The sequence below is a fragment of the Dermochelys coriacea genome, chromosome 5 (genome assembly GCF_009764565.3).
Source record: "Dermochelys coriacea isolate rDerCor1 chromosome 5, rDerCor1.pri.v4, whole genome shotgun sequence".
In the NCBI taxonomy this organism is placed as follows: Eukaryota; Metazoa; Chordata; order Testudines; family Dermochelyidae; genus Dermochelys; species Dermochelys coriacea.
This window is the reverse complement of record NC_050072.1, coordinates 45,797,479-45,909,139: the sequence shown is the minus strand read 5'-3', so window position 1 is coordinate 45,909,139 and position 111,661 is coordinate 45,797,479. Positions and strand designations below refer to the sequence as shown.

The 111,661-nt window shown below is 41.8% G+C and overlaps 2 protein-coding genes, 1 long non-coding RNA gene and 1 pseudogene across 4 annotated transcripts; 2 read left to right on the top strand and 2 right to left on the bottom strand.

The window, feature by feature from the left end:
• Positions 1–201: 201 nt before the first annotated feature.
• Positions 202–70,786, bottom strand: DMGDH (dimethylglycine dehydrogenase). Of its 2 annotated transcripts, none has more exons than XM_038402598.2 (16): positions 70,654–70,786; positions 67,828–68,002; positions 53,305–53,403; positions 49,145–49,309; positions 47,425–47,629; positions 36,464–36,712; positions 35,218–35,416; positions 31,997–32,166; positions 30,288–30,441; positions 29,177–29,342; positions 28,016–28,146; positions 26,105–26,322; positions 25,008–25,165; positions 24,405–24,464; positions 2,143–2,277; positions 202–1,436 (listed from the first exon to the last, which is right to left on the bottom strand). In XM_038402598.2, exons 1-16 carry the CDS (start codon positions 70,758–70,760, stop codon positions 1,221–1,223), a joined length of 2,607 nt encoding a protein of 868 aa, XP_038258526.1. In that variant the 5' UTR covers positions 70,761–70,786; the 3' UTR covers positions 202–1,220. The 2 variants fall into 2 exon arrangements, with proteins under 2 accessions (XP_038258526.1, XP_038258527.1); XM_038402599.2 differs by lacking the exon at positions 70,654–70,786 and adding an exon at positions 70,259–70,433.
• LOC119855688 lies at positions 56,746–60,541 on the top strand (annotated as a pseudogene).
• Positions 70,787–71,104: 318 nt separating the features above from the next.
• On the top strand, positions 71,105–93,442 carry LOC119855822 (betaine--homocysteine S-methyltransferase 1). The gene is made up of 8 exons (XM_038402600.2): positions 71,105–71,254; positions 75,620–75,752; positions 81,280–81,398; positions 85,179–85,370; positions 86,916–87,063; positions 87,539–87,721; positions 91,554–91,782; positions 93,086–93,442. The coding sequence occupies exons 1-8, from the start codon at positions 71,207–71,209 to the stop codon at positions 93,276–93,278; spliced, it is 1,245 nt and encodes a 414-aa protein (XP_038258528.1). The 5' UTR covers positions 71,105–71,206; the 3' UTR covers positions 93,279–93,442.
• Positions 89,984–91,337, bottom strand: LOC122460241. The gene is made up of 2 exons (XR_006281424.1): positions 90,338–91,337; positions 89,984–90,082 (listed from the first exon to the last, which is right to left on the bottom strand). It is a non-coding gene; the product is annotated as an uncharacterized LOC122460241 (long non-coding RNA).
• Positions 93,443–111,661: the final 18,219 nt, after the last annotated feature.

Sequence of the window (111,661 nt, the reverse complement as noted above, 5' to 3'; positions counted from 1 at the left end):
GCTTCTTTGCTGAAGGTTTAGAAGGTTCCAATTCCTTTGGAAGACTATGCACTTTTGGGCCCTTTTTCTGTGTCAATGATCTTTGAAAAGGACTATCAACAGCCTAATGTTGAGTGCTATCTGAACAAATATTCTAGCCTTTAAAAGTTCTTTTAGGATAGCATTATTATGGTCATGTTGTGTCTCAGTAGATGCTGAATATTTTATGGAATTAAAGTTTATTATAATAATTTAATACATTTCCAATGTTTATATTCTCCTACAGTATCCAAAATCTTGCTTATTGGGATGATCAAAAACAACACTGAATGAAATACAGCAGTTTAAATACATATGTTCACTTATTATTTGTATATGACAACACATTGTCATCATCGCTTAATTTTTAACAGAGAAAGGAAAAACTAAACAAAAAATGGTGCATGAGTTAGTACATTTTGATTGTGTCCAGAAATTGAGCAGTAATATTGTGTATGTTGAATAATGTTGCATATGGTCTACTAGCTGATCCATGGCAAAATACTCAATCAATAGGAAGAGTGGCCTTTCTAGAATTTCTTGATTAGGAAGGATTGAATTTCTATCTTCCATCAAAAGTTCTTCCAGAATAACACAGCTGGAGAAAAAATATTATCTACTCAGTTTGAATTTTAAAAAAATAATTTCTAAACCCAATGTTCAAGAGCAACTTCAGTTTTGTTCAGAATGTGTCCATGTGGAACTATTCCTTTGGGGACAAGGCTGTGACTTTGCCAAGACTACAGGGAAAGGGCAATGTGTAGCTGCACTGCCCCAGGAGCAAACCAGGGAAAGAAAAGTGACCCTGATAGAAAGGAAATAATTTGCTGTTGGCTCATACTAACAGCAGACTACTTCCCCCTCTGCACCAGCTCAGTTCTGCTGGCAAGAGTGTGGAGAAGCTGAGTAATGACCGTTGATTCTTTACCCACTTCCTGTCCACAATCATTGGGAGGATGGGGGAGCATGTGTCCACAGGAGCCTGCTCTCCTTCCCCTGTGCTTAGAGCAGTAATGTGGGCAGTCCACTCAATGAATCAAGGGGCCATCTTAAATCCCCTTAATCCCCTACATGGATATATAGGGCAAATGAGAATCTCACCCTTAATGATTGGGAACCAGAGTAGTTTGACTCCTTTGTATTTCACGGTTGTAAGTTAAACCAATTGATATTGGAGAATTTACTGTAACTGCCCTCTGGGTTTACACCTTGACACTCCCACCCTTTTTCTGAAGGCGTGTCCTTGTTTGTTCGGTCAGAACCAGTGGTTCCTCTACAATAGTTGCTGAATAATTTTTTCCTAGCAGTTCAACTTCCAGCTTCTGTCCAACTTTGCTGAGCTCTGTGGGAACATATGCAAAAGCCAGACTATGCTGGGTACTGTAGCTGTAATGTCCAGATGTGGTGTTGCCAACAACCTGAAAAAAACAACCCCAAACATTTATCCTTATTTCCAACACTCAATGGGTTTTGTACCATACTAACTTCTATTTTTAAAAATACACCTTACACTATTTTGAATACTTTAAATATTTTTGTATCCCTAACATCAATAGTCAAATATACACGGTCTCATTTGTGTCATACAGTTCATAGCATTCTCCATTTTTGGTGCTATCAGGTAAGTTAGGAATTTCTTACTCCCAAAGAACCACTGGAAAAATCACCAGCAGGATGCTAAATTCCTATTATATTTTATTAAGATCTCACCTGAAACAAATGCTATTTACATTGTATATTCATGCTGAGTATTTTTATTAACTGTTGATGGCTGTTTCATCACCTACTCTGTAGTTAGATGGCCTGGTGCCCTAAACTTTGGTTTGTGGTTTTGTTCTTTTCTTTTATGCAAATAATTTTGAAATATACTGTAGGTAGAATCCTGTACTTGCAAGAGGATAGAATAGGTGACCTAATACTGGAGGTTTTTCCATTTCTAATTTAGAGATTCTATATTTCAAACTCTTGTGTACAATTAGAACCTGCCATGCTACATGGAAATTCAAAAATTATATTATTGTCCCAAACTGTCCTGTTCCAGTAAAAGTAACCTGAAACACAAAATGGGATTCCAGTCCTAGAGAATGAATTTTAGTTTCTTGTAAAGTGATGTATAGTACTTACTCTGCCATTATGCCACACACTTTCATTTCCTTCTGGATCAACGTCAGCTGTTTCCAATGTGAGATACACCAGTCGCCGTTTAAGCCCCTTTTCTTTAATCTGCTTCAGTGCTTGCTTTCCTATGAAGTCTGCTGGCTGAAAAAGAGAAAGATAATGATGATGAATGATTATACAAGCTCTGTGACAAGGTTATAGATGCAAGTATTTAAATGTGTCTTCACTTGTTTTCTTTTCAGTTAAACATTATATAAAAATACAGATTAAATCAAACCTTTTGGCAAATATTATTTCTTGTCCACAAACATGAAACAATCAGATATTTTTTCCTCTTTTTTGTCTAGATCTGAGACCTATAAGACCCAGTATTCCAATGACAGGAGAATTATATGTGCAATAAAATCCAGTATACTGCAGAAGTGGCTGTTTAAACTGGCTCCATCAGTAGTCTGAGCCAGAATGCCATTACTTCTCTCAGGATGCAATGAAATAATCTAGACCATTGGCACATCATTACATAGACGTCTGTGGCCCTGCATCTCACTGGGATCGTGTATCCTGCTTGGACACAAAAGCCATCTGCAAGAGTGACAGTAGTCCACCACATTCCTCTTTGGTCCCTCTGCTCCAAGACGTGGAGGTGGCATTTTCCTCCCTAGCCACGAAGGTGTTCTGTGTCAGGGTGTGTTCTCCTCCCCACAGGATCTAATACTTCATGGAATAGCGTAGCACCTCCAGTGCGACATCATACCCAGTATCATCTGAAGCCCTCTTCCTCAGGCTCGCTAAAGCGGAACAGCAGCTCCCCTGATTCTCACAAGTAGATCAGGGAAAATATTCTGTGGGAATGGAGGAGCCCTTCTGGCAGCCTCCTGGAGGAGGCAGTCTTCTGCTTGAGTGACTGACCAGCAGTGCCACTCTGGCAATATATGTGTGAATGAAGCTAGGAAGAGAATGGAAGGGTCAATGTGAGAAAGAGAAGGTGCAGGTACGCTAGTGCACAGACATACAACTGAGCCTTGAATATGACTGGGGGGACCTTCCCATATTACTGGGTAAATTGGAGCATTTTAGAGAAGATAACAAAAGAGATTCAGATTGAATCCCAGCTTGGAAGACCTCTGTAGAGAGGAGAGTCCTGCCCAGGGAAATAAGGAAACAAGAGGACAAATCAGAGTAAATGACTGTTTCAGTAGTATTGCAATAATTTCTGCATAACTCCTCAAACAAGTGCCTGCATATTCAGCCTACCCCTCCTTTCCATTCAGACTGCAACATATTTCATTTACATGTTCACAATGTTTTTATAATGAAAGGGGTTGGATAATATGGTGTTTTATATAATTTATTGTAGATAAAAGATGTCATGCTATATGGAATCACAGTCCCTATTACATGGGACACATTTATTAAAGAAAATGGCTACAGCTCCGTAGCTAACACAAAGCAACTAGTTTCAGTGCCAACTTTGTCTCCCTTGTTACCTGAGACCACACTCTGAAAACCATATACACCACACAGAAATATGTAGTGGCTGAATAAATAAACATAAAATTACAGAATCAAGCCTTCCCTGCCCCTGCTGATGTATTATTGGATGTTCAGACTGAAAACTGACAAATAAAAGTTCCATCTGACTGTTTTATTAAATTAGATCAAAAATTCATATCTTTAGATCTCCATATAATAAAATAATGACACAAACATGGGAATCTGCCAGCACTAAACTATGTGAACACCAAATCACCCCCACTGCAACCATCTTCTTTGCTGAATCACTTTTAAATTTCCCATGAGAGAACTGCGACCCAAAGTTTGGGGGAATACAGTATCTTTGGCTATCCCTCAATGCACGGATGTCTGCAAAGGGGGCTCATTGGTGGGTTTTTAAGTGGCTGAGGAGCCCAATTCGTGTCCTGCAGATTTTCCCACAGAAGTGACAGGTGTAATCTTGGAGGAGACATAGTTGTTGGCTGGACTGTTGTTCCCTTCCTCCTTTGTCACTTCTCTGTCTCATGAGCACATCTGTTCTCCTCAAAGTGAGCTGTGGCTTGGTGTATGGTGTCATCCCACTTTGTTCTGTTCTGTGCCGCGTCCTCCCAGTTTGTTGGGTTATTGCCTCCTTTTTTAATGTGTACTTTCCGTATGTGTTTGAAGCACTTCCACTGCCCTCCGAGTGCCCTTCTTCCCTGACTTAACAGAGAGAAAAGTACTTGCTTCGGGAGGCGAGTATCAGGCATATGTACACAGTGGCCAGACCAGTGGAATTAGTGTTTTGTGACTTGTGCTTCTATATTGCTGATGTTGGCTGCAAGAGAAGGCTGATGTTAGTACGTCAGTCTTCACAGATGATCCTGAGAATCCTCCTGAGGTAGCACTGTTGAAAGCACTCCACCTGCTTGAGATGTCATCTACAGGTTATCCAGGTCTCACACCCATATAGAAGGGTGGGGATGACAACTGCCTTGTAAACCAAGATCTTGGTGCCTGTTTGCAGGTCCCTATCATGGAAGACCTGTTTGAGTAGTCTTCCAAAGGATGCGCTGGCACAATGGATTCTGTATTGAATTTCTGTGTCAATGCTGGGTGTTCGGGAGAGGTGGATGCTGAGGTATGGAAAATGGTCCACATTGTCCAGGGGTTCTCCGCTGATGGTGATTTGTGGAGTATGAAGATGAGGGCTTGTGTATGCATGTGAGGGCTGATAGAGTACCTTGGTTTTCCTGATGTTGAGAGAGAGACCCAGGCTGTGACAGGCATCGGCAAAAAGATTTAGGGTACTTTCCAGGTTGGCATCTGTGTGTGCAAGAATGACACAGTCATCTTCATACTGAAGGATCAGTGATGCCAATTCTCACGATCTTACATTTTGTTTGGAAACATCGGAGATTCAGGAGTTGACCATCCATATGATACTCAATCCCAATTCCATCAGGAAAGCAGTCACAGATGAGAATCAGGATCAGGACAAGGTAAATGTAGAAGAGTGTTGGAGCAATGACACAGCCCTGCTTGACACCAGTGCGAATGATGAATCATTTGGTCTCTGAGCCGGTGCACAGAACGGTGGCAGTCATCCCATCATGGAGTAGTCTGATGATGGAAATGAATTTCTGTGGACAGCCAAACCTACACAGCACCTTTCATAGGGCATCATGATTGATAGAGTCAAAAGCCTTGATTAGATCGATGAATGCCATGATCAGTTCCTGGTGTTGCTCTCCTACTCCTGGGGGAATTCTGTGCATATACAGAATTTATATCCCCCCCCTGCAGATTTCTTTGCTTTCCTATAGAAAAATGACTTTCTGACAGGGAAGCAAAGGGAAGCCACAAGAGTGGTCACGCAACCCCCCAGCAGTATGTTTCAGGTGCCCAGGGCAGCTGGCAGAGAGGTAAATCACATTGGGGAAGGGAGTGGGACTGTGGAAGACATGAATGGTGGTTCCTACCCTGCGCTGGGCTCAGCTGCTAGTCCTGGCTGGGCTGGGGAGGATGGGGTTTCCTCTTCCTCTGCATGGCATCCGGGACTGGGTTAGACCCACCCCCGAATTTCTCCCCTGGCTGCAGGAAGCTCTGCAAACTCCCTCCCCCCTGCTTCCTGCTCTCATTGCTCCTCAGCTGCAGGGGGCGGGATCCCTCTACAGGGATCTGCTCCCCCATCTGCCCAACCCCTGTGCATCTAGAACCCCTCATGCCCAGACCCTCCCACCGAGCCTCACCCCTCCGCACTCAGAGCCCCCTGATGAGCCCCATTCCCTCTGCACCTAGATCAACTTGATAAGCCACCTGCACCTGATCCCCACCTCACTGAGCCCCAACCAGCTTCACTTGGATCCTCACCTCACTGAGCCCTGTTCCCTCAGCATCTGGACCCCACACTGAGCTCCCACACCCACACTCCCCTGCTGAGCTCTATCCCCCCCCCACATCCAGACTCCTCTCCCCCGCTGAGCCCCAACCACCTTCACTTGGACCCCCCTGCAGAGTCCCATTACCATTACATCCAGAACCCTACAAGACGACCCTCCCTGCACCTGGATCCCCCACTGAGCCACTGCACCCAGACTACCCCACACAGAACCCTCTCAACCCACACCTGTATCCCCTCACACTAACCCCCTCTACACTTGGATCCTGCCTTGCTGAGTCTGCCTGCCCACTCCTGGTGCACCTGGCACAGAGGGGCGGGACCCCAGGGTGTTTCTGGGGCTGACCTGGTCCTTAGGGTTGGGTGCAGCCAAACCACTGAGTCCGTGTCCCGGAGGGGGGAGCTGGACAGTGATCTCCCACCTCTGCACAGCCAGTGGCCTGTGCTCCCCAGTGCCATGCTGGAGCCTCCACATTTATTTGATAAATAAAATCTGCAGAATTTTAAAATGTGTGCAGAATTTTTAATTTTTTGGCGCAGAAAATCTCTGCACTTCTGAATGTGTCATGCCACAAAGATCATGTCAGTTGTGTCTTGGGATGGCCTGAAGCCACACTGTGATTTGGGGAGGAGTTCTTCGACAAGGGGCAGAAGGTGGTTTTAGTAGGATCCAGGCAAGGATCTTCCCTGCGATGGAAAGAAGGGCAATGCTTTTGTAGTTCCCGCACAAAGATTTATCCCCTTTCTTGAATATGTAACAATGTAGGTGTTCTTAAAGTCAGGTGGAATTTCTTTGCAGGTTCAGATTTTGTTGAGGAGTTGGCAAAGTTTGTGCCGGAGCATTGTTCTACTAGCTTTAAAAACCTCAGCTGGGATGTCATCTGGGCCTGGAGCCTTGTGATTTTTTTGTCTAGGTGATGGCATACTGGACTTCCTCAGAAGATGGGGGATCAGCAAAGTGTTCTATTGCTGAGCGTTGTGGAATAGACTGAATGGTATCTTCATAGACCATGGATTCGCAGTTTAGTAGACTCTCAAAGTGCTCCTTCCAGTGTTGCTTAATGGCCTCCCTGTCTTTGAGGCGGGTGGAACCATCCTGGGAACATAAGGGGGTTGGGCCTTTGGAGCTTCGCCCATATATAGCTTTTGTTGCTTGAAAGAAGCTTCTCATGTCATCCTGGTCTATGAAACCCTGGATCTCAAAGGCCTTCTCTCGCCACCACTTATTTTTGATGTCACGTAGCCTCCTTTGGACTTCAGCTTTGAGCAGATAATAAGCCTCATGTTTTCCTTGGTTAGAGGAATCATTTTGCCAGTTACAGAATGTAATTCTTTTCTGTTGAATTAATGCTCAGATTTCCTTGTTGTTTTCATCCAACGAGTCTTGGTGCTAATGAGTGGAATATCCTATAGTTTAAGCACATGCACTGTGAATGGTATTTTTAAGTTGATCCCAGTGCTCTTGAATGTCAATGATGTTATCAGGCAAGTTAGAGAGTTTCTCTGATAGATGTTGCTGTAACATCTTGCAGCTGGCTTGGTCCTGAAGTGCTTTCATGTTGTATTGCTTTCGCTTAGTCTTTGGGTGTTTGTGGTGTGGTGGAGCGAGCTACAGGTACATGATTGACCTTATTAATCGATGGCCTGTCGAACAGTAATCTGTACCTCTCATGGCTCATGTTATATGGACATCAGCATAATCTCAGGCACTGACTATAACATAGTCAAGGAGGTGCCAGTGTTTGGACTGAAGATGTTTCCAGGTAGTGTCAAATTTGTTACTCTGCCTAAAGATGGTATTTATGATGAGCAGATTATGCTCCACACATTTGCTGATGCGGAGAATGCCATTGGGGTTTACATTTCCCACCCCTTCTTTGCCTAATGTGCCGCTCCAAAGTTGGAAGTCCAGTCCGACTCTGGCATTGAAATCTCCCAGGAGGATGGGTTTGTTTGCGAGGACTGCATCGAGAGCGCTAGAAAACTGCTCCTCATTGTCTTCCTCATCATCAAGTGTTGGGATGTATGCACTGATGACTGTGGCAGATTGGTTGTTGCTGAGCTTGAGCCAAAGAGTCATGAGATACTCATTGATCACCATGGGAAGCTCCAAAATCTGACTGATGATCTTATTTTTTATGGCAAAGCCAATCCCGTGAATCTGGATGTCTCTTCAGGTGACTTTCCTTTCCAAAAGAAGGTGTAGCCACCTCCATCCTCTTTTAATTGGCCCGGAAGGTCTTACTAACAGCTGCAATTTCAATGTTGAGTCTTGCCAGTTCTCTGGTAATTATGGCAGTTCTTCTTTCTGGGCATTCACTGTGCTGAGAGTCCATAAGGGTGTGGACATTCCAGGTGGTGAAATTCATTGCCTTATATCTCTTGTTTCAGCCATGGAATTGAGTAATCCCACTGGATGCAGCCATCCAGTCAGAAGAGTGTGAAACAGCCTGTTTCAGGCACCTTTTCTAGCCCTCTCCCCATTAGGGGTGAGCAGAGGGGATCCTAAAAAGCCCTGCTCAGTCACAGCTGCTGCTACTGAAATGCACTTCTTTCTCATCCAAGCACAAGACGACTGTCACACGGCTGCCGCCTGCATGCAGATTTGTGACTAAAGATTCCCAGAAATCACTACTCCTGTCTTCACCGCCACTTATCCGTCGCCACAGGGCTTTGTGCGGGCAGGTGCAAGCCCTTTGGCAGAGACCTGCGTGTGAAATCTTTTAACGTGGGGAAACTGGTGCGCAGGCAGTTGACAGGAGGAAAACCCTGACCCAGTGGTAAGGAGATCCAAGACAACCAGAGGCCTGCCTCCTGCTGAAGCCCTCATCTGCCTTCACAGCCACAGAGTACTAAAAGGTCCTCTGTATGCACCTCATCCACTGTTCGGGTCTTGTGAAGTTTGGACTGTGATTAGTCAGGAGCCCCACCACAGACCTGCTTGCCAAGGGGGTCCCTACTAGGAGTATGAAAGCTCCAGATGATGTAGCTCTGAGGGTCTTTAGCCCACGCAAGCCTCTCCACCACATCAAGGTTGCGGTTCATCAGAGAGGAATACAGTATCACATAGCACTGAAATGGTGCCTATTGTGGTGAACTCAACTCAGATCATTTCACCCTTCTCTTTTCTGGAGTATTTATTGTGGTGCTTCTAAGTTACTTGTAGCTGGAACAAGGATGAAGAAAGAAGAAACCCACTCATTTAAATATTTCTCATTTCCACAGTGCTTTCTACTCAAAATTACAGAGGAATCTACACTCCCATAAATTAATCATTTATAAATGGAAAAACAGTTTGCATGAAGGTTAATGCAGCAAGCATAATCAGAGCCTTGAGTATGACCTGACAACAGATGTGCACTGTTTTAACGGGTCACTTCCAGATTAACTGTATAGATGACACTTAACTCTACTGAGTATACAAATCACTGGCAAACTAAGGATGACGGCTAAATTTTTTTGACTTCCACCTGTTAATTAATCAGTTTGAGAAATGTACGAAAACTATTAGAGCAGGCAGTTTGCAAGATATAAATTCTAGATGTTTCTAGCACATTCACTGTTATTTTCATTACACATATAAGGCTAAATCCTTATCCCATTAATTTTAATGAGGTCACGCTTAGGCCTGCTTAAAAAAGGTACACTTCCAATTCCAAGTACCAAGGAGGGCCTGGTTTTGGCATTTTCATATAATAGCCACATTCTGCACTGACATACCCTATGCAACTCCTGTGGAAATAATAGTCTGACGATCCCTGCTCTTGACTGGAAGAGTGGACAAGGAATAACCCACTCTAGGATTCCTGTACTCTGCTAAAAAATACACTGGGATGCTTTTTAAAAACAAACAACAAACTATATCTTAAAAAATTCTCACCAAAACTAATCCAGACTTGTGATTTCTATAATAATTGGGTATGCAAATCACTTGTATCAGAAGTGGGCAAACTTTTTGGCCTGAGGGCCACACCTGGGTATAGAAATTGTATGGCAGGCCATGAATGCTCACAAAATTGTGGTTGGGGTGCGAACACCGGCAGGGGATGTGGGCTCTAGGGTGGGGCCAGAAATGAGGAGTTCAGGATATGGGAGGGTGCTCCAGGCTGGGGCTGGGCAGGGTGGGTGAAGGCTCCGGGGTGGGGCTGAGGATGAGGGGTTTGGGGTGTAGGAGGGGGCTCTGGGCTGGGACTGAGGGTTTCGGGGCGGGGGGGATCAGGGCTGGGGTAGTGGGTTGGGGCATGGGGGACTGGCTCAGGGGTGCAGGCTCTGGGTGGCGCTTACCTCAAGCGGCTCCTGGAAGCAGCAGCATGTTCCCCCGCTCTAGCTCCTACCCAGAGGTTCAGCTAGGCGGCTCTGCTGTGCCGATCCTGCAGTTCCCATTGGCCATGGTTCCTGACCAATGGAAACTGCAGGGCTGGATTAAAATGGCCCCTGATTTGTATAGTAAACAAACTTCCAGCATTTATGTACCTTTGGTTTGGTTTTAGATTTTTGTCCACTGAAATAAAATTAAGATTTAGGAAACTGATTCAGTCTAACCATGTCTGGCTATACTTGGTAACAACTGCTTCCTATTTTTATTAGGAAAATTAGTCAGTATACTGCAACTATTCCATTTAGTTTGTCACTCTAAATGTATAATGTAACATAAAATTCCACTTAAAAGGTACATTATAACTCAATATAAATGAATAAGAACAAAAATAGGAAAAATGAAATAAAGTTGAATTATATGTGGGGGAATGGTGATAAACAATTCTAAGGTCATGGTAAATTTAAACCTGGTTCTATCTTTTCTCAGTTTTAAAAGAAAATTCACTCTAAGCTTTTCAGGTAATTGGAGTTGGAATTGGAAAAGATTATTTTCTAGGGATCTTAACTATTTAGCCAGCATGAAGGTTTTAGCTGTGCAGAGTAAAGTGTGACCTGGTAGGCTTAGCCAAGGACATAGGAGCTGTTTAGCTCCAATGCTTATTCCCTCTGTGACCTTGGGCAACATACGTAACCTCTCTTTCTCAATGTCTCCATTAGTAAGATGGGATAATGACAGTCTGTACCTATAATCACAGGAGTGTTGTAGTTTGGTTAGATCTAAAGTAGAAGATATGCTGCCCCAGCAGGAGCTTCCCTAGGCATTGCATGTGAGGTAGGCATAATGCTAATCAAACATCCTGACTTTAAGTTAATGACCAATCTAAAATCCTTTTGAAGAGCAAGATAAGCACATAAGTATTTACCTCATATTTATCTACTTATCAACTGACTTGACTATGGGTGCATCTTTACTAAAAGGTGTGCTCTTACCTCGTGTTAGCTAACACATGGTAACTAACACAAGGCAAAATCCTAGTGAAGACAAAGTAGTTGGAGTTTTCACATGTTCCCAGGAAGGAACTTAGAGTTTAGACTGACCTGCTAACACATGTTGAAACTACAAACTGCCTTGTCTTCATTAGGATTTTACCTTGTGTTAGTACCACATGTTAGATGACACAAGGTAAGAACACACCTTTTTTCCTAGTGAAGACTAGCCCTAAGAGTCAGGTGAGATTAATTCATTAAGTCATTTTAAGCACAATAAAGATTATTGAAAATGTTGGTGAAAAGAGGCAGTAAAACTGCACCAAGGCATATCCTTAGTAGTATAGGCTTTTCTAATAGGCTCAGAGCCAGCTCTGTGCCATCCTTCTAGGAGCCTCCTCTGCAAAGGCAAGCCACTTACCTGCTCTTTGCCTCAGTTTCCTAAACTGTAAAATAGGAACATAAAGCTTCTGAGGAGAAATGTGGCTAAATTAATTTAAGTTTGTAAAGCATATTGTCTGCACTGGACAAAGCATCATGTCAGAAAGCTTGTTAAATAGCAAGTTTTAAATAAGACAATATTAAACACATGTACACAAAGAATCATACTTAATTATGTGTTAGCAGGTTGTAACTAACCCTAGATTCCCCCTGAGGGTTAACCACAACCAGCTAACACATTATTCAATACAACTGCCCTTATCACACTAGGGGCAAATTTAACTTAAAATAACCAAGTTGTGATTTGGATGAAAAGAAAAACCCCAGGGTTAAACATAACAGCTATCTTGTTAAACATGACTCTCCTTATCAACAATAAGGGCAAAATCATGATTAACACCATGCTAGTTAAAATGTCTTAATAGGTTTTTCAATATGGTGCTTTTTCCTAGTATAGACAAAGTCTTTACAAACCTTTAGATGGAAAGCAGTACATATAGTGTAAGCACAAAGTTTATTATTATTATTATCATCATTATCTATTAATACAAACTGCTGCTGCCGTCTTTTCAGGTTTTAGAATACTTGGGTGAGCAATTTGGAGAAACCAAAGGATTTGCATGAGACATCACCATTCTAAGTAATGTGTCCAAATGTTCTGCCAACTGATCTACTATTCAACGAGCTTAAGATTCTAAGAGAGTTTATAATGGGCTGAATTTTTTAGTAACTGAAAGATGCACAAATTTTTTTTTAATCATTCTTCTATGTAATTACTATGAATATTCATGGACCATTGTCATGGTATAGCATGGATGGGTGCCTTGCAGAGTCTAATTCACAGTGTATTTGCCAAGAATACGTTTGATTTTTATGGAAAGTGCCATTTGTTTCTTACACTTTCTTTGTGCAGTTCCTAATCCCAACCTTTACTAAGTATGCTTTCTTATTTAAAGGAAGGAAAAAGGGAACAAATCATAAACTGAACTTTTCAAAGTTCGTATGTCTTCTTACAGTTCTCGAGTAAGAAGAAGAAGAATCAGTAACTTAGCCTAATGAGAAAAGGAGTACTTGTGGCACCTTAGAGACTAACAAATTTATTAGAGCATAAGCTTTCGTGAGCTACAGCTCACTTCATCGGAGCTGTAGCTCACGAAAGCTTATGCTCTAATAAATTTGTTAGTCTCTAAGGTGACACAAGTACTCCTTTTCTTTTTGCGAATACAGACTAACACGGCTGCTACTCTGAAACCTTAGCCTAATGAGAAAGTCTGGACTTCTAAAATCCAAAAATGGTATACCCCATTCAGCAAAGATAAATAGCTGGTAGCAGAAATATGCAAATACCTTTTAATAATGAAATGCTGTAATTGATTTGGTAGACTACTTAGGAATGCTGGCACAAGGCCAAATTTTGTATACATCGCTGCCCAACTGAGCAAGCCAGCACCAACATCTGCTGCAATCTGCTATAACCATAGCATTACAGCACACTGGAGACAGAGTCCATGCAATATTTTGACATTAATTATTCTTAGTTGGATACTCTTGAATAATTTCAGGGCTACCCTCCAAATTATACCCCTCTTGCCAACAGGATGACTGAAGATCATATCTCCCCCTAGGCAGAATATTTGACAGATTTCCTTTCTTGCACCAAAATGAAGTTATAGTTACACTGGATAAGACAGTTATCTAAAGAGGACAGTCAAGGCCAGTCAGTGTAAAAGAAGACCTACTTAGCTGTGATTTGGACAGACTGCCCTGTTCCTTTGTTTTACCTGCCAATTCCACTCCTAGGAACAAGCAGTCAGACTAACGATATGCATATGATAAAAACTGTCGTGACCAGTTGCCCCACTGAAGCTCAGAATGCCTAGCCAAATGGGTAGTTTTAGTTCAGCCTAATGTGAATGTGACTCATGCATAAATTCTATGCAGACAATAGCGTTTTGGAGTCATCCTGGGTTTTCTCAGGTGATTTCAGACTCCATGCAAGCAGTCTGTATCTAGAGACAAATTTTCTGCCAGCACAACTCAATTGCCTTTAATAGTTACACCCAATGGAGAATTTGGCCCCTAGATTTTAAGATGGCCTGAAGCAGGGGTGAATTATGGGAAAAGACCCAGCGGGCAAATAAATGGTAGGGGTGCCAATGGTAGTGCCAACTTTGGGAGCAGGGTGGGAAGGGGTGTAAGACCCAGAGGTCATTTGAATACCAACAAAACAAAAAGCTACACCCCCACCAATTCAGAATCATTCTCACAGTCCTCTGACTCAAGACTCAATCTCTTCCCAACACCCTCTGCTTTCTTCCCCTCCCTATCTCGCTCACCTGCACACCACACAACTACATCAGCTCTTCTTGAGTGCTGCCTAATGCCCTCCCTAGATTTTCATTCTATCACTTTTGTTAGGGAGGAGGTGCCACAAGGAATCTGTCCACCCTACTTTAGGTTGGGTGCAGGTAGGGTGGGCACTGCCATCTTCCTTCTGAAGGGCCAGCAAGGTGGAGAAGAAGGGGGTCTATGATGGGAAAAAGGAGCTGCTGGAACTGCTCAAGGAGCCTGGGGACCTGATTAGCAAATGCCAACGATAATATCCTTTTGGTCTGCCCCATGTTGACATTGGTGGTAGGAGGGTGGACATTAATCATTTGCTATTGTTAGGCAAACACCTCCTCTACTATGAGGTCACGGATCGTCTCACTAAAACAAACTAAGTCATCTAAGTAATGAAAAATGTAAACAAAGGGCCACAGCTACTTTTGCAGATAGGTTGTTCTGCAGCTTCTTCTCACCCCACTCTGACCCCATGTCTGTGAAACTATTGAGCCTTTCCCTTCTGCCTCAGGTTGTCTCCCAGCCGGCAGCACCATGCGGTTGCACCTACCCCAGCCTACCCCTTGCTCCCATGGCTCATGAAACCTGGACAATAGTAAGGAGCAGTTCAACTATAGGCTGAGCAAGTGCAGAATGGTGGTAGAATGTGCCTTTGGACATTAAAAAACTCGCTGGCGTTGTTTGCTGACTAGGTCAACCTCAGCGCAACCAACATTCCCATTGTTATTGCTGCTTGCTGTGTGCCCCATAATATCTGTGACAGTAAGAGGGAGACGTTTATGGTGGGGTGGGAGGTTGAGGCAAATCGCCTGGCATCCGATTTTGAGCAGCCAGACACCACGGCGATTAGAAGAGCACAGCAAGGCGTGCTGCACATCAGAGAGGCTTTGAAAACCAGTTTCATGACTGGCCAGGCTTTGGTGTGGCAGTTGTGTGTGTTTCTCCTTGATGCAAACCCGCCCCTTTGTTGATTTTAATTCCCTGTAAGCCAACCACCCTCCCCACTTCGAAATAAAGTAACTATTGTTTTGAAACCAGGCATTCTTTCTTTATTAATTAAAAGAAAATGAGATCATGGACAAGATAGCCCGGGTGGGGTGGGGGAGGAGGGAAGGACAAGGCCACATTGCTTACTGTAGCCACACTAAAAATCAAACTGTTTGAATGACAGCCTTCTGTTGCTTGGGCCATCCTCTGAAGAGGAATGGTTGGGTGCCCGGAGCTTCCTCCCAGCGTTCTTGGGTGTCTGGGTGAGGAGGCTATGGAACATAGGGAGGAGGGTAGGCGGTTATACAGTGGATGCAGCGGGGGTCTGTGCTTTTGTTGGCTTTCCTGCAGCTCCAACAGATGCTTCATCATGTCCGTTTGCTCCCCCATTAGCCTCAGCATCACGTCCTGCCTCCACTCTTCGGGCTCACTTAATTCTTTCCTGGCCTCTGCCACTGAATGCATTAAGGTGTGCCCTATCAATGCGGGAGGACTGCAAGAGCTCGGAAAACATGTCATCACGAGTGCATTTTTTTCGCCTTCTAATCTGTGATAACCTCAGGGACGGAGATGATAGGGGGAGCATAGAAACATTCTATGCTCTACAATTCTTGGGGGACTGCATGGTCACCTGTGCTGCTGAGTTTGCCACGCTGACAAAACAGGAAATGAAATTCAAAAGTTCCTGGGGCTTTTCCTGTGTACCTGGCTAGTGCATCGGAGTTCAAAGTGCTGTCCAGAGCGGTCACAATGGAGCACTCTGGGATAGCTCCTGGAGGCCAATATCGTCGATTTGCGTCCACACTACCCCAAATTTGACCCAGCAAGGTTGATTATAGCACTACTCCCCTCACTGGGGAAGAGTACAGAAGTCGATTTTAAGAGCTCTTTAGGTCGACAGAATGGGGTTGGTTGTGTGGACGCAGTCATTTTTAAATTGACCTCATGCAGCTAAATTCAACCTAACCTCATAATGTAGACCAGGTCTAAGTCTGTGATTGAAGATAGGTCACTGAAAGGTAACCACATGCTCCTTGTAGGCAGGAGGAAGAAAGAGATGCTTATCTCACTCTGGCTGCTTATGTGCAAATTAAGTATTGCCCATTTACAGTCTAAGCAACAAGCTAATCAAGAGATGCCAGGGGCTGGAGGTCAAAACAAAAACAAGAGGTATCTTGGGTACAAGTAAGACAATGAACTTATATATAAACAGTGTTTTCTGTACCCAGAAACCAAGTTCTAATGATAAAAAGGCTCCCTAGTATAGGATCAAAAGACAGAGTGGAGATAGAATTTAATACTGGAGGTTGGTTAAGAAAATTTGAGTATGAGAGCTCTCCTTATCTTCTTTTAGAAGATATCCAATTGAAAAGGTAAAAGGGAAACAGTTTATGAATGTACAATCAGAAAGAATCTCAGTTCCTTTTAACAAAATAAATGACCAGGTCACCAGGCAAACTCTGCTGGACTATATCCCATTACGCTGGTGAAAGAAAACGTTCCAGTCTCAGACGTACAAGCCATCCCGAGCGATGAGGATCATAATTCTGGGAAAATTAGGCCTAATTACACAATTTGCGGTGCAGTTTTTTTCTTAACTCTTTTTCAGTTGAGTCCCTAGAAGAAGTAGATTGATTAAATGGACCTGATTGGGATTCCAGTGAAATGCCCATTGAAATTGTTTCATGGAAGACTGCTGGCCTTAAAAGTATATCCAAGGATTTGGATTTTAGGAATTACTTATTTCAGCTTGATTTAGTTTTCCTCCAAGAACCTTGACTTTCTAAGGATGAGTCCTTTTATTTATTGAGTTTTAAATCTTTTTTTTAGAAGGGCGAATTAAGTATGCTAAGAGGGGTAGATTTGCAAGTTGTCTGGCCCTTCTTGTCTCCACTAAATTAAAAATCAGAACTAGGAAATTAACATCTGATAATCCCTGTTTTCAGGTCTATAGTACTATTTTAGTGGATAATTTTTATAAAGAGCTTTGAGGGAAGAGCTTGAATCTCATATTGATTTGCTTATAGAAGAGTTTCGAACAGCAAGTTGTTATTTTGGGAGATTGGGGGATAAGGAGTTTTTTTATTTTTTCCTCCAACTTAGTTAACGGGATGTTATCTTCACTTAGTCCTAGACATTCTAAGACAAGGTGAATGCAATGGGGTATGTACCGCACACAGGCTCTGAAGGGGTTAATTGAGCTATCTGGTTGCACTTGGAGGCCCATGAAAGATGAGTCCCAACTGGGAGAGGAGCTGGTTGGTTTCTATAAAGAGAAGTAGAAGGGACTGCAGGGAGAGAGGGATCTGTAATCCTCCTCTGGACATAGGGTTGCCAATTTTCTGATTGCCGAAAACCAAACACCCGTGCCCCGCCCCAAGGCCCCACCCTTCTCTGAGGTCCTGTACCCACTCACTCCATCCCCCCTCCCTCCATTGATTGCTTTCCCACACCCTCGCTCAATCGCTTATTTTCACCAGGTTGGGGCCAAGGGATTCAGAGTTCAGGAGGGGGTGCGGGCTCCGAGAGGGAGTTTAGGTGCAGAAGGGGGCTCAGGACTGGGGCAAGGGGTTGGGATGCGGGAGGAGGTTCAGGGTGCGGGCTCCAGCTGGGGGCACGGGCTCGGGGTGGAACTAAAGTCAAGAATGTGAAATCCTTATGCTTAGATTGGAAAATATTCACAACCAATTGGATATAGCAGTTGTCTGTGCAATAAATACATCTCCTTGGCTTTCTCATCTAAAAAGTATCCAGGGTTACAAGAAATACAATATTTTTAACAATAGGGTGTTAGGGAGAGCCTTCATGGCTCTCTGCTTTCAAGCCACACTGTCAGCCTATTTGGATGGGAGTTATGCTGGCATAGACAACAAATTGTTTTTGTCCATACAGGTCTGGCCAGGTTGAATTATTTACTTTCTTGCAGCTTATACTGTTACCTGAGAAACAAATGGTTAACCCCATTCTTGGCTCAAATGCCTGTTATTGCATGGAATCGACAACTAGAATATTTGCTATGTAATGAAAACGTTTAATTAATACAGTGGTTGCCCTATTTGCCTGGTCAGCTGCAAAACCAAGAAAAAAAGTATGTGAAAAAAAGGTTCTTTGTGACGTACATGAAATAATGAATTTCTAACCTTTATTATATTATTTTTGCATGTTGTTTTTATGGGGCGTGATTTTAAAAGTTTAATTGAACTTAGGAGAAGGGTTGATTTTGTGTTTTTACTTTTTGTATTTTAAACATGCTTGTTTTACTGTAATGTGTTAATTTTTAAATATGTATTTATTTTTGTACACTATGGCCTAAGGCTAAGATGCTATATTAATAAATAATAATATTTATTCATAAATAATATTATGTCTGTGTTTATGTTCAGGGAAACAGGACTATTATGTTCTTTGTAAATAAACAGGATTGCATCAAAGAAATACCTAACTCCTTCATCTAATTTTTCCTACTGGAAATAACCTGCAACACTTCAAATATTGGCTAACACGGGTCAAAAAGGTTGACAGTAGAAGCACAAAGTGTCTCATTATCTAGAATTATCTTCCCACAAACTAAACTACCCAGTTATTGCAACTGATGTCCAGACGATGGCACTGTTGTGTATAGCTTAAAAGAAAACTGAAAATTCAGTTCTGTAAGTAATTTTATATCCTTGTATTCTTGATGACTAGTGGCAATATTGCATTCATCTTGCCATTGGGAAACATGGAAAATCTTTCTGAAGGAAGTTCATTTCTGAAAGCTATTTGAAGTAATATGGAAAGTTTTTCACTATAATATGAGGCTGGTTGAGTGTTCCTAATGGTAAAAATGACCTGTGATTTTGCTTAGTATTTCACAGATAAAGTATCATCTTAATTTTTGAGTGTTTAACTGAAAACACTTTGCAAAGCTTCTCAATAATTATCCCATTTGAAAGAAGTCTCTGTGATTTACATACAGGGGAGGAAGCAGCAGCCAGAGAAAGTTGATTCTAAAAGTCCAATAACTTCCCAGCCAGGGAATGAATCTTTCATTCTTCTATTTTTTTTGTGCACTTCATTTTTGCTAATTACAACACACTATTTACTTCGCTCTTTGCCCTTGAAACCTTTTGTGGGGCCTCATCTGTTTTAGAAATTTTACCAATAAGCACTGGTCCTCCTGCCACCTCCTCCTAATGTATCTTCTCTTAATCATGGCAAATGTAATGTCCATAAATGCTCAACAATGGTTACTGAATATCTGCTCATTACAACCTATAGAAAATAAACTATTGTTGAGAATGTTGTATTAGTTTGTCATAATCAACCATTTTATGTGAATGAGTGCTTTACAGTCCTCTATAATGCCTTCACATTTATAACATACCAGTACAATATTCAACAGGAATATAGAAATTTTATGCCTCTGCATATATAAGGCCCAATGTATTCTGTGATTCTAAGTCCTGAAATTTGCCTTGGAATTCCCCCCTTGCCAAAACTGATTGTAAGATAGCAATCTTCACAATCTTAGCTTTTGTTTAAAAAAGATGTTTCTAGCCCTTACTGTTCCAAAGATAACCAAGTATAAACTGAAGTAGTGGTGTCTTCCTGGGCCTACAGGCTGCCTTAAACAATACCTTTGAGAGATGGTAGTTGCCCAATTCATGGGAACAGATTGTTAATTCTAAAATCTAAAGATGACAATACAAACAACAACATTGTTAACTATTTCACAACAGATCAGTTTAGGAGAAACACCCAGCTAATGTGCTTACTGTATAACCTCAAAAAATCCAATGGTCCTCACCCAGCTGCCAAAACCTCCAGCTTCCTTCTCTTCTTCTTCAACGCTTAGCCAGACAGTTGGCTGTAGTGATCGTTCGCCATTTGGTCTGTTCCTGCACACCACAAAGGTTTGATGGCCCGAGAGTCCAACATCGGAACAGACTTGATGAACCCACATAATAGGGGGTCTGTCTCTGGGCGGCCTCCATCCCCTTGGTTGGTGGAATTTTATCCTGGATGTTACAAGCCACCTGGAGAACGGCGCTCAGTGGAACGTCTTGTGGCATCCTTGTGACATGTCTGAAAAGCGTAAGGCGCTGCCTGTAGACAATGGATCCAGTAGTCTGTAGACCTGAGCGACCATAAACATCTGCATTACAGATGAAGTCATTCCACTTTATGCCCATTATACGACGTTGACATTTTGTGTGGAAAGCCTCCAGCTTTATCCAGTCTTGCGGTGTAGTATCCATGTTTTGCAGCCGTACAACAGTATGGGAAGGATACAGCTTGAATAAATCCTGAACTTGGTTGTCATACTAAGATGACGTTGATTCCATATCCTTTGTAAACGGCCCATGGCAGATGCTGCAATGCCAGTCCGACGGAAGAACCTCCATGTGAGAACTAAAGGAGCTGGTAAGTATAGAACCCAGATAGTAAAAGCTGGAAACTGATTCGACAGTTTCGCTGTTCAAAGAGATTGGAGTCACAGGTGGACCTGGTCCTAGATTTTGCAGTTTAATCTTTGACCATGAAACATGGAGACCAATCTTAGCTGACTCCTCTTCCATATGCTGGAGTGCCTCATGAAAGCTGTCGGGGCTCTGTACTAAAAGAACAATGTCACCGATGTAGTCAAGGTCTGTGAGTCAGAGATCACAAATCTCAAAGCCTCTGGACCTGATGGAATGCTGCATTATTAAATCCATTGCCTGACAAAAGAGTGCAGGGGCCAGAACGCAACCCTGCCTAAAACCAGATATTGATTTAAAAGGCGCTGACATCCAGCTCCCCAATGAACAGGCAGTGGTTCCATTATGCAGCTCTCTAATCAAGTCCAGCAGAGTGGTAGGGACACCTACACCCTTTAAGGCTTTCCATAACACAACATGGTCTACTGAATCAAATGCAGCCTTAAGATTAACCTACACTACATGCCAGGGCTTCCTGAACTCGAGCTGTATCTCCGACAACAAGCGAAGGGCCAAAATGGCATCTATTGTGGACATGTTCCTTGTAAAGCCTAACTGTTGGGGACAGCGCTTCCAATGTAGCAAAGGCTCCAGGCGTGCCAGCAAAACATGCGCAAACACCTTTCCTGGAATGGAGAGTAAGGTGATCGGCCTGTAGCTCTTACATTTGCTGCATGGTCCCTTGCCCCTGTAGAGTGAGATCACAATATCGTCTGTCTAGGAGGCTGGCAGAGTTCCAGTTCTCCATGCCAGATGAAAGATGGCCAGAAGTGATTCTGCTACAAGATCAATAGCACATTTTAGCAGCACTGAGAGGGTGCCATCAGCACTGGCTGCATGTTTTTTTTTCAGTTTAGAGATGGCACAGTTCAACATTGGTTCATCAGTACAAATGTCTGGATCTGGAAGTGCAGTGACTGCCACATCATCCAGCTCTGAACAAGCAGCAGGTGGAGGATGGTTCAGGACACTGTGATAATGTTCCACCCAGGGTGAGAGAATGTCATTATCCCATTTATATGGATGGCCTTGGCTGTCGTTCAGGATGCTGTTTGTAGTAACTACCTCTAGACCGCTGAGGTTGTGAATGATGCGGAATGCTGGCTTCGAGTCACCCCTGGCTAAACCAAATTTGACATCATCCGCCACTTTGTTATAATATGCCTTGTGATCTCAGAGTGTCAGGGTGTTAAATTTTTGCTTCAGCTGATTACGAGTGCGCTTATCACCATGCTGGCGGGCTGTGGCTTTCAATTTAATGATCTGGAAAGCCTTCTCCGATAGCCATGGTTGGCATGCAGAATGCCTGTAGCCAATCATCTGCTCAGCAGATTGGTTGAGGGTAGAAGTGAACAGGGAACAGGCAACCTCCACATCATCTGGCAGATTAGCTAGACCTGAGAATCTGTTGCAGACATCAATACAAAACCTGTTCACTAAACCACAGTGTGTTGATGTCAAACTTCTTCATCATCGCAGAGGGCTTACCTGCTCGTTGGAGCATCAACACCATATGGGAGATCACTAGATGGTGATCTGTGTTCGCCACGCATTCTGCACCACGATATACTCTACCGGAGGCGCAGAGACGCCTATCGCATGTAATGATGTGGTCCAATTCCTTCTGAGTGACGCCATCATGAGAGATCCATGACATCTGGTGTATGCGTCGCTGCTTGAACTATGACCCAAGAATGGAAAGATTCTGGGAGGCACAGAATGTAAGCAAGAGACGAGAGTTATCATTGGGTGTGCCTGAACCATAATGACCTGTTCAAACCCAGTTCGCAGGGAGTCAGTAACTACATTTATGTCACCCAGGATCACGAGATTATCATGTGGAGGAACTGTGCATACTAGATGTTCCAAATGATCATAGAAATGATCTTTAACTGAGTCAAGAGATTCCTCTGTCGGTATGTAGACTACTATGACAGTGAGGTAACCGTGCCAATGTTTAAGACATGCAGTAAGTAAATGAGGAGACATGGGCATCCAGGTTGTCAGGGAGGACTTGGCCTTGCTTTGCAGTAGAAGTGCTACCCCATATAAATGTTGGGGCCACCAGAATACAGAAGTAAAGAATCTTCCACCTCATGATGTCCGTGATCTATCAGCCTTGCTTCTGTTAGTCCTGTGATTGATGTACCAAGACAGTCCATTTCGCGTGAGACAGCAACATGATGACCACGCCTGTGAAGAGTTGCAACAATCCAAGTTGCAATTTTGGTGGGCTGTCAGAGATCACAGATACAATTGGATGCATTGTCAAAAGTACTGCAGACATGCCTGCCGACATCAGAGGACGTGTGTCCCCAGGGGGGCTTTGGCAGGAACCCATCATGTTTGCACTGAGGGGAGACAGCATCGACAAGACATTTACAGCTGAAAGTAAGGCAGGGGCTTTAACCCTGGTGCTGAGTATTAGGTATTCTTGATACCATTTGTGAACTTGAATATTACACCCTGTGAAACTTGAGATATACTTTGTCATAAAATGGCTTTAAAACTCTGGATACAACTGGAACCTTCAGATGTCACTGTCATGCCCATTATATGCACTGCTAAATAAAGACAATGTTCTGTCACATTTATTTTTCTGTACAAACTGGACTTTATAATTTTATGGCTATCATTGAACCTTTCCTTTGGATAGCAACATTATTCCGTGGTGCTCTTTTAATGCCCTGCCAATTCTGTGTTACTGCTTAAAAGAAAATTAACTATTACTTCAGAAATAGACTCTAATAATTATTAAACATCTTTGCATATATATTTCAGGCTCTTGGATGATCATTTGCATCGGTGTACATCTGGAGAAATTCTGATGACTTCAATCAGGTTGCAAAGTGTAACCACAAGAAAAAAATTGATCTATTATCTATATAACTAGGGTAGATACAATGGGCAAGTTGTGCCAAATTCTGATTTCATTTACACCAATTTAAAGCTGGAGTGATTCATGTGATATTCAAAGCAGAGTCTAATGTATACTATTTTAATTGTTAGACAGTTTGAAAGGCCCATTAAAAGCAATAACTACATCTATTATTTTGAACATAAAGTTTGATGCAGTATAAAATTTGCCAATGGATTATCCCCAAACAATTATGTCAGTAAAGAGAAGTATAATTTGTGTTAATTCCTGTAGTTTATATTTAAATACAACCAATATTATGCCCTGAGCCCAGTCCCACTCCCTACGTTTCAAATTAGGCAGCAATCCATTTTGCTGATGCAATCTCTTCAGTGGCTTTATAACTAAGTTTTATGCTAACACTGATTTAGCTTATTGTGTCTAATTCATCAAATTTGCATCGAGCAATTATTTTGAAATATTTATTGCTCAGACCAATATTTACTATACCAGAATAAATATCGCATGAGATCAGAGAAAATACTGCTGCACTGAATAACTCATAAAATAATAGAAGGCAGAAACATTTCCAGTTCACTATAAAACAAATGTAGCAGTGCAATTAGTACATTAGTCTGCTTTAAAAATGATACTTGCCTTGAGGGTCTTTAAATATCCAATCTACTGAAAATGCTGTTATTTTAATATGTTAAAAAGACATACATACTTGTATTGGTATGTACATACATAGATGGTACATTTAAAAGTGCCTGATCTAATATATAATTTTGGCAAAAACAAACGTGGAGAAAAATGTTAAATCTTTTTTGAAAAAAAGCTACACATAATAAAGGCATTACTTTACTGTAACACTAAGACCTTGCTTCACCCATTTACAAATATCTGTATTTGCAATACATAGAAAATTGTTTTTTTCTTTTAAAACACTTATGGAAAGAACCTTCCAGATAACATAACTTTTAAAATAATACAGACATACCTTGTTTAATTTGATAAAATAGTCCAGTCCAGCTTCCAGAGGATTAGTGTCACAGTTCATCTGTTAGAAAAATAAATATTTAATCCATAAGCGATGGCCCTGCAGGTTCCCCCATTGTTTTCACTTCTTTTGTTTCTAGTTTTCCATTTAATCCTTTTTATTTTTTATGTATAGTGGGTTAAATTCTTCTGTTAGCCAGATGCAATTCACTGAGAGCTGCACGTGTGTAATTTTAAGCAGAGTACCTAATGCTATCCATAATACAAAATGAAGCATGTTTTAACATACACAATAAAACTACAACTCAATAAGAAATGAGACATCTTGTCAAAATAAAATGAAATCAACACAACCATGAACAACTGAGGTGCATCCAAAATAGATATTTCTCTGCCAAAAATTTAATGAGTATAGTAGTTATTTTTACGTGGGAAAGACACAGTTCATCATAATAGTAATTTCCCCTGACTAAAATAAAATCTGTCTGATTTCTCTCCATTGCAGATTGAGAAACCCAGAACAAAATGTAGCTCTTTCTATCTAGTTGTGACTAAAACCCATATTACAAAAAATTGAATTGTAAAAATAATTGTGTTTTCAAACCTCTGCCCCCCAGGCCCGGAAAGCTTTTTCCAGCCTTAGGGCATTCAGAGCATAAGTTCCAAAGTCATCGACCCCTTCTTCCTGGCCTGCTTCCATGATGACATTGTACAGAGCTGCAGAATCTTCTTTTCTATGGTAGAGTTCCCAACCCAGTTCACCTGTTATAAAACAAAGATTAACAGACTAATCAAATCTAGAATTAAATAATCCCAATATATTTAGTGCTAGCATTATTACTCCAGAGATAAATGCTATGAAAATTAGGGCCAAATTTCCCTATTACACAGAACAAATTAGTAAGAGAGTGCAGAAATTTCCCTTCCCCACAGGAGCTCCTGAAAGAATTGTGCCTCAGTACATAAACAATGGCACTATTACTATAATTTAAACTGATGACCCAAACCTGGGAAATAAATGATTCAGTAAGAAGAGGACAGGAAAGAAAGCCAAAGTCAGAGATGATGTTTAGGGGACATGTAAATTATCAATTGGTAAATTACTCAAGTCTAAGTCTACACTGGTGTACTATATAAACTGGAAGATGTCAGTTACAGCAACATGGACTGCCTCAGACTGAGCTCTGAATTTGGCTCAGTATGGTAGAGATGGACATAGAGACAAATGAAAATAAAAAGTGACTGGCAAAGAAAAAAGGGGAAAGAATAAAAATTTAGCACTTATGCTTTCTGTTTTCAAGGCACTTTACAGATACTAATTTAGTAGTAATTCAAAATCATTCCTTAACACTGATTTCCCACCAAAGATCACAGTTTTCAAAACTGGCCTTTAGTTCTGTAAAAATATAAATATATATATATATATATATATATATATATATATATATATATATATTATATATACACACACTTTGGTGTATTTTTTTGTTTGAAAGATCTTGGAAATCCTTCTTAGTTCCTAACCAGAAAATGTTTGACAACCAAGGTACTGTTTCTCTCTCATTTATGTCTATTTATAATTTGATTAATCTAATGCTTTCGAACACATCATCAGTTTAATTTCTCAACATAATTTTTGTCATACCAGTTATTTTCCTGGCTGCCCAATTATTTTGATAGTCTGTTTTCCCTACCTCTTACCTGTATAGGATATCCTAATAGCAGTAGCAGCAATATCAGAAAATTTAATACGTCTGGACTGAAGAAATTTAAATGCAGAATCACTAAGATCCTCAGTGGTCAGTTTCTGGAGAACCTTTCGTGCAAATGGACCTGCTATGCCAAGTACTCCCATCTCATCTGTAATGTTTTTAATCTCAACATTGTATCCACCCTTCAGTGCTTCCTCTTCTATCCATCTGCATGTGAAAGACAAGAGTTTTATTAACATTCTCATTCAAGATAATAATTTTAGCATTTGTTCCTGGGGTCATAGTCCATAGATTTATTGTAACATTCAAAGTAAGTGTTCTATATGATGATAATAATTAAAACTTGTGTATCTTGTGGTAGTGCCTAGAGGCCCCAACCAAAGATCAGAGCTCTACTGTGCTAGGCGATGTACACACACACAAATAATGAAGAGCCCAAATAGAGTGCCATATAAGTATTCAGCAGTGCTTGAAAAGACAAACAATATGGAAGTCATGGGTATGAGGCAGCTGCCAGACATATTGACCAAACTACCTGCTTTAACCCATTAATCTGGCAATTACTAATATTTATTTATTACTAATCATGATGGGCCAAATCCTAAGGCCTATTCCCAGGGAGGGGAGCTCCACACCAACCTGCCTGAGCCTGAGGATAGTCAAGGCAGTGTGAAAGAGGACATAGTGATCAGCCACACCACCATCACAACCTGTGGAGGCCTTAAAAAGAATAAAGTGTTCATGCAAATGAGAAGCTTCCGAAACTGCTACTGCCCCTGCTGTTGATTTGCAGACAAGAGCCTTCTGCTCTTGCTCCTGTTGCTTCCACTGCTATGATAATAGCTGGAGCAGTAAGGCTTGCAAGTGCTGCTATTACTCCTGAGCTTCAACAAGTAAAAGGGGATTCTGGATCCTACTTCTTGTACCACATTTCACCAGATTGTCTCTTCCAGACCCAGTTCTTCCCTTCTGGGGCACAAATAGTCCCAAAATAACCAGAAAGCCTATTTGCTTTGAACAGCACAACCCACATTCTACTGTTTTCAGGGCAGTCTCTTCCCCAGTCTACTTCCCCCTTCTTCCCTTTCTTCCTTGGTATATGAAGCAGCTGGACCTGGCAGGCCCTCTACCCTTTCCTCCCTGATCCCTGAGTCTGCAAAAGAGCATGGGAAAGGGAAGGATTTATGAGTATGTTTCTTTCCAGGACCCCTGAACCCTCTTGAGACCCAACTGCAGTGTATACTTCATCACAAAGGCAGGTTAATAACTGGTGTAAAATAAGTTTTTTTAGATGTAGGATAAGTGCAATAGATAAGAGCAATAATTGAGGCAGTTTAGTACAGAGATAGAGGAGAGGTTTTAAAAGGGGAAACAGCGGTCCTAGAGTAGAGGGTTGAAAGCATCATAGGACTTAAAATGGATATGCCTTTAGATCCAAAATATGTGTAACCACAAAGGCAACAAAGAGCAAACAGTAAACACAGTGAGCATAAGAAATCTCTTAAAACACAGATACACATTCCTGACACAATCTTACACTGTAGATTCCTCAGATTATTTAAATTGTTAGTGAAAAGTTTAGTTTTAACTCTTAACAACCAAGTCTCTCATAAAGTTCAAAAAATAAATAAAGAAGGCAGTATTCAAAATCTTATAGTATATAGTCTGATAAGTTTTCTTAAGAAATCCCAAGGAATAGTTGGTGGACCAAACAAAACTGTTGAAGTTCTTTACAAATAAATACATTGAGCCAGTTCTGCCACTCTTATTCAAGTTTAGTACCTAAATATGTAAGTATTCCCATTGATTCCAATGGAACAAATCACAGAATAAGGCATCACTCACAGATGTATCTATCTCTATCTATCTGTGTACTGTATTTACCTATATACACACTTACCTCAGATCATGGAGCTCTGACCCAGAACCAGTCACCAGCAAAAACTCCCCTGGAGACAGGTGAGACACGGTTAGCTCAGCATAGACTTGGCCTCTCGGTGTTAACATGTGACTTATATTTGTAGCACCCATCTACATAGTAGAACATATAATAATTTCATTTGCAAAATAAATCCTTTGAGCTCTTGCAGGTCCTTGGTGCAAAATGTGAAAACAAAATGCTTGTGTACATTAGTTATACAAAAATCTTTAACCATATCACTTATATTAGAAAGTATGACCCAAATAAAGGTTTGGTCAAGGTCTTTATGAATATTTGTTACGTGTATGTTACAGAAGACTTTCTCAAGCCAAAATTGATTGAAGAATAGATTTCCAATGCAAATTCAGTCATAGATTCATAGATATTAAGGTCAGAAGGGACCATTATGATCATCTAGTCTGACCTCCTGCACAACGCAGGCCACAGAATCTCACCCACCCACTCTTGCGATAAACCTCTCACCTATGTCTGAGCTATTGAAGTCCTCAAATCATGATTTAAAAGACTTCAAGGTGCAGAGAATCCTCCAGCAAGTGACCCGTGCCCCATGCTACAGAGGAAGGCGAAAAACCTCCAGGGCCTCTTCCAATCTGTCCTGGAGGAAAATTCCTTCCCGACCCCAAATATGGCAATCAGCTAAACCCTGAGCATATGGATAAGATTCACCAGCCAGATACCCAGAAAAGAATTCTCTGTAGTAACTCAGATCCCATCCCATCTAACATCCCAATTTCTTTTTCTTAAGTTTGCTGTCCATCAAAGCCAAAAATTGTGCTTGCCTTATTCACACAATGTTCCCCTTGAGTCATGTGAATAAAGCATGCAGGATTTGGTACCAAAAGGATGAGCATGCCATGAGACTGCCAAAGGTGTCCAAGAGGTGTTTACAACTCTGAGTTAATCCAATATAATCTCTGCTGTGTATAGTCTTGATCTAGAAAAAAGTCTCATTTGATACAAAAGGATTTCCAGAGGATTCCTCTTTAGTGTTTTTTTTAAACTTTCTGTGAGATGAAATACAGAGATGATCACATTATTATGCCTCTGCTTCCCTGTCTCCCATTTCTGAAACTCTTCCAGCGTGCCCTAAGTTAATAACATTATCACAGTCCTGTTTACCTTTGGAATGACATTTGCAAACAGGTGATCCAACAGTTTAACTGAATCATTCCCTTTGACAATAAACTTGCCAAATGGTGTCAGGTCAATCACACCAACTTTTTCCATAACCTGCTTATATTCACGACCCACAGGTTCAAACCAGTTCGTGCGCCAAAAACTGGGTCTGAAACAGAGTATTTACACACATAAAAAACAGAATACACATCTGGTTATTACAATCTAGCCATTTTGTGATCTATTCAGCAAAATATATTCCCAAAATTCTTCGTTTTGCAAGTCATTCAAAAGCATTAGAACCTAGTCTCTCTTATTTTAGGTAGTTTATCCATTATTTTCCTCAGTGTAACAATGGGTTAAATATTATTTCATTTAACATGAGAGTCAAAAACAAAATTGGCAACAATAAACTATGTAACAGTTTGAATTGTTAAAGTGTAAGAAAAAATTTCTACTTCTTCATTAATTAACCCTGGGTAAATTTACTGCTGAATTTGCTGAGTTCTTTATTATGGGTTAGATTGTTGAAGGCTTCAGCAACCTGGCTGCACAGGGAAGAGTAGGGCTCCCCTTACTCCCCTGCTGAGCCTTGCTCAAATTATGACTACAGCTGAGGAAGGGAAAACAGGGCTTCTTGCCTGATACCTCCCACTGAAAGCAAACAGGCAGGGGGGCGGAGAGCAGAAAAAGGTGGGGAGGATCCTGGGCCCTGCCACCTTTACTCACCGGTTGCACAGAGGGAGTAAGTTAGTTCCATGAAAAAAGGTGAAATAATTTATTCCCTGCAGAACAAGTGGGGAGTAAGGGAGGAAATGTGACTTTATAGTTACAGTTTGTTCTCTAGTCTGCTCCCGGCCAGTGCAGCTGCATGCTGCGGTTAGTAAGGTTACAGTGTAATTCTATGTGTGTGCTTTAGAATTTATGTATCTTTAGAATTAAATAGATTTTAAAATATAGATAACAAAATCAGACCAACCAAAAAAATAACAGAAGAGATGCTTCTGAGACCTTCTTTGGCTAAACTGACTGAAAATCCTAATTCAATCCTAATTCAATCAACTCTTGCCTTCAGGACAATAGACCAATACAAAAGTGGTAATCGTTTATTTACTTGTATCCAATCTCATCTCCAGGCTTGTAGAACCAATGAGGTTGCTCCCATCCTGCATGGAAACCCATTGAGCATTTAGATTTAAGCACTTCATAAAGCCCACTGACTCTCTCTGTAGGTCTCCCAGCAAACCTTTCTTCTTTAGGAAAACCAACTAGAACGGTAAAAAGAAAAGAGGGACACTAGATATCGTACACTAAGAAAGCAAAACATGGTAAAAAAAAGTCAGCAACTGCATACCTAAAATAAATATTTCTAATATAGCTACAAAGCAAATTTCTAGAGCAATGGTTCTCAAACTTTTTTTTTGCGCACCACTTTAAAATTGCTGAGGGTCTCGGCAGACCATTTAATGACCTTTCCAAATGTTGCGAGTACCATTAGCTAACTACTGTAAAGTGCTTTGGATAAAACCACTATATACAAAAAATCTTAATAATAGTTAACATTTTTTGTTCTACAAATAAAAGCACACAACTCATATTTTAATATCAGTAGTCTTACCTTTCTAATGTGATAGATAGGCCCTCTCTCTGCTGCCGCAGCATCCCCCAAACTGGGGCTGGGAAGGAGGGCTATCTCTCCCCTGCAGCCACAACCCTGGAGCTGGGGAAAGTCACCTCTTTCTCTGGCCGCCACAGCCCTGCACATCCCAAATTCCCCCCACCCCCTCTTCTCACCCCATTGCCCCCTTGCACCTACCCTATATTCCACCCAAGGCCACCACCTCACCTTACATGTGCGTCTTCTCCAGGGTCCAGGCACCTAATTAGTGGAGCCATGCCTGCGAGCTCCAGTAATTAGGTGGGTGGCCCTTCATTCTCTTGTGTGTGGCCGTGCAGGTGTGCACCTTAGAGAGAACTATCTGTGGACCACCTGAATGGAGCTCGCGGACCGCAGATGGTCCATGGACCACAGTTTGAGAGAGGTATTTGGTATCTGTAGAGGTATTTGGTATCATGCTACCAAATCAGAAGGGTAATGTTTTCTATTCACTGTCCGTTCACTTTGCACAACTGCAAAGTCTGCATGAAAAAGGGAGTCAGGTGTTGTGATGCTGAATGTCACAGTGCCTAACTTTTTAGGCACCTGAGTTAGGTGCCTAGCCTCCCTGTACAATGAATGGGGGGAGAGAGACATGTCTACACTGCAATTAAAAACCCACAGCTATCCTGTGCCAGCTGACTTAGGCTCACAGGACGTGAGTTAAGGGGCTGTTTCATTGTCATGTAAACGTTCTGGCTTGGGCTGGAGCCTAGGCTATATGACCTGTAAGATGGGAGGGTCCAGTAGATGTGCTCACAGGGCTCCTACTGGATTGGGCCCCAGACATGACTTAGGCAGCCAAATGCCTATCTTCCCCTGGTTTGTGACACATTCTGAGGCCCAGGCAGCAGAGATGCCTAGAGTGAGGCAGCAGTGAGCATGCCCAGAAGTAGACACTTAGGCACCCAGGAAACTTTTATCCAGAAAATTTAGGCGCCTACCGGGTTTGGCTGCAGTTTTGTGCATTGGAGTGGTTCCCATAGGACTTAGGCACTTAATTCCTTTTGTGCATCTAGGCCTAAGTGACTGCACTAGTTGCAAGGCAGTGGGGCATCAGGCTTCATCTTTCTATTAATCCACAACAAAAGAAAGGAGATGTTTTACACAAGTACAAAGTCCTATATTTCAGGGTATGAAAAATGATTTATAAATTATCTTCTTACCAATGTTGTTAAATCCATAAGACTCTCTTGCTTTTGTTGCTGTATACTGGGTGGTGGTCCATTTTCCATAGCGATTGGGATCTAATTCTATTAAGTCAAAAGGAGGCTCCCCACCTAGGATCCAGTCACTGAGATACTTTCCTACACCTCCAGCATGGATAATGCCATATCTTTAAAACAGAAACGAATCCTCCAATATTGAGTCATTTAAAATACTTTTTCAACAAGGCATCAATTATTACAAATTCTCTTTGCACTGTTTGATAATGTTTTGTCTAGGAATTACTCAAAGCCACTGTTATTTCCATTTTCAGCAACCAAGTTAGCTGCCTCTAATAGATGGCACTTTGAGGTTACAGGAAGCAGTTCTATTCTAATAGTTTTATTGTCCTCCCCAGAAACAGAAAAAAACCCTCACCTTGTCCCCATATGCCAGTGTTTTTGCACAGCCAGTGTCAGTTCTCCCCCGAAATCTCTGCTCCTTATCAGAGGTGTCTCCTCTCCATTCCCCTTCCCCCACCCAACTGGTTTCCAGTCTTAGTCTGCTTCCCCAACCAGCTCCAGTCTCCTCTGTCTGCTGGCTCCCAGGCTCAGTCTCCTTGCCCAGTTTGTCCCATTTCTTCCCTGAACTCCCAATTCCAATTTCTCTCTTCCCTCCCAGCCTCCATTCTCAGTCCACATACCCCTAACCTCTCTTCCACAGACTCTTGTCCCAATCCACTCCCCCATCCAGTTCTTGTCATCTTTGAATCAGGCAGCTTTCTCATCACACTGCCTGGATAACAGTTGAAAACACAGGAGAGACAAGCTCCCTGCTCTCACTTCCAGCGCCTGGACTCAACCGTGCCCGCAGCCTCCCAAAACTGCAATTGCAGGGAGAGTCCACCTCAGCCTAAGGCTGCAGCATGCCTATATGGATGGAGTCTTCAGAGATTTCTGTAATGAAGGTCCGACAATTCTCTACTAAGCATCTACGATCAGTGATTTTTCTCAGACTAATAACTTGGACAAGTTTGGATGGATTTTCATAGAGATGACAAAAGGCACATCCCTGACACAAAGGCCACACCTCTGCCATATTTCAAGTCCCTATTCCAAAGCATGGAGGCTCTAGATCTTTTCAAACAAAAGAGCACCAGAAGTTTTCTAACATGGGCCAAACAATATATTTTTCCTGAGCCTTATTCTCAGAAACAGATGAAATGTTTTAACTGAAACTTATTCGGCCTAAGGCAGACACCCATTGCAGAAAATTTCAAGGCTACCAGGTTAAAGTTTGGCAAAGTTATAAACAACTGAAAACTAGGTCTTATAATGGGAAGTGTCTGGCAACCTTAATAATATGTAGCAATACCAGTCCCACCCATAATAATTATTAACCTGTCTACACACTAAAGTGTGCAGCAAGCTGTTGGCGTCACACAAATAATAAATGATTACAAAAAAACCACACACACTCACTAAGACTTCGAACACAACGTTCTGACCGGGAACTCTAAGATAAAGATTACCAATGTACACACAAAATTACAACACACATGGAAACATCTGCTTCTATAGCGTTCTGGTAGGGGACGGCAGAGTGTCAATGACCCCTGAAATACAGATATCCCTGTCTCATCAATATCCCCATTAAACCTTGGGTCCCAACATTCAGAAACTAAACAAATGTATACTTGTTTAAAAAAATTAAAAGTTTATAATAGGAATAAAACCCTCTCTGCTGTCTTCAGTCAGTTCGATATGGACCTTAATCCTATTCCCACTGAAGTCACTTCAATGGGAGGAGAAAAGGGACCATAGGCAGTGCAATTAATGTAACAAAAGCAGTCTTTTCTGGAACTCAGTGCTTTAGATAAGAATATTAAGTGTGTAGTTAAAAGGTGAAATTTTTAAAACCTCTTGAATTCAAACAGCAAGTGTACTTAATCATTCAATTCAAAATGATCAAACTATTTTATTTTGGGAGCCTGGGAAAGCATCTAAATCTCTTATATAGTTTTATATATGAGGGTTTGTAAAGTGAAGAAAAAGTGGATAAGACCTTACTGGATTCTGATCTGATGATTAGGCAATTATCCATTCATTTTGGAGCAATGATCAGCTGAGGTAACAGAATGTGGCAAGGAATTTAGGGTGAATACGTTGTAGACCATGATTAATGAAAAATGTAAGAATATCACAATGAGAAAGAATGAGCAGCACTACCCAGATCTCCTCAAACAGTACCTTCCCCAGTATCAACAACCTACCTCTAACATCCAACAACACTCACCTACAGTATCCATCTTCTAAACCTCTGGCACCCCCAGTACTGTCATCTGGCACACCCCTTCCACAACAACCAATACTCCCAATACCCTTTTAGTACCCTCTGCTTCGTACTTCTTCATCCCTCTCCACAAAACATACAACATTTCGTTTAGCAGCTCAAATGTTAAGCTTCCTTTGTTCTACTCATCCTTGCCACAACTGGAATTGCACAATCCTTTGCAGCTGCAAAATAGCCCATGGAGAAGACAATGGGTATATCTACACCGGAATAAAAGAGCTGCGGCATGGCTGCAGCTGGCTTGGGTCAGCTGATTTGGACTTACGGGGCTTGGGCTGCAGGGCTAAAAATTGCTGTGTAGATGTTTGGGGTCAGGCTGGAGCTGGCTCTGGGACACTCCCCCTTCATGGGGTCCCAGAGCTCAGGCTCCAGCCCAAGCCTGAATCTACATGACAATTTTACAGCCCCACAGCACAAGCTCTAGGAGGCCAAATCAGTTGATCCGGGTCCGCTGTGGGTGTTTAATTGTGTGGCCCAATATGGCCCAAAATTATTTGCACAAATAAACGGAAAGATGTACTCTAACAAACAGTGCTGACAAGATTTTATTTTGGTACACACAAAATTTTAAATACTACTAATTTCCTGCAGGTCCATAAGCAGCAATAACATTGGCCTTGAGGTTAACTGTTCCATGCTGCAGAAGAAAAGGAGCAAGAACAGAAAAAGAGCTAGTGAGAAAGAGCCACAGGATGGGTGGAAGTGGTCACAAATATATGGCCAAATATAAGGAGATGCACATGATGGTTTAGGCCACTTGTAGGCACAGGGTAGTGTGCAGAATATTTTAAAAAAACAAGGTCAGTGATGCTGAAGTTGAATGCAATTGTAATTAGCTTGTCTTTAATACACGATGGACAAAAGTTAATGGTGTGATGAATTTACTCACCCAAAGCCAATTGCTACCCAGTAATTTCTGACACCTTGATGCGGTCCCACCATAGGAAGAATGTCTGGAGAATATGTGATAGGACCAGCAACTGTGTTAATGATGTCTGCTTGTTTCAGGACTGGGACCATTGTCATTGCAGCCTCAATATGATCCATTATTCTGTCTAAATCAGACTCAAAAAGTTCCTTTCCAAAACCTGCACAAATATTTGATACATATTATATATTTGTAATAAAACTGTAAATATTTGTTTTAAATAAATATATTTATCTCTCTCTCTCTCTCTATAAGCAATAGCAGTATGTAATTCATCAGTCTGTATATCCACACCTTTTCTATCTTTACATCACAAAACCCCATTTCCCTGTAAGAAGAGCACAAACTAAGGGCAACTGGATTTAAAAGTCAGCTTTCATTTTATTTCTCTTGATCTAAGGGGAAGCAGTGTGGCCTAGCAGCTCAGGCACTGCACTAGGACTCAGGAGACTTGGGGCTTGTCTTCATGTACATCGCTATAGCAGCACAGCTGCACCGGTGCAGCTGTGCTGCTGTAGCAAAGACACTACTATGCTGACAGGAGAGCTTCTCCTGTTGGCGTAGTTAATCCACCTCTGTCAGAGCTTCTCCTGTTGGCATAGCTCTGTCTGCCCAGATTTTTCATACCCCTGAGCGATGCAGACATACCAATATAGGTCTGTAGTGTAGACTTGGCCCTGGACTCTATTCTTGGCTCTGTCACTGACCTTTTGGATGATCTTGGGCAAGTCATTTACTTATCTGAGTCTCAGTTTCCCCATCTGTGAAATGGGGATAATGATATTACCTGCAATGGTAAAGCATTTTGAGATCTACTGATGGGAAGAACTATGTAAGAGATAGGTATGATTATTATCATAACGACACAAAGTCTCAGCTCTGAAGCAGGAAAGAGATGGACAGGCACAGGAGACTTCTGTAATGCTGGTAAAAGCCATTTGTTTTTATGGATCTATTTCATTCATATATACACCAGTCTGCCTTCGTGTTCAGAGTGTTATTTCTGTTCAGTCTCTCACAGAGGCTGTAGTCATATTTTGAAAGATATGCAAAAAAAGCATATGTTGCAACTAAATTTTCAATAGCTTCTACTTCTCATCACACAAGAAAGTGTTATAAAGGGAAATATGCTACTGTGCTTTATATTATTAAACTATTTTCTGTAGTTTATCAAGCTTTGAAGATATATGTAATTTTTTAAAATTACCTGGTGGGACTCCATTTGTTACCCAGGACTCCTGTAGTTTCATTTTCTCCTGACTTTCATATGGACCAAATAAAAGCCCATCCCTTTCCTGTCTTAGATAATATGATCCTTCTAAGTCACGAAGCACAGGCAATTCCATTTTCAGGGCTTTCACTTCAGGAATAGTTGATGTGACAACATATTGATGGTGAACAGGTATGAGGGGGTGGTGCAGTCCAATCATTCTGCCTATTTCACGAGCCCAGAAGCCTAAGAAACACAATAAACAACTATGCTAAAATGCAAACAATTTCAGTGAATGGATTTTGTCACTCAGGTAACCTTTATTTGGCATATAGCATGCTACGCTGAGCTGATCAGACTCAAAATAAAGGTTACCTCTGTGTCTGCCCTGAAAGCCATTTTGAATTGACAGATTACTACAACTCTATCACATAACTCTCATTTCTTTTTCCTTGTTAATAAACCTTTAGATATTTTATTACAGGGATTGGCTACAGGCATTGTCTATGGTGTAAGGTCTAGGGTACCAACTGATCTGTAGTAAGTGACTGGTCTCTTGGGATTGGAAGCAACCTGAATATTTTGTGGTTTTTGGTGTAGGTGACCATTTATCACTAAATCCAGCTTGCTTGGGTGGCAAGATAGACTGGAGAATCTAAGGGGACTGTCTGTGACTCCATAGTAAGGCTGATATTAGGGATCCAGGAGTTCACATTTGTTACTGGCTTGGTGAAATCTAATTATAGAACATACCACTAGTTTGGGGTGTCTGCCCTGTTTTTGACAGTCCACCCTGAGGTGGGCCCTCACAGTCATGAGCCACTCCAGACAGCGTGACAGTAGACATGAGATAAAAAATAGGTCGAACATGGACAATACATGGACAGAGCATGCTGTGCTGGGATTGGTTCCTGCAAAGAAACCAATCCAATCCAAAAATGTGTGATGTAATGTACAGTAAATTCCATCAGATGTGTAAATGTATGTAAAGAGAGAGGGTTTCTGTGTAACTTTGGAGCTGTGATGTACCCTTCATCCATCCCCTGCATTTGAGTCTGATCAACTCAGCATAACATTGCTGTATGCCAAATAAAGGAACCTGAGCGACAAAATGGGGAGTCGAACTGATTGCTTTGGATCCTAGAAGACTGGATGAAGTGTTCTCCCAGAACTGGACAAGATGTTCTGGATAAACCTAATGGAAAAGGTCTTGGAGGGAATCCCAACAATGTGCACCCCAAAATACTGCAAATATGCCTACAACCCAAGGGATTCATCAAAGGTGGCTATGCCATCTTTATACTCCCTTGATTCTTGGGGTTTCTAGAGCCCTTGGTACAACTTAAAGCAGCCACAAGACTCCTTCGCCTTCTGATGGTTAGGGATCATTTGAGTTCAACATTTTTTATGTTTGTTAAGAATACAGAAGACTATGCAGATCTTCCCAGTGTCCTGGAGAAGCTACATGGTATGTGGATGAGCAGCATATTGACGGATGTAATTCATTGCTGACAAATGCAAGATAATGCACATTGGAAAGAATAATCTGTACTATTCATACAGTGTTCTAAATTAACTGTAACCACTTCAGAAAAAGGCCTGGGCACTTGTGAAGACAGCTCAGTGAAAATCTGATCCATGCACACAGGAAGTCAAAAGAGAAAGTAATGTTAGTATGCACAAGGATGTGATAGAAATTAATAAATAGGCTATTAAACTGCCTTTATGTAAAACAGCGGTACAACCTCACTTGGAATAATTTGTTCAATTCCGCTCACCCTCTCTTTTTTAAAAATGTAAAGGGAGGGGGAAAAGGCATCCAAAGACAAGTAGCAAAAGTGGTTAGAGGCATAGAATACTTTTGTGGAGAAAAGATCGAAAAGACTACCACTGTTTAGAGAAGTCATAAATAAGAGAGGAAACAAAAAAAGATATTCAGAATAAGGAATGGTAAAGAGATAAATCAGTTGTGCCTACTTATATCCTCTTTATAATACTAGAACAAGGCAACAAATTTAAAATTAATGAATGGAAATATTTTCTTTACAGAATACATAATAGATCTATGCAACTCATTGCCACAAGATATAATTGAGCCCCGACCTTAATAGGAACCAGAAGAGGGTTAGACATTTATATGGATAATGAAAACATACACAGTTATATCAGATATAACTGTCCCGATTTTTCACACTTGCTGTCTGGTCACCCTATACTACTGTGATAATCTTTGTACAAATATGCCTTATGATGTATCATTTAAAAACTAATAATGTGCTGGTCAATAATACCATGGTAATATGTATGTAGCAGTATTACATATAAAGTTATGAAATCCCCCTGTATGATGTTATCATATATACAAAACCACACAACCCAACCTTGGAAAAGATAAACATATCTATCCAAAATAAAGGAATGTGTTTTTACCTCAATTTAAATATAAGTAGTAAACAGGATACTCAAGACAGCAGGGGGAGGAGACAACAGGAGACCAAGCAAATTTGCATTTTAGCAAACACAGGTGGTAAGAAAGCGCATGGAGCCTCATTCACCACCAGACTCCATGTCACTTTCTTTACTGATTGAATAAACTTTGCTTTGAGGGATAATCTTCAGAAGAATCTATTTCAAAGGTACCCTGGACTATAAATCGAAGGGGCAGAAAACTCCATGCTTTCTCTCTCTTTCACCAAAGAAGACAAAGGCACCAGCATCTTTGGGACTCTGGGAGTGATCCTGACGAAGGAAAAAGTCAGTCGTCAACTTCCTGGAAGACTGTAGGTCAGAAAGACTGTCTTAAACAAAGCCTTGAACCAACACTTGCTAAATTAAGTTTTAGATTTTAGATGCATTTTCACTTTTATTTTATTTGCTTGTAACCATTTCTAACTTTATCTCCTATACTTGAATTCACTTAAAATCCTATCTTCTTTTGTTAATAAACTTGTTTTATTTTTTAATGTAAACCAACCCAGTGCTGCGTTTAAACTGAACGGTTTGGTAACTCCATGAAAAGTAGCAAATTGTTGAATACTGACTCTGTACAGGAGCAACAAACTTTAATATCTGAACTGTCCAGGAGAGGACTGGTAAGTGCAGAACACGTTTTGGGAAAATTCAGGCCTGAGAGTGTTTTAGGGCACCCTGCACACAGTAACCAAGGCTGGTGGAAGCCAGAGTGTGGCTGGTGTGTTGCTGGAAGGTTCCTGGGGATCAGAGCTGCTGGACCAGGGCTGCTGCTATACAAAGACACTCAGGGTGTGATCTGCCTGCTGTTCGGCTGTTTGTGAGCAGCCTAGCTTGGGAGCTACAACAGCATAGCATTGTGAAACCCCAAGGTTATGGGGAAGGTGGTGACATAGCCTCTCATTGGTCTGGCTTCACCCTGGAATAAGACATACTGAACAAATAAATTTTTATTATTTTACTTGCTCACAAAAAAACAGAACAAGAAGGGCGAATGGATGGCACAACATGTATATGCTCCTCTGCAAACAACCAAAACTGGTAGATTTAATTTTAGGTTTACTAGTGTTAACTGTGTTCCTTTCAAAATGTGCACTATAAGATGCCGTAAACAGCCTCTTAAAATTGAAGATATTTCCTGAAATATATTACTATAGTGCAGCTGTCTGTATATGAACTCATGTTAGATTTTTGACTATAACTGATATGGAGTTAATCATAAGCAGAACCTCCAGTGTTATTCAACACCACTTTTTAAACCCACTTATATAAGTATTGTACTTAACTATTTTTTATGTTGACTACAGGATTCAGTACTGCAGTACTGAATTGTTGCTTACTTAATTAGCCCAGGGCAACAGCTGGGATCCATCACTGGTTCTGTGCCTAAAAATTCTGAACCATGTGCAAAAAAAAAAGTCTTAAAGAAAGAGTGTGCTCTCAGAAAAAAAAATTCTAACTGGAAGCAGATGTCAAACTCCCCCTCTCATGGGAGAGATAGCTAAAGCAAAAGCATAATTTATACCTTTAGAATTTTTCTACATCAAAGTGATTAAAAACATCTCAAAGCGAAATATTTAGCGTTAGTATTATTTGGCAAATTTACCTAGCAGGTAGTCTGGTAAGATATTGTAAAAGAAAAAATACCTCAATTAAAAAAATAAATGTTCCATTTCTAAGTACATTCCAAAACTGTTGTAAAATGGAACAACTGCTGTGAGGTCAAATATCTATATATGCAGTATGCATATCTAAAATAAAATCACTATTTCTTCAGGTTTTATTAATAACTCTATTATAAATACACTGCTAGCCTCCTCAGCAAGTTCAACGCCAGTTAGTTTATGTCAGGGATTATTCATTAGGGGCCTGCTTATTTAAAAATAGAAAACTCACAAGTGGAACAGCTACAAGTTGGTTTAAACTTGTTCATTCCAGTTCCACAGCAAATGTCGACTGTGCCCAAAAAAAGAATAGATAGCTCTCTGATTAACCCTGCTGTGCTTAGAGTTAGCAACATGAGTCTAGCCATGGCTGGCATCAAAATTAACAGTAATGATTTGAAGGGCTGGGGTTGAAATGAAGAATGAATGGTGGCTGAAAGAAAGTTAATATAGCATATACTGGTCATAGTAGTAGTTGCATACCCTGACGCAGAATGTTAAGCAATATCAACTTTAAATGTTCAGCGTTTGGCTGCACATTAGAATTAGGCTTAGCCAAGCATATCTTTGGATTAATAAGTTATCAAAGCAAATGAAAAAGCCAAAGAGATTTCACAAGGCTGCAGATTGGCTTTACAAATAATGATAACCTCTGGAAAGCAGTTGTGAAGAAAGCTGTATACAATGACAACTGACAACACAACCAAAAGGATGCCAATCACACTATAAAATATAAGGAAAGTTATTAAATGTGCAAACTTCATCAATATGCTCTAATGCTAAGTTTTCAGAAAATGGGTGCCTGCAGTTTGACATGTAAATAAGTGGCCTGATTGCCAAAATGCTGAGCACCCAGCAGCTCCCACTGCCTTCAAAACTTCTGAGAATGATGACAAGGCAAGTCTGGAACTTGACAGCCAGGGGAAAAGATTCTGGAGCATATCAGAGATTCAAAGGTGCCAGGAAGAGCTGGTCAGAAGTTTTCCGATAAAACAGAGTTCTACTGGAAAATACCGTTTTGTAGAACACCCAACAGGTTTCAGGAAACAGCTCGGGTCCAGCAAACTTTTGGCAAATCAGAGGCAGGATTCCAGCAGAAAGGTTTCCTGCCACTTGCCTGGGCAATAATGACAATTTCCCAAGAATGACAGTCTCACTCAGCAGCTGTTGGGGTCAGGGGAATATATCTAGTTTCGGAAATACAATGCTATGTCAGTGTTTCTGAAATGAATTTTTTGGGGAAGTTCCAGGTAGCAGGAAATTTTGATAAATTTGGTTTTAGCCCAATTCAGACCATATTCAAATTTTGAAATAGCAGTATTTCTCATAAACTGGAAATCCCATGTTTCATCCAGTTCTAGTGCCAGGCTGCATGTGTTTGGTTAAGAAAGAGTAAAAGCATTTTGAAGCACAACTGGATGATCTGGAAAAGCACAGAATGGGAGGGAAGAAAACATGGTATCCTCTAAGGAAGACAGTGAGAGATAAAGGGAGGAAGAACAGGATGACAGGGAGGGACAGAACTTGTCAGAGGTCTGAAAAACCCTTCATTCCCAGTGTTCTTGATACTTGACATAAGATAAAACATGCACAAGGTTATAAAGTTATGTGTGTTTACTTACTCATAGACGACTTTAAGGTCAGAAGGGACCATTGTGATCATCTAGTCTGACCTCCTGCACATTGCATGCCACAGAACCTCACCCATCCACTCCTGAAATAGACCCCTAACCTCTGGCTGAGTTACTGAAGTCCTCAAATCATGGTTTAAAAACTTCAAGTTACAGAGAATTCACCATTTATACTAGTTTAAACCTGCAAGTGATCCATGCCCCATGCTGCACAGCAAGGAAAAATACCCTCAGGGTCTCTGCCAATCTGACTTGGGTGAAAATTCCTTCCCGACCCCAACTATGGTGATCAGTTAGACCACTGGTCCTCAACCAGGGGTATGTGTACCCCTGGGGTTACACAGAGGTCTTCCAGGGAATACATCAACTTATCTAGATATTTGCCTAGTTTTACAACAGGCTACATAAAAAGCATTAGAGAAGCTAGTGAAAACTAAAATTTCATACAGACAAAATGAGAAAGTAAGCAATTTTTCAGTAATAGTGTGCTGTGACACTTCTGTATTTTTATGTCTGATTTTGTAAGCAAGTAGTTTTTACGTGAGGTGAAACTTGGGGGTACGCAAAACAAATCCAACTCCTGAAAGGGGTACAGTAGTCTGGAAAAGCTGAGACCACTGAGTTAGACCCACCAGGCAGATACCTGGGAAAAAATTCTCTGACACTCAGAGCTCTCCCGACTTAGTGTTTCCATCTCCGGCCATTGGGGATTTTTGCTACTGGCAGTTGCTGATGGGCCACATGCCGTTGTGGGCAGTCCCATCATTCCATACACAATTACACTGAAAACTATGTTAAAAGAACATTATTATGGTTGCAAAGTCAAGCGCTCAAAAGATAGAAAATACCAGTATCAAGGTTGTTAAATATGATACAGTCTCTAATTAAATGATCAGAAACTTGTTTTTTTACCGGTCCCATCTTATTCAGCACACAGTGTGCATAGACTAAGTTCTCCAGGAAGTGTAGAGATATCACAATTCTTGTACGCTCTACATGGAGTCTTTGGTTTCCCATGTCACACCTCCTGCTGGGGCAGAGACAAAGCCTCCTAGGACAGGACAGTCATAGGCTGCAGCTATGCAGATCAGTAGGAAATTTGTTACCTCCTTGCTGTGCATAGTCCTGTTCATAATATAGGGTTTGCCTTGGCACTGGTGTGCTCATCAATGAGATACTACACACAAGATGGATGGTGCTCTATTAATGAGCAGCTTCCAATATTTTTTCTCATTGTTCAAAGTGTGGCCATTGGCTTTCTTTACTACGTGAATTCAAACTCTGCTCTAAATACAGAATTAATTACTCTCATCAGTTTTTCTGTTGTGATCATCATTATAGTATCTGAGAGCATCACACACATTAATTAATCTATCTTCCCAACACCCCTGTGAAGAGGAGGTGTGGTATTATCCCCATTTTATAGATGGAGAACTGATGCACAGTCTGACTAAGGCAAAAAAATTAACACTTTTGGGTCCAATCTGAGCTATCTAGGACCTGATTTTGCAGAATACCTGGCACTGTATAGAACTTCATATATTCAAGCACAGCTCCCATTTACTTCAGTGCAGATGTGGGAGCTCAGCACTTCTGCAAATCAAGCCCCAGGATCTCATGCTGGGCTACCACAAAATAAGAAACATACAAATAGTGACCAGCTCTAAGAAGTTTGGCTTAAGTGACTTGCCCAGCATCACACAGGAATTCTATGGCAGAGGCAGGGATAGAATCCAGTTCCCAAGGACAGCACTAAGTATTCTTATTTATGCAACTATCCTTTCTTTTCCTGCAATCCCCTGCTTCATTCATTTCAGTTTCCAACTTCTGCAAATGAGGCTGGAGTCCTACCAAAAACAGTCCCATTTACTATACAACTCTGATTCACCCCCAGAGCAGGTCCACGGTCCTCTGCAGTATAGCAGGCAGTAATGGAATTAAAGATTATTACAGTGTATGTGCACAAGGGGGCCTAACAGCAGTTGGAAGAACCACCTTAATTCTGGCATATCCAAACTTTTGAGTGCTTGACTTTGCAACCTTAATAATGTTCTTTTAATGCAGTTTTCTTCTATATACTTGCATAGGATTTTTAAAAAATAGAAAAAACAGAAATTCCATCGTGTGGCATCATATGACATCCACCTCAGCCATCAGCAGGGTTGGAACCTTTTAGATCCACCACACAAACATCTGCTGCTTAAGCTAAGGGAGTAATTGATAGCAATATCATTTGTCATCCTCTGTGTGGACAAGCACTAGAGGGGGACGAAACATAAACTTTACCACTGGTCTTCACAGATATTTGCTGACAGCAGAGGAATTTGCTGACAGCGGACTCAGGAATCTTGAACTCCATTCCAAGCTCTGTAGCGGACACAGACACTGCTGCCTGTTTTCACCAAGCTTAACCCCTCCTGCCCCATCCCCTATAACTTGTTCCTTGTCTCTTTCCCATCCTTGGCTCCTTCTCCCAGTTCTCCTTGCTCATTCAATCCTAATCTTCACTCCTCAGGCTTCTCATCTCAGTCACCGTCTCCTTGCACAGCCAGTTCTACTTTTCCCCTCTGGGCTCATTGTCTGAGTCTCAATCTCCCTGCCATTCCCTGTCTCTCTCCACACCCTGTCCCTCTTCCTCCCTCCTGCCCCAACACGTTGTTCATAGTCTCCTTACCTAGTCAATGCCAACTCCCCCGTTCCTGGCTCCTCATCCTATCTGCCTCTCCCTCCCCCCACCTCCACTGACTTCCAGTCTTCCATCCCAAGCTTTTCATACAATCTCAGTCTCACACTCCACCTCCTCCTTGTCCCAGTGCCTTTGCCAAGCCAGTCCCAGTTCTTCATCCACACTCCATCTCCATGTCAGATCTGTCTCTCCTTCCCCCATCCCGTTTGCCCCCCACTGGTTGCTAGTCCGTTTTCCTGTCCAGACAGTCCCAGTCTTCTCCCCCTCCCGCCTGCCCCACGCCACTTGCTCCTGCAATATCGGTGCACCCCACAGCCAACTCACTGGCTCACACACTCAGTCAGCTGACTATATAGCACCCAGGCCCAGTCTCTTTGCCCAAAAACCCCAACCTCCCCTTCCCACCCTCTGACTCCCAGTTCCAGCCTCCCTTCTTTCTCACCTTCAGCTTCCAGTCTCCATCTCCTTGCCCAACCAGTACCAGTCTCTCCTGTACAGCTCCTGCTCAGTTTCTCCCTCACTGCAGTCCCAATCTCATCAGAGTCCTTATTCCCATTTACTCCTCTCCCTCCCTCTTGGTTCAACTTTTGTCCCCTTCTGTATGCGAATCAGAGAGCTTCCTCCTTCATGTGGCCTGGGGGGTTGTGGGGACTCACTCCCTTCTCCCAGTGCTGATGCCTGGCCTAGGGTGACCTCACAGGGCTGGCCCAAGCCCTGCCCCCTCACCCCACCCGCACTGGTCTGGCATAAGCCCTCCCACCCTGCACACTGCTGGACTGAGCCACTTTCTTGAGGCCCAACCCCCAATGAGACTAGGATTGCTGGTTGCTGAAACCGTACCTGCCCTGTGCTGGAGCCTTGCCTCCCCTCCCTGCAAGGGGCTGGCACCCCTGCTCACCCCCTCCAAACCACACCCCACTTTTTTGGCAAAAGTGAGTATTTGTCTGTTTGCTCTTGTCAATTGATCATGTGGGCAAGAGCAATCAGAACAAATGCCCACTTCTGCCAAAAAAGTTGGGACGGTCGGGACAGAGCTTAAAAAGGGGACTGTCCCGGCCAAAACAGACATGGTCACTCTAGCCTGGCCCCTCCCTGGCCTGGAGCAGCTGGAAGCAGTCCTTCTGAGTCCCCATAGCCTTAGGTTGATGCATATGCAGTCTGGTCAACACTAGGATCTGTGAGAGAGGTTCAGGCACACTCTGAGGATGAAATCTTTGGAGATTGTACCTGTTAAACTCTGCTACATCTCTACTGAACATTTTTCAAAGGCTTATAACTTGGCCAAATTTGGGTGGATTTTCACAGGCAAAAGGCACATCCCTGACACAGAGGCCATTCCCTGCCAAATTTAAAGTTTCTTCTCCAAAGCATGGGGGCACTAGAACGGTTCAAAGAAAAGGTCTCAAGAATTTAACATGGTCAAAACAATTTTTTTTCCTAGCCTCGTTCTTTGAAATAGCTGATCAGTTTTGGCAGAAATTTTAAAAAGAAAATCAACCTGAAACAGCGACCAGCCCAAAGAAAATTTCAGCCCGAAGATTAACGTTTGGCAAAGTTAAAAGCAACCGAACATAGGGTCTTATAATGGGAAGTATAGGGCAATCATACTAAAAAATGCGGTGTTACTACCACATATAATAAGGAGAGTTTTTACATATTGCTTAATATCGAATAAGTAATACTTAATACAGTGAAGGTTAGAAGTTTCTATACAGAGGAAAATAAATACAAATCATTTTAACTTAATATTTCTGGAGCATAAAAATATACTCTTAAAACGGGGACGTTTAACCTACCAGTCAAATAAACAGTAAAAATCCTCCCCTTCCGGGATATGGGAGTGCAATTTCACATCTGAGGGCAACACAGAGTAAAATAAAACTGAAAGGATCAGTATTATCTTATTTGTTGCACCCCAATAGGTATCTGAGGAAAGATATAATGGAAAGCAGCCAGTCCTTCACTCCCTGCGACATCCCCATCTGATCTTTCCAGCTTGTTTCCCAAAGAGCACCCACGTGGGGTTCCATAATTTTAAGGAGAGGGGACAATACTGCAGAGGTAGCATTTTATCCTTTCCACCCACCCCAACCCAGACTACCAGATTGTCTTGTAAAAGCTAATGGGATAGTCTGACCCCTAGTAATTTGTTGGAGACACACAGGAGAAAGAGAGAGAGAGAAGAAATGTTATTAATGTTTTTGTTCCATACAAATAATAAATAATAATAATGTCTAGTCAGGGATAATTGAAAGGTATTTCTTCCACTAAGCACTCAGTTACCACAATGCTATTGAGAAGCAAGAGCCCATTAAAAAAAATCAGGACAGCCTGATACCAAATCATGGGTTTTATGGGTTCACCAGGAACTAGAGAGTTACTAGAAAACATATTGCACACATTACTACAAGACAAATAATAGAGTACTACTGCTAGTCTGAGTTTCTTGATCTTATACCAGTTATTTCTTAAACTTTAAAAGGTATCAAACTATTTTTTAATTCTTACCTGCTGTATTCACAATTCTGTTTGTTCTAATTATTCCATTTGGAGTTTCAACTTCCCAGGTCCCGTCTGATCTAGGGCTCAGATTTGTCACTTGGACTGGGTAATTTAACAGGGCACCATATTTCCTGGCTCCTGCAGCCAAGGCCATAGTGAGAGAATAGGGATCAATATGACCATCTCCAGGGTTATACAGGCCAGCCAAAACCTAAGTGGATCACACAAGATTAATTCAAATTAGATTTGCTGCTTTCCATGCATCTCTTATTAAACTGAATTTCTTGAGTCAACTGAAAACAAATTTTAAAAGCATATTATATTATCAAGACTTCAACAGGCTAACTTAATTGTCCTATGGAAGTGTGATTCTCCAGCATCAGAATCTATTTGTGATCATAGAGATAGAGGCCATGGCTGAAGATTTCAGAAAGAAACCCAAATGAACAGAATGTGTCAAATGTCTTCCAAAAATCTCATAAAGGGTTTCCGACAATTCAACATAAGTAGTAACATTGAGAAGGTTTAGATCATTTGCATAGTTTAACATGAGTATGATCATTTCTCATCCCATGAAAATCTATGATAACTGTTAAAACATTTACCACATTTTAAAAATTAAAATAATGGCCCTGATAACCACCTCTCATGGGAAAACTAGCGAAGAGGGAGTTAATGGGAGGAAATCTTTGCAAATTTCACCTCATAGAGTTCCCTTGAATTGTTTCACTAGAAAAATGATTTTGCTTCTACAGAATGGGCTGCAGTTCTTGCTCACAAGTCCAATGAATCCCTAGGATCTGTGCAAATCCCAAGGTAAGGATTTGAAGGCTGCCATCCATACAGAAGCCCTGTGCCTCCACTCTGGCTCTTGGTCTCCAGTATCAATCTCATATCCTACTCCATGACAGCACTGCTTCATTATGAGTAGGCTTGGGAGGATTAGATTTTTTATCAATAAATGTCAGTAAACACGGATTTCACCATACACATACAAACCAATTAAAAAATATTTCCATTTATGATAACAGAAATGTACAAATGGCAAAGAAAGAAAAGTGCTGCTTGAGAACTTATTAGAATTTGATTTAAGGATATTTACTTTGTATATTTTGACATGTGATATTGACAATTTGTGTTTTAAAACACTTTAAAACTGTCACTTTTTAAATCTCAGTGTCTGTTGTCAGCTACCCGTAACTGTCAGATGCTCCCAACTGTCTGATGCGTCCCAATTCCCTGCAACTGTGAAAATTTAAATTGATAAAAATAAAAATTGCTTAAAAATAAACATTCATATTACCCAGCAAAATTATAAAAAAGTAAAAATCAAATTCTGCCAAGCCTAATTCTGAGCTACTAAACAAGGGAGGGTTAGATATTAATACCTTAATATTTGCCTTTGCTGAGATTTCTCCTAGAATACTTGGATCTGAGTCTCGACTCTGTGTCCTGAACAGGCTCTGTGTTTCTCTTTCTTCCAGAATTTACTCTCCTACGCAATAGAAACTCCCCCGGAGGATCCTATTAATGTTGCCTTAATAGAATCACATGGGGAGGTGGCTCATTCTCGTTTACACTAAGCCCCTTTACACTGCTTAAGCCGAAACCCTTTATACTAAGGGCCTTAGTGCACAAGAGAATCAGGCCCTGGATTTACAGTATGTCTTTGAAAATCCAATATTTAACCTCAAGGAAAGTTCTTTCACAAAATGTTATTCTTTACCTTCTCCATGTTCAATATGGGAAACAGCTCTTGTATTCTCTCAGGCCCAATAAGATACTGCTCTGTTGGATGCCAACCAGCTCGTGTCATTTGGTATTTGAATTCATCCACTCTAGTAGGGGTGGAAGCAATTCTGATGCTGCCTGGCTGATGAAACCCCACAGCCTAAAACATGCATAGCAAAAATAAATGAATGAGTTATCATTAGGACTTTGTCTCATCCCTGTCTAAATGCCTGATCCTACACCACTGAAGTGAAGGGGAGTTTTGCCATTGACTTTGGTGACCACAAGCCCTAAATCCCCTTGAAGGATCAGGTCCCAAATGTAGAATTGGGGGGAGTAAGGAACAATTTGTAACCACATAAAAGCCTAACTAAGCTGAGCGAGCATATTACTTAAATGTACACTACCTTCAAAATAAGCTGTAAAAAAAAAAGATTCTCTGTATTGTATTTCATCATTCTCTATTAATTTTGAACCTCTAAGATTGGATTAATGAGCCAACTTTGTGGGCTTTATCCCACCTATTAATACATTTTCAAAAATAGATCAGATAAATTTAAAAGTAAATGTTTAGTATCTTATACAAATATAATCTCAATATCAGTATTACAAGTTGGGTAAACTTCTCTGACACCAGAGGATGTAACCACTGTCCTTCATTTAAGATAGTTGTAAGAAGTCATTAATCTCTTTTATGAAACAATTCACATCAAACACAGGCACGTCACCAGCCAAATTAAAGGCAAGTGCAAGACAAATGTGGGCAAAGGGGTTTCACTGGCTACTGTTTTGTGAAGGTTTGCGTGTCTCAGAGAGAAACTAGAAAGACCAGAGAAAATGAGAGAAAAGGCAGCAAGGAAGAACCAGAGACTGCTTGAATAAGCAATGGGAACATGACCTTGTGAAAAGCCCAGACAGAGCTTTTGCACTGTGTGCTGGCTGAAGGGGCCTTGGCTAGAGCTGTGAGCAGAGAAACTGTCTCCTGCGGCTGATTCCTGCCGTGTTCAAAGAAACAGGACTTTGATGCAGTCCTGTTTATTTGCTAACAGTGTACAAAGATACCTGACTCCATCATCAATTTCTCCTCATAACAGAACCAACCCACAGGGCCCTAAATTTAGCTAACTAGTTGGGTCAAAAGGGATAAGAATCAGCATTTTAAACATTGATGATATTACAAAATAAACAATAAAAAGTTAACTGACCACACATCTTTACTGAAAAAATAAAGATATTTTAATGAAGTATAAATAATTATATCCAGTTAGAAAGTGCCTGTTCACATTAGTGACTGTGATCCGATCACCCCCACCCCACATCACAAAGATTTCTTCTTCTAATTGTTCTGTTAGGAAATGAAGCTAACTCCCTTGCAAACAGGCTGAGCGACTACTGGGACGCCATGGCAATCCACATGGTGACTCTGTGATCCTGCAATAGCTATCCTTGGTAGTTCTCTCCGTTCTGTTGCAGCAAGGCTCCATTGGAGCTGCACCACTAAAGATTACTGAACTGGTGACTGACTGAGGAATCCTCCCACTCTAAGGGGTATCTCCACTGCAGAGAAGGGGCTGCAGAAACTTAATACAACTTGGAGCGATATTAGCTTTCATGAAGAATCTCTGAGGGACCAGTGGAGGCACAATGCATGTCTCTCCCGCCCCACACTCAACCTGCCCACTGCCCAGCTCCTCCATATATAGATGACTCCTGTATCAATTGAGTGCCTTCCAAAGAATACAGGGCAAGGTGGGTGGGTACTGTTGCAGAGGTGATTGACCCTTCTTTCTGTGCATGAGAGGTGTGATTCATGTGTGAAGGACCCTCACTTTGCACAGGTTATGGGTGCATGATAGGGCCTCGTAAGTGTAAAGGACTCACTGTCATTACCAATTTCTGCAAAATTAGAGAATAATCAAACAAACAGAAATAAAAAGGAAATCTATTGCATGACGGAACATGCTTTTGTTCATTTATTTTGTCAAGTGTAGTTTAAACTAGGGCTATCAACGATTAAAAAAATTAATCGCACTGTTAATAATAGAATACCTTGTTTAAATATTTTGGATGTTTTCTACATTTTAAAATATATTGATTTCAATTGCAACACAGAATACAAAGTGTACAGTGCTCACTTTATATTATTTTTTATTACAAATATTTGCACTGTAAAAAAGAAAGTGTTTTTTTCAATTCACCTATACAAATACTGTAATGCAATCTCCTTATCATGAAAGTTGAACTTACAAATGTAGAATTATGTACAAAAAAATAACTGCACTCACAAATAAAACAATGTAAAACTTTAGAGCCTACAAGTCTACTCTGTCCTACTTCTTGTTCAGCCAAACGCTCAAACAAGTTTGTTCACATTTGCAGGATTTAATGCTGCCCACTTCTTGTTTACAATGTCTCCAGAAAGTGACAACAGGTATTCGCATGGCACTATTGTAGCCGGCGTTGCAAGATATTTACGTGCCAGATGCGCTAAAGATTCATATGTCCCTTCATGCTTTAACCACCATTCCATAGGATGATGACGGGTTTTGCTCAATAACGATCCAAAGCAATGAGGATCAATGCATGTGCATTTTCATCCTCTGAGTCAGATGCCACCAGCAGAAAGTTTTCAGAGTAGCAGCCGTGTTAGTCTGTATTCGCAAAAAGAAAAGGAGTACTTGTGGCACCTTAGAGACTAACAAATTTATTAGAGCATAAGCTTTCGTGAGCTACAGCTCACTTCATCGGATGCATTTGGTGGAAAAAACAGAGGAGAGCTGCTTACCTCCTATAAATCGAAACAAATTTGTTTGTCTGAGCGATTGGCTAAATAAGAAGAAGAAATGAGTGGACTCATAGATTCCACTCAGTTCTTCTTCTTGTTTAGCCAATCGCTCAGACAAACAAGTTTGTTTCAATTTATAGGAGGTAATGCGGTCTGCTTCTTGTTTACAATGTCACCTGAAAGTGAGGACAGGCTTTTTTGTAGCTGGTGTTGCAAGTTATTTATGTGACGAATATGCTAAACATTCATATACCCCTTAATGCTAAAGTATTAAATTGTTTTATTTTTGAATGCAGTTATAGAACAAAAAAAATTCTACATTTCTCAGTTTCACTGTCATTATAAAGCTGTTGCACTACAGTACTTGTATGAGGTGAATTGAAAAATACTATTTCTTTTATTTATCATTTTTACAGTGCAAATATTTGTAATAAAAATAATAATATAAAGTGAGAACTGTACACTTTGTATTCTGTGTTGTAATTGAAATCAATATATTGGAAAATGTAGAAAAACATCCAAAAATATTTAATAAATGCCAATTGGTATTCTATTTTTGTATAATAGTGGATTAAAACTGTGATTAATCACCATTAATTTTTTAACCACGATTAATTTTTTTTAGTTAATTGCGTGAGTTAAATGTGATTAACTGACAGCCCTAGTTTAAACTATTTGTGCTTTAATACCTCCCAGTATATGAGTGCATGTACTACATTAGATCTAGTAACAGCAGAATTCACTATGGCATCTTTAATCTTGCTGAAAAGTAGGGTAAGGCCACAGGGTTCTTTGTGAGAATTATCAAATTGGCAGATTAGCAAAGTGAGAGAGAATCACTGTTTTTGTTGCAGTGTGAAACACGAAGGACGGAAAATGTTGGCTGGAGAAAACGATATAGTCACCAAAGCGAAGCACAGCTCTGAAATGGATAAGATGAACTATAGCAATCTTCTCGATTATGGACAGCATTAAATCATTTAAATTAAAACCAGGAATGCCTAACTGTCAGATTGCTCATTCATGAATGCTGGTTTAAGTCAAATAGAAAGATGATACTGCAGTCTCTTTGCCTGCTTGGTTTCTCAGTTATAAGTGTTTTAATTTTGAAATCTTTTTTCTATTTAAGAGTTAGAAGGATTGTGGGGGAGCATCTACAGTACTCTGGAGTTAAATGCTAGAAAATGAATGTAGGATAGACATACAAATAGCAAACTACATTCAGATAAAGTGAGCCCTTGTGGTATGAGAGCTCCCTTTATATGTATGCGTGCGCACACACACAATGTATCCATTCTAAATCTTCCCATACTTTTTTTAGCATGACTAATATTGATTTGAATTAACATTTGTAAAGTTAAGACTTTCACCTGCCCAGTCTCCTCCTCCAATTTTTCATAGAGTTTGATGCTGTAGTAATGGATTTTCTTCAGATTTATTCCAGGATGAAAGTAAGTTGTTAACCCAGCCTTGAATAAGAAACAAAAAACAACAACATATGAATATTTCTGGAAATGCATTGTTTTCTCTCCCCCTTTCTAGGCAGCTTTTTTTCCAGATGTTATTCAAAAGGAACTGTCAGGAAAAGCAACACATGGCTGTACAAAGAAAAGCAACACATGGTGGAGCCAACAGTTCTTTTTATTTAATTAATTTATTTATAATAAAATTGTTTTGTAGTTTATCAGCACTCTCCTTCCATGCACAGATGTTTTTCCAACTGTTTTTTCTCATAAGTTTGTCAAGTCACAATATTTCCATGGTACTTGTTCTCTATTATAGTTTCATTCCTTGCTTAAACTATTCATTTTTCTACATAAATCTTTTGGATGAGACATAAAACTGAGTTCCCAACTAGCTGTGGTTTCTAAAAATCCTATAGTTCTTTCATATAGACTACAGTAGGCCTTGCCAAAATATACTGCTGCTGGAGATGTAGGTCCCCCCGGAGCCACACTGGCTCATATTTTGGGACAATCCCAGGATACAATCCTTTTGGTTAGAAGAAGGCAAGAGGAATAATATAATAACAGATCCCTCCTGAAAAATTTCTTCTCAGAACAGTGTTTTGGGATATATTCCATCATCTTAGAAACTCTCCAACTCACAGAAAGCTTGGTTCTGTAGAGCAGTGCTTGCAGCAAAATGACTTACATTGCTTATGTGGAAGAGCAGACTGCTTCCCGGAACAGAAGCTTGGCACAACAACCTGGCTGACCTAGCAGCTAAAAAGCAGCTAATGTTTAAGAGAAGAGGGACCTCAGACACATTTGATAAGATTTGATCTAACTTTTTAGAAACCTTTTATTAATGCCTACTAGCTGGAAACTGAGATGTTGCTCTTCTTTCCTATCCCTACCACTTTTTGTCCTTTTTCTTGCTTCCCTTCCTTCACTTTTTTGTTCTTTTGTCTGTTCTCTTATTTTTGGAAGGAAAAAATCAATAAAATATAAACAAATAATAAAAAAGAAGATCATGGAGTTTTCAAGAGGAGGGATATAAACACTGGTATCCTGGCTGAATCCTAATACAGGTGATTACATCCTGTCTCCCTAAAAGTCATCTTATAATTTTTTCAAGAATGAGGACAGTTTCACTTTACATTTGCCAAATAAGCACATATGTAAAACTACTCTTGGTTTTGACATTTTTCAGTTTGCCATCTCTAGTTACTTTGCATTGTATATTTTTCTTAAGCCTTTAAGTTTTTAAATCAATGGGACTCACATGAATAAGGCTAGCAGGTTTGGTTTTATTTAAAAACATCTTTCTGTTTGTATTGAATTTAATTTTAGTGCCATTCCTACAACAATTTATACTTTGCCATAAGAATCATATGTAGCATCATAAGATCAAAAGTGGTAATAGTTCAACAATATCTTAGAAATGCTCTGTCTAGGGACTTTATCCTGCCCTTGCAGGGGGATAGATTCAATGACTTTGAAGGAACGGTAGTTTAAGTTTTCATTATGAGGATTTTCTCTTTTTTGGTATTTTAAAACTAATACAACAGTATAAACCCTTATCCCCAAAAAGAGACCCATGGAAAACAATCTAACCTATTAAAACCATCCACCTAAACATATATATTTCAGTTGTGGTTACCGTGAATTATTTTTGTTACTAAGGCTTGGATCCATAAGTATCTTCCATATTGTTCACAATCTGAATGTCTTTTTTTAACTGTTTTGAGCCGGAACCTAGTGCAATTTTATTGCAGTTTTTGCAATGAATTTATGTCTTGATCACTTCTTAAAAATTAGGTCCTCAAGGTCTGATCTACTGTTTTGCTCAATAAAATGAAGAAATGAATAAATTATATCTTAACTCTTAAAACATTCACTTTTCTCTAGCTATTTACATGTATTTCGCTTGCTCTCAATTCATATCATAATCTTTGTACGGTCTTCCTTTATTTGTACAAACATTGCCTGATCAGTCTTTTGTTCCTCCCCTGGATGTATTTAATAATCTTCTATATACAGTGAAATTCAATTGTAGTGATCACTATTGGTAATAATAATTTAGTTATATGGGCCACAAATTACTTTCCAAAACCATTTGCTAGTGGCTCTGATGTATTCACCTCACAATAATACCCATACCCATGGGCATTTAGTTACAAGGATCAAGTTGGAAGTAATATCTTTGACCTTTTTAAATGTAGGAAGGAATTTCACACTTTTTGGAGTGCTATTTGGCTGTAGATAAAGAATGTTACTGGTTTCAAGAGTGCTATTTAGAGCCAATTATAACCTGACCAACCTGCTTTAGGATTAAAATTCCAAGAAGAGTTTGCTCTATCTTTGCCAGAGGGAGACTGTTCCTTTATATATGTCTGATTTGAGAAGTTAACTGTCTTGCAGCTCTAGATGTGGTGACCATTTGCATATAAAAATCAAAACAGGTATTGCCAAAATCCATCCTTATAAAAATTACAGAAGAATCCTATTATATGTTTAGTTTCTTGTATTTTAGTTCTGTTCTATTCTGGATTTTATACTGCACCCCTTATCACAGCAGCATTCTGATGGAAACTGGCATTATTTCTTTCATCACATATTCACACAATCTGTCCCCTTACAGATTTGACCAGACCATCTTACTATGGACTTTATTTTCTTTGTGCTGTGATCTATTAGGTATTCTGTAATAATTAAACAGCATACTACATTGAATTTTGCATGGTAAGAATATTACTAAAGGGTTTTTGGGATGATACATGGTAAGCACTGCTTTAGAAAACAACTGTTCAAATTAAAAACAAAGGGTCAGATTCTGTCTAGACTGACTTACTCCTTGTGCAGCCCTAATGACTTCAGTGGGATTGCAGTGATTCAGGGTAGAATAGGGCTTGAAGAGATCTATGAACCTGTCAAAGGCTCAATTTTGCTCCCATTTCTACCCAGGCAACCACCACTTGTTTCAAAGGTGGTTAGATGGGTGTAAATATGAGCAGAATTTGGCCTGACAGTTGTGTCTCCTATTAATGTTAGAGTAAAATCAATGCTTTCTGTATTGTCTTTATTTAAATAAAATGAAAGTCAAGCAACTTTTTCACAGTACTGTGCCTAAAACAGCTAACACAATTTATCTGAAATTTTGTAATACTACTCCAGAACTGAGAACTTGCAAGCTAAGTTTCAGCACTGAAAAACAGCAGAAATACAATGGATTTAACATGTGATCCTTAGTTCTAGCAATGCTGGCTGGACTATGAAAGAGAAAATCTGAAGCAGTATATTGTCTGAATTAAAATGTAAGCTCCTGGGGCAGGAGCAATATATTGCTATATTGTCTGTAAAACTGTCATGAACATGTACCGCGCTAAATAAAATTAAATAAATAAATAAATAAAATATTTTAAGTGCTGCCTAGTGTGGCATTACTACAGGCAAACTGTTGTTATATGAGCCAGTATCTAGATGACATGAGCCATAACTACTGACAATAACTTTGATCCCTCTCTTTTTCAACTATGTCACTTTGAAGTTTTACACAAAAGGCATTCCCTTTTGAACCTGTATCACAACACAATGTTCTGAAGCAGACTATTTTATTGTCTTACTTTAATACACCAAATTCTGTTGCAGCAAGAACTGCTGACTATATGACAATCACAATCTTCACAATATGACAATCATCCTGTTGTGGGAACTTTTTCTTCCATTTTGTCTGCCCCCTTACTACAGAATTCTTCACCTTGAAACTCCACTACAACCCATCAAGACAAAAGTGCTGGCAAGTAGTTTAACTGTTGCACCTTTATTCATCACATACGTTTTGACAAGTTTCCATGACCCTTTTTTCATTCATGTCCTGCCCTCCTGTCCCATTTTTGGACATGTACACTTTTGGCCCAGTAGCAATTTTGAAATTTTTTAATATTTTTCTTTATTGGGTGCATTAGAACTATTTGTGAGTTTTTTCATATGTTATAGTTAGCAGATATTCAGAAGAAAACAGGTTTTTTACACATTTTAAATAAAGTTCAGCAGACAGAGAATAAGCCCTTTTAAAATAATTTACAAAATAAAGCAGATTTGAGAGAGAAAGGCAGACAGAAAGAAAGTTTTAAAATTGCAGAAAAGGAAAAGAACAGAAATAATTTTAAAAGTGCAGGAAAAAGAAAAACAAAACCTGTTCTACTTGTAAACCGTAAAGAAAGCTTTAAAATTTGTATGGGTATTACAATTAAAAAAAATTTTTTTTTGAAAGAAAACAGCCATAGCTTTGTCATTGCATGAAGTTCACAGATAAGGCCATAGCCCCTAACATGGTAATCTAAAGAAACAGCTCCAAGCCCACTTCCTCGTCCTTTCCTGACTTTCCCCGCCTTGATTTAAAACTGTCATGTTCTTTTGCTCAACACACAGTTTTTAATCTTATCAAATAAAATTTTAAAAGTTTACCATGAACTAAAGACCAGAGGGATAAGAGAGCTGTTCTGGATTTCAAGGGAATAATGATAACAGACATCTTTTTTGTGAAATAGTTTTGTAGGTAGCCATTCTTTATTGGCTATCATGCTTTAGCATCAGCAAGCATTTGTCATACAGAAACTTTATGAGGCATTATTTCCCCCCATACAATGGACTATCAGAAACAATAAATAAAATAAAATTAACAAAAGCATATTGTGGGGCTACAGGCATAGAGATATTTTGTAGCAGCACCATCAAAGCAACAATTACGTTTTTTTTAGTTTATCATTGCATTCAAAGGGCCGTAAAGAATTATGTTTATCTTTTCAGATAACACTTTACATTTTACTTTTATATAAGCTGTAACCCTAGATGTTTTACAGCATTAAATAGTGAGAAAATAGAGGTGTTATGACAACTAAAGCCCTATTGCAGAGTTCCTTAGGGAAATTAAAAGGCACAGCCAAAGTGGCAGAGGGCATAATTTAAGAAGGGTACAGAGGCTACTTTGCGATGGCCCACATGACTACTGCCTATATTCCTAAACACACATGCACAAACACAAGGGGAACAGGACATCCATATGCCTTTTCTTGTTGACAAACTGTAACCTAACAAAAGTATAATTCAATACTAAGGGTGCAACCTACTTCCCTTTTCACAACCCCCTCACTGCAATATACTATGACAGACAGAAGTTTCTCCTCCACCTAAGAAGAGAGGCCAATGATATTTTGAAGTATCAACCCCAGATTATTGGCTAACAAAGTATTGCACAACCATTGCATACAAGAGGATGAGCCATTTGAACAGATCTGTTGATTAAAGATGGAAGCGCCTATTTTAACACCTCAAGGAAATGAAGAGGCTGATTTTCTGATACTGCTAATTTATAATTATACACAAAAACTTATTCTACGAGAAAAGGCAACGGATTGCATGGACTTTAAAGAGTTGCATTGTTGATTATATGTAATCTCATAGTTCTGGTGGACTTGATGGTATTGATCGCCCTTGGAAAAATAAATTTCACAACTGGGTGTACTTTTTTATTGGCAATTTGTGATTTGTTAACTGGAATAGTTTACAAAGCAAACATTCTTATGTTTGGAAAGAAAACTTTGAGCCTGTTCCACATGATGTGGTTTATTAGGGAAGGCAGTATGTTTGTAGCCCTAGGAGCTTCCACTTTTAGTTTGTTATCCATAGCCATCGAGAGGTATGATTAAAAGGAGGTCTTATGATGCAAATACAAAGTACAGGGTTTTTCCTACTTATTAGAACATGTTGGCTTATCTTGGTTTCCCTGGGTACCTTGCCAATCCCAGCTGGAATAATAACAATAACTCAGCAGACTGATCAACAATTTTTCCTCTTTATTCCAAGAAACAGGTTGTATTTTGCATAAGTATCTTTATTACTGTTTTGGTGACAACCATCCTTTATGTGCATATTTAGACATTGGTAAAGTCCAGTAGCTGTAATGTCACTAAGCATAATAACTCAAAGAGATCGATGGTACTGTTTCAAACATTTTTGATTGTAGTCAGTGTATTCATCGCCTGATGGGCTCCATTGTTTATTCTGAAGGGTAGCTGTGTTGGACTGCATCTGATGAAATGGGTTTTAGCCCACAAAAGCTTATGCCAAAATAAATTTGTTAGTCTCTAAGGTGCCACAAGGACTCCTTGTTGTTTTTATTGTTTATTGTGTTGCTCATAGATGGAGAGTGCACCATTTTATGCAAGGCCGATTGGTTCATTGCCTGGGCAGTCACTAATTCTGTGCCACATCCCAGCATTTATACTATGGCTAGCAAGGAAATATGGAGAGTTTTCTTTTGCCTTGTTTATGGCTGTCTAGTGAATACCAGAGAGGCCAGATTTAGCCTGTTCAGCCCAATGCAGATTACAGTCCAAGTAAGTCTATAGCTTTTTAGGATTTAATTACAATTTTTTTTTCAATTTTCACACACTTAAATCATAGGAAAAAACATTAACCATTTTAAATTAGACTACCTGTTTATCATATCACTTGTTTTGATTTGAGTTTTAATTTTGTAAGAGAACTACTTCAGGAAAGATATAGAAGTAATACAAAGCTCAGGGTTCAATAGCCCATATCATCCTGTGCCCTTAAACAGAAATTCCTCCATGCTTAGGGAGACAGACCAATGGACTTTTGAAACATTAGTCCTAAACTATTGGCTAAGAGTATCACACAGCTGCAGCATAAAAGAGGATGAGCTGTTACAGACCTGTTGATTAAAGTTGGAAGTGCCTAAAAGCCCCAGAACAAGCAGCTCATGAAGAGACATCATACAGGCGAGGTTATGGGAACTAAAGAAACAAATATACTGTTGACACATAAGAATTTGAGTCGTGTCTTGGGAGCAGGGCAACAGAGATTGCTGCTGTTGAATGTGAGGAGAAACACAAGGCCAAACCACTGACCCGGGTTTTGTTTGAGACTCTGGACCCAGACTACGAGACAAACAATTCACATGGAGGGTTGTACAAAGATGAGTCACGGGTACATTGTATGTAAAAATGTTTAGGAACTTGGAGGGGACCTGGCAACGGTGGCTCAATTGGCTAGAGCAGGGGTTGGTAACCTTTCAAAGAAGAGCCTTATTTTGTGTGCATCTTTGATCAAAATATTTCGAGAGCTACGTCACACGTGAAGCTACTTGTAGAGTTAGAATTTATCAACTAATAATAATTGAACATATTAAAGTTATTACTACTCACCAATACTTTTAATGCAACTTCTATTGTTGCACATCTTCAGAGAGTTGTTCACTGTTTGGTGAATATGCCGTGATTTTCATTTTCAAGCAAGACTCAAGACAAACATCTTGCAGTTGGCTCCTCAGTTTGTTTTTGATGAAATTCATGTGGGAAAACACTTGTTCACAGAAGTACGTTGAACCGAACATTGAGAGAAGCCCAAATGTGTATTTCTTCAGCTGACTGTACGTATCCGGTAGACAATTCCAAATGATGAATATAATCTGGTCTTGCCGTTTAAGGTCGCCCATTTCAGACCACTTGTGTTGTCACCCCAGGGTGGATTTTTGCCTTTCCAGATTTTCAAGTTCAGTGACAAGATCTTTCAATTTTAAATTCCATAAATCCCTGTTTTGCAAGTCTGCTAATTCAAGTTCAAATTGCATTCTATCGATTCCTGCATATGCTGAAAAATTAAATGCAGAAGTGTCAGCTTCAAGCGGTTTCAACAGAAATGACAAAGTGGCCTTTTCCCTTCTGAACTCGTGAAATCAGTCAGCAAATGCAGCTTGCATTTTGATGACTGTTTCTGCAAGGAACCTAACATCAATGTCACAGCCATTTGTTTGTTTGTATTGCTTCAGTGTTGGGAAATGCACTAACATGCCCATCTCAATGTCCCTTACAAACAAGGACAGCTTTCGTTCAAATGAAAGAACTCCTTCCAAAAGCAAAATTGCAGTATTTCCTTTTCCCTCTAGCTTCCAATTCAACACGTTTAAATGAGAAGTTAAATCCACCATGAAATTGAATTTCTGCAACCAGTGAGGATCCGTTAGCGCCGCATATTTAAGGCTCTTTTCTTGGAGGAACACCTAATTCCCTCAAGACAGGATGCAAACCTCACCAGGACTGTACCTCTGGAAAGCCATTTTACCTTGTTATAGATGAAAATATCTGAATATTGGCTGTTAACTTCTCGAGGACGCTCACAAAACTGACGATGATTGAGAGCGCTTGCCATTATTTTGTTAACAAGCTGAATGACCATTTCCATTACTTTTGAGATTTCCTCTGGAAAGCTTTATGCACACAGCGCCTCCTGGTGGATTATGCAACAAAATGAAATTACATCATGCTCCATACTTTTTCAAAGAAAAGAAAAAAAAAATTGTGTGCCCCCTTCATGCTCGGTGCTCCATCTGAAGCAACAGAAATTATTCTGTTGATGTCTGTATCTTTTTGTTTCAGACTTTCAGTGACAGCAGATGTAATATCTTCACCCCGAGTTTGTCCTTTGAGTGGCAACAACGCAATCAACTCTTCTTGAGGACCTTGATCATTAGCGTACCTGCCGAGTAAGGCAACCTGAGAAATGTCATCCACAATGCATGTCTCATTGCAGGCAATAGAAAAACCTGGTGCTGATCTAATGTCACTAACCTGCTGGCTGGTTATGTCTCTGGCCATCTTAATAGTTCTGTCCTTTACTGTCTTGCAGATAATGGCATTTCTGTAATTTTCTTGACTATTTCATCTTTGTTTTTAAAATTGCCGAAGAGGTCCTCAAATGTTTTAATGAAACATTCTTTCAAATATTTTCCATCTGTGAATGGCTTCCCTCATTTGACGATTTCTTGAGCTGCCACGAAACTAGCAGTAGTGGTTCTGCTTGGCACCTTCATCCATTTAGCAAACGTAAATTGTTTGCTCTGCATTGTGTTGGAGCTCCTCTACTGTTTTCTTCCTCGCATCACCAGCTGGATAGGTTATTTTGTTAGTCTCTAAGGTGCCACAAGTACTCCTTTTCTTTTTGCGAATACATACTAACTCGGCTGCTACTCTGAAAGGTTTCAAAATGTTTCTTTTCAAAATGTCTTTCTAGGTTTGATTTCTTATTGTTGGATAATTTCTCGTTGCAAATGAGGCAAAACGGGAGTCTGGTTGAACTCACGATAAAAGTGTAAGACTCAGTCCAATCATTTTTAAATTCTCAATGTTCATCTTCTGTCTTTCTCTTTGTGGTTGTCATTTTATTGATTGAAGGTATTTATCCGATCTATTTTATTTCTGACTTTAGACTTTTTCAAACTGTTGGACGTTGGAACATACTAGTAAAGACAGACCACATCCACTTCCTTTTAACAAGAAATTCCAGGAGTTTTATTGGTAGACAACAGTTGCCTTGGTAATGAGCCATCTGAATTTGAATATAAACAGGAGGGGGCTCCGGGCTCCACAAGGGGCAAGGGATTGGGGTGTAGGAGAGGATGCAGGGTCTGGGAGGCAGTTTGGGTGCAGGAGGGGGTTCTGACCTGGGGCAGGGGGTTGGGGTGTGGGAGGGGGTGCAAGGTGCAGGCTCTGGCCAGGAGGTGCTTACCACAGGTGGTTCCTGGAAAGCGGTGCAGAGGACTCAGGCAGGCTGCCTGCCTGTGCTGGCCCCACACAGATCCCAGAAGCGGTGGGCTGCTGACAGGTCTCTGCATGCCCTGGCAGGGAGGGAGGCAGCTCTGCGGGCTGCCCCCACCCCCAGTACTGTCCTCAGAGCTCCCATTGGGGTTGGATCACAGAAACCCCCTTGGGGCTGCTAACTGATGTGCCAAGACTACTTCTGCCCCTGCTTTCCCTGCCAGCTTGGGACTCCAGCACCCTGTCTTGCGGAGCCAGACACACCAGTCTACTCCAACACAGATCCAGGGACTGAACCACACACCCCAAAGCTGCAGACTTAATTGAAAGCCACTTAAGAAGTATTCCTGCCTTTAACATTCAGATGCCCAACTCCCAATGGGGTCCAAACCCCAAATAAATTCGTTTTACCTTGTATAAAGCTTATACAGGGTAAACTCATAAATTGTTCGCCCTCTATAACACTGATAGAGAGATATGCACAGCTGTTCCCCCCCCCCCCCCAGGTATTAATACATCCTCTCAGGTAATTAATAAGTAAAAAGTGATTTTATTAAATACAGAAAGTAGGATTTAAGTGGTTCCTAGTAGTAACAGATAGAATGTGAATTACTAAGCAAAATAAAATAGAACATGCAAGTCTATGTCTAAGAAAACTGAATACATATAAAAACCTCACCCAGTAAGCTTCCTTTTACAGACTAGTCTCCTTCTAGTCTTGGTCCAGCAATCACTCACACCTCCTGTAGTTACTGTCCATTGTTCCAGTTTTTTTTCAGGTATCCTTGGGGGGTGGAGAGGCTATCTCTTGAGCCAGCTGAAGACTAAATGGAGGGATCTCCCACGGGCTTAAATAGACTCTCTCTTGTGGGTGGAGACCCCTTCCTCTCTCCTATGCAAAGTCCAGCTCCAAGATGGAGTTTTGGAGTCACATGGGCAAGTCACATGTTCATGCATGACCCAGAACTTATAGGTAGCAGCCATGGTTCACACGCTTCCTTGAACGTCCTCAGGTAGACTTCTATGTGGATTGGAGCTTTACAAGATTCATTGTCCTTTAAGTGTTTCTTGATTGGGCACCTAATTTGCACATTCCTTTCTCAAGAAGCTGACCAAATGCTCTACTAAGGCTACTTAGAAATCAAGCCAGTACACAGCCAATATTCATAACTTCGAATACAAAAATGATACATGCATACAAATAGGATTAATAGATTCAGTAGATCATAACTTTTACAGAGATATGTGACATAGCAGATGCAGCATAAAACATATTCCAGTTATGTCATATATATTCATAAGCATATTTCCATAAAGCATTATGGGGGCACCGTCACACCCTCCCCGTGGCAATTTGGGAATATCAGCCATCCTAGGCTCCACAGACCAGGGTTCTAGTGCCACAGAGCCTTACGCCAATATTCTGCAATGGGTTAGCAGGTCCTGAGGTAATATTATATGTAATTAATATACTCCCCTTTCCCTGCACTTCAGCCTACTTCTCTGCTGAAGTATAGGCCAGAGCTCAGTCCTCTCATGATTTCTTTTTATAAAAATATTGTACAGAGTTAAATCACAGAGAGAGAGAACCTGTTACAGGCTCACATCTCTGCTTGCTGCTGGCCCCTAGTGGTCAGTCATGGCATTGTAGACACTCCATTTTAGTCCCTCCCTCTCTGGGACTAGCAATAAATTCAATATAGGCTTCATATTAGAGAACACCTCTTTATTCAATAAAGAGTCCACCAAGCAAGAAAAGAAACCTCTTCACTTAGGGCTCTGGTCCCACTCTCGTTTCCCGAGTTGACGCTTTCTTCTAAACAGTCTCTGAAACTTCCTTTGAAGTGAGGAACTCCCAGCTCTCTGCCAAGAGCTGTGATACAGCAGTCTTTTCATCAGCATTATACAAAGAACCCCCACCCCACTCTCCTCCCTGAAACCCGGTACTCAGCTTTCACCAGTCTACTATTATTCTTATACAAAGAAACCCCCCAGTTCTCCTCCCTGGAGCTAGGTTGAGAGGAACAGCCTTTACTCTCTACAGGGAGACCATCATTCTCAACTGATTCTCCTCCTTGGGGAATCCCTCACTGAGATCAAATAAGCTTTCTATTAAGCCAGGTACTCATTTAACAATTAAGCCCTAAAGAGTCACTAGGCACTCAACTACTCTCAGGCTGGCTCATCACCATTAGCCATGGATAGACTGCATACTGTTGCCCTTCTAAAAGAGCCAGTCACCTCATGATGGGGCCATATGATTCCTTGAAGATAAACATTTATATATAGAAACATCTGCAGCCACCATTTGGAATCCTTCTGAAAACTCTTCTTAAGCAACCACTATGCAGGAACTCTACTGGCATTTTCTCACATGAACTTGCCTATTTTGTTGCTGTTACATAAGTTTCAGTGCGAGATGTATTTTAGTGCACACACACATACGTACACCCTCCCCTCTGATCTGTTCACAGAGATGACTTCTCAGATTTTGCACTGTGGCACCAAAAGTGTATGTGTGTCAGCTGGACTCCTCAGACCTAGCTCTTCAACCATCTCCTCAGAATCAATTCAGCAACAACAGTGCGAAGAGCCCCATGGCCAGCAGTAATTGCAGTCCTGGTGTCCATAGTTGATCATCTCCTCCGCTTTCAGCGAGATAGTCTGGATCCAATGTGGCACAGGCTCTGGGACCCAGCTCTCACAATAGACATATCTTAGTCCTGTACTGTTCAGCCACTGAGTCCACAGAGCAGTCTCCAAATCCTCTTATTTATAACCTTTCCCTAGTGAGCTCTGACTGACTCAGCTTTCAGACACTGATTTGTATGGAATCTGTTAGACTTCTAGCCCTTAATGGAAACCCTCTGCATAGCTTCAGAGACTGCTACTGAGCATGCCCAGTAACTACCACACATCCCACCCTGAGATACCTCTGGGCCCTTCTCTAAGGGCTTGTCTACACTTGAAATGCTACAGCCCCTCCCTGAGAGGCAGTATCTAGGTCGATGAAAGCAGTTTTCTGTCGGCTTAGCACTGTCTACACAGGGGGTAAGGCTGGCTAACTATGCCCCTCAGGGATTTTTCACACCTCCTGAGCGACACAGTTAAACCAACTTAATTTTCTAATACAGACCAGGCCTCTGTGTCCTGCTTTGTTCTCTGCACATATGCAGATGCCAGAGACAGAGGATTCAAGAAGAAATCCATGTTACCTCCTCACTGCTTCTCTCCCCTCCTTAGGCTAAAAAAAAAAAAATATGTACAATAAAATATTGCTACAGTACAAGCATATGTGTTATCTTACCACTTGACAGAGGGCCAATGATGGTGTCAGAATGGGACATTAGGTTTGGGAGGAGGGACAACAATATTTTTATTCAACTTGACAAATTTATGTTCTTCTAATTTATAGTGCTCTCTTGCATTGCTGTTTTAAAAATAACAAATCTCCTTTAGAAGTAAAAATTAAAGTTTAAAAACCCACACTATAGCCACATTTTTATAATAAATTGTAACAATTATTTTCACTTCTGTGGCACCATCCCTCCAAGAATCTCATAAGAATATGCTGGATCAAACCAATGGTCCATCTAGCCCAGTATCCTGTCTTCTGACAGTGACCAGTACTGGATGCTTCAGAGCAAATAAATGGAATAGGGCAATTATGGAGCAATCCATGCCCTGCTGTCCAGTCCCAGCTTTTGGCAGTCAGAAACTTTGGGACACCCAGAGCAAGGAGTAGCATCCATGACCACCTTGACTAATAGCTGTTGATAGACCTATCCTCCATGAACTTATCTAATTCTTTTTTGAATCCAGTTATACTTTCAGCTATAACATCCCTTGTCAATGAGTTCCACAAGTGGACTGTTCACTGAGTGAAGAAATACTTTCTTCTGTTTGTTTTAAATCTGCTGCCATTAATTTCATTGGTTGATTCCCGGTTCTTGTGAGACAACGTGTGCAAGGTAGTATTTTTTATTGGTTCTTGTGTTATGTGAAGTGGTAAATAACTTTTCCTTAGTCACTTTCACCACACCACTCACGATTTAATAGACTTTGATCATATCCCCACTTAGTCATCTTTTTTCTAAACTGAACAGTCCCAGTCTTTTTAATCCGGGGCCTGCATATGCAAGCTGCTCCATACCCCAATATTTTTTGTTTTCCTTCTCTGTACTTTTTCCAAGTCTAATACATCGTTTTTGAAACGGGGCAACCAGAACTGCATGCAGTATTCAAGATCTGGGCATATCCTGGATTTAAAACACTTTACCAACACTTATCCTACTTTACAGATGGGGAGCATGGGTAGTTTAAGGGTACGTCTACACTGCAATCACAGGATGCAATCACAGTCAATATACTCAAGAAAGCTTTAATCTAGCTATCATGGGAACCAGAACGGTAAAGCCGTGGCAGTACGAGCTTCAGCGCAGGCTGTAAAAATCCTCCTAGAACCCTGGGTTATTTCTCGTTGGGCTAGCCCACACAGAAGCTCACGCTGCCAGAGCTGCACTGTTGCACTGCCCATCTAGCTCAATTAAAGGTAGCTCAAGTGTCTTGGCTCAAACTGCAATCACAGCAGTGACTGCAGTCTAGATATACCCTAAGTGACTCTTCAAAGGGTCAGATAGTGAGTCTATCATAGGTCTAGGAACAGAATCCAGTGCTATCCTTTATATTTAGATAAATAATAGAGAAACTGATTTTCTGGAAGGCCATGGGGTGGGGGAAATAAAATCTTTGCTCTACTGTCAGGTTTTACAAGTCATCTGAAATCTCTTTTCATATTTGAGATCTTAGTGATTAACAAGATTTTTCTTACTGCATGCCAAGTAGATCCAGCCGTCAGTTCAGATTTTTCAAGCAGAATGACATCCTTCATGCCAGCCTTGGCCAGGTGGTAAGCAAGACTTACACCAATGCAACCACCTCCAATAATCACTGTCTCTGCTGTATCTTTCCATTTAGTTCCCAAGAAAGAAGGTGGCTTTTCTTCCCTGGAAAAAGAAAGTCACAAACAGGACACAAAATTGATCTTTTATCTTCTCACCTAAGCTAGTAGTTAAAAGTTACCTTTAAAAATTGACCTTTATCTAGTCTCGCCTCCTGTGTCTCACATGCCATTAAATTTCACCCAGTCACCCGTGTGTTGAGCCCAGTAAATCGGTTTAGACTAAGCACTGCAGTCCTCAGAAGACTAAACAGTTGTATGACACAGGCAGAGAACAGAAGAGACTGAGGTGTTAGCAATGCCCAATGCCCTTGCAAAGGCAGGGAACTGATAAGGTTGGATATGCCAGATGATACCAGCTGGTAATCCATGCTCTATGATGCAGAGAAAGGTGAAAGACCCCTAAGGTCCCTGCCAATCTGAACTGGGGGAAAAATTCTTCCTGAATCCAGATCTGGAGATCAGTAAGACCCTGAGCATTTGAGCAAGACCACCAGCTAGGCATCTAAGGCAGATGACCCTCTATACCAGTGGTGGGCAACCTGCAGTACACACGCGGCCAGTCTGGATAATCCACCGGCGGGCTGCAAGACACTTTGTTTACATTGACTGTCCTCAGGCACGGCGGCCTGCAGCTCCCAGTGGCCACAATTTGCCGTACCCGGCCAATGGGAGCTGCGGGAAACAGCAGCCAGCAAGTCTGTGCGGCCTGCGCCACTTCCCACAGCTCCCATTGGCCTGGAACGGCAAACCGTGGCCACTGGGAGCTGCAGGCAGCCGTGCCTGCGGATGGTCAATGTAAACAAACTGTCTCATGGCCCACCAGTGGACTACCCTGATGGGCAGTGTGGTGACCACAGGTTGCCCACTACTGCTTTTTACCATCTCATAACACTAGATTATCTGGTGATCCTTTCTGGCCTCACACTCTATGTCTGTATGACACTGGTTCACTCTTTCCAGTGCCCCATCAACAACAGTGGCCAGATGTTTCAGAGGAAGGCAAAAAACCAGATGTTTCAGAGGAAGGCAAAAACCAAAACAAAATAAAAAAACAGCTCCTGGATCATTTTTGTGGCCCTTCTTTGAACTTTCTTTAGTATTTCTACTTCTTTCTTGAAATGCAGACATTAATACTGGGTACAGTATTAGTAGCAGTGTTACCAAAGCTGTGTACAAAAGCAAAATCACTTCCCTACTTCTACCTGATATTCACCTTTTGTAGCTCATGAAAGCTTATGCTCAAATAAATTTGTTAGTCTCTAAGGTGCCACAAGTACTTTTCTTTTTGCAGATACAGACTAACACAGCTGCTACTCTGAAACCTGTCACCTTTTTATGTATCCTAGGATTGCATTAGACCTTTTACCACAGCTTTGAAATGAGAGCTCATGTTGAGGTGGTTACCTATGATGACCCCTAAATCCTGTTCTGAGTCATTGCTTTCCAAAACCAAGTATCCCTGTAGGTATAACCTGAATTCTTTGTTCCCAGATGTATTACCTTTAATTCAGCTTTGTTAAATCCATTTTGTTGGATTGTGACCATCTAACCAAGCAATTCAAAGCACTCTGTAACAGTAGCCTGTCCTTCTTGTTATTTATTATCCCACCAATCTGCAAACTTTATCAGCAAAGATGTATATATCACGGTCTACTCTACTAAATCATCGGTAAAAATATTCAATAATGTTGGATCAAGAACTAATTCCTGGTGGACCCCTCTACAAACATCTCTCCATTAACTAAACTTTGGGATCTGTTAATGAGATCGTTTTTGTCCATCTAAGGTGCACCCTGATGGTTCCACTTAATGCAGTTTTAAAAATCAGAATGTCATTTGGTACTAAACCAAATGCCACAGAGAAATCCAGGTACACTAAATCAACATAGTTGCTGTAATCCTGTTCTTTTTAAAAAGGTAGCTTTTGACAAGACCTACCTTCCATAAAAAACATGCTAAACTGGCATTAATTATGTTTGTAGCCTCTAATTCTTTGATAAGAGTCCCAGATTAACCGATCCATTATTTTGCCGACTATTGATCTCAGGCTAATATGGTCTGTTGTTCCCTTTCTAAGCATTGGAAATGCCCTAGCATTCCACCAATCCTTTGGAATTTCCCTAGGTTTCTAAGATTTGTTAAAAATTAAAAGTAAGCGGCTCAGAGAGCTGCTTGGTTAGCTCCTTTAAGACTCTGCGGTGTAAATTATGCAGCGCTGCTAGAGAAAAAGGAGTACTTGTGGCACCTAGGAGGAGCTTTAATTGTAGCAAAAGCTGCTAATATGGATTCCCCTCTTCACCTGTAATGAAGCCAAAACTGTCTGACGCCTTTTCACGAGTATTTTAAAGGCTTCCTCGCTGTCAAACCCAGCAGACTCGTGTGATTCGAGGGTGCCTCTTTTCTGTGAATTGCAGCCCTTAACTTGCTATTCAGCTATCAAAACCATGAAGGGAATGGCTATGGCAGAATTTAGGGATGGGGAGGCCTACATTCGGTCAGCTCGCCTGCCCTCACCTCTGTCACTCGGGGTCATACAACAACTGCGGGGGGGGGGAGTGGCGCCTGTGCAGAGGCAAGCCCTCGCCTAGCGAAGTACTGCCATCCGCACCAACATTTTCCCTACAGAAAAACGCGAGGGGAGCGCGCGTCGCGAAGCGCCCCCAGCGCAGGCTGTAGCCTGCAGGCAAGACTCACCGCCCCGCGGTGCAGGAGCCGCTGCTAAGGGGGCGCGCCCAGCGGGGTAAGGCGAGCTCTCGGCCTCGCAGCCGGGCTGGGAGCAGCCTCCGGGCTCCTCGCAGCATGGCGCGTGTCCGACCCTCGCAGGCGCTGGGCCGGGCTGGCTCACTCGGCAGGGATGGAAAACGGTCTCCCTCCCCAGCGGCCAATCTCCTTAGCGGAGGGAGCCGGGTCCGCCCCGCACCGACCGGGGGGGGGCACAGAGCCCCCCAGCCAAGAACGTCCCTGCTGCCTTCCCTGTCAGCGAGTGTGACGTTACATCAGGTCGGAGGGGGAAAGGGGCCAAGGCGTCACGCGCCCGGGGCTCACACAGGATTGGCAGCCCCGCGGTGGGGCCAGGGTCCCAGGGAGCTAGGGTGGGAGGGTGTTGCCTGTTCCGCAATGGGCGTTGGGCGCAGCCCCGGCCACCCAGGACCCACCCCCCCATTCCGCCTCTCCGCCGGGGCTATAAAGGGGCGGGCTGGACGGTGTACGCCGAGTCTCGCGGCCCCGCTCCTAACGCCCCGGAAAGATGCAGGCGCCGCCTGGCGGAAAGAGCCCCCAGCACGCCAAGAAGAAGGTAAAGGCCCAGGGACTCGCGCCGTCCTAGGAGCCGCTGAAAGCGCAGGAAGCCCCCAGCTCGTGCCACGTGCGGGCGCCCTGTAGCCGCTGCGGGGACTGGAGCTCTCGGCCCGGCAGCCCCCTTGCGGGTAGGAGCGTGTGGCAGATCCAGCTGTCCTGTGATGTGCGCCAAGGGGAAGAGGCCGCCAAAGCTCCCGCTGCCGCTAAGGGTTTGAGCCCCTCACTTGCAAAGTCTGGAGAGGCAGCGGTGTTGGAACAAACCAGATCGCTTCGCTGATCTACCATGGGCGGGCCCCAGCCCCTGCTCCCACTCGGGGCTGCTGCTACTAGTGCAGGGCTGAGGGAGGGTGGGAAATCGAACCGTCATGCAAACTGAGTCGGGCAAAATCCTGCTCTGAGAACAGCAGCACGAGTCATCGCTCTGACACCGCCACCTCCTTCCAAGCACAGACCCTTTCCTCGCGGGGCGTGGGAGGAGAGCCCCAGAATTTGAGGCTGAGAAGCAGTTTGTATAGTTGGCAGGTTCAATAGGCGTTGTCCCATTTAGTAACAAAATTTGCCGTCTTGCTCTTTTCTAGGACTGTGTTCTTCAACTTTCTTCATTTGGAGACCTAAAAAATTTCAAACTTGGGTTGCACCCCTTTGGAAATCTTAGACTTAGTCTGCAGACCCCCCAGGGGTCCGTGGACCACAGGTTGAAAACCACTGGCCTAGGCCTAGAGCAGGATTTTGCGCCACTCAGTTTGCATGATGATTCTGTTTCCCGCCGGTGCAACTCGGGGCTGGCTCCAGGATTTTTGCTGCCCCAAGCAAAATTTTGGCCGCCCCTGCTTTTTTTTCTTGCCCCCCCACCTCTCCCTCAAATCCCCAGCCCCGCCTCCTCCCCTGAGCATGCTGCATTCCCCCCATTGTTTCCTGCTGTTCCCTGCAACCCCCCCGCCCTAGCTCACCTTCCCTCTGCCTGCTCCCCTGAATATGTCGCTGCTCCGCTTCTCCCTCTCAGGGGAGGGAGAAGTAGCACGTTCAAGGGAGCAGGCGGAGCAGAGGTGAGCGAGGGTGGGGGGCAGAGGAACTGCTCCCCGCCCCAGCTCGCCTCCACTCCACCACCGCCGACTCCCCTGAGCGGGCCTCCGCTCGGCTTCTCCTTCCCCCCTCCCTCTGAGGCTTGCCGCACAAAACAGCTGTTTGGTGAGCAGCAAGCCTGGGAAAGAGGGGGGAGAAGCAGAGCGCCGGTTGTGCGCTTAGGGGAACAGGCAGAGGCGAACTGGGGCAGAGGGGGTACATTTCTAAGGGCGGCATGGCTGGCACTGGAATGCCGCCCCTGGAAATGTGCTGTCCCAAGTACCTACTTGATTTGCTGGTGCCTAAAGCCGCCCTGGTGAAACTCCACTCACAGTAGCATGGGTAGGAAATTTAAAAAGCCTTAGTTAGTTTTCCATGATGATTGTGTGGGACTTTCACCCAGCAAAGAGATTGAAAAAGATTTTTTTTTTTTAATAAAAATGTGTGTTGGGGGTGTTTTGGACCTCTGCAATTGGCAAGAGGTCTCATGAAAAATTGCCTTGAATTCATTTTTAACAGAATAATGGCTTACAAGTTCACATTAAAGCGTATGATTTGATTTAACTTATCACATTAAAACATAGTGTCCATATTTCATATTAACATGTACATGGTAGTTTGTAGTAGCTCGTAACTAATGCATGAGGTGATATGTACATTCAATGTTTGCTCCCCTTTAAAGTTTCAGCCCGCTCCATCTTCATTAAACTTTTGAAGTGAACTCCCCCGGTGAAAGCTTCCTTGGCAGACCATGGAAACAGAGACCCAGATTATGATCTTCTACATTAGGGGTGGGCAAAAAACGGGCCGCATCCTGCCCATCGGACCTTTTAATCCGGCCCTTGAGCTCCCGCTGGGAAGCGGGATTGGAGCGGGGTCAGGGGCTTGCCTTGCTCCACTCTGCAAGTGCAGCAGCTCCGCATGGCTCCCGGAAGCAGGAGCAGCCAGGGGGTTCCGCATGCTGCCCCCGCCTCGAGCACCAGCTCTGCAGCTCCCATTGGCCAGGAACCATGGCCAGTGGGACCTGCAGCAGTGTTGCCTGCAGATGGGGCAGCGCGCAGAGCAGCATGGCCCTGTCTCCAGAGTGGGGACAGGCCACTGTTTCCAGGAGCTGATTCAGGTAAGTTCTGCCTGGATCCTGCACCCCTGAGCCCCCCAGTGCCCCAACCTTCTGCCCCAGCCCTGATTGCCCTCCAAATCTTTGATTCCAGCCCAGCGCACCCTCCTGCACCCCAAACCCCTCATCCCCAGCCCTACCCCAGAATCTGCACTCCCAGTCGGAGCCTTGCCCTTGTGCACCCCTGCCCCAGCCAAGAGCCCCCTCCGAACCACTCTGTCCCAGCCCAGAGCACCTTCCTGCACCCCAAAACCCTCATCCCTAGCCCCACCTAGAGTCTGCACACCCAGCCTGAGCCCTCATTCTTCCCTGTGCGCCCCCATGCTCCCCAATCCCCTGCCCCAGCTGGCCCTTCATACAATTTCCATACCAAGGTGTGGCCCTCAGGCCAAAAAGTTTGCCCATCCCTGTTCTACATGGCAGATTTACTCTTTTCTTGGTCAGGCCCATTCTAAGCACTCAGTTATTCATTTTCAAACCATAATCTTAACAAAGGCTCTGAACTTTCATAGTTACAACAGAAATTCACTAATGCAAATTAATGACTGGGAAGCACCTTCTGAGTTGCTGAATTTTGCAAGTTGAGGCCTGTTCCTGCTCACATTGAAATCAATGTCAAAATTTCCATTGCTGATTTTAGTTGGAGCAGTATCGGGCTCACAGTGCATAAGCAAATTTTTTTTTTTAAATAGTAGGGACGCTGCATTATTAAATTTACTTTGTTCATTTATTTGGAAAATGTCATTTTAGTCTGAAATGCTATTTATGCTAATAGTATGTAAATCAATGTTCTTACAGTATAATTTGTAGAACAAAGTTAATGTGAGAGATTACTCAGATCTTTGTCAAAGCTGTGCTGAGAAATAACTGGTCATCTTCTTTGTACATCAATTTATGAGGTGTGTGGATTAGTGAAGTGCTAATTACAGAGGTTTTACTTTACACCTCTCAAAGAGAAAATCTATCAAAGGAGACTACAAAGTGGAAAAAGTCTTCTACCAGGGGCTTTCAAGCCACACACAACTGTACTTGCACAAAGCTTTCATTTTCCTTCAGAGCTCAGATACTTCTGCATAAAACAATAAACTATATTATGCCATCTGGAAAGGGTAGATCTGGAGGGTAATGTGGCTAGCCTTAACACGCCTATGATTGTGTAGTCATTGTGAAAATGTCTGGGGACACTTGATTTTTTTTCAATAAAATACAAACAAATATGAGATCCAAATATCTAATATGTAGGGATATTGTGCAATTGTGGTACACTTATTAGAAATCTTTGGGTACATAAACCAATTAGGAACACGAGACATCTAACATTTTCAGATACAACCAATGCAATATTATCTTGCTCCAATATTGTTCATATTGTAAAAAGAAAACTATACACATTTTCTTTGCACTAGCTTACAATTCAAGACAAGAGGCAAGGCAAAACATGCAAAAGCTGAATTTTTTTGTAACCTGGCATCTTTTTAAACTTCAGGGCTATGCAAAATGGGCTCAGTTCTCTTTGGTTTTTACAAATGTGTGTGAACAAATCCAACCAAGTGAAAACAGCTTGCACAAAAAGTTAAATGAGATTGCATTTTAAGATGTCAGATATGTGTGTCAGTAAAATGTGACATGCATGCTTTTTTAACTGTGGCATGATGCCTTAATTGTGTCATTTTGTACTACAAGCTACTTGTGTTGTAGCATTGCCTAGGTGACCTTTATCTCAGCTGAAGAGTAAATGAGTTACTAAAAAAGTCTGATGCACTAATGTTTCTCTTCCAAAAGTCAACAAATCTTTTGCGAGAATTTAGGGCCCATAATGGGTGGGATTTTAACCATTTACTTTCACAGGAGCATGACAGGGCCCTTCACTTGTGATTTTGGGAATAGTGCATTTTTCAGTTTTTAGTAAAATTGTGATCATAGTCGGGAGCCTAGGTACTATATGTATGCTTATTATAATAAAGACCTACTTTTTTTGACAACTGACCTTCTGCCATTGTTTAAGCCTGAAAGATGCTTTAAAGAAACAGAATAACATGATGATGATGCTGTTGGCAATAGCCCCCAAATTATGCTTGGCTGTTCCCAAAAAACAAAGAATAACCAAGTCCCTATCTTGAAAAGTGTTTAGCCTCCAAAACTACATAGGTACAGTCCATCAACCTTTCCCCCTTTATTATTCAGGGCATTCTAGAACGTCTAGATGCTGGAGAAATTGTGATTGGAGATGGAGGATTTGTGATAGGTCTTGAAAAGAGAGGTTATGTAAAAGCTGGACCTTGGACCCCAGAAGCTGCAGTAGAACACCCAGAAGCAGGTCAGTCTTAACAAGAAACTGTAATCATGTGGAGAATGTAAAAATTTTTGACTATATATAACAAACAAATTACATATTTTTTTATTTAGAATTCTTAGCAGATTTTTAAATAGAAGTTTCAAAACAGCTGCTTGATTATTTAAGTCTCATGCAACTTTGTTGTAGTGGGGCTATTTTAGGAGTTCTGTATTGACTTAAAATGATATTTGTTTATTTAATACCTACGAGAAATTTGAAGTTTTTAATAATGAAGGTAAGGGCTTAGAGATCTTTTCATATAAGATTTACTCCACTGTGAAATGAGAAAAAATTAAATGCTGTAAGAACATAAGAAATGCTAAAGTGGAACAAACCAGGTATCTTCTCTCTGACAATGGCCAATGCAACATACTTCAATGGATGGTGTAACATCCTTCTGTCTTCCCCAAAATGCACCTAACTGAGCAATTCTGTACCATGAGGAGTAATTTCTTCCTGACCCAGCAAGTGATCAGCTTCTGCCTCAAAGCATGAGGATTGAAAATTATAGCATAAGTGTAATGTAGATGCTATTTATGTACACAATCTTTTCTAAAAACTTAATAGTCCTTATAACATCCTGTGGCAGCATGTTCCACAAGGCAGTTTACAATGGGTAGAAAAGTATTTCCTTTGAGACATTTTAAATGTGGTGCCCTTAAATTGAATACAGGAAATAGGAGTGCCAGAGTAGCCTTCTTTATAACATTAGTTATTTTATAGATCTATTTCCTCACTCTAATCCTTCCAGTCTTCTTTGAGTCTCTCTCTTTATATGGAAGCCTTCTCACAATGTCTTTTAACCAGGGCTTAAAACCATCTATGACACTTGCTACTAATGTGCTGATAACCTATTTCTCATGTCTATAAGATGCTTATAACATTTATTAACACTTTATATGCTATTTATAAATGTATATCCTTAATATGAAGTGTGAACATTTCCTTTTCTGTGCAGTGTGGTGCCTCCTCTGCACTGCTGACTTTTGCTCCTCTACCCTGCACGGTCATGTTACACAGAAATGTGTGGAAAATGGAGGAAGCAGCTGGCTGGGCCAGTTGGTATGAGAACTGCTACAGAGCTATCAAATCCCTCCTACCTTGTAAGGAAAGCACATAAGAGATGAAGGCTCTGGACAGGGGGCAGGGAAGAAAAAAGAACTGAGGAAGAAGGATGTGAGATTGAAACTTGATGCTGCTAGTTGGTGCAGGATTTGAAGAACTTTTAGAACTCTGAAGTTGAGCAATAAGCTATGTTCCTGACTGGTTCTTGTGTAATAGCTGGTATTAGCAGTGTGTTCTGTTAGAGCAGCTTCCTGGGTTATTCCAGAGTGTGAGTGCAGGATTTTGAGGGATTAGAGAGTTCAGAAATGAGCCCTAAATTGGTAACATGCCTACAATGTGAGATGTGTAAACAACTTAAAATGCTCTCACGGTACTGAAACCCTTGCAAGATCTCTAATACTATTGCTTGGTCATATGTGCGAGGTCAGATTTTGTCCACCTGGTGGGTTGACGTGAAAAATGATTTGAATGAGTTCTATAACGACACACTTTAAAAATACTGCACATCTTTAGCTAATACATCTCAACTATGACTGCAAAGAACATCTAAATTATTGTTAAAATTCCTGTAGTTGCTAGAGGCCCCAGCCACGATGGGGTCTATTGTGCGAGTCACTGTACACCTAGGAAGAGACAATCACTGCCTTTAAAGAATTTGCAATCTAAATAGACAAGACGGGCAAAGGAAGTAACATCCCACTTTTACAAAGAGATTAAAAATGTACAACAAGATTGTGACATGCCTGAAGTCACCTAGGAAGTCTGTAGCCCAGCTGGGAAATTTATTTATTGGGGGAAATTTGTTGGCCTTTGTTATGCAGGAGGTCAGACTAAATGATCTTGATGGTCCTTTCTGACCTTAAAATTGATTGATTAAACCCAGTTATTGTGAGGTTTCAGGCCAGTGTCTAAACCATAAGGCTATCCTTCCTCTCTAAATATTGACAAACTTAAGATCCTGCTTGGATCGTGGTGGTTTGGGATATTCATCTAATTTGCATGTTTATGAATTTTTTTTATTAGTTCACCTGCATCACCAATTCCTTGATTTTTGTGAACTGTAGTCTGCTGGGGATGCCACAATCATAAGCAAAGAGCACTGGAAGCCTGTGGGGAGAGGTAGATAAAACAAGTCAAGCATTAAGGAGCTCTAAGAATGTGTGGTCTCTCTTCTTGACCCAGACTCTTAGCAGAAGTTGGAACCCTTCAGGGAGATGCTATTTCAGCCTTGCTGACAGTCTATTGACCCATGGAGGATACAAAAGACATGGGAAAGGCTCCTGTGGTTAGCACAATCTAGCTTCTGGAGCTCAGCTCTACTAAGATAGCTGCAACTAAAGTTTCTAAGGCCAGAGGAGGGTTGGCTGTATTCTTGTCATACTTTGTTTTAATAAAGTTAACACACGTGTGTGCACGCTCACACACACAAACCCCTCGGAAGGGGGTGAGTCTTGAACATGTTTTGACTGTTTTAGAGTAGGGTACGATTTCTGCTGGCTCACAGGGGAACAGCACTAATTTTACCCTGTAACACAGGCACCAGCATACTATACTGTAATGATGGGTATTACTGCACTAGAAGAGGGTGTGCTGTAGTGTCACACAGCAGAAACAGGATCCATAAGGAGAGTTAGACAGAAATTGTTTAAAATTAGACAGAAATTGTGAAAATTGTAAAAAGCCTTTTCAATTTTCTGACTAGCTGTATCAATGACCCTTTATGGAAAGCAACCGATAGAAAACAAACTAGTGGATCCTAGAGGTATTCTGAAGTAGCCCTTTGTTTGGAATGAATGACCTGTTTTTAAAATTATAATTAAAAATAAATGCTGCTCACACTTGGAGTGTTTTGACTGCCTCTGTTCAAAGGATGTGAGATTGAAACTTGATACTGCTAGTTGGTGCAGGATTTGAAGAACTTTTAGAACTCTGAAGTTGAGCAATAAGCTATGTTCCTGACTGGTTCTTGTGTAGTAGCTGGTATTAGCAGTGTGTTCTGTTAGAGCAGCTTCCTGGGTTATTCCAGAGTATGAGTGTAGGATTTTGAGTGGTCTGGTTTGTGTGCTCAGCACTGTCCTCTACTAAGTGGAATCAAACGTGATCATGTATATAGATACTCTACACTCCTGAGGGCAGGAGTGCTACCCCTGTACAAATAATAAATAGTATTAAGTTTGGGTAAAAAGGGGGAATAGCAATTGCTGGCCATAAGAGGAGGGTGCTTGGCAGTACACTAATATTTTCACATAAAATATTGCTTTTGTGCTTTTTAATTTCCAAGATTGATAGTTATTCCTGTGACAGGCTGGCTTGCCTGTGTGCTGGAGAGCTTGGGGCTAAGCCAGCCCTGATTACAAGATGAGCCCCACTTGAAAGGAATCAAGTGATTCTGATATAAAAGCCAGCAAGAAGCTGCAGAGAAAGGGTGGTTGAGAGAGAGTAGTAGAGGCTGTTTCATGCAGGAAGCCTGGTGGTAAGCTGGGAAATGCTCAGGAAACAGAAACCAGAGAAGCTGTAGTTGGCTTGAAGAAGCATCTGTAGGAAGCAGGACTGGTTCCTGCAGAGACATTGAACTTTCACCCAGCTCTGGGAAAGAGGGCTAGGAACCCTCCAACTAAGGAAAGAGAGACACTAAACTGGGCTTCAGACCTGGAGTGCCAGTATGTACCCAGGGACTGAATAAATTGGACCACAGGTGGAGAATATTGTAATTTTTCTTTAGACTGTGTGGAATTTAAGGAAAAGAAGCACTCAGGCAGCAATAAGTGGCCACAGTGCTACAATTACTATTTTGTTTTTCATAGGCTAGAGCAGTTCCCTTATCTTCAGTATTAACTAATTTCCTGGGCAGTTGCTGTGTTCCCTTTCTCACACCCATCTAAGGGCTGGTCTATACTAAAGCTGTAAGTCAATCTAACTTGCGTTACTTAGGTCGACTTACAGTGGTGTCTACACTCCACTGTGTTGATGGGAGACACTCTCCTGCCAACTTACCTTATGTTTCTCAACATAAGAGAACATAATGAGAACATAAGAGACTTCTGGATTACAGAAGTCGATGGGAGAGCGCTCTGCCATCAACTTGGTGTGTCTTCACCGGACCTGCTAAATTGACACCACTGCATCAATCACAGCAGTGCAGATTTAGCCAGAAGTGTAGATGCACCCTTAGTCTGATCTCTTTCTGTACTTCCTCTTCCTTTTGCTGACATCTGCTTTCCTTTCCCATTCACTTTACCCCTTACAGCAATCCTGCTAAGTGACACTTTGTTACCCAGGGTTTTCAGAACCCAAAGCAATGATAATGTAACTGTTTCTCTCCAGGTGGTGTCAGGAATAAATCAATGGGGACACAGTTCCCCTGTCTGATAAATGATACAAACCAGAGTGCTTTTACTTAAAAGTACTTTTTTTTATTAGATCGTAAGCACACACAAATACTGTCACAGTAGGTTCAGAGCATCTTTAAACTTTATATTTACCAAAGTTAAGATGGCCTTGAGGAATCAACAGCCAGGCTTCTGGGGGCCCCTCCTTCTGTCTAGCTGCTGGGGAACTTAGTTATCAGATCCTTGCCCAAAGAAATCTTCCTCAGACTGCTGCAAAGCACACTTTCTAATTAAACTTTTTATAATTTTTCTCCAGACAAAGCCTATACCTCAAAATAGTCCCTGGTAGGCTAACAATTTCCCTAGAAACAGCCAATAACAATTCATTATTCTCCTTATCAGAAAAGCATTTCTAATTAGAACAACAATAAAACTTACATGTCAGAAGTGCCTAAAACTGAGGTTGGCTGTCCAAATTTTCCTTCTGTTTTCAGGTAACCTTAACTTTCTGTCCCAAACTCCCATTCTGATAGCAAAACTGCAAACGTGCAGCTGCATGGCTTTGCCTCTCAGGGCCCTAAAACTATGTCTAGCTTTGTGATGTTTGGGTTTCAGCTGTCAGTGGTTGAACATATGAAATAGCTGACTGCAGTGCTGTCAAGTTCTGGGGTACATGCAGAAATGTCAATTTGGAGGCTACAGATTGGGAGGTCTGCAGTACAGACTACAGCAAAAGATAGGCAAGGTGCCAAAGATTCAGTGAGTGAGCTTACTGGCAGGGTAACTGTAGGGTAAAAGGTCCTCCATGGTTGACTAGACAGATCACTGACAGTCTCAGCAGAGGCTGTTTGACTGGCTAAGGAGATTGAATTATCTGCTTTCCCCTATAAATTGTCCCTCCAGGTTTGGAGGTAAATCAACAGAGAAGGTGGCAGTGTTTGCTGCAGATGCTATACTTGCTCCAAAACTAAGTAAATGTCTTTTTACAATACCATTAATTCAGAACCTTTCCTAAGTTAACATAACCTAACCAATAAACATGCAACTGTGCAAACAGGTGCTAAAATGGTAGCAACCATATCAAACTTTTTTTTGCTTTTTTTAATATCTTGCAGTTCGTCAACTTCATCGGGAATTCCTCAGAGCTGGATCAAATGTTTTACAGACATTCACCTTTTATGCTAGCGAAGATAAATTAGAGAATAGGGGCAACTACGTATCTGAGAAAATATCTGTGAGTAAACGCTGGTTTTAATGGTGATCTATGGAAAATGGATACTCTTCTGGTTTGAACACAGGTTTCTTTTTACAGCTTGTCAGAGTTAATTTAGTAATATTCAAGCGCATGGAAATAAAAATTCGAATCAAATGGGGGGGTGTGGCTTATGATTTCATAGTTTGAAGTGGTAGGAAGGACCTTTGGCTTACAATGGCAAAGGGAAAAAAATCAAAACATGGGTAGTAGTGAGAAGAGGGGAAAAGAATACTGAGTCATATATTTTTATTCAACTTAAAGAACTTAGTGTATCTGGAGTTATCTTAAATGGGGTACATTAATGACTGAATCCACAAACAGCAAGATCAGTGGTAATAGGGGATCCTTCAGCATCTGGAGAAAGAACCCAATCCCTGAAATTATGACGAATCCCAGAGAAAATAATACGTGGATAACGAATGTGTGCTAAGACCATATCATCTACAACACAGCAATAACCAGTAGATCCAAAATATTGATTTTGGTCCTAAATCTTGCCCCCTCTTTAGGTGAAGAGGGGCCCTGACAGCAGAACTACTGTAATTGTGCTGCAGAGGGGAGGAGAAAGATACTGTGAGCCCCCAGGGTACAAGAGTGGGTGTGGACTCTAGCTCAGGGCTCTGCCAGAGCCCTGTATAGCAAGTCTTTTGGGAATGGAGGGTTTGCCACTGTGTGGTTCCTCTCATTCTTCTTCCTGTGAAGGGGGTCACATTGCCTACTCAAGCCTTTGGTACGTGGAGAGGATTCTATGAGGGGAAGAAATTCCTCCCCTCATCCCTGTGGAGATTTCCATGCCCTGAGAAATTACTCAGGTTAAGTGCTGGGGCAGGATTTGGGGCCTAATTAACAAATCAAGGTTATCCTAAAGCCACTGCATGTATTAGAATGAGATACTTAGTTCTGCTCTTATAGCACATCATCAGGTCTTGCCCACTTAGACTGTCATAACTTGTATTCAATCTGACTTTATACTTCCATCCAGTTAATGATAAATATGCTGAGCCTGATTCTATCCAGAAGATACAAATAATTTCCAGTGGGATGTAAAAGAGTTGCTTATATCCCAAAAGGGGAGAAGCATTGATCCCTGAGTCATTACTCATATTGTGGCACTGTGCATTGTATAGACAAGATCCCAATGTGGGAGTGTCTCAAAACAGATTGGCTATACATTACTCTATGATCAGAATGTCTTCAAATGACTTTTTCTAACATTACTATAAACATTTTTTCTTAAATTTTTCTATCCCCATTAACATTGTGCCCATATTTACCTGTTTTTATTAAGTCATTCAGATTGAGTTTGCATAAAGAGGATGAATGCTTTAGTCTATTTTTTTTTTAACTTAAATCCCTGTTTCTGTTGGTTGGACATGCTTCCATACCTATAAGGAGAACCTTGCTGTTTGTTCTATCAATCCCAAATCATGACTTTTTAAACAAATTATTGTGTTTCCCCCAAGTTTAATCTGTTTTCACATATTCTCTTTGCACTGCTAACTTAGGTGTATGGGATACTTGGCTTTCAGTCTACATTGATTAATCAATCATAAGTACTGATATCTGTTTTCCTTTATATACCTATTGTGATCGACCCAGGCCAGTTGGGTACAGCAGAGTAGTTGAAGGCAGATACAATGGCCACTGGATAAGCACTTTTCTGTTCCCTGACTGATCAGAGCAGGGGCTGCTCCAAGCTAGGGTGGATGCATGACTCCAATTAGCCTCCAAAGAGTCAGGTGAGGCTATTAAACTAATGTGAACACCTGACTCTAAGGCCCCCTCTGATACTATAAAAGGGCTCACTCCAATCTGGCTGAGGAGCACCAGGGAGCAGAAGTGTGGCTGAAGGGCTGGGTAAAGAAGACATCCTCAAGCCATTGGAACAGGAGCCCTAAGAAGGCGTTGAGAGGGAAACAGGGGAGCTGTGGGGAAGTGGCCCAGGGAAATGTAGCAACACTGGCAGTGAAAAGTCAGCTACCAACAGCTGCTGCCATTAGGGTCCCTGGACTGGAACCCGGAGTAGAGGTGGGCCCAGGTTCCCCGCAACCTGCCACTACAGAAACGCCTCCTGGGCGGGGAAGACAGGCCCCTGTTAGGACAGGAGCCTAAACTGTTTTGGAATAAGCCCCTAGGGACAACAGACTGTGGGAGTTCTCTCACCAACCTCCTTGCTGGCTTATGATGAAAAGGGTTCAGTAGACTGTACCTGGCCCAAGAGGGAGATGGGCTAGCTAGAGGGTTACAGTCAGCCTCTGAGGCTAGCATAAACCACCTGGACCCGCGGGGACAAGGTCAGAGCTCTACCACACCATATATTTAAATTTGTTGATTTATTATCTTTACAATGGGATAATTAATGCTATACTAGTTAAAATTTATTTTGATTCTCACAGATGTATGTACAAGATCCAGCTTAGTAATTTGAGTTTCCAAATTATAATATAACAACCACAGACAAGCAGCACTTCTCAATTTATAAAAATATATATAAATGTATCCATATTAGGCTCTATAGGTGGTCTTTGAACTGTAAAGAAGAATCTGTTTAAAACAAATAGTTGCTTATATAAGCATTATTTTAGAAGCAGAAAATTCGTAGGAGGTTCTTTTATATATGGCTATATAAAATATCTTGATGGAGGTGTTGTCTACATACTAACTACGTTTAATTATGGCTTGACTATGGGGGATCCAAAACATCTTAATATGATGAAAATCTCTTGGAAATATGTTGTCTTTTTATATATAGTTAACTTATCAAAAAAACCCAACCAACCTTTAAATATATGTACTGTGATGACTGGTGAGTAACCAGTCAGGTACTCGGTACAACAGGTTAACTAACAGACTTCTTAATGATCCATTATGAGGTGTGAGAAACCAGATAGACTTGGTACTCTTTAGTAATGCAGCTTATCCCAAAACTATCTTGTATTTTTGATCAATACTCAGAATTATCAAAATGAATGTTATATAATTGTGAGATTAATCAAAAATATTTGCAAAATTGTTTGCAAATGCAAGATGCTACTATAAATAAAACCAAAATGTTGTTATAACAATACACCACCAGAGGCATCAATCACAATAATGCTAGTGTCAGACGAGGGTGTAAGATCGTTATGTGCCCTATTAGCCAACCGAAGGACATGATACGCTGACATTTATTTTACTAACATGCTGCTGCAGTAATCTTAAATGTCTTCATATTATGACAACTTTCAGATGGTGTGACGTTACTTCAGGGCCATCCCTAGCTATTCTAGGGCCCTAAGCAGCTCCTCTGGGGGGGTGGGCAGGCCTTTGCGGGGGGGCTGGCTTGGGCGGAAGGAGGGAACCACCCCCAAGCACTCAACGGCGGTGCGGCTGGGGCTGGGTCTCTGCACTTCCCACCACTGGTGAGTGCAGCCCCAGGGCACCAGGAAATTTGGGGCACCTACACAGCTGGGTGCTGCTCCAGCCCCTGCTGCGGAGCTCAGGGGAGTGGGGGAGGAGCAGGGGCTGGAGCAGCACGCAGCTGCGTAGGTGCCCCAAATTTCCTGGTGCCCTATGCCACTGCGTACTTTGTGTATGGGTTAGGATGGCCCTGCATTACTTGGTACTTTAATATGTTTTAAAGAAGCAAAGTCTATTTCTAAAACTAATTTAAAATTTTAAACGTGAAATTGATTATGGGTCCTAAGATTCATTTTTCTTCTGAAATGCAGGCATTTCTGAACTAAATCAGTACTGATGTGGTCTGTTCTCATATTTTAGGGCCAGACAGTGAATGAAGCTGCTTGTGACATTGCAAAGGAAGTGGCTAAAGAAGGAGATGCTTTGGTAGCTGGAGGAGTCAGTCAGACACCATCATACCTGAGTGGTAAGGATGAAGCTGAGGTTAAAGCAATTTTTCGACAGCAGTTGGATGTCTTTGCCAAAAAGAATGTGGACTTCTTAATTGCAGAGGTAAATCCAACTGTAAAGAAACAAAGTGCCTTCAGTGATGCAATTTGCTAGCTGATCAAATTTCCTTAGAATTGAACGGTTTCAGAGTAGCAGCCGTGTTAGTCTGTATTCGCAAAAAGAAAAGGAGTACTTGTGGCACCTTAGAGACTAACAAATTTATTAGAGCATAAGCTTTCGTGAGCTACAGCATCCGATGAAGTGAGCACGAAAGCTTATGCTCTAATAAATTTGTTAGTCTCTAAGGTGCCACAAGTACTCCTTTTTCTTTTTTCCTTAGAATTGAAGTCTCTAGTCAGTTTTTTGGGAATTCACATGTATGTTGATGCCTCCTTTAAAATTTGCTGCTGTGCTCTTATGCAAATAGTAGCAGATATATTCTTCCAAATACAATACTGGCAGACATTGCAGTGTAGAGTGCAACCGAGACCCTAACCCCAAATCTCTGTTCTGGTCTGTGCAGAAATGAAAGGGGAGGGTGATGGGGCTTTACCCCACTTTTGCACCTCCCCATACTCTGTGTGCCTTCTCCACTACCATCCTAAATTAGAGGAACCTTAAGATTGTTCTAACTTGCACTCTGCTGCCCATGGCCCTTGATAATAGCTGGATGCAGCAGTGCTCCAGGCATGGTCCCATTCCCCTGGCCACATGCCAGCACATCCTCTGAGGGGGATGATGTGGAACTGACAGTCAGTTTTGTCCTAGGGAAGACTCTGTCAGCAACATTCCCTGCTGGGCAGGTCTGCTACCTTAATAGCTCCTTTATGCTGCCAGACTGGTGTAAAGGGGCCATAGAACAAGGTAGAATGGAGAATTGAGCCCTTTATCTTCATTTGCAGCTAAATCCAGAGAAGCAGTAAGCACTTCCCAGTCCTGTTCACTTCAATTGAAGTGAAAGATCTTCATTAGTATTAGTCCCGTAATGTTTCAAATGATGCTGATGACAGTTCTTGGTATTCCTTGTGGAATTAGGATCTTTGATTATTCAGGACCAGATTGTGGCCACACAGGAGCATAAGGAGGCATAACACCTTCCTCCTATCTCTGCTCCAGTGTAATCTCACCACATCTCCACTACTGGTGTGGAAGGGTAAGCAGGGGCAATGCAGGCAAGTGGGAGTGAATGGAGACAAGGAATGGGCAGAGAACAGCGGAGCTGGTGAGATAGGAGGGTTAACAATCTGCTTCTGGCACTAACCAATAGCAAATGACCACCCACTTGGAGCAAGGGGGGAATAGGGAAGGAATCGTGCCTCGGAGGCATAGTTCTTTCTCTGGGGTGCTATGCGCAAGCATTTACACAGAACAAATTTTACAAACATAATCTAAATCCCAGTAACGGAGGCTGAGGGTCTGATTCTATTAATCTTTACAGCAGTGTAAGTCAGGAGTAACTACTGAAGTCAATAGTTACGACAATGTAAATGAGAGGAGACTCAGGCCCTGAGATCTACCTGGGTGGGAAGGGTAGAGAGTAAGGAGTGTGTAACACTTAGGCTGGGTCCTCATGCACAAGAAAATTAGATTAGATTTACTTTCTTTCAGTATTTTGAACATGTTGAAGAAGCTGCATGGGCTGTTGAAACCTTAAAAGAATCTGGGAAGCCAGTCGCAGCTACCATGTGCATTGGTCCAGAGGGAGACTTGCATGGTGTACCACCTGGAGAATGTGCTGTCCAACTGGTAAAGGCTGGTAAGAAATTTCCTCCCCCATATACTCTTAAAAATGTATTTATATTTTTAGGAGTACAGTAACTCCTCGCTTAACATTGTAATTATGTTCCTGAAAAATGCGACTTTAAGTGAATCCAATTTCCCTATTAGAATTAGTGTAAGGGGGCGGGAGGGTTCCAGGGAAAAAATTTTCACCAGACAAAAGACTATATATTTTTATTTTCATATAGTCTTTTGTCTGGTGAAAATTTTTTCCCTGGAAAAGTGTGTGTGTGTGTACTTGTATTGTTGGGGGGGAACCATGCAAGATTTTAAGAGATTGTGTCTATCTCCTGTCCTGCCACTTGATTTTTGCTCTGATGGGGTTGTGGTCATACTGGTAGTGTAGACGTTGAATGCTTTGCTTCCAAAGCACTCTGGCTAAGAATTTTAATTGCTATTACATCATTGCCCGGTTCCTGGAAAGCCATGTAACTGGAAAGTTGTCTTCACAGGTGCTTCTATTATTGGAGTGAACTGCCATTTTGATCCAGAGACTTGCCTGAGAACTGTGAAGCTCATGAAAGAGGGCTTGGAGGCTGCTAAACTGAAAGCACATCTGATGTCTCAGCCTCTTGCTTTCCATACCCCTGACTGTGGGAAGCAGGGCTTTATTGATCTTCCAGAATTTCCTTTTGGTAAGACCTAGACTTTTTTTTTTTTAAATTGGTGATTTTTAGTAAAGAAAAAGCTGCAGTGGTATCAGTGCATGCAGTGGCATCAATCCGTACACTGTTGTGCAGAATTTCAAATTAAGGAAAGTCAGAGCAGTAGATATTAACCAAAATGAATTTTAGAATCATAGAACTGTTGGCTGGAAGGGATCTCAAAGTCCTCAAATCCAGCCCTCTGTACTGAGGCAGGACCAAGTAATCCTAGACCATCCCTGGCAGATGTTTGTCCAACCTGTTCTTAACCTCCAATGATGAAGATTTCAGTCTCCTTTGGAAGCCTGATTTAGAACTTAACTACCCTTTATACTTAGTTTTTCCTAATGTCTAACCTAAATCTCCCTTGCTGCAGACTAACCCCACTACTTTTTGTCCTACTTCTAGTGGACATGGAGAACAATTGATCAGAGTCCTTTTTTTTTTTTTTTTTTTTTTTTAATAACCGCCCTTAACTTATTTGAAGACCTATCAAGTCTCTTTCTTCCCTCCCCCCCACCCCAATCTTCATTTTTAATGTTTTCTAAACTTTTTCTCACTTTGCTGCTCTCCTCTGGACTCTCTCCAATTTGTCTACAGCCTTCCTAATGTGTGGTGCCCAGAATTTGACATACTACTCCAGTTGAGGCCACACAAATACTTAATAGAGTGGGACAGTTACCTCCTGTGTTTTACATACACTATTTCTGTTAATACCTCTGAGAATATTAGCCTTTTTAGCCACTGCATCACACTAACTCAAATTCAATTTGTGATCTACTATAATCCCAAGATCGTCTTTCACAGTACTGCCACCTAGTCACTTATTCCCCAATTTGTAGCTGCGCATCTAATATTTTCCTTCCTAAGAGAAATACTTTGCATTTATCTTTTTTACGTTTCATCTTCTTGAATTAAGACCAATCTCTCCAATTTATCAAGGTCATTTTGAATTCTAATCCTGTCCTCCAAAGTGCTTGCAACCCCTCCCAGTTTAGTGTCGTCTGCAAATTTTATAAACCTACTCACTCAATTTATCAAAAATATTGAATAGTATCAGACGGAGGACTAACGCTATTGGAACCCATTAGATACATCCTCCCAGTTTGACAGCAAACCATTCGTAACAAGTCTTTGGGGACAGTTTTTTTTCAATTTGTTGTGCACTCACCTGACAATAATCTCATCTAGACCACATTTCCCTAGTTTTCTTGTTATGTCAAAACCCTTAGCAAAATCAAGATATATCACATTGACTGCTTAACTCTATCCATTAGACCAGTAACTTTGTCAAAGAAAGAAATTAGGTAGGTTGCGTCAAGAAAAAAATTATGCCAGATCTTGCTGGCTATTCTTTCTAACCCTCTTATTTTCTAGGTGCTTACAAGTTGGCTGATTGATAATTTATTCCAGTATCTTTCCAGGCATTGAAGTTAGACTACCTGATCTATAATACCTGGGTGCTCTTTGTTCCCCCTTTTAAAGATGGGTACTATGTGTGCCCTTCTCCAGGCCTCTGGGACCTCACCTGTCCTCCATTAATTCTCAAAGACCATCACTAATGGTTTCCAGATTGCTTCAGCTAGTTCCTAAAGGTTCCTAGGATGAATTTCATTAGGGCCTTCTGACTTGAATATATCTAACTTGTAGTAGGCTTTAATCTATCTTTCCTTATCTTGGCTTGCGTTCCTTCCTCTTTATTAATACTAATTGTGTTGAGTATCTGGTCACCTTTTTATTGAAGGCTGAAGCAGAATAGACATTAAACACTTTAGCCTTCTTGATGTCCTCAGCTATTAGCTCTCCTTCACTGCTAAGTAGAGGGACCTACACTTTCCTGTCTCTCCTGCTCCTAAAGTATTAAAAGGTAATCTGAAGAGATTCTTTTATGTCACTTGCTAGGTGTAACTCATTTTGTGCCTCAGTCTTTCTGATTTTGTATCTACATGCTTGTCCTATTCTTTTGTATTCCTCCTTACTAATTTATCCATGTTTTCACTTTCTGTAGGATTCCTTCTTGATTTTTTTTTCAGACCATTAAAAAGCTCCTTAATGGCTTAACTAGCTTTTAACTAGTCTTTTTTTTTTTTCCTTTGTATAGCGATAGTTTGCAGTTGTGCCGTTTTTAATATTGTCTCCTTGAGAAACTGCAAGCTCTCCTGAACTGTTTCCCTTAGAATTCTTCGCATGGAACGTTACCTGTCTTCTGAGTTGACAGTCTTCTTCTCTTTTTTTTTTTTTTATTTTTTTTTAAAGTTCATTGTCCTTATTCTGCTGCTCTCACTCCTTCCTTTTTTCTTAAAATCATTAAATCTAACATTTCATGATGATTTTCATCCAAATTGCTTCCACCTTCAGATTCATTATGAATTCCTCCCTGTTGGTCAGAATAAGTCAAAAATAGCTATGCCCCAGCTACTTTCTCCACTTCCTGAAACACAAAGTTATCCCCAGTACATTCCAATAATGTATTGGAAACTTTGTGTTTTGCTGTATTACTTTTCCACCAGATGTCTGGATAGTTAGTTCCCTCTCTCCCCCCCTCATTACTACAAGGTCTTGTGTATTTTGGATATTTGTTGTTTGCTCTAGAAATGCCTCATCCACCTTCTCTTCCTGATTTGGTGGTCTATGGCTGACCCTTATCATGATATCACCCCTAATTTTTTTTTTACCCCCTTTATATTTACCCAGAGTCTCTCAACTGGTCTGCCTCACACCTCCACCTGGATCTCAGAACAAGTGTATATATTCTTGATGTATAATGCAACACCTCTTGCCTGGTCTTCCTGAACAAGCTATGCCTCTCTATGCCAATATCCCAGTCATGAGATTTATCCCACCAAGTCATAATTAATCTTATGTACTAATGCTTCAATGTAAGCACTACTTACACTGACGGGTAGGGTTCTCACATCAGCATAGGTAATCCACCTCCCCAAGAGGCAGTAGCTAGACCTACATTGGTTCAATGCAGCACTTCTGATCCCCCTGCAAGTAACTTATAGTTGTGGGAGGAGGGAAGCATAGCTGTCCTCTCTTCGACTCCAGGCAGCAGCAGAGGGGACAAAGGGTAGGATAGAGGCCATCTGCCACGTAGTAGATGGAATTGAAAGTCTATTGAGCCTGTTATCTGACAGAGCAGCTGGCCACATTTGCTGTTCTCTAGCTCACACTCAAAAAGCAGGCGAGAAGTGCAAGGGACTATTGGTGTGTTTCACCCAGTTGCAGGTGAGTTGATAGCCTTTTGATATAGTAGATTGAAGTCTGTTTTCCCCAGGCACAGAGTGGTTGGTTGGTTGGTTGTTTTTTGTGAAGTGCAGAGATTAACACTTGGTTTCTTAAAGCACTGAGATGCTATTACTCCACAAACATAGAAGCTGAGTAGAGTTAAACACTCATACTATTTTAAGTGGTACTGGCATTTTTCAGTAAATATCAATAAGAAATATGAATAAAGCCTGTATTTTAAGTGTGACCTCTGATTTACACTTAAATACCCACCTAGTAGCTGGCACTCAATTTAGGGCTTTGTCAAATTAGAATTTGATAGGCTTTATCCCTCTGGAACAAGGAAACTTCAGGCAAGTATGCAACAGAGGAGCATTCCAACACCTAAAAGCTGAAATGTAATGAAATATTGTATCAGTAGGGTCCAGTGTGATTAACAGTGTTTAAATCTTTACTGCAATAGCCCAGTCATGCCTGTGACATTGTACTTTGCATGTTTGCGAAATTAACTGTAGCTGAAAATGTAAAACAATTTAACTAAATATCTGCTAAAACTAAGTATTACGGTTAAAGCTGACGTATATCATTGTAGCTCTGGAGCCAAGAATTCTCACGAGATGGGATGTGCAAAAATATGCAAGAGAGGCCTATAACTTAGGGATTCGATACATTGGAGGCTGCTGTGGATTTGAGCCTTATCACATCAGAGCAATAGCTGAGGAGCTAGCCACTGAAAGAGGATTTTTGCCACCGGCTTCTGAGAAACATGGTAGCTGGGGTAATGATTTGAGCATGCATACCAAACCCTGGGTCAGAGCAAGGTATGTATAATAACTGTAGTACTTCGCTTAAATGGCACATGAAATATGCTTCCTTCAGGTGGCTTTAGCAGTCTTTCTTCCTGGGCAGATTGGCCATGGAGAGGAGGAGTCCCATTTGCCTTCCTCCCCACTCTTAAATAGGATTTACATAAGGTGGGAATCCTTTGTTTGCCAAACTTGATCCACCCCCTTTCCCTTCCAGTGGAAAGTTACAAGAAGTCCCAGATACTGTTTAGTATCAGGTGACAAGACCGCCTGACTCAGTAGTATCACAGCATCCATGAGTCAGTGGCAGTATGGAGTGTCTGCAGGAAGGCCAAGTCTTTTCATAGTCCATTGTCCTTGCTGATGGACTGTCCCCCTTGTCTGGGTTTTCAATTGTTGTTGTACCTGAAATGTTAGCAGTGGGAGTCACCCAAAGTAGCACAGTTGAAATACAGATACATAGTCAATATTCCTAACTTCAGATACAGAAATAATACAGGCAAACACATTGGATAATCACATTCAGTAAATTGAAAAGGAGTACTTGTGGTACCTTCGAGACTAACAAATTTATTTGAGCATAAGCTTTCGTGAGCTTTGTTAGTCTCGAAGGTGCCACAAGTACTCCTTTTCTTTTTGCAGATACAGACTAACACAGCTGCTACTCTGAAACCTGTCATTCTGTAAATTATAACCATTCCAATGGTATCTTAAAAGACCCATCTTCCATAAAGAACATCTCAGTTATGTCATGTCATATATAAGCATTTTCATAAAGAATATGGCATGAAATGTCACAAATGCCTTATAGCTTGTTAAAATAATTAAATTCTTATGCTTTAATCTGTTTGCCCAATGGGTCTTCTCAGACTACTTTGACGAAGATTGGTCTAGACATTTGTACTCCTCCCGCGGCCCCCTGTTTGTTGTTGGTTAATACAATTCAGTGCATCTGTATTGGTTTTGGGAGCATATAACTAGAGAGGCCCCTTAAAATGAAAGAATTGTAATATGATTTGGTTTGGATTAACACGAGTTATTCATAGCAACTTCTAAGATATAGAATTAATATAGACTACCATGCTAATAATACCTATTTGGTGAGTGGCTTAAAATGTTGCTTTAAAAGAATAGAAAACTTTAACACCACCAATCTACATAAATTTCTTCCTGTATCCAGACCTCACATTGAGCTAAAACTTATGCAAATGAATTAAATCCACTGACTATTTTGATCTAGTTGTCAAAATATTTTAGACTGTTGTATCATTTCCTCAGCCTCGTTCATTAAAAATATTAAACATTTTTCTTTCTTTAGGGCAAGAAAAGAGTACTGGGAGAATCTGTTGCCTGCTTCAGGCAGGCCATATTGTCCTTCAATGTCAAAACCAGATAACTGGGGAGTGACCAAAGGAGCTGCAGAGCTGATGCAGCAGAAAGAAGCAACAACTGAACAACAGCTGAAGGAGCTCTTTAAGAAGCAGAAGTTCAAATCCAATATAGTAGCTTAAGTATTAGCCTGAAATATGTATGGAGAATTTCCAAATGTGCTTGCGTCACATGAAATAACTTGTGAAGACAAATGTCCATGTATCCATTTACATGTAATGGAAGAAGCTAAATGCAGACACAATTTGATTGCAAATGAGATCAAATCTTAATAAAACACATTTCTCTAAGACTGTTAGTGTTTATTCCTTCACCCACTTACTTCCCTCGTCATTCTCACATGAACAGAGCAACAATACCCGAAGACACAAACAATTAGATGTTTATTGGGATGAACTTCCAGCAAGCAATGATTCAAATTTTTTTCCTCAGTGTCCCCCTTCCCAGTTCTAATGCCATAGAGCTTTGCTTGTGTCCCTGTCCCATTTCCCCCTGCTTAGCAAAACATGATTCCAATTCCCCACCTGCATTTCCTGTTCCCATTTCCCCCCCTTACTTCCTGATTGACTACATAGTAAAACTTGAGTTCTGATTAGCCATACCTTAACCAATCATTTTACTGAAATTTAACTAACCAATCCTAACCTTTTGTAACACGATTATCTAACCAATTATCCCACCACCTTAATTGTTTGTCTGCTGTATAATTAATTTTTGTTGGGTGTAAACCAATCACAGAACCAGACAGATTATACAGACAAACAATAGGGAAATGGGGATTATAGTGATAGAACAACAAAGAAATGAGGTTTTCACGCCCAGCTATTGATAAGTGAGTTCTTGCCAAACAGGATGCTGTCTAACTAAGTTTTTCTTTAAATCTTCTAGGCTCTTCCCTTTCTCTGGAGGTGATAGGTTGGATCACCTTTTTAACTGCCTGAAACTACCTTCTTTCAGTGTGTCTAGCTTGAAATGTAAGGATGTGACCATTTGCTTCCCAGTTTACGGCTGCCTCTGCTGCTTAGCTAAAGGCCTTAGCATAAGAACAGGGCCTCAGACGGTCACAGTGAGAAAAGGTCCTATACAGGCAGACAGTGATTCTGATTCTTTAAAAATTCATTTAACACAAGGTAGGGAAGGTTGACGTATTAATAATTAAGCTACCATTAGGATTTGTTTAGTGCTGTTATTTGGTAACATGATGGTTTAAAAGGAGTACAGTGCTAATTGAATGTTCAGAGAACAAAAATAAGTAAATTTTTTTTTAAACTCCAGTCTCCAAAAGAAAAATGTCAAAGTGCAATAGGCAGAAGTAGTAAAAGTATTAATCCAGCATGCCTAAAACCCCATGAACTAAGAGCTTTTTAAAAAAAAAAAATTGCTATGAAGGGATAATATACCTCCAGTGAACCATGATCCAGAATTCTCTCCAGCTTGGTGGCACTCAAACTGAAGCTCCCCCCAGTAGATGACACTTCCGAAAATTGTCCTGTGTTTGGAGGGAGTAAAACACCTCCATGGAAAGTTTTTACAATGTGACTCTCTCAAGTAGAGACACCTCGCCAATAGAAAACAAAGGGCAGGAAAGTTTGGATAAACCTAGTTAGAAATTGGGTTCTGTAGTCCTCCAAAAAATTAAACCAGATTTCTGTCTGGATTCAAAATCCAAGCAGTAGTGTTTTGGAAATGTGGGAGGAGCCTGTACAGCTGCTTTAAAACCCTCTATACCAAAACAAATGAGGTTGAAGCCAAAGCCTCTCCTCTGAATGAAATATGCCTTTAAATAACCTTTGAGCAACAGGCCCAGCAGATCATAGGAGGGAGAGTGGCAATCAGACAGCCATTTAGAAATGGACTTCTTCGTCATGTAGCAAAGCTCTATGAGTTAATGTCAGAAGAAACAAAGCTCTGTAGAAACTTTAGACCATCCCAGTTTAAAAAAAAAAACAAAACAAAAAACCCAGGACATTTTGATATTGAACTAGTGGAGAAGGGGCTCATAGTGATGAGTGTATGCAAGCCCAGGAGAAATGTTGGCAAGATGATCGGCTCATGACAAAGTTCATCATCACCTTCAAAAACAATTTCGGATGCAGCCCTAGCACCAACTTATCCTTGTAAAACATGGTGAAAGTTGAATGAGTCACTATAGCCTCATTAAGTGCATTCTGCAAACAATCACTACCACCAGGAAAACAGCACTTCACACATGACATCTGAGCTTCCATAGAATGAGTAGTCCAAAAGAAGCTTTTCATCACATTAGTCACCATCATGTTACTAGACTACAACTCAGAGTACCTTTTTAGTAGAGAATTTCAGGTACTACTTTGAGCACCACATATACCTGGCAATAAGAGTCGGCAGAGAAACTGGTCTCCCTTCAGCATGTTTTTTAATAGGTTGAAATAGCTGCTGTATAGGGATTTTGTCTTTAAGACAGCTTCAGACAAATGAAGAAAGTATCCAAACAGTTTTTATGCAGATTAGTTAAAAGCCTACATTTAGATATATTTGCATCACACTGCAAACTGTCTCATCTTAAGTCCTGCTGACAGGCTTCCACTAGAAACCAGGGGGACATAAGAACTTAGAAACAATATGGGCAATATCTTTGGCTACAGTTAAAGTGTACACAGCACAAGTTAGGTGCACGTGCAGTGGTGGCTTAAAACAACTTTTACACTCTCTTGATCCATTTACAGGCTCTGTACAAGGTCCTTTTCCTGGTTGAAGTCAGAACTGTCTAAGAGGCACTTTGATTTACAAGAGCTGCAAACTGGCCAGGGGACCAAAAAACACAGTCAGTTTGGTATGACATAAGGGAATCCTGGCAGCAACTACTCTACCAAGAGCTCCTCCCTGGGCTTTTTATGTTGTCCTTAGGGCCAATTTGGGCTGGCAGTACTATGAAGCAGTCATACCAGAGAATCTTTGACCGTGCCCCTGGAACTCTACCTGCTCAGAAGTCATATTGATTCGGAAAAATTCTTGGTGTTGGGTAAAGCAAGCCACAGCTTCACAGAACTTGTCATTGCCAATTCCAACAAGGTTGAAATCTACATATGGGTCAAATGTATCAGAGTCCCTTTTGAATCTTGGGGAGCTGACAGATTGGAGTGACATCTTTGCATCCCAGCCAGTAACGACTAATGATGGAGTATGCACTCTAAGGCATGACTCATAGTTATCAAAGAAATAATCCAGCAGCGTTCACCACACATTCTTGAAGGGTTGGGTGCTGCAGTTGGATCTGTGTGACCAAACTTTTGTGCCTGTGCAGAGCCCCTTTGACTTCAATGAGAATCTGCACTGGCAAAGTGTCTGACTCAGTCTATAGAATTGTGTCTTAGTGGCAGGGACTGCCTTCTCTTATATGCATGGAAAGCATCAAAGACAATGTGGGTGCTACTGCAAAACAAATAAGAGAATCTTTCTCTATATCCATGGCAAACACACAGCGAAGTTAGATTAAAAACGAATACTCTTGCTAGAAGGTTGCAACATAACACTATTTTATTTATTAGAATTCAGAATAACACACAAGAACCCCAAAAGAGAAACAAAAAAGAAGGCTGCTCCCTAAAAAGCAGAGAGGTACAACCGCACTTTACTTTAGGCTGGATGGCTGCAGACTGATTACATCTTCCTACAAAGCCATGAGTCTGCAAACATGACCAAGAAACACCCTCTCCCCCCCCCCCGCCCGGATTTAAAGTGAGAGATCACAATTGTAACACAGTTTTCAATAAACCACAATCTGTGCATGTGAAAGCTCAACGAAGAAGAGCCTAGAGTTCAAACAAAGGAGGAAGCTGCAAACAGGAAAGACATTAAATGTTGTGAGGCCAAAGCCTCAGTGGAAATGTGTTGACTCATATGTATGCGACCAAAGCTTCTGGCATTAATGATGCACCTCCCAGTGACTCAAAGTCAGGGTGGGAGAACCACACCTCAAGCCCAAGTAGGACTCAGTGAAGAGTGGAATCTTGACAATCCAAGCTGACCTTGAAGAGGGTCAGTGCACTACTCACATATACTGAACAATAGCGCTTTGAGGAATCACCCAAGAACATATTGAACATACTGACTGTGTTCAGTACATTGGCTGAAAAACAAACCAGGGTACTGGAATTTAAATACATTCTTCTCTTAAAAACAATACATACAACTAGGCTCCTAAGTCCTAAATAGGTATCTAAATAAGTAGCCTGGTTTTCTAAAGGGCTCAGCAACCACAGGTTGCTACTGAAGTGAATGTGAGCTGCTGAGTGCTCTGCACATTTGAAAATCAGGCCACTTATGCAGGTGCTCAAATATCATTTTAAGTACCTAATCTTGGCCAGATTTTAATAGACACTAACCATAACAGGGAAGCCAGAAAACAATGCAAGGGAGCTTTGAAGAGCAGGAACAATAAGGAGGATGTCGAGTCCCTGTGGGAATTCTGTCATTGACTGCTCAGAAAGGACCCAACCATGATATGAAAAGGTGATCTGTGTACCTGGCAGTTGGTTTGTGCATGACACACGGCTACCAGAACCTTAAAAATATCAACAAAAAACCACCATTCAGAGCTTTGAGAGTTCTTGACTGTCTCATACTGGAAGCTCAGATCCAGGAGAGCGAATCCAATGCCTTTGGTATTTACAGAATAATGCTTGCCTGGCAGAGGTGTTGCAAAGTTCTTAGAGATTCTCAGATGCGATGGTACGTGCTATAACAGTGAAAATATTCATTACAAATTATTGTTGTTAAAAGTCCATTTTGATCAAGATTAATCTAGAAATTTTGGACAGCATAACAATGTCATTTAGGCATGTGATTTCTCCACCCCCCAAGATTTCTATGATAGCAAAAGCCCTAGGGCAAACATATAAAACCATAAAAGTGGCATAAAAGTGCTTTTGTTTGTATAGCTTATTTTGCTTACTGAGCTGCCAAACTCACTTATTTTGCTCACTCACCCTACACTAGGAGGGGTTTGGTGGTATAGTGATACTTGGGTCGCTATACTGGCGAAACTTGTAAGTGTGGACTAGACGTAAGTGACTGTAGTTCATGATTATTTGCAAAGCCCAAATTTGTTTCCATTTTATGTAACTAGATATACTTATTATCATCCATACCGGAGTTTCTCAAATGCGGCCACAACAGCTTCCTGAGTGGTGATGGGGGGAGGGAAGCAAAGCATCCCTTCAGGTGTCAACACTCAACTCTGGCTGCAGGGTTTCGGGTGCTCACCCCCAGCTCTGGCCATGTGGCCCTGGCCTTTGGCCACGGGGCTTCATTTCAGGCTCCAACCCCTGGCCAAGTGGCAGCAGGCTCCAATCCCCATCTCTGGCCATGCTGCGCCCGCCCCGGGCCCCAAACCCGTTGGTAGCTGCTGGCCCTGGGCACCAACCCTCACCTGTGTGCTCTGACTCCCAGTCCTGGCTGCTGACCCCAGGCACCGACCTGTAGTCCCAGCCACATGGCTCTAGGCTCTGGCTGCATGGCGGAAGGCAGGGGCCTGGGCTCCCAACTCTCTGCCCCGGCCACGCAGCTCCTGCTCTGATTGCGGGCACTGCCCCTGGCCGCACAGCAGGGGCACTGACCCCTGGGCGCCAACACATTGGCTCCAGGGGCACAGCTGTGGGGCTCACCACCCACCCTCCTCTCTCTTGGCCCCGCATCCGTGTACCCCTCCCCGTCGCCCCTGGACCTCACCGCCTTCCTGGCCCGCCATCTCCCCTCCATCGCCCTGGGGCCCCACTGTCTCCCCTGGCACACATCCAACCCACCATGTCCCCCACTGCTTCCACCTCCCTTCCCCTGCCCCACCGCACATCCAGGGCTTCATATTGATATTAACAAACATGCAAGTATCACTTTTCACAGTCTTCCAGATAGCTACTAAGTGTCCTGTGAAAAGTGATTGATATTAAGAAACCTACAAATATTATTTTTCACAGTAATATTTTTACTATTGAGTCTGCAAAAAAAAAACCCTACATAAATAAATTACAATGATGTGGATGAGTGTATGTGCTATTTAATTGTTTTTCCTAAAGTTAATCAAGTATTTTAGGGAAAAGTGTCAGTGCAGCCACCAGCAAGAGGTGGTAGCCGCACTCTGAGGGCACCAAAAAATTTGTTGTGAGAACTAGGGTTGCCAGGTGTCTGGTTTTCGACTGGAACGCCCTGTCAAAAAGGGACCCTGGCAGCTCTAGTCAGCACCACTGATCAGGCTGTTAAAAGTCTGGTCAGCAGCTCAGCGGAGCACTCCGCGGCTCCTGGAAGCAGTGGCATGTCCCCACTACGGCTCCTACTCAGGGCCAGCCAGGGGGCTCTGCATGCTGCCCCAAGCGCCAGCTCTGCAGCTCCCATTGGCCAGGAACTGTGGCCAATGGGAGCTGCGGGGGTGGTGGCTGTGGACGGGGCAGCGTGCAAAGCCACCTGGCCGCACCTCTGTGTAGGAGCTGGAGGTGGGACATGCTGCTGCTTCTGGCAGGTGCCTCAGGTAAGCACCACCCGGAGCCTGCATCCCTCACCCCCTCCTGTGCTCCAAGCCTCTGCCCCAGCCCTGATCCTCCTCCCATCCTCCAAACCTCTCGATCCCAGCCCAGAGCACCCTCCTCTCCTGCACCCCAAACCCCTCATCCACAGCCCCATCCCAGAGTCTGCACCCCCCAGTCAGAGCCCTCACACCCCCTGCACCCAAACCCCTTAGCCCCAGCCTGGAGCCCCCTCCTTAATTCCAAATCCCTCATCCTCAGCCCCACAGCAGAGCCCGCACCCCCAGCCGGAGCCCTCATCCCCCTGCCCTAGCCCAGTGAAAATGAGTGAGTTAGAGAGGGTCAGGAAAGCGAGCAACGGGGGTGGGGAATGGAGTGAGTGGAGGCAGGGCCTCAGAGAAGGGACAGGGCAGGGCGGGGCCTTGGAGGAGGGACAGGGCAAGTGTGTTCGGTTTTGTGCAAGTAGATAGTTGGCAACCCTAGCAAGAACCCTGATCCATACTATCCAGTTTACTTTCATTTACCTGTGCAGTAATTAGTGCATTTCTAAAATATTAAAAAGCATTTCTTCAGAATTATCACTTGTGTATAACTTCCTGAAAGTCCACCCAAACAGATCACATGATTTCCACACAAACTGTTTTTTTTTCCAATAAATTGAATATCATTATTCTTTTCATCCACAAGGTTTTTTAAAACATATCCAGCACTGCCTCCTTGAGTCTTTATATGGTTACAAAAGGGAAGAAAATGAATTTCAAACTGCTTTTCATATTTGCATACGCAGGCAGAGAGACTAATGTTTTTTAATTGAAGAGGTTTCATTTGAAAACAGAATCACTTGTGTATTTTTACTGTACAAGGAAGTATTTTCTTTAAAAGACCTATCATAGGTAACTAAGTCCCAAACCTTGAAGCCTTTGGTAGTTACTTTCTCCTCACTTTGCCTGCCTCAGAAAAACCACATGGTCAAGTCAGCACTTCTAAAAAAAATTAAAAAAAATACCAAGAGACGTAATATGTCAATCAGGCTCACTACAAAAATAGATTTTAATTATAAAGACAAGGACAATGGGGAAAACATGAAGTGAAAGATCTTTTAACAATAGGTAACTGGGTAGTAAACTCTATTTACATAAATAAACAGAACAAAAACTACATTAAAATAACATTATTTAGGTTGCAAATGCAAGCACTTGGAAGTCAGTAGATGCAAGATTTAGGGGTTGCCCAAACAACCTTCATCTTGTTCCCTTGTGAGTTCAGCCTGTGCACTGAGTCCTGTGGAAAAAATAATATGTGATCATACAATTAAACACTGTACCATACTGCATACACACAATGGGACAGAATTAAGGTGATGAGGTAAGAATGCAGTGATGTATGTTTTCTGTGGAGAGTCCTGAAACTGGAATTTCTCCCTAATCCCCTGGCATGACTGCCCCTGGAACTACAGAGTGAATCAAGACCATTTTCTTTAAAGCTTCTTCTATCTTTCTTAATGACTTTATGTATGTTAGGCTTCTAGTCTCAGATACACTATTATTGTTCCACCCTATTATTATTATTGTACTACATCTAGATATTTAGTATGACTGGTTCTGCTGGTTCCAGGGATATATGTGTTTGGGGTTATTCTGTAAGCTGACTATGCTGTTGTCTGGGGGGATTGTGCTGGGAGGTTTGTAATGATTGTACAGGTGGTGAATGAGAGGTATGTGTTCTGGTGAGAGGGTAGGTGTGTTTGGGTCTATTGTGTGTGCTGATTGTAGAGTGTGGATGGTTGTGTTGATTTGTGTCTAAGGGGATTGTGCTGGGACATCTGTGTTGATTTGTGTGGATGGCAGCTGGGCCCACAGGTGTGGCAGTTGGGCCAAGTAATCTACCATCTGTGCAGTGTTCTTCATATAACTAATGAACCTGTTGCATTCAAATTAGCTGTACAGTGAGGGTGGTGATTGGGTGAGTTATCCGATATTACAACGGTCCAGGACTCTCTGCATGGCATAGATACATGCCTTGCTGTAGCTGTACACTGGATGGGTGTACTTTGTAAATCAAAATGGCTGAGAGCTTAAAAATTGGATGGTAACAGATTATGGAACCCAGTGATGATTCAACATGGTGATAGTCTGAACAAAAGAGCCCTCAACCACGCTTGCTGCTGTTTCCATTGTTTCACACTAACTCTAAAGACATAATAGGCTTCAGAGTGAAACACACACAGAGTGACATTTCTGGAATATTATTATGTAGATTAATATTCACATTGTTGACTGGAGAGACAATTAACTTTGCTTGTTTGAGATGAATGGATTTGATCCATTCCCTTTGCACTGTTATGGCAGCACAGACGGGACGGAAAGGTGACTTAAAGAGTCAGCTAAGGATACCCCTTATACAGAGGAATCTCCATGTGGCACAAAACTGGCACAGCTGGCTCTATATGTAGGCATTTGTTCCTCCCCATCTCTTGGAATAGGTGGTATTCCAAGAGTGTAGGCGTGTGGCCAGAACACCTTGCACTCCAATCATCTTGGGCTAGCAGAATGGCTCCTAGTAGGCTGTTACCAGCTCATGTAATTTAGAGCAGCCCTAAGGAATGCTGAAAAGTTGTATCAGGAAGATGGTCACTCTGCTCTTTATAGGGAAAGAGAAGGCAGATATGTGTCATAATGCCCAACACACCACTCCTTGGGCCCTGTGCAGAAAACAGGTTGGCCAGACAAGGATCTGGCCCATGTTTTTTTCACCTTCATGAATGAATCAAACAGAAAACCTCAGCTGTAGGGCAAAACTGATTAATTATTTTAATCTTGCAAATAAAAGTAAAAAATCATGGGTCTGATTCTCTGCTGTCTTGCATCTTGTATAGTTATTTATTACTTGGTAAAATGAATGTAAAATGCACATAAATCAGAATTCTCCACTCCTATATGCCACGTCAGCCTACTTTTTACAGATGTAAAAGACTATACAGATACAAGGCAGTGGAGAATCAGGATATATAGGTATAGCTAAATTAGCTATATTAAATTATTATTATTATTAAATTAGCTAAATAAATATAGCAGGAACATTAAGAACAGGGTACATTGGTGTTCCCTGTTATGTACTTGTGTATGCATTCATTGTTTGGTTTAATAATCTATCTAGAACAATATTTAATAAAATGACTTGTTAACAATCAATTATTTATCTAAAGCTTAAAGAAATTTGTGGGTAACAATCCTATTCCATTACACATCTGGCTAGCTGCAGGTTAATAAATCATAGCTTTTCTTATTCTTGTCTCCTAATATCCTGGCTTCATTCCCAAATGTAATATCAAGTTGTTTGTTTGGGAGCTGATAAATTTACTCAGGTACTCTATCTTACCACACCTCTGGCCAGGTGCTTTACACCTCTCTACTCCTCTACTCAGGGGTGCTTTACACACACATCTCTTGAAAGATACTTCCAATTTATTTTTTACTTGTTTATAGAGTGTATACACATCAATGCTACTATATAAATAGTAAAAACAATGTACATTTACTATGGAGTCTCCCTACAATGGCATATTTGTTATAAGCTTTTGTGAGCTAATGCACAAAATTCATTAAACAATTAAGTCTGTCAGTCACAATTCAACATTTTCTTACTTATGAAAGGTGCAAATAACATTTTCTTTGTGAAAACTTGCTGCCCCTCAGTGGTTTCTGGAAGAAACAGCAGAATATTATCTATCAGCAAAATAATAACAATGCTCAACTCAGAGGCCCGGGCCAGTGGTCTTTTTTTAATAGCTAAATCAATTATCACATTATTTATTATGTCAAGGAACAAGTTCACAAGCATAGAGAACCAACAGTGTTATTAAATTAATTTGGTTATGTACTGTGCTTGGCACATACACCCCACAACTGGTGTCTGTCACCCCCTATTTTTGAGTGATGTTGAATTTAGGGCCAGATTGTGGTTTTAAGTTAGGTCCTGTCTTGGAAATGGTGTGGGTGGGAGTGCACAGAAGAAATACAGGGCCTGATTTTTAGCAATGAGCAGCATTGATAACAACAGCTGAAGTCATTGAGAGCTGCAGGTATTCAGCACTTCTAAGAATCAGGCCATCTGACTCAGAATTCTTCCTAGAGCTTCTAGGATTCCATTCATGCCTGTGGACTGGCATGGAGGGAGGCAAGGTCATTAACTCACTTTACCCCACCCTTTTTTAGACAGGAAACAAAGCCAGTGCTCCACACCTGCATGGCACCCAGCCTCTGCACAGGGGGTGAGAGATGAAGGAACACTTCTTACACTCTCCCCTCCACCTTGTAGAGTTACATAAGAATGGGCACAAGCAAGCCATTAGAATGAATTCTCCTGAGCAGAAGGACCATTTATCTGTAAAGCACCATGCATAATTTTGGTGATGTATAAATACATAAAATAATACTACGAATAATAAATAATAATTATACAGTATAATGCCACAAATATTATATAAAATATAATCCATACATTCCAAGGCCAGGAGGGGCCACTGTTGACCATCTAGTCTGACCTCCTGTATAGCACAGGCCATAGAAATCCCCCAAAATAATTCCTAGAACAGATCTTTTAGAAAAACATCCAATATTGATTAAAACAGCGTTAGTGATGGAGAATTCACCATGAGCATTGGTCAATTGTTCCAATGGTTTACTACTCTCATCATTAAAAATCTACGCTTTATTTCCAGTCTGAATTTGTCTAGCTTCAATTTCCAGCCACCGGATCATGTTATACCTTTCTCTGCTAGATTGACAACCCCATTATTAAATATTTGTTCCCCATGTAGGTACTTCCAGACTGTGATCAAGTCACTCCTTAAACTTTTCTTTGTTAAGATAAATAGATTGAGCTCATGAGTCTATCCCTATAAGGCATGTTTTCTAATCCTATAGAATCATAGAATATCAGGGTTGGAAGGGATCTCAGGAGGTCATCTAGTCCATCCCCCTGCTCAAAGCAGGACCAATCCACAACTAAATCATACCAGCCAGGGCTTTGTCAAGCCTGACTTTAAAAACTTCTAAGGAAGGAGATTCCACTACCTCCCTAGGTAACACATTCCAGTGTTTCACCACCCTCCTAGTGAAAAAGTTTTTCCTAATATCCAACCTAAACCTCCCCCACTGCAACTTGAGACCATTACTCCGTGTTCTGTAATCTGCTACCACTGAAAACAGTCTAGATCCATCCTCTTTGGAACCCCCTTTCAGGTAGTTGAAAGCAGCTATCAAATCCCCCCTCATTCTTCTCTTCCGCAGACTAAACAATCTCAGTTCCCTCAGCTTCTCCTCATAAGTCATGTGTTCCAGTCCTCTAATCATTTTTGTTGCCCTCCGGTGGACTCTTTACAATTTTTCCACATCCTTCTTGTAGTGTGGGGCCCAAAACTGGACACAGTAATCCATATGAAGCCTCCTCAATGTCGAATAGAGGGGAACAATCATGTCCCTCGATCTGCTGGCAATGCCCCTACTTATACATCCCAAAATACCATTGGCCTTCTTGGCAACAAGGCACACTGTTCACTCATATCCAGCTTCTCGTCCACTGTAACCCTTAGGTCCTTTTCTGCAGAACTGCTGTCTAGCCATTCGGTCCCTAGTCTGTAGCGGTGCATGGGATTCTTCCATCCTAAGTGCAGGACTCTGCACTTGTCCTTGTTGAACGTCATCAGATTTCTTTTGGCCCAATCCTCTAATTTGTCTAGGTCCCTCTGTATCCTATCCCTACCCTCCAGTGTATCTACCTCTCCTCCCAGTTTAGTGTCATCTGCAAACTTGCTGAGGGTGCAATCCACACCATCCTCCAGATCATTTATGAAGATATTGAACAAAACTGGCCTGAGGACTGACCCTTGGGGCACTCCACTTGATACTGGCAGCCAACTAGACATGGAGCCATTGATCACTACCCGTTGAGCCTGACAACCTAACCAACTTTCTATCAATTTTATAGTTCATTCATCCAGCCCATACTTCTTTAACTTGGTGGCAAGAATACTGTGGGAGACCGTGTCAAAAGCTTTGCTAAAGTCAAGGAACGACAAGTCCACTGCTTTCCCCTCATCCACAGAGCCAGTTATCTCATCATAGAAGGCAATTAGATTAGTCAGGCATGACTTGCCCTTGATGAATCCATACTGACTGTTCCTGATCACTTTCCTCTCCTCTAAGAGCTTCAGAATTGATTCCTTGAGGACCTGCTCCATGATTTTTCCAGGGACTGAGTTGAGGCTGACTGGCCTGTAGTGCCCAGGATCCTCCTCCTTTCCTTTTTTAAAGATGGGCACTACATTAGTCTTTTTCCAGTCATCCAGGACTTCCCCCAGTCGCCATGAGTTTTTAAAGATAATGGCCAATGGCTCTGCAATCATATCCGCCAACTCCTTTAGCACTCTCGGATGCAGCACTTGTGCTCGTCCAGCTTTTCTAAATAATCCCGAACCACTTCTTTCTCCACAGAGGGCAGGTCACCTCCTCCCCATGCTGTGCTGCCCAGTGCAGTAATCTGGGAGCTGACCTTGTTCGTGAGGACAGAGGCAAAAAAAGCATTGAGGTCATTAGCTTTTTCCACATCCTCTGTCACTACGTTGCCTCCCCCATTCAGTAAGGGGCCCAGACTTTCCTTGACTTTCTTCTTGTTGCTAATTTACCTGAAGAAACTCTTCTTGTTACTCTTAACATCTCTTGCTAGCTGCAACTCCAGGTGTGATGTGGCCTTCCTGATTTCACTCCTGCATGCCCGAGCAATATTTTTATATTCTTCCCTGGTCATTTGTCCAATCTTCCACTTCTTGTCAGCTTCTGTTTTGTGTTTAAGATCAGCAACGATTTCACTGTTAAGCCAAGCAGGTCACCTGCCATATTTACTATTCTTTCTACACATCGGGATGGTTTGTCCCTGTAACCTCAATAAGGATTCTTTAAAATACAGCCAGCTCTCTTGGACTCCTTTCCCCCTCATGTTATTCTCCCAAGGGATCCTGCCCATCAGTTTCCTGAGGGAGTCAAAGTCTGCTTTTCTGAAGTCGAGGGTTCGTATTCTGCTGCTCTCCTTTCTTCCCTGTGACAGGATCCTGAACGCAACCATCTCATGGTCACTGCCTCCCAGGTTCCCATCCACTTTTGCTTCCCCTACTAATTAATCATTCTTGCGGCTCTTCTCTGAACTCTCTACAAGTTATCAACATCTTTCTGGAATTGTGGACACCAGAACAATGCAGTATTCCAGGAGCAATTTCACCAGTGCCAAATATAGAGGTAAAATTATCTCTGCTTCTCATTCTCCTGTTTAATCATCCCAGGATCACAGTAGCTCTTTTGGCCACAATGGGAGCTCATGTTCAACTTATCCAGCACAACCCTCAAATCTTTTTCAGAGTCTCTGCTTCTCAAGATGGATTCTTCCATCGCATAAGTATAGCCTAGAGTCTTTGTTCAGTAGGCTCCATTACAGCAAGATCTTGGGAAGAGATACTCCTATCTTTCTTAGCCCTGGTCTACACTACAGGGTTAGGTAGAATTTAGCCGCGTTAGGTCAATTTTATAATGAATGCGTCTACACAAGCAATCCCGTTCCGTTGACCTAAAGGGCTCTTAAAATCGATTTCTGTACTCCTCCCTGGCAAGGGGAGTAGCGCTAAAATTGACCTTGCTGGGTTGAATTTGTGGTAGTGCAGACGCAATTCGATGTTATTGGCCTCCGGAAGCTATCCCAGAGTGCTCCAATGTGAGCGCTCTGGACAGCACTTTCAACTCCAATGCACTAGCCAGGTACACAGGAAATGCCCCAGAAACTTTTGAATTTCATTTCCTGTTTGGTCAGCATGGCGAGCTCAGCAGCACAGGTGACCATGCAGTCCACCCAGAATCGCAAAAGAGCTCCAGCATGGAGCAAACGGGAGACATTGGATCTGATGGCTGTATGGGGAGAAGAATCTGTGCAGGCAGAACTCCGATCAAAAAGAAGAAATGCTAATATATATGCCAAAATTGCACAGGGCATTATGGACAGAGGCTACAACAGGGACACACAGCAGTGCCGCGTGAAAGTCAAGGAGCTCAGGCAAGCCTACCAAAAGACAAAGGAGGCAAACGGTTGCTCTGGGTCAGAGCCCCACACATACTGCTTCTATGATCAGCTGCATGGCGTTCTATGGGGGGACCCTACCACTGTCCATGGATACCTGCCAGGGGGAAATCTCACACAACATGGAGGAGGATTTTGCGGATGAGGAAGAGGAGGAGGAGGAGAATGCGCAGCAGGCAAGTGGTGAATCCGTGCTCCCCGGCAATCAGGACCTTTTCATCACCCTGGAGCCAATACCCTCCCAAGGTGGGATCCCCAACCCTGAAGGCGGAGAAGGCACATCTGGTGAGTGCACATTTGTAACTACAGTACAAGGTTTAAAAGCAATAGTGTTTAATGTTTGATTTGCCCTGAAGACTTGGGATGCATTTGCGGCCCATACAGTTACTGGAAACGTCTTTTAACGTGTCTGGGGATAGAGTGGGAATCCTCCAGGGGCATCTCCGTGAAGCTCTCCTGGAGGTCCTCTGAAAACCATTGCAGAAGGTTTCTGGGGAGGGCTGTCTTATTTCCTCCTTCATGGTAGGACACTTTACCACACCAAGCCAGTAGCAAGTAGTCTGGAATCATTGCAGCACAAAGCATGGCAGCGAATGGTCCTGGGTTTTGGTCACATTCAAGCAACATTCGGTCTTTATCTTTCTGTGTTAGCTTCAGGAGAGTGATATCAGTCATGGACACCTGGTTGAAAAACGGGAATTTTTGTAAGGGAACAATAAAAGGACCCCGTTCATGCTGGGCTGTTTGTGCTTGGCTAAAAGGGATCATCCCATAGCCATGCGGTGGGGTGGGGGGAGGTGTGTGCTGTACATCCACCCGAAAACTGCAGTCCCTCCTTTTAAATAGCAAACCCAACCGGCATTGCTTGCTATGGGAAAGAAGGATGCTGCAGTTTGAAAACATTCCCACATGTTATGAAGGCATTAGAAGCCAAACCCGCATACCCTTTGGCTTACCATGGCTGCCTGGAAACCGAATACTGTTGCCCAGCCGTGTGTGATGTGTCACCATACTGGCAGGCGTTCAATATAAAAGGCAAAATGCGACCTTGTACCTAAAGCACATGTGCTGTCTGACGTGAATTGCTTGATTTCTTTTCTTCTCAGAAATGTATAATCTTAAAATTTTACTCTCCTTTTTTATCCCCCTGCAGGTGCAAATGTTTCTATCCTCCCCCTATCATCTCCGTCCCTGAGGTTATCGCAGATTAGAAGGCGAAAAAAATGCACTCATGATGACATGTTTTCTGAGCTCATGAAGTCCTCCTGCACTGATAGGGCACAGCTGAATGCATGGAGGCATTCAGTGGCAGAGTCCAGGAAAGCATTACATGAGCGCAGTGAGAAGAGGCACGGGAGAGCAAACGGACATGCTCAGGCATCTGGTGGAGCTGCAGGAAAGCCAACAAGAGCACAGACCGCTGCTGCATCCACTGTACAACCGCCTGCCCTCCTCCCCAAATTCCATATCCTCCTCACCCAGATGCCCAAGAACGCGGGGGATGAGGCTCCGGGCACCCAGCCACTCCACTCCAGAGGATGGCCCAAGCAACAGAAGGCTGTCATTCAAACAGTTTGATTTGTAGTGTGGCTACAATACGCAATGTGCCCTTGTCCTTTCCTCCTCCCCCACCTTATCCCACTCAGGCAATCTCCTTTTTAACAAAAATTAATAAAGAAAGAATGCATAGTTTCAAAATAATAGTGACTTTATTTCCTTTGCCAGGTGTGATTGAAGTGGGAAGGATGGTTAGCTTACAGGGAATTAAAATCAACAAAGGGGACGGGTTTGCATCAAGGAGAAACACACACAATTGTCACGAAACTGGTTTTCAAAGCCTCCCTGATGCGCAGCATGCCTACCTGTGCTCTTCTAATCGCCGTGGTGTCTGGCTGTTCAAAATTGGCAGCCAGGCGATTTGCCTCACCTCCCACCCCACCATAAATGTCTTCCCCCTTACTCTCACAGATATTATCGAGCACAAAGCAAGCAGTAATAACAATGGGAATATTGGTTGTGCTGAGGTCTAAACTAGTCAGCAAACAGTGCCAGTGAGCTTTTAAATGTCCAAAGGCACATTCTACCACATTCTGTACTTGCTCAGCCTATAGTTGAACTGCTCCTTACTACTGTCCAGGCTGCCTGTGTATGGCTTCATGAGCCATGGGAGCAAGGGGTAGACTGGGTCTCCAAGGGTAACTATTGGCATTTCAATATCCCCAACAGTAATTTTCTGGTCTGGGAAGTAAGTCCCTTCTTGCAGCTGCTCAAACAGCCCGGAGTTCCTAAATATGTGAGTGCCATGTACCTTTCCTGGCCATCCCATGTTGATGTCAGTGAAATGTCCCCTATGATCCACCCAGTGCTTGCAGCATCATTGAGAAGTACCCCTTGCGGTTTATATACTGGTTGGCAAAATAGTCCGGTGCCAAGATAGGGATATGCGTTCCGTCTATCGCCCCACCACAGTTAGGGAAACCCATTGCAGTAAAGCCATCCACTATGACCTGCACATTTCCCAGAGTCACTACCCTTGATAGCAGAACGTCAGTGATTGCATTGGCTACTTGAAATCACAGCGGTTCCCACAGTAGATTTGCCCTCTCCAAATTGATTCCCGACTGACCAGTAGCAGTCAAGCATTGCAGGCTTCCACAGGGCTATTGCTACTCGCTTCTTAACTATCAGGGCAGCTCTCATCTTGGCATTCCTGCGCTTCAGGGTGGTGGAAAGCAACTCACAGAGTTCCAGGAAAGTGACTTTACGCATGTGAAAGTTTCACAGCCACTGGGAATCATCCCATACCTGCAAGACTATGCGGTCCCACCAGTCTGTGCTTGTTTGCCGGGCCCAGAATTGACATTCCACTGTATCAACCAGCTCCACTGCAGCCATGATGTCCCAACTGCCACATCCCATGCTTTCAGGAATGTCTGTGTCCATGTCCTCCACACAATCGTCCTTGTGCTGCCATCTCTTAGCCAGGTTCAGCACATACTGCAGAATAATGTGCAAGGTGTTTACAATGCTCGGAACAGCAGCGGTGAGCTGAGCGGCCTCCATGCTTGCCATGCTATGGCGTCTGCATGGGTAACCCAGAAAAAAAGGTGCAAAATGATTGTCTGCCGTTCCTTTCACAGAGGGAGAGAGGGAGGGGAGACTGACGACATGTACCCAAAACCACCCGCGACAATGTTTTTGCCCCATCAGGCATTGGGAGCTTAACCCAGAATTCCAATGGGCAGCAGAGACTGCGGGAACTGTGGGATAGCTACCCACAGTGCACCGCTCCGTGAGTCAATGCTAATCATGGTAGTGAGGATGCACTCTGCCGACTTAATGTGCTTAGTGGGGACATACACAATCGACTATATAAAATCGATCTCTAAAAATTGACTTCTATAAAATCGACCTAATTTTGTAGCGTAGACATACCCTTAGGCACTTACCTACTCCTATTACCACAGTACTGAGTACCCCACAATCTTTTAATGTATTTATCCTCAAAACATCCCTATCAGGTAAGCAAGTACTATTATCCCTACTTTACAGATGGGACACTGTGGCACAGAGAATCTAAGTGACTTGCCTAAAGTCATACAAACTCTGTGGCAGAGGATGGCTTTGAACCCAGATGTGCCAAGTCCAACACTTGCACCTTAGACACTGGCCCATCCTTCATTTCCTATGTAGTGACAGCAAGAATTTTTGGAAGGAGGATTTTTGAAAGCACTTCTTCACTATAGCGGCATTAAGAATATTTAAGTGAAGCTGTTGGCAGCTCACTCCCCTTATTCAGCACCATAAGGATCCTGCATGAGACACTGGCAGATGCCCATAAATCCCTTCTGCCATAGGATCCCTTTCCTCCCAGCATCCAATTATCT

Coding starts and splice junctions, on each gene's coding strand:
- LOC119855822 (XM_038402600.2), top strand. CDS start 71,207: ATGCAGGCGCCGCCTGGCGGAAAGAGCCCCCAGCACGCCAAGAAGAAG. Junction 71,255..75,619: donor CCCAGCACGCCAAGAAGAAG/GTAAAGGCCCAG, acceptor TTTATTATTCAG/GGCATTCTAGAACGTCTAGA. Junction 91,783..93,085: donor AAACCCTGGGTCAGAGCAAG/GTATGTATAATA, acceptor TTCTTTCTTTAG/GGCAAGAAAAGAGTACTGGG.
- DMGDH (XM_038402598.2), bottom strand. CDS start 70,760: ATGCTGCGAGGAGCCCGGAGGCTGCTCCCAGCCCGGCTGCGAGGCCGA. Junction 36,713..47,424: donor CAGAATTGTGAATACAGCAG/GTAAGAATTAAA, acceptor TGTGTTTCTTAG/GCTTCTGGGCTCGTGAAATA. Junction 35,417..36,463: donor AACAAATGGAGTCCCACCAG/GTAATTTTAAAA, acceptor ATATTTGTGCAG/GTTTTGGAAAGGAACTTTTT.